This window comes from Chelonia mydas, chromosome 12, assembly GCF_015237465.2.
Source record: "Chelonia mydas isolate rCheMyd1 chromosome 12, rCheMyd1.pri.v2, whole genome shotgun sequence".
NCBI classification, from domain to species: Eukaryota; Metazoa; Chordata; order Testudines; family Cheloniidae; genus Chelonia; species Chelonia mydas.
The window spans coordinates 22,331,120-22,447,867 of NC_051252.2; the positions used below are offsets into that span (position 1 = coordinate 22,331,120).

Genomic DNA, 116,748 nt, shown 5'->3' on the forward strand with positions numbered 1-116,748 from the left:
TGCGGCCTACAGTGGTAAATAGGTTAAGAATCACTGCTCTAACAGATGGGTAGAAATCTACACCATGTATGAGCATCATGTATGATGAATTATTCCAAGTCAAGAACTTTAATATGGCTCTCCTTTTAAGCTTCCATGCTCATGGTTAAAGAATATAAATTACTAATACAACTCAAGCAGTATACTAGATTGAAATCCAAAATGGGGAAAAAATGTTTGGTGTGAACATGTAAAGTTAGTGTTTGGCTCCTTATCTCAGTGATCTGCATGAAAATACAGAGAGAGGTATTAGAATGGAGTCTCTACTTCACCTTTGCCTTGTACAGCACTGGACACAAATTATTCTGCAGGACAACATTTGTGCTGGACAGGTCAAAAGGTTGAGACATCCTGTACTGCGTGCTTCCATGAGAAAAAGACCTGCTCAAAATTTCTGCCAAACAGCCCTAAAGCATTAGTTTCTTCCAATTTCCTGAACTCCCAGAGAAGGAAACAAAACAGTAATTAGTTCAGATTTATTTCAACTCTCTCTTGAAGTTAATGGCTGTTTAAATAACTATGAACAATGTGACAGTGCTGAACGCTGGTATGTGTGCTTATTTGGGAAGGTGCTTTGTACTGTAGATCTGAATTAGCATGTGTGTCATACTGAATGACACAACAATTATCATTGCAAATATCCAGGTTTAGTGAATAATAAAGAATAAAATCCCATATACACAGCTAGAAAATGTCAGGTTTACAGTAATTAGCTCATTTGCATGTTTTAAATCAAAGCAGCATTTGAGTAATACAAATGTATATTCATATCTTAACTTAGCTAACTACCATTTCAAAGCCCTCAGAAATTAACAATACTCAAACATTTTGAATACACACACACAACACACACAGAGCCAAATCTACGCCTACGACAGTCTTACTAAGTCAAAATTCCCATGGACTTCATTGGAAGTTTTGCCTGAGTGAGGAACAGATGAAGTTACCTATATATAGCATCTACGTATTTAGCAACTCTTTGTTCTTCAGCTCAGAAATTGTATGCCAAATTCCACTTTGAAGCAAGTTATTCAGCTATGATATAAAAACTGGATTAATATAATTGTAATGAAAACGCCAAAAGAACTCAAATGACTATATATAATGACTTAGTCAGAGCCTCTATAATAATATCCTGTAATTTAGGAACTTAACTCTATGGCTGAAATCCTGAGGCCCTGGGAGGGGTTACAGCAAAAACTCCTAGCCCAGTAGAATTACTGTGGTTCTGCTGCACAGGCAGGGAGAATGAAAAGCAGCGGTGGAGCAAAGAAGATTCTGCAGGCCATTATATATCATGAAAAAGCATGGTGGGGCAAAATGTGGCAAGTAGGTCCACAAATTGTACAGAGCTCTTGTCCTACAAACATGCATATGGCGGTGGGGAATAGCAGCTTATGTTCACTACTTATGTGCATATGCCATGGTAACAGATGTGCAGCAGATGAGCGCTGGCTGCTACAGACTGGGACTGAGGATTCCATTCCCAGTTACACATGCTATGTCCTCTTTTCTAATATTCCTCACCTCCATTGTGTTCCAGCTTACACATTCTAAAATTCTAATGTAGACAAGTTGAATTTTAGCATGTAAACAGCTGGCTGAGTTAAAGCCTGGGGTTCACTTAAAACTTGCTTTTTCTATGCTACGGATTTTTAACATGTTAGTTAAAACATGTTAGTGAATACATTTTTAAAATTCATCCAGCTAGTGTGAACAGGTCCTACGTGAAAGGAGAACGAGGTCCCACGCAGTTCTAATAAGTAAGTAAATGTTATAATTCTGTTAAACAGGCAAAAGAAGGTATAGAATCTAGTTCACTCTCCCAGAGCTGTGTTACTTCTGAAGAGGAGTAAAAGAAAAAACAACTTATTTTTTGTCACTAAACTAGGCAGATATGATTCAGTATATAGAGGGAGATCCGTTGAGCAAGAATGTGTCATTTTTTACAGATCACATTTTAGCAGATCCATACTTCAGCATCTCCCTTGTCAATTCCAAAGTAGCAGCATCTAATATCTTTTTTTAAATCAGCAATTCAGTTGCATGGAGATCAAAGGTAAACTAGCATATCTCATTTAGGAGAGCTGAAACCCTTAAATGAACAGCTTTAGTGAAAATGAGAAAATCTAATTTTGTTACTTAAAACAACACTATTAGTGACTACAAATTACACATTTGCTTTGCTTTAGCTCAGTAAGAAATTCCTAGATTGTCTACCCCATATTATTTATGGTTCAATGATTTACATGGGAGTTTAGGAATGTCAGTGTGTGAGAACAGAACATGCAATATTCAGCTGCAAACACAGATAATGAATTAGGGTAACCCTCACCTTTGTTGTCACAGAGTCGCTTAACCTGTTCAGTTGGTCTAAAAATGATGATTCTTGACTGTGTTAATGCAGTTATAATGTTCTGTTCAAATTAAATTCCGGTTTGAATCTGAAATAAAGTAAGAATAAAAGTTCGTAGGAAAGGAACATGACAATTTATTCTACATTTGTCATTAATTAACACAATGAATAAGTGACTCTGAAATCCAGCTTGTAGAAATTTTAGATACATTCAATATTATTACAGAAGACTGCTGAGTTATTATAGATAATATTAAGATCCAAAAAATTTTAAAAAGCCAGTTCCGTTTTAATCTATAAGTTGCTAATCACTTTTGTATATGTGCTAACAATGCACACTACATATGTTTTATTGACCCTATTGTGCACCAGTTCATTAACCACAGCTGCTCTTGATGTGCACAAATACAGGACGAAGACATACAGACAGACAGAGAATGAGCTACAACAATATAAAGAATCAGAGGGGTAGCCATGTTAGTCTGGATCTGTAAAAGCGGCAGAGTCCTGTGGCACCTTATAGACTAACCAAACATATTGGAGCATAAGCTTTCATGGGTGAATGTCACATGCATCTGACGAAGTGGGTATTCACCCACGAAAGCTTATACTCCAATACGTCTTTTAGTCTATAAGGTGCCACTTGAACAATATAAAGAGAAGACTTGGGGCCAAAGTAAAGAGGAGTGGGTGCTCTAAAACTATAACTTTGTTTAACTGTACACAAGATAAAGCAAAAAAAAAAGGAGTACGTGTGGCATCTTAGAGACTAACAAATTTATTTGAGCGTAAGCTTTCGTGAGTTACTAGCTAGTTATTAGCTTACCTAATAGCTCACCTTAAGTGATCACTCTCGTTACAGTGTGTATGGTAACACCCATTGTTTCATGTTCTCTATGTATATAAATCTCCCCACTGTATTTTCCACTGAATGCATCCGAGGAAGTGAGCTGTAGCTCACGAAAGCTTATGCTCAAATAAATTGGTTAGTCTCTAAGGTACCACAAGTACTCCTTTTCTTTTTGCGAATACAGACTAACACGGCTGCTACTCTGAAACCTGTCATTATGAAAGATAAAGCAGTTTCATTGCAGATATTTATTAGAAAATCAGGTACCAGTCAAAGAATGGGGAGATGAAGTGATATCAGTCTCTTATTTAAAATACTGCTCAAGGGAATTTTAGATGATACTACTGGCAACAACTGGCACCTTGCCCATAATGGTGGAGCTTTACAAGTGATAGCACAATGGTAGCAAATTTTAATGTTGATTTTAATGGGATTTCTCAGGTGCAGAAAGTTATTCACATTCATTCCTTGACTGCTTTGCTGGCTTAAGACCTAAGGTCCTGATCCAGGGCCCACTGAAATCAATAAGACCTTTTCATTGACTTCAAGGGGCTCTGTGTCAGGCCTTAAATGTATAACTAGTACAAAAGTGTTGAAATGTGCTGTGCTGATCTGATAGTATCAATAGGGTAAGCATCTGAGAATTTTCATTATTATTTCAGGGTGGTCAGTGTTGAACCCAAAGAGGGATGCAGTCAGAAAAGCCTAGAATATATATACACATCACTTAAAACATGGAACTACTCACAAATAATTGGTTTAGAAAGATTTTCCATTCCTCACCTCTCTCTTTTCCAGTCTGGAAAAGCTTCCCCCCTCTGATCCTTGCATTCCATCCCTCACATCCTCAAACAGTTTTTTCCTTAATATTTTTAAAGTAAAATATTTTTAAAAATACTTCTCATACCTTCCTTTGCATTTGTTATTAAAATGAAATTGATTACACATAAAAACAATTTCATTTTTAATGTTTCCAGATTATACTCATTAAGGGCCCAATTCTGCTGCCCTTATTCAGGTTGAGTAGAACCTTATATTGCAAATTACCCCATTGACTTGATTGGAATTTCTCGTAAATGTAATAAAATGGGAATTTTTCCATTGACTTCAATGGGTTTTGGGTCATGCTTGATATGAGTAACAGTAACCAAATGCTGATTGGTTAATGATATTTTTTTAAATAAAACACGTTTCCTTACCTATGTTACAAATATCCCCATATATTATTAAAAGTGAAGGAATTTTAACAATGTGACTTTTTTAATTTAATTTCTCTCAGAATGAATGCTGAATGCACTGGTCAATTTTACTTTTGTTTGTAATTAATTTCTCGACCGCTTAATTTGTAGGTTTTCATGAAATGGAAAAATTCTGTGATAGTTAGGTTGCAAACACTGCAAGGGCATATTTATTTGTTAAAAAAATGTTTCTACTTGAATTTAGAAGAAAACCATGGAGTTATTTCTATTTATTTTAAATTCTGTAAAATACTGTTTTTAGAAAACCATTATTTTGGGTCATAAATGACTGGTAGCATCTCATTAGGAAACAAGGAATTCTTCTATATGCTACATCAATAAAGTACTACAGGATGCAGCCGTAATAGGCCATAACACGGGAGCCTGCCAGAGTGCTGCTGCAGTTTTTTGGCTATTGTTACAGAATACAGTAGTACTTTTATAAGATTGATAAGGGTCATGTGAATGCTTGTGTAAGACAGACTGACTGTATTTCTCACAATATTTAACAGCTCAGGAATATAAGGAAAAAGTCTTTGTGAGCCACCTACTGTTTGAAATTAAATCTCACAGTTCTTGGAAATGAAATTTTTGTTAATCAAAAATTATTTCCTGGAGTTAGACACGTCTTCAAAATACACAGTTAAGTCCTCTTTTTCTGTCATTATACTCGATTGATAATATATCTTTATTGCATAGCCAATCTATTGATGTTGATCATCTTCCTCAGCTAGACAATCACAATTTTAAAGAGTACAATATTCCAACTTGGTGATTTTTCTCAAATGTTGTTAAATGAACATTTATAATATCTGTGAAACATGTTGTCATTTTAGTAACAGTATCAACAACCTTTCGTCATTAATTAAGTAATTAGATTCCCTTAGAAGACTATAGGGATTAATTTTTGGGTGGATCAGAACTTCAGGAACAGTACATAGACACTGATTTTAAGAAAAAAGAGTAAGTGACAAACAGCCTATAAATAGGAATTTCAGGCTTCTCTGGGGCAACTGCCAAGTTTCTTAGAACATCAGAGTTCCTCACATGTTCAACAGTACCTAGAAACTTTAAAATAGATAAGGCCTAAATAATATATAAACATCAGCAATATGAAATATTTGACGGTGTAGTATAACAAAAAAGAGATGTATATTAGAATAAAATCTTTAACCCTTCAGTGACTTGGTTTCTCTAAGAAAAGTGTAAATAACTGATAATAACTAGGGTGTGTGGGATGAAAGGGGAGAATATCACAGCTCTTCTAGACCCAGTCTGACCAAAGGATCTCACGCCATTAAAGACATCATATTCACTGTTTTCTCTCTAGTGCTTGACTCCTCCATTCTCTGTCCCTTATAGGTTGGTCAAATTCCTAGAATATTACCCTGCTTATAAACCTCAGGAGCCTTTGCACCAAGCATAAATAATGGGTACTAGTGCAAAAGCTATTTGGCATACAGTGAAAGTTACCTGACATGCTAAGACATATTAAACAAATGGGGTCTGATCTCACAGTGATGTAAATCAGGAATAATTCCATTTAAGTAAATTCAGTTACACCAGTCTAAAACCACGAGATCACAATCAGGCCCATGTTATTAAATGAGACACAGTGTAAGTGATATTGGGCTGGATTCACCATTGTGTTACTCCAGTTTTACATCAGCGTAACCATTGATGGACATACTGATATGAAAGTGGGCTAAAACACTGGTGACTAATGCCCAACATGTTTAAGATGTCCCATATAAAGTTTGTAGCCAACTGAGTCTCTTAAATGTTGAAGGTCCTTAGGAATCTTCTTAAGGATGATATAAAAATACTGTAAGTAGTTACCATATTAGATTTGTTTCTACTAATTCAAATAATAGTCACAAATGGTTCATTACATTTATAGCATGTGTAACCCTCACCTGTTGGGTGTGGCACTCTGTCCCATTCTAGTAGTTCCTAGATCAGTTAGAGATCGAAGAGTCTACTGCAGCCTTGGCTAACAGAGATGTGTCTTTTAGTTCATGCAGTAGAGGCTCATGTGTTAAGCTCCAGAGATCACAGGTTTGATCCTGGCCTACAATGACCAGGGTCTGTCAGTGTTACACATGCATGCTCTTTGTGAACCAAATTACATCCAGAGCTACACAGGTGCAACTCCCACTGACTTCACTGACAGTTGCACCCATGTACCGGAGTGTGAAATCTGACTTTATGTTTAGTCTAGCACGCAACAGCCGCAAAATGTTGTTTCATTTCTCTGACAACTATGACACATTCCATGTTCTTCCTTTTGATCCCTCTGTTCACAAGCAATTAGGCCTAAATGTTAAAAAAAGTCACTCAGTTGTGGAGTGCTCCACTTGAGCCATCTTCAAGAGGCCTGATTTCCTGAAAAAGCTGAGCACCCAGACTCTGAAAACAGGGCTTTTTAAGATCCCTCAGGTTGAGCACGCAAAAACCGAGACACTCAAAATCATTAGTTACTTTTGAAAATTTAGGCTGTATATATTAGAGACCATTTTTAGGAGAAACATAGTTAATCATAAAATGTACTGAAAGATTTAGAACCAGGCCTTTGGGCAGTTTGAAAAGCAGTTCATCCACAAAAATGGTACTTAAGACTCTGTGGACCTATTATTGTGTGTAAAAAGATTAAAGAACTAATTTTACTTAATAATAATTTAAATTCCCCATTAAAATATTCAGATATCATGGAGAAGATCAATCAACCTGTGAATTATTCTGAAAAACTGCTTCTGTACCTTCATGCTTTCAGCTACGAAACAGTCCAGCTTGCATCAATACGTATTACCGAAAAATACACAAAAAAAGCAAATAGACAGCTGACTAGACAACAATGAGATAAAAACCAAAACACTGTGCTTCATGCCTCCAGATTCTTTTAATGGGCCAAACTCTCCTTCTGTCTCTTGAAACTCATAATGTAATTGTCAGTGATTGCAATGATACCTTCTCATGACATAAAAACTCATCAACTGCAGGCTCATTGCTAATAAACTTGTTTAAAACAACTTATTAAGACATAACCTTTAAGTGTGTGAGAAAACAATATGCAATCAAACATGCAGTATAAACAGCTATGAAGCCAAAACAAAATGTTAGGATTGCCGCAGCTTCCTCTGAGTGAATCAAAGCATATGGTGGTATAATGGAGCATGAATTTACAGCAACAGAGATGTACAATATAGATTAAAGCTTCATCTGCGAGGACATACTGCACAGCAAAAAACAACAATTATTGTGTTTGCTGCTTTATATTTTAATGATCAACAAAGGAGCTTTGATAGAGCTAGGGCTCCCTCTGCTGAATGCAGCCGATGAAGTGAGCTGTAGCTCACGAAAGCTTATGCTCAAATAAATTGGTTAGTCTCTAAAGTACCACAAGTACTCCTTTTCTTTTTGCGAATACAGACTAACACGGCTGCTACTCTGAAATCTGCTGTTAGTATGATGATAATAAAGCTTCCTCAAAATCATCAGCAGAAATGTGCCCTCCTGATAACACTTTTCTTTTAAATTCAAAGAAGGAAGAGCAGGCCCAACAGGAAATCAGCAGTATATACTAAGCTGACTCTGAGAATGGACACAGGACTTCAGGTCTTGTGCAGGATAGGAATGTGAGTGACTCTAGCTCCGCTGAAGGAAAATCAAAACTTTTTCTCCCTTTCCCTCTCTCCTCCTTCACAGCTAGTCATAATAAGCTACTGAATTGCCCCTCCTGCTGTAATAATTACAAAGAAATAGAACAAACAAACAAAAAATTCTCTACTAATTGCTTTCCCATCCACTGCAGGAATTTTTAGTTCAAAGCACCAAAAAGCAAACAATTTGATACCCTGTATAACTGATTTTTGTTATATTATTACCTCCTGAATTTCTATAGAAATACTAATCTTTAAAAACTTGTAGCTCTTTCAGTCTCTGAAGAGCTGCCTGTTTGATAATCGGTATCTCAGATGGAATAATATCTAGTGCCAAATGCGTTCCGCATTTGGCCCATGATAACTCCCAAATTAGGACATTTACACCAGCACTTTACAGTGTTGCAACTTTCTCACTCAGGAGTTTGAAAAAATACCCCCCTCAGCGCTTCAAGTTTCAGTGCAGCATTGCAAGTGGCAGCGTAGACAGTGCTCTTGCCAAATTAAAGATCTTGATCAGTCATGCATTATCACTTGTGTTTTGTGTAGCACGGATTACACCACCACCAGGTGGAATGTGTCCATAATAGCCACTTTGAATTGGTATAAGTGCTACCTTACACCAGCTCAGGTGCGGGCTGGTATATTTATCAGCTTTCCATGCCTTATTAGATCTGGAGGGTGAGAAGCAGCTAGTAGCTGAGGGGCTATTAGGAGCATAGCTACCAGCTGAGTTCTTTCTACCCTCCACTGGGTGCTGAGATATAGTATCCACAACAGTCCAAAGATGGATGTGGAGTTCCTTGGCCAGAGCGGGCATAATGGGGTGTGTGTGTGTGTATGTGAGGCGAATCATGCCCTGTGCGAAGCCTGACTGCCTGGAGAGTATATCAGGGAAGGGGTGTAAATGGCACCAGTAGCAGATATTGCAGTGTCAGCCAGTGATCCACATGTGGAAATGAGGCTTGGGGAGAGCATTTCTGAAGTGGTATGGGAATCTAAAGGGGGGCGATGCTGAAGGAGCCATGGCCTGGTGGGGATAGAGAGGTGACTCAGCCATCAAAATAAGGAAGTTTATTATCTGAGCAGTTCTGAGGATGGAGACTGATGGTGACTTTGAGGCTTTACCCTAGTGGTTCTCAAACTTTTATACTGGTGACCCCTTTCACATAGCAAGCCTCTGAGTGTGACCCCTCCTTATAAATTAAAAACACTTTTTATTTATTTAACACCATTATAAATACTGGAAACAAAGCAGGGTTTGGGGTGGAGGCTGACAGCTCATGGCCACTGTACCCTCTAAGCTGTGCGCATGTGTGCGCACAAACAGATCCTAAACTCCACGCACATGGCGAAACACTGTGCGCACAAAAATTTGCACAGAAGCACAACAATTTGTACAGAAGAAATTTTTTGTGCACACGGCCTGTCAAAATTTAGAGGGAACATTGCTCATGACCCCCCATGTAAGAACCTTGTGACCCCCTGAGGGGTCCTGACCCCCAGCTTGAGAACCCCTGCTTTACTTCTATAAATTATAGGGGTAACTTCAACCACATGGGGTCTCCCTATGAACCCAGCAAAGCCCTTCTGCAAGTGGGTGCAAGGTGCATTTCAGTCAGCTCAGGGATACTACAGACAACGATTTCTCTAGTGTCGGCATACCAAATTCAATGGATATAGCCAGTCACAGACTGGCTGTATATTGGCCAGAAAAACGGATGCAAGTAGCCCGCTGGCGGAGTGTAACTGCACCCCTGTGGCACTGAGAGGGCCAGCTCCGCCGGCACGGCGCAGCCACGATGCGCCAGGCCCTGGGTGGAATCTATCAGCACAACCAGCTCGTCGGGGCCTACGCGATGCCAGTGGCCGGGCGAGGGGCAGAGCCGGGCTGGGCTGCCGAGGCTCGCGGAGAGTTTGAAGGGGAGGCAGCATGCCGGGCAGGAGGGGGAGGGCCAGGCCCGGTAACGCGCCCCTGGGCACTCCGGCGCCCATGGCCGTGACGACGCTCCGAGAGGTGAGATTCCCCCGGAGGCGGAGTCCCCGGCCTTAGCCCGAGGTGGGGGATGTGGGAAGCTGGCCCCACCCGCTCACCCCTTACATCTCGCTCGGCCAGGTCCTGCTAGCACCTCCCCTCAGCGTCCATTCCCCGCGCAATCCCTCATCCCACCGGCTCTCGGCTGGCAGCCTGACAGGGCTCTCGGCAATGGATTGGCGGGGTCTCGGACTGGAGCGCATGCGCACTGTGTAGTGAGCGGCCCCGCCGGTTACCCCGCGCTGTCCCACCCCCTCGCCACCCCCAGCCATGGCGGACGAGGAGCTGGAGGCGCTCCGCAAGCAGCGGCTGACTGAGCTGCAGGCTAAGCATGGGGTAAGGGGCTGGCACCGCTCGTGGACACACACCATGGACTAGTTCCCCCTCCGCCTTGACAGCCCCCACCGCTACCTCCTCAGCTTCCCCCCCTCCGGTCCCGACAGCCCCATTCAGCCCCCCTCCCCGGGGACCCGACAGCCCCCACCGCTGCCTCCTCAGCCCGCCTACACCCCACGGCCCTGGCAACTCCTCTCAGCTCACCGCTCCCCAGGGCCCTGACAGTCTCCCTGCTCGGGCCCAAAAGCTCCCCCGACACCCCTCTCCGGTCCCCTCCGCTAGCCCCGACAGCCCCCCTTCACTGGGGCCCATGCACCGCTCAGCCTCCCCAGGGCCCAGACTAGGGTGACTTGCTGCCCCCTATTTGAAAGGAGGTCCCTTGACCATTTTAATGAATGTTATGATAATTGCATCGTGTACACGAGGGAAGTAGAAAAGTACAGTTGGGAGAAAAACACTAGATAGGCTAAGGGAAATGGTGTTTCCCTAAAATGACCTTTAAAATAAAGCGACCATTATTTTCATCTGACAAAGGTGGTCCCCTTAGCCCACCCATACACCCTGGGCCCAGACCACTCCCTCCACACCTTATCTGCCTCCCCAGGGACCAGACAGCTTCTCCAGACACCTGATGCCCAGTCCTTGTAACCAAGATGGCCTTTTGCCAGCCTCCCCCTCTCCTCCATGCGGCTCTCTGCCCTACCCCTCATCACTTGCAACAAATATCAGCAGCCCCCATTCCCCTATTCAGGCTCCCAGGAGCTCATCTGGGCAGTTTCCCCACCCTATTTCAACTCCTGTTCCCTTGGTCCTCCACCCAGTGCCCAAGCAGTATCTGTCTCTTCTTTCACCACCAGCAGACATGTTGCACGGTTCCCTTGGTTTTCTGAAAGGCCAGTCAGTGTTTTTCAGAACTGACGTATTGAATGAATTAAAAGAGTAAACGGAAGCAAACCTGCATTGCTAGAAGGGTTTTAAGAAACTGTGGAGTTATAGAAAAACTTACATATCATTGTCTTTGTGAAATACTTGGCAGGGGAATATAAATACCAAATTGGGTAATGGGATGGCCAGAGGAACTATTCATGTACAGTGTAACTAATGGAAATCTGCTTTGTACTTTAATCACATGTCTGATGTGAAGTGTTTAGGGGTGGGACTCTTCTTCCCCTTCCATTAATCTGTGTTTAATAACTTTCTTCTAAGAAATTAACAGGCTGGGAAAAGAACTTGAAGAGATGTAACCTGTGAAATCACTTTCTTTGAATAAAACATTCTGTTAAAATAGAACAGGGCTACTGTATTGTGTACATAATTTTATTTTGAAAAATTGCAAACAAAATTGTTAAGTAGGAGAGAAGATAGACTTTTACAAATAGTTTAGAAAGCAACACTTTCAAAACCCTTTCTAGACTGGTTACCACTGTTGCTGCTGCTTGTAGTTTGTTCATAGATTGGGAGTTTTGAAGATTTCAACTTTAATTGCAAGCCTAATTTAGGGAGTTTGATGTCTGTAGCTATGATCTACGGCAGGCTGTTGGAAAGCTCACCCTTCTGCCTTCAAAGATCACAAAGCTGGCCTTATGCCCCAAACCTGCAACTGCCTTTACCTGGGCGAATCCAGTTGCAGGATTAGGGTACAAGTTTGCTCCACCAGGACAAACAACCATGGATCACTCATCTCTTGGAGCAGGCACTTTACATTCTCAATGTCTAAACTATGGTAATTGTATTGTTGCAGGCTTGTCGGTCCCAGGATATTAGAATGACAAGGTGAGAAAGGTAATACTTTTTTTATTGGACCAATTTCTGTTGGTGAGAGAGACAAGTTTTTGAGCTACACAGAGCTCTCTCTCAGGTCTGGAAAAGGTACTCAGAGTACCACAGGTCTGGGAAAGAGTTCTGTTTAGCTCAAAATACTTGTATCTCTCACCAACAGAATTTGGTCCAATAAAAGATATTCCCTCGCCCACCTTGCCTCTCTTAACCATGGTCAGGCAGATAATTTCGCTTTAGCCAGCTTATTTTAAATTCCAGTGAAATACTAAGATCTGACATCCTGCACGGAGTGTTTTCTAAAGGGATTGCTAAAGTTTTTATAAAAAGAAAAGGAGTACTTGTGGCACCTTAGAGACTAACCAATTTATTTGAGCATAAGCCTGGTCTGTGTGTATAAAAACATCTTCTGTATTTTCCACAGTATGCATCCGATGAAGTGAGCTGTAGCTCACGAAAGCTTATGCTCAAATAAATTGGTTAATCTCTAAGGTGCCACAAGTACTCCTTTTCTTTTTGCGAATACAGACTAACACGGCTGTTACTCTGAAACCTAAAGTTTTTATGTAATTCTTGTCTTACAGGACCCTTCTGGTGATCCAACGCAACAAGAAACCAAACAGAGGTATGAATGTGAGCTGTTGATTTTAGGTAGCATATTCATAGTCAAATGGTTTTGAATTTCTATCAGTTTATGTTTTTAAACATTAATTGCAGTTCCTTGAAACACTAAACTAGGTTATTTTGTTATAGAACAGCCAGTAAATCAACTGCTAATAAGTCAAGGGGTTTTATCTTTGGCTCTTCACTTATGCAAAATTTGGGAGTTTTGCCACAGATGCTTGGAATTGGGCCCTAAATTATTTAGAACCTGTGCCTGTTAGTGGGAACTGGATCAAATTTTTAGTTTGATTTTGTCGGGTGTTGTGGCTTTTTGGGGTTTTTTTGTTTTGTTTTTACAATCTCTAAAAACATTCTTTTCCTACACCTCAGATAAACATTAAATTTTCTTCATTTTTGTGTTAATCTGTCATACGTAGCATCTGTACCTACTTGAATGATATGACTTTTAGTCCTTAAAAATAATTTGTTTTTTGTTTTGATAATACAAAGTATTCAGCAGACTTGGTCATCTTGCAAGATGCTATGTCTGATGCTTGAAACCGTAGTTCTATTGTGTAACTGAATTTTCATTACAGGGAGGCAGAGATGAGAAATAGCATTTTAGCTCAAGTGCTCGATCAAGCAGCTCGTGCCAGATGTAAGCATCCATGTATTTTGCCATTAAATAAAAATTCTCATTTGTACTGTATTATGTCCCCCTAAATCAAGGCCTTAAATAGAATGCATAGGAGATAAATGAATTCTTTTATTTCATCTCTGATGATGGAAAAATAATAAGACTAATGCTGTGGATTTTCAAATCACTAATATTTTTTAAAAACTGATCATGAATACACACATGCTGAAAAGCAAATCCTCAGATGTGGTGGTTTATTCTAGTGGGAGCAGGAATTAGTGAATTTGTGCTTGTGAAAGGTGCCAAATTGATAGCCTGCTTAGTCTGAATTTCTCTGTTTATGGGGAGAGCATGTGAAAAGCATAGCAAGCAGAAGTGCCAACATCCCTATGATTCAGTGTATCTTAACCCTTATTTAGAGGGGCTCAGCTCTAGGAATGAGAGAATAAATCAGGGTCTCTGCCAAGACTGCATGCAAGGATGAGAGTTGTCATGAGGAGTTTTTGTGATACCCTCAATTTACTAATGAACAAACATCCGTATGTCTACAATACAAACCTAAGTCGACCTATATTAGTTTAATTTACAGCCACCGCAGTAATTACTGTGGTGGTGCATGTCCACACTACCCTCCATGGGTTGGTGGTGCGTCCTCACCAGGAGTGCTTCCACCAACCTAAGAGGGGGAGTGTAGAGAGCTGAGAGCCCGGTATCTCAGCTTTGCTGGCCTGGCTGCCCAACAGGCTCCTGGCAGGCTGCCCTCTCCCCGTTCTCCACTGGAGACAAGGCTACCCGGATTCCAGCAGGCACCACTTGGGCTTCTCACCCTGGCTTCCATCTGGGAGCCGGGGAGCAGCTGGGCTATAGCTGCCTGACTTTCTTGCCATGAAATTGACAAGACAGCTGATGTAAGGGATGCAGTGTCTACACAAATACTGTCGCCCTAACTACACCAACATAAGCCTTACACCTCTCGTGGAGGTGGACTTGTTATGTTGGTGTAGTAGGGCATTTACACTGGTGGGAGGAAGGCTGTAGTGTGTACACTGACAGAATTAGGTCAACATAAGCTGCCTTATGTCGACCTATGTACTGTAGACTACCAACTTATATGTATGCCAAAGACCATCTATATAAAGTGGTAACAAATTGGTCACAACTGATTTAATTTAGATTTGAACCAGTACCTAGGAGTGAAAGGCATTTTCATCCATTGCTAATTTCCCATAACAAGATTTTAATTTGTATGTATTAAAAATGGAGGTGGTGCTTGGTAGAGGAATGTGGCCTTGTTATTGATCTGCAGCATTAAATTTAGTAGCAGGATGAAACACTGGTAAGTATGTAGGGTTGCCTTCTTGTAGATAGTAAGAGATTTGAACCCCTAACAAATTTTTAGAAGGAGCATAGTTGGAGAGTCTTGCAGTTTTGTATAAATTAAAACTATTCCCTTCAATTCATGGTTCTTTCATACCCTAGCATGAATTTAGGACTAAATTGTACAGTACCTCATTCACTTCTGTTGTATTGTAGATGGAGGTAAAATACAAAAATGAACAGTGCCTATTTTTGTTGCAGTAAGCAATTTAGCACTTGTGAAGCCAGAAAAGGCAAAAGCTGTAGAAAATTACCTTATACAGATGGCAAGATTTGGACAGCTAGGTGGGAAGGTAAGTTAAATTTTTTATGTTACTGTAGCTCTTGTTTGCCTGGTCACTTTCAAACCAAGTGTTCCCAATGAAACAAACTGAGAAATTTAACACTGAAGTGTATAAAATTTTGTATTACATGTGACGGTGTGAGCTACAGCATGTATCTGAGTGATTCTCAAATCCTTAAACTGTGTGTGTGTGTACATTTGTATGCAAACACTGTCCATACTTATTTAAAAACATTTATGATTTAGCTGTCTTAAACTGAAGTGCTTTTCTGGAGTGGAGAAGTGCAGTTTAATGCCCAGGAAGACAGTCAGCCTTGCAATTTAAAGCATTTGTTCTCCTTTGTGACATTGCCTCCACAGAGGCCATTGACTCAGCTGGGAATTCCAGAGTTGCAGGTACTGACAGCTAACCCACATTATACCAGCTTCCACAAAGACAGGGGCTACCTTAAGCTTCACCTCAAATGTGATAAAACTGTATTGTATTTTCATCTTAATCAATTTTGCTACCTGGGTGGCTTCCCAAAGTACCATAAGCATCCTGGGGAAGGGAAGTTTCTATACCCTGAATGTTAAGAGCTCTTGGCTGTAAGTCTAAGTGAATAAGATCATGTAACTAGTCATTGAGAACTAGTGGACATTCTAGTGTCTCACCATCAGGGTTCACTCGTTTAGTTGGATGGTAGCCCCGTAAATCTACAGTGTGTTATCCAAAACATTTAGGGTTGGTACTTAGAGTTCAATTCACAAATTACTGTTCTTTCAATAGTGCAGCAAGACCAAATGCTGGATTTTTTTAGGAGGGCAGTGCTTCTCAGCCTGACTTCTGAGGGAAAGTCAGAATTAATTAAGGCTTCTGGAGGTAGATGGGAACTAAGGGACTACTAGAGGACACAGGACTTTTACACTCCCTGTAAATGAAACACAGGGCTTGAGGAAATTGCACTTAATCTATAACTGTCCAGGACCATGACTCCTGCAGCAGGGCTTTTTGAGGCAATAAGATCTGAAAACAAGTTACTGTGGATAAGTAGTCCTTAAAAATATCTGTCATTGGTACAGAAATGCTGCAAATTTCTGTGAGCCATATTGTAACTTGTTACTGCCTCTAGAAGATATTCCTGTAATATCGCATTGGTAATAGGGCTGTCAAGCGATTAAAAAAATTAATCATGATTAATTGCATGATTAATGACACTGTTAAACAATAATAAAATACCATTTATTTAAATATTTTTGGATGTTTTCTACATTTTCAAATATATTGATTTCAATTACAACACAGAATACAAAGTGTACAGTGCTCATTTTATATTTTTGATTACAAATATTTGCACTGTAAAAAACAAAAAAAAGTATTTTTCAATTCACCTAATACAAGTGCTGTAGTGCAATCTCTTTATCATGAAAGTTGAACTGTAGAATGTAGAATTGTATACAAATAAACTGCATTTAAAAATAATGTAAAATTTTATAGCCTACAAGTCCACTCAGTCCCACTTCTTGTTCAGCTAATCGCTCGGACAAACAAGTTTGTTTACATTTGCAGAAGATAATGCTGCCCGCTTCTTGTTTACAATGTCACCTGAAAGTGAGAACTGGCATTCACTAGGCATTGTTGTAGCCAGCATCGCAAGATATTTACATGCTAGATGCGCTAAAGATTCATATGTCCCTTCACGCTTCAGTCACTGTTCCAGAGGACATGCGTCTATGCTGATGACAGGTTCTGCTTGATAATTATACAAACCAGTGCATGTTCTTTTTCATCATCTGCGTCAGATGCCACCAGGAGAAGGTGGTTTGGGTTCTGTAGTTTCCGCATCAATGTGTTGCTCTTTTAAGACTTCTGAAAGCATGCTCCACACCTTGTCACTCACAGATTTTGGAAGGCACTTCAGATTTTTAAACCTTGGGTTGAGTGCTGTAGCTATCTTTAGAAATTTCACATTGGTACCTTCTTTGCATTTTGTCAGATTTGCAGTGAAAGTGTCACAACCCAATGGCCCCCTCCCCTCAGGGAGTCCCCTGGGAAGGCAGATCAACACTGTATATTGCTAACACTGTTGCAAGCATGGCAAAGCATTTTGGGGAGGGTCAAAGGTGTGCGAATGGGGAGTGGAAGTTTTCTTTACAGGGTACGAGACGCCGAGAAGAAGAGAGCAGAGAACGAGTTAATTCAACACTTCAGCTAACTCAATTCAAAGATAAGACACTGGCCCCAGCCAGCCCAAGGTCGCAGCTCACAGCTGACGTTTGGCTGCGAGCTGAGAAAGATGGGGGCTTGAAAGTTGACCGGGCAGCTGTGAGAGAGAAAATCCAACTGCACAGACATGCACCTGCAAGACAGCAAGGCCAGCAAAGAAGAAAACAAAGCCCAGGGCTGCAGTCTGAAAACACAGACGAGGCAACAAGAGGGGGAGCTGAGCCAGGCGTCCCTGAAGCCGGGGTGTTCTGGGAAAGGGAAGGAGACCACAGAAAGCCGGTTTGGATTGGCCCAAAGAGCACCAGGAACAGAGGTCGTGGAATGGAATACCCCCAAAGGAGCCCAGGACTTAAAACCCTCCTGAGAGCTGGAGTAATTTGGAGATTTGCAGCGGACTTTGGATGACCTGGGTCCAGGACAAGAACTCTGTCCACCCACCCCACCCCCCTTCTTCTTACGTTACACCCAGCCCTGGCCAGCTTCGGGTAGTACGTGTGTGAGTTTGAATGTGGGTTAGGGCTTGGGGCGCTAACGCTTTCTTCCTTCCTCTGTGTGACGTGGCGAGCACCCATCACTCTCCGCTGTTATTTTATTATTTTATCAATAAAACTTTAAAACTTAGATATTTGGTGTGTTAGGTCATCTCCTCCCTTAAAGATCCTGCGGCCTCAGCCTGATCAACTGACTATTCAGGAAGATTTGTAACAGAAATCTGTCACAAAAGTGTTCTTAAAACGAACAACATGTGCTGGGTCATCATCCAAGACTGCTATAACATGAAATATATGTCAGAATGCTGGTAAAACAGAGCAGGAGACATGTAATTCTCCCTTAAGGAGTTCAGTCACTAATTTAATTAATTATTTTTTTACCTTGGAAGCATGTCCTCTGGAACAGTGCCGAAGCATGAAGAAGCATATGAATCTTTAGCGCCTCTGGCACGTAAATATCTTGCAATGCCAGCTACAACGGTGCCATTTGAACGCCTGTTCTCACTTTCAGGTGACGTTGTAATTAAGAAGTGGGCAGCATTATCGCCCATAAATGTAAACAAACTTGTTTGTCTTAGCAATTGGCTGAACAAGAAGTAGGACTGAGTGGACTTGTTAGGCTTTAAAGTTTTACATTGTTATGTTTTTGAGTGCAGTTATGTAACAAAAAGAATCTACATTTATAAGTTCCACTTTCATGATAAAGAGATTGCACTACAGTACTTGTTTTTGGTGAATTGAAAAATACTATTTTGTTTATCACTTTTACAATGCAAATATTTGTAATAAAAATATAAAGTGAGCACTTTACATTTTGTATTCTATGTTGTAATTGAAATCAATATATTTGAAAATGTAGAAAAACATCCCAAAATATTTAATAAATTTCAGTTGTATTCTATTGTTTAACAGTGTGACTAAAACTGCGATTAATCACAATTAGTTTTTTTAATCATTAATTTTTTTGAGTTAATTGTGTGTGTTAGCTGTGATTAATTGACAGCCCTAATTAGTAATCAGTCTCTTTAGCATGTGAGCCACTAAACAGTATGCTACAGTCTCAATAGTCAATTGAACACCTTTGCAAGCACACAAATGGGGAAGGGGAAGCAAGAGAACAACTGTACTAGATTCAATTATTTGAGTCTAAGCCACTTCTTCAAATAGTTTGTGGCTTTTATTCTGCCTTTCTAGGTATCAGAACAAGGGCTGATAGAAATACTTGAAAAAGTGAGCCAGCAAACAGAAAAGAAAACAACAGTAAAGGTAAGGTTTTTTCCAAAGGCAGCGTAAATTTGATTCAAACCTGTTATCAGACAATACAGAAAAATAAAAGGCTAGGGCCAACAATAGTTGCTGCACATATTCAATGCTATGGATACACTATTTGTATGTTTAAGCTATATAACTGCTTAAAATACATTTAGATTCTTAATTTTACATTTTTGTTAAAAAATAGTGTATGCATCTATTTACTAGATCATTTTTTACTCATGATTTGTCAGGTTACATTTGGATGAAAACTGGAATTCAGTCTGTTGCACAAAAAAACATTTTCAGATTTTTTTTTGTTAAATAAAACTACCTTAAATGCACAGAATACATAAGTTTATTAAAACATGTTTTGCATTTAAAAGTGATTCTTTAAACAAAGGAAGTATCTGTAGTTTATAGCTGGCCAGCATGCCTTCAAGATTTTAGAACTGGTAGATCTTCTCATACCTCATTTTTATTCATAAATTGGAAAAGGAAAACTATCTTTCCTCCACTTTCGTCTCCTGGTTGGTTTCTCAACTTTGCATTAGCTAGTCATTGGATTGAGTTAGTGGAATAAACTGAAAGAAAATATTCTCTCTGCACCTGCGGAAGAGGCTACTGCTTTTAAAAGCAGATTCTGGATTTCAAACTGTGGTTCCACGTGCTTAGCCAGTGACCAGTTCAGATGATTGACTTTCTTTAAATCTTTGGCAGCAAACATGTACTGCTTGAATTATTTTTGTAATGATTAATAGGTAAGTTTAGCCCTTAATGTAGGTTAATTTCAAATTTAATTTTACTAGAGTATTAAATTAAGTCTAATTTTGATTTATATCATAGAATTTTTTTTATCCACCCTGAATAGTACTAAAGTAACCAACAGAGTACTCAGCTATGGAAGTAGCTTTTGACCACAGAAGGTAGACAGTATTTTAGTGCTAGCTATTTTTCCTATTGTCTTTGCCCTTGGTGATGCTCACTGTGAATCTGCATTACTTCTGCAGAAATAAGAGGTTCTGGAAAGTTGACAGGCTATTTAAACACTTAGATAAAGATTCCTTCTTCTAAATGTGTAGGGAGGCCAAAACTCAGCAGAACCATAATAATTCTATAAGATAGGGAATTCAGGCTTCAGAAATACTGTATTGGGGACTGTAGCCCTGTACCTTGGAGCTGAGTTTCAGGGGGAAGGTTTGTGGGCTTGGTTTGTAGGGCCTGCAAACCACATAGGTCCGCTGGTCACAAATGTTTTTACAGGGAGCAATGAGCTGCAGTGGCTACAATTCTATAAGTTACCCACTGCCCTTTCTCCATGTTGCCATGCTGGGGAGGGAAGGATTCTAGATTCCATCCACACAGCACCCATGTGGACTACTAACTTGGATGAGCATTGAGAACTTTGCCCTTAGTGATTGAGTCTTCAATCTTTGAAGCTGGAAGGAGGTGCTGTAAACTGAATTTACTGTGTTTGTTTCTAGTTCAACAGAAGAAAAGTACTGGATTCTGATGAAGAGGATGATGATGATTAAATGCTACTGTAAGATTGCTTCACGGCCTGGAAAAAGGCAAAGAAAACATACGGTATAGGCAAATTGATAGTTCTGACAAAACATTTATATGTATTTGCTTTCTGCATTCTTTTTTTGATAAAGGTCAATAAATAAACTCATGTTCTGTAAAACAAAATTTGAGAAGGGTTTTTATAGCTTAACTTTTTGTAATAGTAGAGGCTTGCGTGGTATGGATTTTCTCACCACTTCCTTAGCATGAACTTTCCTTTGTCCCTCTCAGCACCTGCCACTCCATAAGTTATTGCTACCATAAGAGAGGTCTTGGGAGGGCAGCAAAAGTGTCTTAGGTTGCAAACAGTGGTGGGAACTGCAAGAATGTCAACTCTCTCAATGTCACAACAGAAACAAGATATCCTCTAGTTGGGAGGTTATCCAATACCTCACTGGTTCTCAAACTGGTGGAACCTTTTGTTGGAGTCTGCAGAATAGAACAGCTGATGAACCAGTTGGTGAGAAGAGAGGTGGTTCTTTGAGAGGACATCTTACCATATAGTCTGCTGGATTAAATTGTACATAGCATGTAGTTTGATTGAACCAGTTCCTTCTGGAAACTGTCAAGTTGTCTCTCACTGGTGAGATGTCTCTGCAGAATGAGGTTAAAAAGTTGAGTAGAGTGGATATTCAGTTGTGGTTAAAACTTAATTGGATAACTAATGTAATAAACTCTATTCAGGTAGTTGGTAACACATGTTCTTTAGTCTCCCATTTATTAAATGGTTGGAGTTTATTTTTGTCAAAAAAGGAAAGGCAACTGCTCTAAATTCCATGTGACTTGCATGCATAAAGTAAAACAGACCCTGTGTTGTCATCTTATTTGAATATACAGTTTGAAAATTTGTGGTACAAATACTGTTACATCTTGTGTGATAAGATGGAAGTGAAAAGGGGAGAGATTTCACTACCAGAGAAGAACTGTTTTCTGCTGTCATTTAAGAGCAACAGTGTACACCATTCCAGCTGTAATGGTTTGGAGCTGATTAAAATTTTGTTTAAAAAAGTATGAGCAGTAGTGACTGTTTTTTCCATCTGTGTGAATATTATAAAAACTTTGATTAGTACAGCTAGTTTGTCAATTTTGTATTTTTAACTTGCAGTCTACATTACCAACTTCCTTATTTAAAATGGCACTTAATTGTAGGCTATAGTGCTTAGCTTCTACAAAGGTGATACCTCTATGCAACTCTTCATGTTAATAAAAACCCAAACGTTTAATTTTAGTGCAGTGAGAAGTTAATAGAAAAGCCTGTTTTGTTAAAAAAAAATTATTTGACTCCTTTCAGAGAGTAAACTGGCTTTTGCAGTAACAATGTCTACTTTTTCATTGTAAATAAGTCAAAGACGTGAAAACCCAGTACAATTTGAATCTCATATGATATCAGGGCTTTAGTCTGCAGTTGTGGGGTATACTGGTAAACTGTTAAAAGTGTTCTTTAAGTCTGCTCCCCATCTTTCTCAACATTAACCATCTCATTATTATTAAAGAAGGATCTTCCTTTAGATAGGTTTAAGATGCTACTGAATTTACTTAAATTTAGTTTAAGCCATTTCCTTGCATCTCAGAAGAGTGAAACTGCTTAGTATGGTGAGACGTTGTTAGATGTTTGGCTACATGTGTGTTTTCTCTGTGTGCTGTCCCAGCTCTGCGCAGACAGTTGGCACAGCAGATCTCGATCGCACTGCCCAATAACCACAGATCCGTTTGTAGCGAAGGAACTCAGGTTTATTGTCACTGAAGCACGGTCCTAATGTCCTGCCTCAAAGGTTACAGGTACACTAACAAATATATGGCTGTTGCAATGGACTAGCTCAGTTAATGGCAGGACTTTCCATTATCCCCTAAGCCAGCCAAAGACACTCCCTCAGACTTCATTTTATACATCAATACAAACAAGTTACATATTGCTCCTCTGATGTGATTTGTTACTGCCCCCTGACATGGGTTGTTACCATCCATTACCTTGTACATGTTGATTTCATCAAAACATCTCTATCCATCATCCTGACCTTATCTTTAGGAGGGCTCAGTATGCTCCTGTTATCTTTGTAGGGAGGTGTTTGTATCATACTTGGTATGAGGTGTTCTGGTACCATCCTTCTGGAACGTTTGCATGTGTGTTCTTGTCCCTAGCTCTGCTTAGGAATATATATTTCTGCAATATCAGTCCTGTTCTTGCCAGATTCTGTGAGCAGGCCCTGCCTTTTGCTCACAGCTTAACTTTGCTTCATAGCAGCAAAGCTTTGAATCACTTTGGGACTGAAGCAGTCATATTTCTCATACTGGGTTATAAATTAAGAGTGAGAGGTATCTGTTTCACACTTATCAAAGAGGAGAGTTATTATAGTGCAGACCTGTCCATTTCAGCTGAAAAAATAGGTGGGTTTTATATATATAAAAAAAAATAAAGTGCCCTTAATGTCCTAGAACCTGCTTACTTGAAGGACTGCCCCTTCTCTGTGCCATGTGTGATCATAGTAACAGCAATGACCATCTTCAATATGAAGGAACTGCTGAGGTGATGACTTTAGAATTCACACATGCTGTTTCAGAGCAAGAGGAACTTGATCACATGCAGACCATACTGCAAATCCATTCTTTTGAAGAGGTATTTGGGGAAGAGCTGTGGTGGAGAAGTCTTGGTTTGCTCGTGTGATTTGCTGTATGTATTGCACTATATTAATGGATGGATGACCTAGAATTTAGCATAGGTGTCGTCTTGGTATTTAAAAAACTACACCCCAACCAATCAGCGGTTAGGCAGTTCTAGTCAAACATCAAAAACTTTGCTCAGTGTGCCACGTCATTTTAGTGCCTCCCTGTTTTGATAACTGAAGCACTCTAGCAGTTTTGAACCATCCATCCATGTTACCCATGCTCAGGACTACTTACTATTGGAAGTATCTGAGATACTTTCACTTCTACAGGGGAGAGTTAAGATTACTGAAACTTTTGAGAAGGGAGGCAATCACAATAATAACCCAACAGACAAGGCTGAAAATGAAAAGTTAGACAGTGATTGGGAAATAGCTCAGACTCAGGCCAAATAAAAAAAAAATTAATGCTGAAGCTTATTACAGATACTATTATGAGAGCTGTTCTATTAGTTGCATAGAAATAGATTTGAAGTATGAAGTATTTTGCAGTAAGTATTGTACCATTTTGAAATTTTTGTTAGGAACTGCATCTAGTTTGCTACTAGCAAAATTTAAAAAGTTGTAACTAGTTAATTTCAGATCCACTTATATTTATCTCTAGTTTTTCCCCAAAAGGAGTAAAAGAGCAGTATTAGAGGTGTATTTTCCAAAGGAGAGGTTACTGAATAAACATGACAAATCTTGTTGCCAAGGCTAGTCCGCATAATAGATTTATAATAAATACCTAATGAAATATACTTGGACTGTTTGAATATGCTGCATTGAATTCTTACTTCCATATCTTTATATTTGATAGTAATATACTATTGCAACTATTAAAAGCATCTCATTAACTGAATCTCTCATTGTCGATCTTCATTTTTTTACTGAAGTAGGCAGATACAGCATTCTCTTAAACAAAAGATTGCCTAATTAAAAACTGAAGTTAATCCCCACAAATCAATTGTAAAATGTGCTCAAGCTTTCTCTTTAAATAAGTTTACCCATATTTTAATCTTAAATTTACAAATGATACCTTGCACCTTCCAGCTAAACATGTCCAGGCACTCTATAGAAAATAAATTTGGCCACGAAACAACCCTGTGTAAAATTAACCCAATTTTACAAAGAGTAACAATAAAGAATTTGCCATAGGTCACATTCAAAGTCTGTTTTGAAGACGAAAAGCACAATCCATGTCTCCTGCTGTAATTTAAGTACAAGATCATCCTTTTTCTCAAGTTGTTTATAACTAGAATGTATCGTATGGGGAAGAGAGGGAAGGACATACATAGAAGTCATCTAGAAAAAGGAAATATCCTGTTACAGAAGCAGTTGGATTTAAACTTTTTCCCTTTTATATGCAGGCCTTTATATGAGGTTAAAGAATAAAGGTCAAGGGGGGAAAAGCATGTTCATTTGTTCAGTGTGGGGAAGGGGTGGGGAAGGTGTGGAGAAGGGGAAGCCATCCAAACTTAATGTAACTATTCCAAAAGATCAATTAAACTATCCTTAGGCTTAAAGTAAAATAGTCAAACATTAAGTTACAACGAAGAAAGTGCTAAAGGGGGTCAGTTTTTAAATGAGTAGTCAAAATTAAGAACAGTTTCAAGAATCATTACTTTTACTATTTTTCTTTTCCAACATTTGGCACAACTCCAAGGCAAGTTAGAATATTAAATGAACCCAAATTATTTAGAAAAATATACATGCAACCTTCATCTGAGTGTTTTTTCAGTGGTGTGCACAGGCTGCACCTTGTACCTCTCTCATTAAAAATCTATTTGAAAACAATCACATGGGAAGTCCTCCAATTTCACAGTGCCCTAAGCATGTTATCAATACCACTATACAAAATCAAAATGGTCTATATTACTATTTTATAAAAGAAACAATGTTAATTGGATGTGACCACGTGTAAACCAAAATTATCAAGAACCTGAATTGTGCTATTGAAGTCTTTTTCTGATTAATTCACACTTTAAAAAAAAAATTTAAACTGAAAACATGTTAAGAAACAAGTTCCACATCTCAGCTTCCATCTAGTTATCTATGAGCATCCTTTAAAATGATCACCTTTAAAAATAGGATAACATGCAGCCAGTTTCTGCAAACTCTTACTTTTCCTACCAGATCACTTACCTAGTAGCTGTAGACTTCTGCCCATGTGCAGAGGTGTGAATGTGTGTGGTTTTTGTCTGATTTGTTCCGGGGGAAAAGCCAACTGTGTGTGTGTTAAGCATGCTCATTTCTGCACAGAAATGAATATTTTAATTGGGATCTGAACATTCTTCAGTCCAAAGCTGTTCTGTGTCAAGAGCATTTTACTTTATTCCATCCCCAGTATACATGATCCTACAGAGCCTATGCAGGTAAATGCCCCACTGAAATCAGTGGGCACTTTGTCTGTATATGGACTGCAGGATACTGCCATTCGTGTTCCTCTCATTTAAAGGTCTTTACATCATGTTGTAGATTTTAAGGATTGTTTGCATAGCTAGTTGCAACATAGAAATTACACTAATTTCTAAAATGCTATTAAATAAACACTATAGTGGTTTATGGCATTATAATAAAAATAGAGAATTTTGAATTCCTTCTGGTAATAAATATAATGTAACCAATTTAGGGACAAAAACTGAAAAGAAAAAATTAAATGCCTTTTAAAAAACAGAAGTGGGTAGCTAGAAAGTACCACATAGCCTTTTTCTCCTCTTCTGTATAAGTAATTTCTTAATAAGTGCTTTGATAGTGGAATGGGAAACAGTCACTTCTTTCTGTCTAAATACTTGGACATTTCAATATGTCTCAGTTTCCTGAAATCAGTCACAAATTGGCTGGGGAGGGGTCTCCACGATAGTCTTCAAAAGTGCAAGCCATACGGGAACGTTCTGCCTCTGCTAAAGATTCATCATTATGATCTATTTTTGAAAGCACAGTTTCTAAGCTTCATTTAATTCTTTAATGCCCAGCAGGAGGATCTTGAAACTGGCACCACCTGCTTCTTTAGTTTTTGGCAGCAAATTTACACTTTCTTGTTAGTGTTTTGATAGCAAGTCACCAGAACAGTCTTTTGACAGTGAAATACTTGGATCTCTTGTGTTGGATAAATCACTGTCATCACTGACGTTCTCTGCTGAAAGTGCCACACTAACTGTATGTCTTCGGTGCATTAGTTTACTTCTAAGAGGAGCATCTATCACATCATCCTGTTTCACAGATTCACCACTGCTTTCTGCATCAATAATCTTAACTTTGCTCTGGTCCAACATCTGGTCAATAGGTTTTAACTTGGTCTTATCAAAGCTCTTAATAGCTAACTGTGGGAAGAAAGAAATGATACATGTTAAAGGCACTGTATATTTCTCTGGCTATAAAAACTCAAAAGACTACATTTTAAATATAAGCCTACAAATTCATTCCAAGGTCTACTTTTATTATACAGTATTATCAAAAAGTATTTAGGGCATATAGTCAAGGATTAAAAGTGCTTTACAAAGAAGCATAATCATTATCCTCATTTTACATATGGAGAAACAAGTACAGACATGTTAAGTAATTTGTCTAGGCTATACAAAGAGTCACTAGTAGAGCTGGGAATAAAACTCAAGCGGTCTCATTTTCAGTGCTCTGTCCACAGCACCTTTCTAAATCAAGGACTCAAGGACCTAAGCAACCACCATTTCTACCCTCCAAGACAATTGAGATCACCCAAATTGTCACTGGTCTCAGTTGAGACTTCAGGGTGTAACAGGGTCCTTGTCTGCCACAGTGTCTCTCTAGCTCTCCTCAAGGCCTCGCCCTTTTATTCACTGCATCTTTAACTATTTTAATTTCCCCTTTTCACACCTACTCCTCCCCATCTTGATTATTTTTTGCTTGGCAAAGGGGTGGTTCTCCTGGAACACTGGATACTTTACAGAAGTTAAAGTAACTAAAAATAAAGTCCAGGTATATTAATGATAGATGTCTATAAATAAGAATAACTAAAAATAGTCCTTATTACCAAAAGCTTTTCCTGAAACAAGATCTTCCAAAAATTTCAAAATGGGCATCTCCAAAATACAAACTACTGTAATAATTCAGAACTCAAAGCTTTAGTAAAATCAGTGCTTAACAGCCACACATGGCAGAAGTGCTGTATATCGTTTTTACACATCAACTTTTGGGGAACCACCATCTTGGTATGACCTACTGCCTGATCCACAACCAAAAATCTGAAATCCCACTGTTAACTAAACCGTTGATGTATTATGGTTAGTATTGGTTAGAAGTAATAACGTATTGAGCATCTTCATTTGAAGATCTTGAAGTGCTTTACAAAGCCTCATAACTTTATGAAGCAGAAAAGCATTCTTCCATTTTACAGGTGGGGAATCAGAGGCAGACTGATTAAATGACTTGCCCAAAGTCACAAAAGAAATCTGGCAGAGCTGGGAATGGAACTCAGGAGTTCCAACACCTAGTTTGCTGCCTTAATTACTTGCAAAGAATCCCTCCCTAACAATGGGCACATTAGCTTATAATGTAAGAGCCATCTTGAATCTCAACACCAAGGTCTCCACCTCAATGGTCCCTTCTAGGATTCTTGCTCATCCTACTTAAAAAAACCCAATAATATCAACTTAATCTCCGCTTGACTACAGCTCTTTTCTCATATGCTCTGGCTCTCTAAGGCTTGATATATATATTGCTCGGCCAGGACACAGACAACACACAGATGGAGCCTGCAATGAGTGACTAAACAGAAGAGATGTAAGGATTGACATGAGGACTCCGTAAGTGTAGAAGCAAATAAAATTGCTATACAAAGAACTCAAGCAAACATTTTCTCCTACCTGATGCAATAATTCGTCATCAAAATTAGGGACACTTTTATCTCTTGTTATTGTTCTCCGTAAATATTTTGATCTAAAAATATATTTTGAAAGGATTAGAACTAACTACAAAGCAAAATGCCTTTAGTTGCAGTCTTTCTGCAACATAATCTTGTGGACTCATCAGCCACAAGATGGCAACATTTCAATAACATACAAAGATCTGGTACCTGAATTGTGTGTTCATATTAAAAACAAAAACAGAAAAAAATCTACTAGTATTTTCTGTGGATAAACAACTATTGAGCATAGAATATAGTTTGGATTTTACTACAGACCACCTAACCAGGAAGACGAGAATGAAGATTTTTTTAAACAGCTAACAAAATCATCCAAAGCACAGAACTTGGTGGTGATGGGGGACTTCAATTACCCAAACATCTGGTGGGAAAATAACACAGCACGGCACAGATTAGAAACATTTTTTTATTTCAGAAGGTGCAGACAGCTACTAGGGGAGAGGCTATTCTAGATTTGATTTTGACAAATAGGGAGGAATTGGTTGAGAATTTGAAAGTGGAAGGCAGCATGGGTGAAAGTGGTCATGAAATGATCGAGTTTATGATTCTAAGAAATGGTAGGAGGGAGAACAGCAAAATAAAGACAATGGATTTCAAGAAGGCAGACTTCAGCAAACTCAGTGAGTTGGTAGGTAAGATCCCATGGGAAGCAAGTCTAAGGGGAAAAACAATAGAAGACAGTTGGCAGTTTTTCAAAGAGACTTTATTAAGGGCACAAGAGCCAACTATCCCACTGTATAGGAAAGATAGGAGGGATGGCAAGAGACCACCCTGGCTTAACCAGGAGATCTTCAAAGATCTAAAAATCAAAAAAGAGTCCAACAAAAAGTGGAAACTAGGTCAAATTACAAAGGATGATATAAACAAACAACACAAGTATATAGTACAAAATTAGAAAGGCCAAGGCACAAAACGAGATCAAACTAGCTAGAGACATAAAGGGTAATAAAAAAAACATTCTACAAATACATTAGAAGCAAGAGGAAGACTCAGCGTAGGCCCATTACTCAATGACGGGGGAAATGACAGAGGTGCTTAATGACTTCTTTGTTTCAGATTTCATCAAGAAGGCTGGTGGTGACTGGAAGTATAATGTAGTGAATGCCAGTGAAAATGAGGTAGGATCAGAAGAGGCTAAAATAAAGGAAGAAGAAGTTTAAAATTATTTGGACAAATTAGATGTCTTCAAGTCAGCAGGGCCTGATGAAATACATCCCAGAATACTCAAGGAGCTGACAGAGGAAATATCTGAGCCATTAGCGATTAATTTTGAAAAGTCATAGAAGATGGGAGAGATTCCAGAAGACTGGAAAAGGGCAAATATAGTGCCAATCTATAAAAAAGGGAAATAAGGACAACCCAGGGAATTACAGACCAGTCAGCTTAACTTCTGTACCCAGAAAGATAATGGAGCAAATAATTAAGCAATCAGTTTGCAAATACCTAGAAGACAATAAGGTGATAAGTAACAGTCAGCATCAATTTGTCAAAAACAAATCACATCAAACCAACCTGATAGCTTTCTTTGACAGGGTAACAAGCCTTGTGGATGGGGGGGCGGGAAGTGGTAGATGTGGTATATCTTGACTTTGGTAAAACTTTTGCTACTATCTCACATGACCTTCTCATAAACAAACTAGGGAAATGCAACCTAGATGAAGCTACTATAAGGTGGGTGCAAAACTGGTTGGAAAGCTGTTCCCAGAGAGTAGTTATCAGTGGATCACAATCATGCTGGAAGGACATAACAGGTGGGTCCCGCAGGGATCAGTTCTGAATCCGGTTCTGTTCAATATCTTCATCAATGATTTAGATAATGGCATACAGAGTACACTTATAAAGTTTGCAGATGATACCAAGCTGGGAAGGGTTACAAGTGCTTTGGAGGATAGGATTATAATTCAAAATGGTCTGAAGTGAATAGGATGAAATTAAATAAGGACAAATGCAAAGTACTCCATTTAGGAAGGAACAATCAGTTGCACACATACAAAATGGGAAATTACTTCCGAAGAAGGAGTACTGCAGAAAGGGATCTGGGGGTCATAGAGGACCATACCTAAATATAAGTCAACAATGTAATGCTGTTGCAAAAAAAGTGAACATGATTCTGGGATGTATTAGCAGGAGTGTTGTAAGCAAGACACAAGAAGTAATTCTTCCGCTCTACTCCATGCTGATTAGGCCTCAACTGGAGTACCAGTTCTGGGCACCACATTTCAGAAAGGATGTGGACAAATTGGAGAAAATCCAGAGAAGAGCAACAAAAATGATTAAAGGTCTAGAAAACATGACCTATGAGGCAAGATTGAAAAAACTGGGTTTGTTTAGTCTGGAGAAGAGAAGACTGAGAGGGGACATAAGAACAGTTTTCAAGTATGTAAAAGGTGGTTACAAGAAGGAGGAAGAAAAAATGCTTTTCTTAACCTCTGAGGATAAGACAAGAAGCAATGGGCTTAAATTGCAGCAAGGGAGGTTTAGGTTGGACATTAGGAAAAACTTCTTAACTGTCATGGTGGTTAAGCACTAGAATAAATTGCCTAGGGAGGTTGTGGAATCTCCATCATTGGAGATTTTTAAGAGCAGGTTAAACAAACACCTGTCAGGGACGGTCTAGATAATACTTAGTCCTGCCACGAGTGCAGGGGACAGGACTAGATGACTCTCGAGGTCCCTTCCAGTCCTATGATTCTATGTATAAGAGCTTAAATACAAGTATCTGCAATTATCAAAAAAGTCATCATCATCATAGTTTTCAAATATCTCAGTGAAGCAGTGCTTGGAGGATATTTTCAAAGCAGTCTAGATGATTTTGCCACACATTAAAATTAATGAGAAATGTGTAGTAAAATCCCTTAGACTGCTTTGAAAACACCAGCCAAAGCTTATCTGGAGTGTGATATATGCTTGGCCCATTTTCTTCTTTATTTAAAAAGTTATGTTTCTTACTTGTTGGGAAATGACGTCAGTGGTATTTCAAGGAGGTTTCTATGCTTACTTGTTAAACCTGTTGATTGATTGGACCAGCTGAAGTCGTCTGCTGATGGGATCATCTGCTGTCTCAGGTAGCTTAACATTTACTACAGGTTAAAAAAAACAGGAGGGGAGGATGGAGATGGGATGTGAGAAATTAAATTTCAATCATATTTTAGAATCAAGTTAGAACAGTTTTGAATAGAAAAGTGGTATCTGCTGAACTTAATTTTTAAAATCACATTAAAAACCTATAACAGAAGTCATCTGAACCAGTCACATTTTCTTCTTATTGGATGTTTTAAGCCATTTGAAGTTGCAAAAAGAAAGAAACAGCCCTGATCAGATGAGCATGACTGTCCCAGCTTCACAAGGGCATTTTGTTAAACTATGTAAAAATAGTTCTCAAGTTCAGGGACTTCAGTTCAAATGTTTCCAAGTCAGAATCAGTTGATGAATCACCACCACATAACTCCAGTGTTATTCAGATTTATTATGTCATGGCTATCTTACTGTTCTATAAAACTGCCACCATCATTCCTGAAAGTAGCATTTCTGCCTCTCGCATCAGGATATTTCTCTAACTCTCTTGTTAAACTACAAAATGTTTATCATCTTTCTTAAGAAAAATTATATCAGAAAATGGCAATAATCATTTGTAAAAGCTCACCTAAATTTGCAGGTTGGCCAAAGTTTTTAAAGCAGTGACTCAACTTCATTTAATTATCAACATCATCATTCACAACACTAAGACCTACTGCCTGATCCACAACCAAAATCTGAAATCCCTCTGTTAACTAAAGCCTTGATGTATTATGGTTAAACTGATCACATGTTAAGGGCCCAGAGGCTGCTCTTAGTATCACATTCTAGCTTCAAAAACCTGCTGTGGAGGTTGTGACCACTGTTACAGCAACAAACTTCCCAAGAGAGGCAGGCATTGTGTACCGTGGATTCTAATTAGCTCCCAACATTAATTTAAACTACTACTAAAACTCTGATTTTTTAAAAATATATTTCTCATGAAAAGATGTGATTAGTCCTGTCGCAGAAAAAGCATTATAATTTTGAAAATAGTAGCAACACTGAAAACCAAACTGCATTCATGCATTTGGACATCATTATAAATCAATTATTTTAAAATATACACATTATATTTTGATTCAACCTTATTAATGCCTGTCCAAAAGTGTCTGATGTCATAGTTATGGTAACAAAGATACATATGTTTGTAGAGAGACTGAAAAACCTCAAAAAATCAATACTGAAGTTTATCTATTAAATAAGTTAACTAATTTTGGTAGAAATAAGATTTTTTTTCCCCGTAGTGAACATTTATTAAGCTGTTTGAAGCATAGGCAAGTAGGGCAAAACATCCATATGGGTACAAGCTAATTAGAAAGAATGCTGGACTTAGTCCGTCACTGTTCCTTAGGGCAAAACAAACAAAAGGATATGTCTGACTCCAAACATCTGGGTGCTACTAAAAAAAGTAAAAATACAGTTCCATTCATCCTGGAGGAGGTTACAACATTACATTAAAAAGTTAACATATAAAAATAAATGAAGTTACGGGCTGTAATCATGGTTCTGAAAGGCTGAAGACTGAAAGGCACTTAGCTTCTCCAGGACTTCCTGGGTATGTCCACACTGCAGTTAAACACCCCCAGGTGGCCAGTGTCAACTGACTTGGGCTTGGGCTAAGGGCTGTTTAATTGTGGTATGGATGTCTGGGCTCAGACTTGAGCGCAGCTCTGGGATGCTCTTCTGTCGAAGGGCCCCCAAGCTTGGGCTCCAGCCGAGACTGAATGTCTACAACGTAACTGAAGAGCCTCTTAGCCAGATCCCGCAAGTCTGAATCAGCTGACATGGGCCCGCTGTGGGTTTTAATTGCAGTGTAAACTTACCCCTGGATGCGAAGTTTGTAAAATACATAACGTATGTATGCATTAGGTAGGCAAGCAGTGTGTGCCTCAGTGTGTTGGTTTGGATTGCACCAGGTGTCAGGATATTTCAGGACCACTAACCAGACCCACAGGTTACCTTATGAACCTAGCAAAGCAAAAAAAACACTGCTTCCTGTAGCAGACAAAAACCACTGCGACCCCTGAGTTCAAATTCATGGAACATGTGTATTTCAGCATAGGTACAGAATGCTACTGCCCTGTGATCAACTGGGATGTAACAAGTCGAACTGGCTGCATGTACACAAACAAAAGCAGAGACTTAAGTCTTCCTTACACCAGGTCCTGCCCTTTTCTGATGCTAAGCACAAATGCAAAATGTCACTTATCTTTCCTGTTGTATTGCTCCCCCTCATATCAGCTCATCTGAGAAACTGCAGGTGGATTTTAAGGCAAGACTGGCACTTTGCCATAGCTTAGTGCAGAGGTAGTAGCACTGATTGTATTTGTTTCCAAACATGAGCAGCTAGTTAGCACAACTACAGAGAGTACTTCCTTCATTCAGTTTCCAAGGCAGCTTTTCAGTGTAAATCACTTTAAACTCAGATTCTGCCCATTTACTTGACTACTTGAATATATTTTTTTCAGATTAAATAGATCTTCGGTGAAGGTAACATAGATCCTAACTCTCTCTTCTTTCCACACACCTCTCTTAAAAAATTATCCATTACATATATTAAGAAAAGACCACAAAGCAAACACACAGGAATACTGAATTAACAAATTCTCTTCTCCCTCTGTATAAACACAAATGGACCTCTGTACATTACAGATTCCATACTGTGTAAAAGGAACAGCCAACCTGAAATCTAGTCACAATTTTAAAAAGTAATCTAAAAGCAGTGTCAGGTACTACCCTCTCCTCAATTCCCCAGCAGCTGTGATGGTTTTTACTGCCACATTTTCCCCACTGTTACATGTCTCTCTTCTATTGATGCGTGTGATGGAGACTCACAAGCAAAAAGAGAAAACTGACTACTCAGAAGAGACTATGAAAGTTACGCAAAGTAACATCAAATGCACAAGGTAAATTTAACAGCCAAATTACTTTCCCTCCTCCAATCTTTTTCAGTTACAGTAAATTTAGATGTTACTTGTAATAAATAGTACGTAAAGCAGTTGACTGTTCCTTAAAGTTCCTTATGTATAAAATAAATACTAGAGAATATCTGATCTAGCACAAATTCATCCCCAAATCTCTTCTTTCTATTTATACTAATAAAAATGTGACACATACCTTTTTTCCTGATCTTGATAGTAACATGCTGCCCATAGTCTGTTTCTCCTTCCTCCGCTGATGATGGTGCATAGCTTGGTGCTGTTTGTAGCAACTTCATGATATTTGAATTCTTAATAACAAGAGTTTCAGTTTTCACCATTATTAAAACAAAGAAAACATCAGTATACATTAGGTTTCTAGTAGTCAATGCAGAATGTGCTGGTTAATCATTTTCAGCCAAAATGATTGCAACAAACAGCATGATATACACCTTTATAAATACAAACCTACAATTACATGAATATTTTAATCTAAAGTTTAAATGGAAGCAGAAATTCATCTAATGTTCCATAGGCTCTGCTATTCCAAACTGGTGAGCTAAAGGTTGTATTCTCCACAGATGGTCTACCATTAAAATATTCCAGATTTGGAAAAGATGAAAGTTACCAATTCTACAAATTGCTGTTTTAAACCGGGTAATTTATGGGTTGATCTAATTTATGAATAAATAATAGATGTAATAAGATCCAGGCAGTAGTGCACTTTAGGGCCACTATCACATACCTTAGGGGCTGTTATAGAGTACAAAGCTGAAAGCAGAGTGACTGTAATCACCCACGCAGTGCAATAATCCCGGGTAATTTAATATTGTGGAGCGTTTATTGCTATTACTAAATGGGGAAGTTAGAGCTGTGCATTTAACTAAACATTATTTAGGTAGAATTCCCATCACTCACAGCCAATTAGAATATCCCAATATCTTCTTGATTTCTAAAGCATTACTAAAGCAATAACTAGGGGAGTAGCCATAGGAGATTCCCAGTGCTCTTCCCTCAGAGCATGACTATACACATGTGGCTATACCCATGTGGCTCAGAAAGAAGGCTGTTGCTGTTTTATATTTTAAAATATAATCTTTCTCCCATTTTCTTTAAAAAAAAAAAAAAAAAAAGTACAGTCACTTTAAATTTCCCTGACTTACTGAACACAGTGTGTTACAAGAGGTAGGCACTCCCCAGAGGGCAAACAGACAATAATTCAGGTAAGGGAAAGTGTGAGGAGGTTACTAGAGAAGATGAGACTAGTGTAGGATGTATTCTTGGAAGAGAGGACACCAGGCAGGCAAGGAGTGGGGAACTGTTCCAAGCATAAGGTAGCATATTGTCTGAAAAAGGACAATAAAGGGAGTGGTAAGGAGGCTGGATTAGGAAGAGAGTAGGGAGTAAGAAAAGGCAATAGGCTGAAGCAAGAAGATTTGGAGGCAAGATCATGCATTACCTCTGAAGGGGAGCCTGAGAAGGGCTTGAGTCTGACATGGTAAGAAACAGCAAAAGGGAGTGAAGGGAAAATGTGGAGATAGCTGGAGTGAGGAATACAACTAGCAGTGAGACTGATATCAAATTGGAGGAGGAGAGAAGAAAATGGAGGACTGGAAAAAATGGTTTCTGTAATCAAGATGAGAAATCAATCAGAGAATGAGCAAGGTTTGCATAAGAAGAGAGGGATGTATGGATGTGAAGAATGAGGGGGAGCTGTATTATTTTTGCATGAATTTTATATGTACCCCAGTTTATTTGCTTGATATTAATTCTGTCTGACTACACAGAGTTAAATCAAAGGGGCTGTTAAGAAAAAAAAACAAGCAGGAAATGAAAAAAGAGATAGAAACCTCCTCAGAGAATACTAGGCGTCCTTAACAGAAAGTGAGGAGAGGGGGAAAGAGAGACACTATTGAATCAGGAAATGCCTACCTACCTGGTTCCTGATTTATTCCCCCAAGGCCAGAACCTAGGATCAAAGGGATACTAAACCATTAAAACCCTCACCTAGACAGGAAGTCGGGGCTGGGCAGCAGCTGCTCGGGGGAAACAGAGAGAGAGAGAAGCTTCAGCAGGGCTATGTTGCTCCCAGCACAGAAATGGATATAGTTGAGTTAAATGGTGCTTACCAGAATTTGTAAGGAAAGTTTAGATTTTACCAGATTCATATAGACTTTTGGTGTTTTAACCCTTTTCTCTTTGCTTGCGAGGTTATGCACCTTTGGATGAATAAACAATATATTTGTTCTGAAGAAGTTGTTTTGAGGTCACTATAATTAGCCACTGGTCACAGGCTCCCAAAGAAAAGTTTCTTGCAGGTGCCTAATACAGTTAGGCCTGTCGTATTTACAGGCGCTGTAACACAGGGCACTGCAAGCCAGAGATCCAAGTGGTTGGAACACAGTGAAGAGAAGGAAGCCAAGCCAGGCACCTAAGGGATGTACTCAAGAGGGACTGCAAATGGGTCTAAAACAGAGGTGGGCAAACTACGGCCCACGGGACCCTCCTGCCCAGCCCCTGAGCTCCTGCCCCAGGAGACTAGCTCCCGGCCCCTCCCCTACTGTCCCCTCACCCTCGCAGCCTCAGCTCACTCCACCGCCAGTGCAATGCTCTGGGCAGCAGGACTGTGAGCTCCTGGGGCAGCCCAGCTGCAGAGCCCGGCCTGACCCGGTGCTCTGTGCTGCGCAGTGGCAGCGGGGCATGGCCTGGCTCCAGCCAGGTGGCACGGCTGTAGCAATGCCAGCCACCGGTACTCCAGGCCGTGCAGTAAGGGGGCATGGAGCAGGGGGGGTTGGATAGAGGGCAGGGGAGTTCGGAGCAGGGGTGTGGATAGGGGGCGGGGCGGGAACAGGAGGTTGAATGGGGGCAGGGGTCCCAGGGGGGCAGTCAGGAAGGAGGGGGGGTTGGATGGGGCAGTGGGGGGCAGTCAGGGGACAGGGAGAAGGGGGTGGTTGGATGGGGCAGGGGTTCTAGGCGGGCAGTCAGGAATGAAGAGGAGGGGTTGGATGGGGTGGCGGGGGGCAGTTAGGGGCAGGAGTCCGGGGGCGGTCAGGGGACAGGGAGCGGGGGTGTGTGGATGGGGCGGGGGTCCCGGGGGGGGGCCGTCAGGGAATGGGGGGGTTGGATGGGGCAGGGGTCCCGGGGGGGTGCGGATAGGAGGTGGGGGCCAGGCCACGACCCCCGGCCCTCCATACAATTTCCAAAACCCAATGCGGCACTCAGGCCAAAAAGTTTGCCCGCCTCGGTCTAAAACATTGCTTTCCCTGACAAAGGATTTTGGAAATATATGATAGGAGAAAAACAAACAAACAATCTGAAGAGCCCTTATTCCTTTGAACAATCTGCCTCACTATCATCTATGGTAGAAACCATTCAGCTTCCCTCAATGGACTTCTTTCCTCCCCTTCTGCCAAGCAAGGATTCTCCTAAGGGAGGCAAAAGAATTCTAGTACTCAACAATATGGTCCTTCAGACTGCCCTGACTCACCCAGCCATGAAGCATATCCTGTGATAATTTAAGTCAGAGAATTACTTGCTCTGCATATACTTAAAGCTTCCATCCTCTTTTACTAAAGAGTGTTTTGTTTTATCTTTTCCCTCCCTGATGGCATATTTTGCTGTAGATTTCAATAAGTAACCAATGGCAGTTTTTCATTAAGAGTTAACAGAGATGGGTACCCCAATTCTATTTTGCTTTTACCAATATGTTTGCAACACAGTTCCTTGTGGTACATGCTGTTTTAGCCAGACAGTTCTACAGAAGCTACATGGAATTGAAAGAATCAAAATAAGGCCATTTCTAGTCCTCTGGAAGCACAGTTAGAATGCTACTGAAGAACTCAAATGTGGCTGTTCAAACAGAAGGAAATTTTGTTTAGCTGGAAATTCTCAACAGACCTGTGATAAAACAAAACTGAAGGAGAAGGAGAGAAATGATATTGTAAGATGTTAATCAAAAACAAGATTTATCAAATGAGCACTAGAGCTTCATTGTGCTTCAGGATTTCCTGCCCTCACCTATCATTTTAAATTAACAATATTCCTGACAATCCTCGCTTATGTTTGGCTGGAAATGGTTATGTGACAAGCCTGTACAATTCCATTTTCCTCCTAAGAGATTAATACTGGAGTTTAGAACAAGCTAAAATGGAACAACTAATAGTAGATGTGGACTTTCTTCACCTACCAGCTCAGCACAGTCAAGAGGTGTACACTGTCTTTTGTTCCTAATGTGGTTCGAAGCACCGTTCTGAAGTAACAGCTCTACCAAGACTTCATGTTTTCCTAACACAGCCTCATGCAGTGCTGTATTTCCCTTTCTGTTAGAAAGGTTGACTGAGGCCCCATGCTGGAAGGAAAAGTAAACATTTGAATTAAATGTTATAAGGAAAAAAATAGCATCACACTACCTTTCTTCTTGTCTCCTGTAAAAAAGCACAGAGTACTACACCAAAACAATCAATTAGAAACCTTACAGCTACTTACAGAAAGTGTAGATTTCCACAGTGAGTTCAACAGCAATAAACCCTACAACAATGATCATTCTCCCCTTAATTTCATGAATCAACTCATCTCATTTTGCATATATCTGCTACATATCCCACTCATGTTGGTGAGGCCTGAGAGAGATCTTTAAGAAGAAAATGCTTTTGGTATATTATCAGCTTTTGCTACCAGTTATCTGGAATTCTGATGACATACACCATTAGCAGAAAAGCTAGACACCAGGCACTAAGTTGTTAAATAATATATGTTACTTGCAATAACATTACAGAAGTATTTATCTAAACAAAACACCATAGTGGATGGAGTTAATGGGGGAGGGATACAAAACTGCTCTGAATTTTCCTTCCAGCAGTTTTAAAGGATAAATGCATTACTAGTATTAATACTAATGTTTTGTATTCAGTACTTGTAATATTAAAGGTTCCATCTTAAATATCACAAGAGGAAGGATATTTTGAACATAACCTTTTCTGTGAAGAAGTCTTACCTCTAACAACAAGGCAGCAATCTCATGTTGGCCATTCAAGCAAGCATAAATTAAGGGAGTATTTCCATGTACATCCTTTTTATTTTGTTTAGCATTGCAATCCACTAGACACTTTACTACCTATGGGAAGAGAGATTAAAATGCCAGTTTAAAATACTTTAACTTACCAGAATCATAGAGTTAAAATACCATTGTCATTACTGAATCACCATTAATGACACTTCTAATGGAATATATTTTCTGATACTGTAAATGAAGACTGAAGTGTTTCAGATACTCAGAACCAGTGGTTTAATTTAAGAGTCCCATTGATGCAGAGAACACTGGTTCAAACTAGGAAAAATTGAGAATCTGGATTCTTGAACCTTGTGTACCCCTTGCTCCATGTTCCTATATTGTGCCAACTTGTTGTAATGCCAATAAGGAGCATCTTATGCAGACAATCTAAAGGCTGCTTTGTTACCTATGCCCATCAGACTTACCTGGCCCTGCATTTTCAAATGTGACTTGTGATTTTGGGTGCCCAGCACTTTTTGAAAACCAGGCTTGCTCAAAGTGGGGCTGCCAAAAATGGAGGCACCCAAATTTACCAGTCAACTTTGGGAAGTTAAGTTCATGGAGAACAAACACAGATAGATGGAAAAAGCAGTAATTTCAGTATAAATTTCCACTGGTCACAATAAGAAAGTTTAGTTATTTTAAGCATCTAATCTAGGAACGCTGCATGCAATTTACTTTCCTTTAAAATAAACAGGTTGGAGGAGATCTTTAAAGGATCCAATATAAATTTAACATTCAAAGAAAATCCAAACAATGAAAAGATTTTTCCTCTGTCTGAAGTCTGGATGCTTTGCTTGGTATCTGTCTGGATGACACAGCGCTCATCATGGCTGACAAGCAGTAGAAGGATGCTTCTCTCCGGGTCAACTGCTGACCATCTGGCACAGTTTTCTACCTACTTTGTTTTAATCTTTTGCTCCTTAGAGGTTAAAAAAAATTAATTTGAAACTTTCCTCACCAGTCCCATATAGTCAGTAAAATAAATAACCTGGTTCTGGAACATGTGAATTGTATGTGTGTGCACGCACACACACACACGGCCAATGACCTTATAAAGGATGAATGCTCCACAGCAACGCCATCCTGGCATCCCTCATCCTAGCAGATTAGGGAGTTGTAGGATAATTGGCAGGTAAGTACTATACAGTCTAACACCAGAGAACTAACATTCATTGACCATTCATGGACATCTTTTCCTCCTTGTTTACATTTTCTTTAGTATTTTCTCTCTCTCTCTCTCTAAAGTTCTCTTCATTTTCATTCCATTGTACTGGCTTTTCCTCTCTTCTTTCCACACTCCAGAGAGAAAAGGAAGAAAAATATCAGATTTCTCATCCCCTTCTCCATTTCTGTCCTTTCCACCTGCTTTCTCACATCCAATATTTTCCCCTTCCATTTACTGTCTCCCCTACATCAGTCTTTTCAACCACTTTCTCTCCTCCCCACCACCTCAACTAGCTTATTTTTCTCCTTCAGTACTTCCCATGTCCGCAGCTGCGCCTGGAACCAAACAGGGAACTGAACACCACTCACAGAGCTTCAAGTGGCATGTCTCCCTGCTCTGGCTGCATGATTAGAGAGCAGAAGAATGTAGCACTCCCCCGTAAGGACTCCAATGTGTGCATGCATATACACACACATATCCTTGAACTCTGAAGGGAGAGACTTTCTTCCTCTGTGAAGTTCTCAAAAGACACTGAACAAACCCTCTGAAAAGCCCAGGAGATGAACATGCCACAGGATGAAACGGATCCACCTGACTACAGTTTTCTGAAGGGAAGAAGGAAGTTTCAATCCCTGGATCCACGTTACGCTAAAACTAAACTCCGGTGTGTCCAACACTGACCACATTCCATCTAAAAATGCAGCAGCAAGTGCATGTAAAAGGAACTCAATGACTTCACGTCCTCAGAGAAGAATGGAGCACAACACAAAGAAAAGAATGACCCAAAGTATATGAATACATAGCCATAAGGGAGACTAAGCCAGGCAATGAAATGGAGAGGGGATGAAATCCTGGGAAAATCTACTTAAAACAGCATCACTCCCAGTCTCAGCAGGGCTAATTTCATGAGGTCTGTTAGCAGAAATTCTGCTGCTAGCAGATAGCTATTAAATTAGTTTCTTTTTAAATCTTTAAACATGAGGCAGAAGTTTTTAAACATGGGTTGAAATCAGTCTAAAAATGAATAAAAACATGTATGAAAAGCCGGTTCACAAGCCATTTATTATAACATGTTTGATATGAAATGGTTCCATTTGAGCCAACACTTACATTATACAGTAATTTCAGGCCATTAAGAAGGAGAAAGCCCATACATAAACAATTTCAGTACTGAGGGAGTGGTTACTGCAGCATGGGAGGCATCTTCTCTCTCTTTCTTAGGAGAATTTTCTGGATAGGAGGTTTTTTTAAAGACATAAAAACCTTTAACTTCCTTTTTGCTCTATGTCAGGCTTACCTCGACTATTTTCCAAAACCACGTAGTTATTTTGGAACGTGAAATATTAGCTAACAGCACTACCTGATGCAAACTGCTTTGCTTGTTTGGCCACAAAGTTCAGACCACCAATAAGGAAGTTGTATTTTGTTTTGAAGTGAAAAGAATTCTTTCACATAAAAAATGTTTGACTGACCCATAGTTCGTAGTGTGTGTTACTGGGTGTATACTTTTTTCTAAGCATACGTATGATGAAGAGACCGCTAGAGGTGATATCCTGTAGTATATATTTCTTTTGTGGAGACTAAAACTATTACTCTGAAAGCTCAATTTGTCATTTTTGACACATCCATGCCAAATACAATACAAAAAGCACACGGGAAACAATGTAAACAGTGACAATTCTTTGGGATACAGACCAGGGTCAAGGCCTTCTATTCCAGAACAAAACAAATCTATTCTAGTAAGTGATGTTACAAATATACACTCTGGGCTGAGAATGTTATCAGTAATATTTCTGGATGGCCAACCCTCACCCTTACCCCCCCACAACAGGACTGGATTCCTGCTGTGCTAGGTGTTGTACTAACACATATGAAGACACAATCCCTGCCCCAAGGAATTAATAATCTGATTAAATCAAGTTCAACCACAAAAATGTACATGAAAACCACATTAAAAGCCTACTCCACAGCATAGGTATCTGAAAAGTGTCTGAGCTTGGGAGGCTAAAGTAATCACAAAACTAAAATCTTTTCAGTCTAGAAGCCCTCTTTAAATGGTTAATTTGGGGGAAGTCATTCTACCTTGTAATAAGAAGTGTCCAGCTGCCTATATATGGAAGCTTTAATAATTTTTAATACACCCAAATGTGCCTCACTTGAATGTAAAGATATTTCTCACTGTTAATACACTACACAAGATGAGTTGTAAGAAGTCAGTATCAAAGTAGTTTGCAGATTGAAGAAATGTATATAGCAGATTAGTGTAGCGGGCTAATGGGTTAGTTCTTTCACTCCAGAAGGCCTAATTTTCATTGCATGATGTTGACTGCTGCCAAGTGACAAGTCAAGACAGTCTCTTGGACCTGATTATGCTTCCAACCGAAGTCATGGCAAAACTCCCACAATCTCCAATAGAAGTAGGACTGGGGGCCCAGTGAGTTAATGAGAACCATCAAGGCCTCACCTATTTAGATCACAGATTCTCTTGAAATACCTTTAGTTTCTATGTTTGTACCATATAGAGAAGCTCACTAAGAGAATACAATGGATGCAGAGGACACATACATGCCTTTATGACAGACTGCCTATAATCAAGTGTTTTGAAATTGTATATATATTCTGATATCTGCATGTGTGTGTTCACTAATATAAAGAAGATACACACACACTGGGAACTACTATTGATTTTCAGGAGTGTGGGGAGACCTCAGGTCTGTCAGGTTGTGCAGTAAAGCAGAGCTATAACCCACTTGCATTTGACTGCTGCAAAGTGACAATAGCTTGCCTTCCTGCAAGTCCCACCACCATTCTGGATTCGGAAGGGAGTCCCTGAGGCACCATATCAAGTTTAACATTTAGGAGGAATACATTCATCCTGTGTCCCCTCTCCAAAACAAGGGGCCAGACCCGTCTGGTCTAGTTTACTCACTTCACCCTTCAAAACAAAATCCTCAGGCTAGCCCAGCACAGTCCATGCTGAGGCTACTGAAAGAGGCTTTATCCCTTACCCAAGCAGACAGAGCGCCTCACTGTGCCCAGTCTGCTTCTTCAGCATAAAGCAGCACAAGGAACAATAATATGAAGTCCCCTTTATACTCTGGCCTCTGCTACCTTAACCAACCCTCCCACTTCCTGGAATGCAGAGAGGGGATAGGAATTTGTCCCCTTTCGTCCCCGTTCTAGTCTCCTCCCTCCAAGGACACACACTTACTCAGCTACCACCCACACCCCAATAAAATCTACCTGCTGTGCTTATAGCTATGAAGTGAACCAGTTACCTGAAAGTGACCTTTCTGACAAGCCAGATGAAGAGGTACAGCATGGTTAGTATTCTTTGCACTGATATTGGCACCGTGTTTCAACAAAAGGTAGACTAACTCAGGATGCCCATGCAGTGCAGCCACATGTAGTGGTGTAAAGCCATCCTGGTTTGTAACATTTACTCCAAGTCCATTAGCAGGGATTCTTGCAAGCTTCTGTTGGGAGAAAGAATAAAAACCACAGAAAACTGATCACAACACTTTCTACTCAGTAAAGAGCAGTTAAATACCTGCATAGTACATATGAAACAGGCAGACAGACATTACAAACACTATTGTCCAGGGAGTCTTATTTAAGACCTTCAGTGAGATACCTGGTAAAGCCAAGCAGTTGGGTGGCACTGGCATCAACAGCCCAAGCCCAGCCAAAAAACCCAAAAAACCCCACAGAGTCAGCCAATCAGATGGTAGCAAAAAAAGGCAAGTGGCACAGCAGGATAGTGCCCCCTGAAAACTGGCACCCAGGGAATTATCGCCCTGCTGCCCCACCCCTAGAACTGGCCCTGAGCACTGGTGACGGATAATTGTCTTATTTTTCCCTTCCTTAAACAAGATAGGTTACTATAGAGAAATTTCACAAAAAGATTTTTATTATTAGCAGGGACTGAAAACTGCTCAGTTTGACAGGTGATTTAAGAGATCCAGACTTGCATTAGTTGTTAGCTCTAGTGGGATATAGTATGGTATGACTGGTAGGAGTTAATGTTACACCTCACATTTGTTTTACACACTTGATTATAGAACTGAACACAGTCTACATTCTTAGAGACAGATATTACTTAGTTTACTTCCCTGCTATGAGAAGATCCAGTTTTTGAGGGCTACAACTACAGCTAAAATTAATTCCAGTCCTATGGAAACAATCCATGGCACAATATGGTGTATACTAATAATTGCTATAGTCTTTGGGAAATCACAAACTTTGAGGAAATGGAATTCTGCAGATCTGCTAAACCTTATTGATCTGCATTCGTATGACAGCCCTTTAGGAAACAGTACCCTGACTGAGACAGAACAGTAGGAGGGGGCTATATGGCATGAATTCCTTGGAGGCCGTCTATGGAAAAAGTCACTTGAGATCCAACTGGGATGTGGCCTACAGACTACTTAGAGAATGTCCTGTTCTACTGCTCTCTCAGACTGCATGGAAGCCAAAGTTTCACAATGGTAGTGAACCTTTCCCATTCTTCCTTATTCCCAACTGCAGTGTGTAGTTGCAAGATTACTTAACAAATGCCTTCTTATTTTTATTCGAGAGCCAGGTGGTCATTCCACAGTTACCAGTTAGCTAAACTAAAATGTCTCAAAGCCCTTGTTTCGGTAAGCAAGAGATTCCATCACTCAGTCACAATAATCATTTTTCCTTCTCAGTTGCAGATAATTAACTTTCTATTTTCTTTAAATTATGAGCATTCCTTATTTCCACAAATGAGACCCAAAACATGTATTCTAAGGAAACAGTTATCAGTATTTATGCATTCAATACTACTCCTCATTAGGAGGCATGGCAGTGGCTTCCAAGAAGGAACATGATTAATCCCATATCATAGCCCATTTCTCTCTCTGCTATATGATAAATAATGGGTAAGGGAGACAACAATTCTCCATAATTTTATTTAGCTCTTTAGTTTTTTAGATACAGTTTGAATGAAAGATATGATAAACAATAAAGTGGTCTTATAAATATTGTATTGATATTTATGAGGACAGGAAATTTCCTGCTAAGATATTACCAAAGAATAAAATGTTCCGTGAGCCGAGAGGGCAAGTTATCAAGGGCCAAGATCAGCAGAGAAATTGGCGAGGCCTAGAGCAGATAAGGGGGTAAAGGAAACAACTGGGAGGCCTAGAGCAGAGCTGATCTTTACCCTCACGTTTGTGAAGTTACTCAGAACTTACTGAAAACATGGACTACAAATCCTGGACCAAAACAATACAAAAAGGGGGTGAAGAAGAAAATCCAAAAACACAAGTTTTCCACTCCTCCATCAGAAAGCAAAATGAGCTTCTGAACACTGATTCTCTATTCCAATCCTTTCCACAGCCTGATTATCAAGTACGGCAACTTCATCTCATAAGGTGATGAACTCTATTAAGATCTGTGCACATTTATTACAGGACTCTTGTGAGCAGAGACGCAGCTGTGCAGAAGAATAGGAATATTATTTCCCTGGACTAAAAAAACCTAACTACAGGAATGCAAAAGTTATTCTTTCTACAGAACAGAAAAAAATTCCAACCTTTTGTATTGGCTCACATTTTGAGCACTGGCATAATGGGTGACAAAGCTCGGGAGTTACTGTATCATCAGCTTCGTCTGCTTCTTCTACATCTTCCTCCATCCATTCCAAAAGATAGCGAACCTGGCATAAAAAAGAAATCCCACTTTATATTGCCCAAAATTTCTATCTCCTGATAATTAAAAACATGTACATGTTAATTTCACAAACACAGAATAAGTTAGAGAGCCTGCAGGCCAAATTAAAAAAAATTAATGTTACAGTTGACAAGGCAGCCAGCAGCAGTTCACCAAGTAACAATGAAGTAAATTATAAATGACTTCCTACTGCCTAATCAAGACTTCAGTGTTCACCTCTGCTTAAACCCTTTCAAATCCTTTTAGCTCGGATTGCTAAAGATTAGGCCAAAGTTTGTGCCAGTTCACGTCAACATGATTCTTTGTTCATCATCTGCTTTTAAAAGTATAGAAGTGACAAGGATGACGAAGTTTAACCAGCATACAAACTGTGCAGGTGCAATACATTTTCTCCTCAGAGCTGTAACTTCCCATGAGCTGGATGCATTTCCTAAGCCTGGAAGAGCGACCTATGTTTGTGTCTAAATAATATGATTCCTTCATTTGTAAGACACATTTCCACTGAAGACAATCTACAGAGTAATGCTGCACATAGTGAATATTCACTGAACATTAGTGTTACATGTAGTTGTAAATAACAAAAACACCATTAAGTAGTTCTTTTTTGTTTTTGTTTGTTTACAAAGAACCTCATTAACCCATTGTGGACCAATGAGATTTGGGGAATACCAAGTAATTGTATCTGTCTTAGGTACTTCGATCAAGCCCATTATTGTAGTATCCAACTTCCTCACAATCTTTTAATGTATTTATCCTCACAGCACCTGCGAGGAAGGGCAGTGCTAATATCCCCATTTTACAGATGGGGAACTGAAGCATGGAGAGATTAAGTAGCTTGCCCAAGGTCATACAGCTAGTCCATGGCCAAAGAGGGAATTAAATCCAGGTCTCCCAAATCCCAAGGTAGTGCCCCAAACAAATGGACAATTGTTCCTTTCCAGGTGTCAGGGCAGGGTTAAAGTGGTCAGAGCATCATGTTATCCTTGGCCTCACTCCAGCACTCAAGAACAGCCTGAAACAAGTAAGGGCACTTATTTGGTGCTGGTGCTCTTCCCCTCCAGCTGATGCATGGTGTAAGGGCTTCCAGGGCTCACGTAGCTCTTCTGGGGCTGCCACAGGAATGGAGAGGAACCTGTCCATTAGCTGCAGGATTATGGTAGCATGGAGAGTGCAAAGCTTTAATATGTGCCATCTTATTCCTCTCCTCTTAGGCAGCAGCATTTATAATAGAACAAATGCCTGTGTGCTGCTCCAGCACTAAAAGCCCCTGCAGGAGCATGTGAAAATGGAGGTTACTGCCTTATTGCTGAGGGGGAGAGTCTCTCACAGATCTGCCCTGTGCCTTCCAACGAGCAGTGGTGTAGGGCAAAGACAGGGGGCAATGCCTCCCACCAACTGAAGACAGAAATAAGAGCATCTTTACTGGATTCCAGAGCGGGGCTTGATGCTGCAGGAGTGCACAGGCAATAGATCTCCAAGCTGCTGCTGAAGCAGAAGGGAGAGGGGCAGCTTTTCTACAGGCTTCATCCCTTTCACCCACTCAGTTCAATCCTGCAGGTGCCAGCAAGGTCTTCTCCTTACCCCCATGGTGGTTCAGCAAGCCACAAGAGCACAAACAGCCTGGCCTTGCCCCCAGGCAGAAGCAGCTGGAAAGAGCACCAGGAGAAACAATGAGGGCCTTAAGCCTGTTTCAGGGTATTAAGTGCTGGGGGATAGAGATAGAAAAGGGATATGTTGTCCTCCCTGCCATCCCATGGAGAGTATGACTGCACCTGTATTCCCCTCCCTCTTCACAAGTAAGGTCTCACCTCTCTGAAATGCAGTAAACTGCAAAGCTGAGAACTTCTCTTGGGTAAGTATGCGGTTGTAGAAGAGCAGATTAGCGAGGTTTTACTGTCCAGTGTATCTGTGCATGTCCAGCAATAGCTAAAAAGGGCAGTGTTTTGTCACTGCAGCACCCTGACCACAGGAAAACAATTTTCAGTACCCTAAATAGTTTCAGAATCTGCAAGGCTCTCACACTGCAGACCCTACTCTCCAACTCTGTACTGTCACAGAGTAACATAATCACCATCACAAACATAAGCCCAGTGATGAGCTGCCAAAATCTTAACAACCGGTACCCTCCTTACCCCACGAGGAGGTTGTGGCCCGCCGCCGCACCCCCGGGACTCCTGCCCCATCCAACCCCCAGCGTTCCTTGATGCCCCCCACTCCAAGGATCTCTGTCCCATCCACCCTCCTCCCCCGTCCCCTGACAGCCCCCAGAACTGAGGTCTCGTGGGCCACCGTAGTGGGTGCCCACCCCGCCCTGCCCCTAAGAGCCAGAGGGACCTGCCGGGGGGCGAGGTGGGGAGTTCCAGCGGTGCTTACCTGGGACAGCTCCAAGGAAGCATCCGGCAGGTCCCACTGGCTCCTAGGGGCGGGGGAGCATAGCTGGGGGGGAGCAGGGGGAGCAGCCGCTCCACCCCACTGATCACATGAAAAGTGATGCCTTAGGGTGCAGAGTACCCACCAGCAGCTCCCCGCCCTGCGCCCGGCCCCAGCTCACCTCCGCTCCGCCTCCTCCCCTGAACGCTGCCCCGCCCCCCCCCCCGGCTTCCCGTGAATCAGCTGTTCACGCAGGAAGCTTGGGAGGGCTGAGAAGCAGGTGGCGGCTTCGCACTCAGGCCCAGGGAGGCGGAGGCGGACCAGAGGTGAGCTGGGGGGGGGGGGGGGCGCGAGGAGGGCTGCCCGCGCCACAGCAGGTAAGCCGGGGGCGGGGGGTGGCATGCAGGGGAACTGCTCCCCACCCCAGCTCACCTGCGCCTCAGCCTCCCTGGGCCTGAGCATGTAGCTGTCGCTTGCTTCTCAGCCCTCCCCAGCTTCCCGCGCGAAGAGCTGATTCGCGTGAAACTGGGTGCGGAGTAGGGGGCGGAGAAGCAGAGCAGGGCAGCGCATTCAGGGGAGGAGGTGGAGCGGAGGTGAGCTGGGGCCGGGCGCGGGGCGGGGAGCTGCTGGTGGGTGCTCTGCACCCACCAAATTTTCCCCGTGGGTGCTCCAGCCCCAGAGCACCCACGGAGTCGGTGCCTAAGGCGCCACTTTTGGCCAGTTGTTAAATTTAGAAGCCCTTTTAGAACCGGTTGTCCCTCGCTGGACAACCGGTTCTAAAGGGCTTCTAAATTTAACAACCAGTTCCTGCGAACTGGTTCCAGCTCACCACTGCATAAGCCTCTCCCGGCATTAAACCTTTCGAAATGCTAATGCTGAGATTTGAATTTATGTCTCACCAAAACTTTGAAACATGCTACCCAAGCATATCTGTTTCCAATTACAATGGATTAACCAAGGATTTTGGTCAAAACATTAAATGCACTTTAAAATAGACACACACATTAAGTATCTCATGAAGCTGTTATAATCGAATCTTGCTAATTAATGTATGTCACTTCACAGCTTCTTTACATTTCTGAGTGAGATGCAACCCAGAAAAGCAACCAATACTGCACTCCTGGACTAAAGAGCTCCGTTTTGCAAGTCTGCTAGCTCCCTGGAGACCCATAATATTTATTTATTCTGTAGCAGATTCTCTTTCTGAAGTATACTATAAAACACATTCTACTAGGACACACAAGAACAGGTAATGACAAGCAATACTAGAAGTTAATGTCAGGAGTAATTACACATTATGTGTTTCAAAGAACCAACTGACTTTACCATAGCGTGACCTGAATAAGCCTGCCTTTGTCAGACAAAACGCCCACTGACTTCATTTCCTATTTGCCTAAGTAAAGAGCTAGCCCTAAATGCATAAACATACCAACATCCCTCAACCCAGATAATCACCCATGTAAAATATTTGCCACATTTTAAACATCAGAAATAATGCAAATTTATTTCAGAGACGTTCTTTAAGGTGATCTTTCAAATAGGCAGGCCCAAAGCCACTGAGGGTTTTATAGGTAAAACCAACAGCTTAAAGTCCACCTGGAAACCAGTAAGTACCAATATAGGTCCCCTAGCACTGGCTCTTAACGAAATATACCATTTAAGAAAGCAGGCTGCTGCATTTTGCACCAGCTTCAGTTTCCATATTGAATTGTTCTGTAACAGGGTCTGCATTAGAAAGAAAATATTGTAATCCCCTGGCCAGATGCTGATAGTGTGAAGCTACTATGGTCCCTACTAAACTAATTCTTTGAAGACTACTGAGGATCTATCACACTGTCCAAGTTGCCATTTAGGGCAACTGATAGCGGACAAATACCCTCAAAGGGGCCAGTGTTGTCCCATATCCTCTAACTCCTTCCCTCAAGCTACTATCACCAATTCAAACTCATCTGGACCAAATTTTAGCCGTCATGCCTGTCTCAAAACAGACATTAGTTAAGGCACTCATCTGTGTCATCCAGGTTGGTCAAGGAAGATTTAAAACTGAGTGTAATCCACATACTGAAAACAGTGCACTCCGTGCCCACTCCCTTATCCCCCAAACAGCCCCATCTATAAGTTGAGTAAGAGGGATAAGGAAGTAGAACCTGCAGATCCCACAATTGAGACTCCTTGGGGAAATAACAAGTGGGGTCCCGCAGGGATCAGTTCTGGGTCTGGTTCTGTTCAGTATCTTCATCAATAATTTAGATAATAACATACAGAGTACACTTATAAAGTTTGCGAATGATACAAAGCTGGGAGTGGTTGAAAGTGCTTTGGAAGACAGGATTATAATTCAAAATGATCTGGACAAACTGGAAAAATGGTTTGAAGTAAATAGGATGAAATTAAATAAGGACAAATGCAAAGTAGTCCACTTAGGGAGGAACAATCAGTTGCACTCATACAAAATGGGAAATGACTGCCTAGGAAGGAGTACTGCGGAAAGAGGTCTGGGGGTCATAGTGGACCACAAGCTAAATATGAGTCAACAGTGTAACACTGTTGCAAAAAAGCGAACATCATTCTGGGATGTATTAGCAGGATTCTTGTAAGCAAGACACGAGTGTGACATTCTATACCTTGGGGGAGCATCCTGTAATCCCCATATTCCTCATTTTTATGTAATCGTGATCTTACATATAAAGCATGCCTTGTAAGATATCAAGGGAAAGCTTATGATCTGCTGAAAGTCATTTCTCTATCCATATATGTATATCATCAATGCATATGAAGTTATGAGAATTGTGTTGTATGGTTGTCACTAAAACATGATGTAAGTTGGGGAATCAGCCAGATATTAGCTCCCTTGAGGCAAGAGCAAGGAAAGTAACCAACACCCGAGTAGGGTGTCAAACAACCCATCAACAGCCATTGTCCAGCAAGGAAGCTACAATTCAATGACTCACCTGCATGAGGCCACACCAGGGGAATTGCTCAACCTTGCCTGGAGACAAGAAGTAATTCTTCCACTCTACTTCGCACTGATTAGGCCTCAACTGGAGTATTGTGTCCAGTTCTGGGCGCCACATTTCAGGAGGGATGTGGACAAATAGGAGAAAGTCCAGAGAAGAGCAACAAAAATGATTAAAGGTCTAGAAAACATGACCTATGACGGAAGATTGAAAAAATTGAGTTTGTTTAGTCTGGAAAAGAGAAGATTGAGAGGGGACATGATAACAGTTTTCAAGTACAAAAAAGGTTGTTACAAGGAGGAGGGAGAAAAATTGTTCTTCTTAACCTCTGAGGATAGGACAAGGCTTAAATTGCAGCAAGGGAGGTTTAGGTTGGACATTAGGAAAAACTTCCTTTCAGGGTGGTTAAGCACTGGAACAAATTGCCTAGGGAGGTTGTGGAGTCTCCATCATTAGAGATTTTTAAGAGTAAGTTAGACAAACACCTGTCAGGGACGGTCTAGATAATACTTAGTCTTTCCATGAGTGCAGGGGACTGGACTAGATGACCTCTCGAGGTCCCTTCCAGTTCTATGATTCTATGAAACGGGCAGCTGTTAGTTAACACCCATTGGAACCTCTCATAGAGAAAAGAACAAAGCTGCTGAAAAGCACCATTTACTCCTGCTAAGGTTTGTGGAAAAATCAACACCCTTCCATGATCAATAGAACTGAAGGCTTCTAACAGGTCTGAAAACTGACAGGTCTTCTAATACCAGCAGGAACACATGATCTTCATCCACGACGCAGTCAGTCAGATGCTGTACTAAAGTCAGGTCTGGTCCTAGAGCAAAGGGAGATCTGAAGTATCCACATATGGAGTGAATTATTTTACCACAAGCTTCTCAGCAGACTTACTCAGAAATGAAAGACTGATAATCATCATTCACGGCAAGCAGTGTTTTCTTGAGCAAAAACCACACAAATGTTTCCTTCAAAGTGTTTGGTAGCAAGCATTCTCTAACACAACTCTTAGCAATCTACACCAATAATAGACACAGCCTACACCCTACAGAAAGGACATAAAGATCTGATGTTTAATCAAAGGCATAGGTCGTGGCATGAAGCTCTCCCCAACAACTCCAGTACCTCAGAAAGCAACATTAGACATAGAACAGTCATTTCTGTGAGGGTTTTCTCCCAGCTACCATCCTGCAAAAAAAACCTGACCACCAAACAGCTTGCCAAAAATGAAATTACTTTTATCTACAAAATAAGAAGAAGTTTCCTTCCAAAGAACCAGACATTGAGGGCGTGTCTACACTTACCTCCAGAGTGATCGATCCAGCGGGGGGTCGATTTATCGCATCTAGTGAAGATGCGATAAATTGACCGCCAAGCACTCTCCCGTCGACTCCGGTACTCCACCGGAGGGAGAAGCGTAGGCGGAGTCGACGGGGGAGCGGCAGCAGTCGATCTACCGCAGTAAAGATGCTATTTTTGTAGCTGAAGTTGAGTAACTTAGACCAACTTAGCTTGGCCCCCTTCCGTCTCCCCCCAGTGTAAACCAGGCCTGAGAAAAGACACTCTGGATTAACCAGGCTATGTATAGCCCAAACAAATGTGCTGTCTAAGATTTTGCAGATGCTATGATGGAGGCAAAGAACTGTTTATTTGTGGCTTCCTGCACAACCACAGCATAACAATTTTTAAAATCTTTAGGCTCTTTAGGATTTGTTTAAAAATTTGCTCTTGCAAAGCTCAGCTAGCAGTCACAGCAAAAATCTACAACAGTGCTAATGACTCTACTGCTGCTTCTGTTCCTATGGAAACAGGCTTCAGATTGTCAAGAACAAGATAAGGGCTTTAAAATAATCACATTTTTTAACAGATACCCACAGTTGGAACCTGTGCCAGCCAGCCAGACAACTCCTTTCATAATGAAAAGTTTTACAAGAGGACATACAGCAATTCCATTCAGCAACTGTAGTAAGTGAAGCCACAAGGTATAAGCTCAAGAGATTTGTCATCAGAATGCAGAGAAGGCACTTCTCTGTGTGCTGCATTGTCAAATACTGGGTTCATCAGTGTTGGAACTCAGTCTTTCCAGCTGAAATCTCAGTAATTTGTTTCATTTGTCTTAAATATTTTTCTCATATGTTTTAGGCTTTGGCAAAACTAGTGGAAAAAAATCACTTGTGCAAATTAATGTGAAATTGTGCACGTTTACTTTATTCTTTTATACAGACTTAATCACAAAGAACGTAAATACTCCCATTTTATGGATGAGACATTGAGGGTCAGGCAACTCACTTGAGTTTCCCAAGACCACACAACATATCAGTGTCTGAACCACAGTAAGACTCAGGCCTCAGATTTCTAATGCAGTAGACAACAGCGCTGAACCTTCTGCTTTACTGTTTAACTCCCTCAGGAACATCCGGTAGTTGTGAAGCATTCAACACAAACACGCTTTGTACAGTCTACCATCTTTAAGATCTTTATATTCAGTCACAGCACAGGATAGCAGCGCTCATACAAAACAATAAAACATTCTAAACACAACGTCCCTCACTAGCTTACCCTTCCCTTAGAAGTCCAAGAGGGATCATTTGTGTTCTGTCAACCAGGTAGGCAGGGTCCTCTGCCCCCTTGCCTACCCTGCCCCTGCAGCAGCGTCCCTACTCTTAATCTGGTGCAAAATGGCTCTCCCACAGTCCTTTCATAAGATTCCTGCTGGGGTCACCTGCTTCCTTTGGTCTCTGCCTGGTAAATTTCCATTACTTACAACCCTATCCTCCCTTCAGACCAGAGGAGGAAGTAGCTTCTCCCAGCAAGAGCAAACCCTCTGTCCCAAGGTATTTGACAGTAAATAGAAAAACACTGAATGTTGATCATTCACCATTGTCTCTGGCCTGGCAGAGAGACATGACAAAACCTTGCTAACTCAGAGTAGATCCACATACATATAAGCTTTCCATGGCATAGTAATTTCATGATACAATTTTGTAAAAACATCTCCGATTCAGAAGCAGTACAGACAAGATCCCTAAATCATCACAAGTGCCTCCATGACAAGACACTTCGGCAGCATTTTCGAAAGTGGCCTCCTCTTATTACACATGGCTGAGTTTTTGAATGCCCAGCTTGAGACACGTGGGGCCTGATTTTCAGCATTGAGCAACCATAACTCCAACTGAAGTCAATGGGAACTGCAGGCATTCCACACCTTCGGGGAAAAAATTCAAACTCACAGGGGTCTGAAGTTGGGCATCCAAAATAAAAGGCCATTTGTAGAAATATGGGACTTAGCCTCTCTGCGTCTCAGGTTGCCCATTTGTAAAACAGGGCAACAATATTTACTTTATGTGAGCCTGAGAATAAACAGGATATAAGATGTCCCCAGCCCCAGGCAAGTGGGTATTACTATCCCATTTTACAGATTAGGAAATAGTCTCACAAAGTTAAAATGCCTAACCATAGGAGGCAGTAAGGACTAGACATAGCTCTAGCAATCAGCTAACCTGTATTCTAATCTTACTTCTGACAACGACTTGCTGGGTGACCTTGAACTAATCAATAAGGTCAGGTGTCTCTATGTGTAAATGTGGGTTTTACATGTTTACTTAACTAATGAGTGTACAGTATTACCAATGGTTCTTTCCTTTTCTTAATCAGCTAGTAGGTAAACTTATACCTACCACCTGACTGGTATAGAAGACACTAGAGAATCAACTACATACTATATATTATATTCAGACAGATGACTGTATGATGCCATATCAACATATCTGTTAATTCTGGTATGTGTTACCCTATGGGAATTTTTAGAAAGATTCATTATGTACATACTGTACATAAACCCAGTATACCATATACTCTGTTACAGGGTTTCCACAATCTTCTGTTTTATGATGAGTATTAAAAAAACTACAACAAAAACCCATGTATACCCCCAAATTTAGAACTCTAATTTTTTTTAAATGTCAGCTGCCTTTTTTCAGTAAAATATCTTCAAAAGTACCATAATTTTCAAGTATTTCAGAAGAAAAGAAGGAAATTGCTACAGTAGCTCAAATGTATCAAGACAGACAGTAAGTAATGCAAATTATAGGATATAAACGTTCATGTTCATATTGCTGTAGATGTCGGCTCTTTATTGGAAGTGAAGTACAAAAGTCAAAATATACCCAAATTGTGTACTATTTAAACCCATTTTTACTCTGTACTTACTAATGACATACAAATGCCAACTTAACTTTTTATTTATGGTCTCTGCTATTGCCAAAAACACTAAATAAGAAAAGCCAGACTTCCATCCTACAGTATGTGCACATGCCCAAATATGTTATATATGTACTATGTATACACTGTGAACAGGGAGCGCTTAAAATCAGCAAGTTGAAACTTTCTGTTTAGATTGATTTGGAGCTTTGATCCATCTCTACTAAAGGTGCTAGCAACTTAGAGTTCAGGAAATATTTGCCAACTTCAAACTTTCATAATTGCTATAACATATGAAGGGAAACTGAGTTGTGAACTTTCTTGAAGTCTGAGCTCTTTGCACATGCGAAGTGGGGTAATGTGCACATTTTTAAAGTGTTGGCTTTAATTCACAAGGAAGAACAGTGTAAATAAATTACTCAGAATAAAAAAAAACAGAAGATGGAATATAACATAGAAAAAAACCCACAATATCCTAATAATGTGGCACCCAAAAGAACTCCAAAACCCATAAGCCTTATTTATAGAAATGGAGACACAAACCTGTGGAGCAGCAAAAACAACAAGGATTCAGAAAACACAGAAGAAAGGAAAACAGTAATACAGGAACAGTGACTTTGCCATATTTTCCTCTCACTGATACTGGAATAAATCTGAAGAAACTCTACTGAAGTCCACAGAGATACACCAGATCAAAACTAGCATAAGCAAAAGGAGAATCAGACACTGTTTTTTTCTGGGAGTCACAAGTGTCCCAATTTCACCAGTGGTAAGCAACTCTGAAATCTGGAGGCCTGCCACCTAGATTATAGTTTGGTGCTACAAAAATAATTGGATCAAAGCAGTTTCTAATATGCATTTATTTAGTGCCCTGAAAGTAGGTCTATCTGAGCTGGAAGACATTTCTTGCTTTGGGCTGGAGTGCTACTAAGCACATTTGAGGAATGTTCTAAATGAAGTAAGCATAGGATACATCAGCTTGGAGTTTGTTTTATTTTTAAAATCACAAGGGCACGAAATAAAAGAATAAAACTAAGATATTTCAAATCAATGAATAAAGAGGAGCATGTTTAAAAGAATTATATCCATAGTTTTCTCCTTTAACAAACAATATTTTGTATTTGCTCAGATCTAAATTATTCTCTAGAGCACCAAGTAATTTCAAATTATTGACTTAAAAATATTGTTAGCTGAGTACTTTTGGAATGTGAAATGAATATTCACAGCAGCATGAGTTAATCAGCACTTGAGTCATAGTTTTTTAAAATGAAATTGACTATGCATTCCCCATTCAGTGTTATGTGTAAACAGCTTCCTCAACTTCAGCAGGATAGCTGGGAATTCAGTACTCTACATCAAGTCATTCTAAGAACTTACCATTTCCAGATCTCCATCAGCAACTGCTCTTAAGAGTTTTTCTATCTGTATTTAAAATGAGAAAAGGGAATTTTAGTTGCTTTGGTAATACTGGTATTAAACTGTACTCTGAAAATCCAGTGTCCTTTATTAACCTCCTAATCTGATGCTGAAGGATTACAGCTGGCCCATTTCAGATATGTTGATAAAGTTATAAAGGAAAACGTTATTAACTTATGAAATACAAAAGCTGTATAAGGCTATAGAGCCATTCAATGATTTTTGAATTGCGCAGCAGAAGATAATCATCTAAATATAGAACACATATGGTGCATATGTAAATAAGCTCATGCTAGTTAATACAGCAAATACATTTTTCAACCTCACAAGCAATTATGCGTGTACCTTTATTTAGGATCCAGCATTACAAAAGAAATAAAAGCTATTAAAGGCATGTAGCTCCCCATGGATGATGCTACTGTTTTGGGCTCTTGCTAGGCTGGTAGTTGATGCCAAAAGGGGTCCCTTTTTTTTCTTTTTTAAATAGTAGTTTGAGTCAAAACATGTTTTGCACTTTTACATCTGCATATTAGTGGTTTGTAGTAGTTGTAAGTTCTACTCTACTTCAGTGTTAAAATAAACATTGTCAAATTGGACCCAAAATCTAAATTTATTCTAAGTATGGAGTTTGCTTTTTTTTAAATAATTAAAACTTACTATGACATCACTGAAAAGGTATAAAAACATGCAGTATTTTTGCTGCACCTGCAAAAGCATGTTAAAAGGTCTCTGATGATCCAGTATATCAGCATTTAACAAATATTCATAGGGCTGTGCTATCACCAGTGATACTAGTGTATAAAAAGATGTTTCAGCATAAGATACTGTGGCAGTTGACCTCATTTCTAAGTAATGGCAAGATTAACATTTCAGCTTCTATCTAGAAATTTCTACATTCCACATCACTGGTAGTATCTGAGCACATTCAAAAGACAGACAGACACATTCCTTTGCCAGACAGAAAGTGTGTAACTGAGGGTGAACAAAACATTTTCAATTTCCAAAGTCCAAAGAACATTCTGCAATTAATGGAGAGGTCTGCTTTAAAATTATTCATTCAAGTATTTTTGAAGGCACATTAGCAGTCCTATGATGAACACAAAATAAATAAATTAATCACTAAAAACAAGTCTCCTGTCCCTGTTATTAATACCAACTTAGATGATTAAAACTGAATTTACTTTTCAACATTACACCGCTTGGATCATGATGATAAACGCCTGAGATTTATGTTTTTTGTTTACATTTGTATTGCATTCAGCTTGGACAAACAAACAGACTAACTGGTTTTCATGTTTTGGTTCTCATGCATTAGCTCAGTATTTCAGTGCTGGAGTTGCAAAAACCAAAAATCTTTTTTTTTTTGTAATTTAAAAAAAATATGAATATATAATTATATATTCCAACAAATTTATTACAAAACCTACATTTTGGGCATAAACTACTTAATATCGCTAAATAATTTCTAGATGAAAATACATAATTTATTGTTTTCTGTCCCGTACAAAATTAAAGATGACTTCTGGTTTGGATAAACAGAACTGCTACATAGGCCCAGATCCTGCAGTTGGACCTGCATGAGTAGACCAAATAAATGGGGGAGCAAGTGAATTCAATGGGATTCTATGGGGACTCAAGAATCTCTCAGTAAGGATCAAAATGTAGGACTAGGGTCTTAGTTCCTTCTCTGACTTATTTTGGAAGCTTTAGTCTTAGGTTTCTTTTCTCTACCAATAAAGTAAGAAAGAAATAATCAGTTGGAGAGGAAAGTATTGTTTATTGGGATAATCTCTTTCTCCAGGCTTTTGGGGAGGAGATTGGAATAGGAGCCTTGAGGGCAAGGGACTCTGAGGCTAGAGTGGTTCATGGGTTCCACTCCCCTGGTTTTCATCCTGGTTTTGGGGAGGTTGCTAAAATTAATTTTGTTAGATTACCATATTTCTAATATATGGTAAAAGCAATCCAGGGATAGGCAATATATGTTTGTATAAATCTACAATAAAACAAATCAAATCAAATCAGGGAGGTCTGTACTTTCCATAATGTTCCCCTTTCCCTATCTCTTCCCAATTACTCTCACAAAACCGAACACCCTTGGCCCTCCTCCCAGGCCCCGCCCACTCTATACCCCCATCCCTCTGTTGCTCGCTCTCCACACCCTCACTCATTCATTTTCACCAGGCTGGCTCAGGGAGTTGGGGTGTGAGAGAGGGTGAGGGCTCTGGCTGGGGATGTGGGCTCTAGGGTGCAGCCAGGGATGAGGGGTTTGGGGTGCAGGAGGGGGCTCTGGGGTGGAGCCGAGGGGTTCGGCGTATGGGAGGGAGCTCTGGGCTGAGGGAGGGGGTTGGAGTGTGGGAGGGGGTACGGGCTCTGAGCTGGGGGTGCAGGTTCTGAGGTGGGGCCAGAAATGAGGAGTTCAGGGTGCAGGAGGGGGCTCTAGGCTGAGACAGTGGGCTGGGATGCGAGAAGTGGTGAGGGCTCTGGCTGGGGTGCGGGCTCTGCAGTGGGGCTCGGGATGAGGGGTTTAGGTTGCAGGAGGGTGCTCTGGGCTGGGACTGAGGTTGTTTGGGAGATGGGAGGGGGATCAGGGCTGGGGCAGGGGGTTGGGGTGCAAGCTCTGTCTGGGGGTGCAGGGTCTGAGGTGGGGCTGGGGATAAGGGGTTTGGGATGTAGGAGGGTGCTCCGGGCTGGAACTAGGGGGTTTGGAGTGTATGAGAGAGCTCCAGGCTGGGACAGAGGGGTTCAGAGGACAGGAGGGGGATTAGGGCTGGGGCACGGAGTTGGGGTATGGGAGGGGGGTGAGGGCTCTGGCTGGTGGAGGGGGCTCTGGGGTGGGGCTGGGGATGAAGGAGGGTGTTCCAGCTGGGACTGAGGAGTTCGGGGGGCGAGAGGGAGATCAGGGCTGGGGCAGGGGGTGGGCTCTGTCTGGGGGTGCGGGCTCTGGGGTGGGACTGGGGATGAAGGATTTGGGATGTCGGAGGGTTCAGAGTGTGGGAGGGGCTCCAGGCTGGGGCAGAGGGTTGGGATGGGGGTGGGAGGGTGAGGGCTCCGGCTGGGGATGTGGGCTCTAGGGATGAGGGGTTTGGGATGCAGGAGGGTGCTCCGGGCTGGGACCGATGGATTTGGGGGGGTGAGAGGGGGATCAGGGCTGGTGCAGGGGGTTGTGGCATGGGAGGGGATCAGGGGTGCAGGCTCCAGACGGCGCTTACCTCAAGCAGCTCTCGGAAGCAGCAGCATGTCCCCCCTCTGGCTCCTACGCTGAGGCACAGCCAAGCAGCTCTGTGTGCTGCCCCATCCACAGGCTCTCCCCGCCCCCAGAGCTCCCACTGGCCACAGTTCCTGGCCAATGGGAGCTTCAGAGTGGTGCTTGGGGTGGGGGCAGCGTGCAGAGTCCCCTGGCTGTCCGTATGCATAGGAGCCAGAGGGGGGGACATGCCACTGCTTCCGGGAGCTATAGGGAGCCTGCCTTAGCCCCGCTGCACCGCCGACTGGACTATTAACAGCCAGGTCAGTGGTGCTGACCGGAACCGCCAGGGCCCCTTTTCAACCGGGCATTCCAGTCTAAAACCGGACACCTGGCAACCCTATTCCCAATCCACCAATCAGGTGCTGCTTTTGGGAAATGGAACAGACTGCAACTTTACTATAGGAAATTGACACTTGAAAGCTCTAGAGATATTATGCCTATTGAAGCAGTGCAACTGCACAGGGCTCTTCCGGAAGCTCCCACACAACACAGTAGCCAACAGCAGTAGCTCACAGCATAGCTTGAATGCCTTAAGGCAGAGCTACATTAGCAAACTTTTCAGCCATCATTCAATACCAGTGTGGCTCCACCAGCTGTAGCAACTGTGGAAGTCAGAGTAGACAGGGCTCTGCCATTTTACCATCATATTGCCTAACACTGTAGGCTAGGGCAGTGGTTCTCAATCTTTCCAGACTACTGTACCCCTTTCAGGAGTCTGATTTGTCTTGAGTACCCCCAGTTTCACCTCATTTAAAAATTACTTGCTTAGAAAATCAGACATAAAAATACAAAAGTGTCACAACACACTGTTACTGAAAAATTGCTGACCTTCTCATTTTTACTATATAATTATAAAATAAATCAATTGGAATATAAATATTGTACTTATATTTCAGTGTGATACTTGAGCCTGTTTTTCACTGGTGAGTCTTGTCTGAATCCCAAGCCCTGCTGCCCAGGGCTGAAGCAGGTAACTTAACTTTACAGGTGGCCCCCATGGCATGGAACCCTGGGCAATTGCCCCGCATGCCACCTCCAAATGTCGGCCCTGCACTTCTGACCCCCCCCAAAAATACATCCCATGACCACCCTGGGGGCTGCATCCCCCAGATTGAGAAACACTTATCTAGATGAGTTGAGTACCCCCTGGAAGATCTCTACGTACCCCTGGTTGAGAACCACTGGGCTAGGAGACTTACTATAGTGTAGAAAAGGCTTTTCTGTTCCTCCCTGCTCTCCATTTAGAATGCTATGCTTTGCCTTCGCTCCCTTGGTGCCCTGAACTATATGCTGTAAAACCTCAATTGTCAAGGGAGGTTTACCACAATCTTGGGATTGTCACAGTCAGCAGGGATGTCCTGGGCATGTAGAAATGCGGCATCTACTCAAAGATGAAAAGGGACTTGGATGGGGACTTGTACATATTACTTTGCATATTGTTACATTAAACCTGTGTCCAACTCTGCCAGAGAGATCAAAACAAGATCATGACTATTGTCAGAGTCTGATTTTATAGCTTACAGCCTTCCTGTAATAGAATGGGATAGTAGGCATACACAGCTCTGTGGTCAACTCTCTGTTAAAACACTCACATCCTTATGCATCCAAGAACTCACGGGAGTTTAACCTAGTCAGAGGAACCTAGCCATTTGTTGTGTAGCTTATGCATGATTCATGAATGGTTATAAAAAAGTCTGGCACCCCTCCAGGTTGTTCTCTCCTCAATGGAAGAACTGTACCTTCCTTTGCATGCAAGCTCACAAGATGCAGAATTCCACATGACAAAGTCTGCTTCCGCTTCACCCACTTACTTGCTATATTGTTCCATTGCCAGAGGGCAAAACAGTTATTGTAAGATCCTCAGGAGAGAAATTTCCTAAATTATTTGCCCATCTCTTTACTAATGGTTCTTTTCCATGGTGCCAGTAAGTCATGGCCAGTCATTTGTGTAGAACACCAAATAGGTCTCTCCTTGCATTGAATTGTTTGGACAAATAGTTATTTAGCAGCCAGCAGCGTAGATGGATAAAGACTGCATTGACCCCTTAGCCCATGGTCTAACTCCTACAGTCTGTAGAGCCAATCCTGCCAGTCTCCTATTAATTCCAGTGGCAATTACCTACATGGAGAATTTGCAGAATTAGACTCTGGTCTTCTTGCTTAGTGGGAGTAATAGCAGTGAGCCCATGTGAAACTTGGCTAACGGTAATGAACTAAAGTTGGATTACAGAAAGGCCATTAACCTCAACAGACTAAGGTATAAGCTGCTAGTAATCTTTTCTCCTGGTTTGAACTACAGACTCAGCCTATGGAGTGTGATAAGTTTGTCCCTTTAAGAAAAAACAAATCCTCAACCTGTTATTGGGTGAGATTTTGTGTGCATTATACCTTATTTATGGAGCAACATTACTGGGCTTGGCTCTGTACACACAGACATGGACCTGTTATAAAGATATTACAGTGTAAATTACACACTGGAAAAAGTGTACACACAAATAAACACAGTATACAAGAAGAGACTGATAATACCACAGTGTGAATTAACATTTTCAACTCAGGTTTCAGAGTAGCAGCCGTGTTAGTCTGTATTCGCAAAAAGAAAAGGAGTACTTGTGGCACCTTAGAGACTAACAAATTTATTTGAGCATAAGCTTTCATGAGCTACAGCTCATTTCATTGATGAAGTGAGCTGTAGCTCACAAAAGCTTATGCTCAAATAAATTTGTTAGTCTCTAAGGTGCCACAAGTACTCCTTTTCGATTTGCAACTCATGCTCCTTCATGCTTTTTGGAGTAATTATCCAAGAGCCTCCTAGAATAAAAGTTTTAAGAGATTTGAATGAAGAGAGGAGGGATGTGTCCTTTTTTTGGTAAAAGGAAGGAAAGAGAATTCTAAGCAAGAGGTAGTATGGAAGGAGACAAAGGTATTTAAGAGGGTGGCTTGAAAGGAACAGAGGAGTCGGAAGAGGAAGAAGAAATGAAACCTGAGAGGTAAGGGTGGAGTTGAGCAGGGCTTGGGAAGGGAAGATGAGAAGTATGGGTTTGAGGTGGAAGGTGAGAGGAAGTGAGTGTGGAAATTCAAAGGGAGTGACCTGGCAAGAGTGGATTTTATCAGCCACATTTTGGATACATTGGAACTGGACACGTGACATGCAGGCAGGGCAACAGATGAGATATATTCCTTACTATGTTCTGAAAATTGACTTCCTATGGTTTATTACAAAAGCTAGTTCTTTGCACTTCATCATGTTTCTTGTCAACTCCCCCGCCTAGAATCTTCTCTTTTCTATTATTAATTTTAAAACATACCATACGATGTTATTTGATTCTGATGCTGAGTTTTATAGACAGAAAGGAAGACTGAATGCCCCCAGGAGCTTATGAACACACAGAGCACCCAGTTAACCACATTGTGATATTAACAGCTGCAAAGTACACTTTTAAAAAAAATACAGTTCCATCATTAACACTTCCTAAGAGTCAAGCAAAAATGTATGCTTAGATACCAAGGTGACAGCCGATACCTCGGAATAGCAGTGCTTCACCATCTGCTCTAACACCAGTAGCGTGCCTCCTCCGCACCCAGAGATATATATAGTGCCAGGTGTCTTAAGAGTTTTCCTCACACTTGGGGAATGAGTCCTTACTTGGAACATTTCTGATTCACTCACAAAGCAGCAGCTCGTTATTCACAGTATTCCAATCCAGTGGGTGCTCCACTTGGTGCTCCTGTACAGAGAAGATTCCTGCGTAGTGCAACAGTACTGAAAGACCTCATTGTTTGTGGAGCCATCTCTGACTACTTACTTATGCTTAGTGAAGTGCTGAGAAAGTACAGTACATGAGCTTTCTTTCCATGGAATCCTTCTCAGAGCAGGAAAGTCATAGTGTGTTTAAAGGAGACAAGTGAGGATTTTTCCCTTTGGCTGAAGTGAAAAAACTTCCATTGCCCTTTTCTGGAGCTCTCCCTTAGTTTACTATCAGTGCAGGACTAGCTAATGCTTATGCTTATTGCTTACTGTTAATTAGCTATCCCAGACACCTATGTCTGGGGGAGTAATTTAAAATGACACTGTAGAATTGGCACTCAAGGCTACCTTTGCACAGCTAAATACTAAGCTCTTATTACTCTTACCTCTTTGTAATTATTTTTAACTTCTTGTCTGGTGTCTGCTGATGCTGATGACAAGCTAGAGACAGATGACCCTCTGCTGAAGGTGTCTGCTGAATGCTGAGGAGACCTAACTGGAGACTTTAATCAGATCAACAAAAACAAAACAAACAAGAGGGTTTACATCCTCATGTTAAATAGCTAAAATGTATGCAAAAGATTAGCAACTCACACTGTTACCTCAGAAGCGCTCTGTCCCCTTTCAAATGTTAGGTAGTTTAATTCCATCAATGATAAAATCTGCAGAAAAAATATTAATGAAGAGATACAATGTAACTCAATTTCAAGAGGAATTTACTGATGGAAACACAAATTAGCCAACCACTTAATATCAGCAAAAGAGATTATGACGGATCAGATTAAAGCAACAATTTGCAATGTTTATATTCCATACTAAAAAAAACCACTGCCATGCATTTTAAGATGTAAAATATGAGCTTCCTTTCTTAAAAGTGAATGGAAATTATTTTTAATTGTAAGAGTACATGTCCACATATCCCATTCACAACTAAGCTTCAAATACAGCTAAATCACTGTGGAAATGCATTTTAAAAACCTCCCTGATAGCAGATTGGGAAGAATACCTTAGAATTTAATGCACACTGCAGGGAAGTCTCTTTCATCCGGTTTTGAATATCTGGGTTGGCTCCATTCTGCAGCAGGACTTCTATTATTCCTTGATAGCCCCAGCGAGCAGCTATATGGAGGGGAGTATCTCCTTTTTCGTTACCAGTATCTAGTCTACAAGAGTGTACATCATAATAGACTAAAGCTTTGACACACTGGAAAGAAAAGAAAAACCACCAATGAATTATATCACTGGTTCCCAATCCACATAACATGTGCAATCTGAACAGTAATGCTGGTTTTATTGCAGATCCTAGAATCTACTCTCTCGGGTAGGTTTTTTATCAAATATATGTCATTTTTTAAAAGGCCATAATAAATAAACAATGAATACAAGGGACCAAAACAACTAGGCTTTCTAGCATCTACACCAATGTAAACGGATACCTACATTAAACAAATACTATGATATAATAAAGTGCCAGTTTATGAATTAAAGAGTCATCCTCCAAAACTGTGTTTTATTTACTTTTTTAAATAAACAAATGTAATCCAAATTGGCATCACAATTTCATTGCATGCAGTAATCCTATTAGGATGTCTATTTAGTTTGTTACAAAACAATTACTTACATCCTCATGACCATAAGTGCAGGCTAAATGAAGTGGAGTATTGCCATTATTGTCTTGAACATCTGTACTTGCCTTATAGTGCAACAAGAGAAGCTTAAAAGAAAAAGAAAGTCAACATCTAAGTAACAGAAAATTAATGGACAAACAATTGTTACTGCTGTAGCACCCTTTAGTTTTCTAGGATGATGAATTACTATAGTACAAATAGAACCACATCTCTTCTGCTTTAAACCAGTAAGTAAAGATGGTTGTCCTTGGCTTAATGCCACTATTTTGCTCCAGTTCTTGTCACACACTATTTAAAAACCACAGAGTATATCTGCAGACTGACTCTAAATCATCCACTGTAGGTAGGTACTTCAGCTCAGATAGCATGTATATTCACTCAGTGTTCTAAGAGCGTTGTAAAGGCAAAGGCACAATGGGTTTAATTAAGTGCATCATTCTTCTCTCTGAATTTCTTAGTTTTGAACATCTGAGTTGCTGTACTATTATATAAAACATTTGTTAAAAAATTCAAGTGTACAACAACTGACTGAACTGTATGATTAGTCTATTTTCAAAACAATGTTTAAAGCATTGTATTTACTTGACTGATCATAATAGCTCTTTTGCATCAATCCAGAGCAGAGATTCCACTATCCTATCAGTCTGTGCTAAACATTAGACATGAATTAAAAAACATATTGAAAAATACTATGCATACATAATGACTAACAACTGAGTTATTCAGAAATAAGCAAAGCCATACAAATCCCACTCTGAACTAATGGGCTTACAAAAGGTAACTGGAGATAATAAGGCTACTTGGAGTTTTGGGAATGCAGAAAAGCATGTCACATTTGGCAAACCTCTCAAAATCTAGTTTTCAAACTAATTTAGAAAATGTTAAATAAAATTAAAAAAATAAAAAACTTGAACCAAGAGGACAGAGGGAACAAGAATTTATTCTCAACATGAGATCTTGTAGATCTGAGAAAATTTTGACATCTGGATTATAAACCTATAAAGTTTAGCATTTAATTAAAATGCTGAAAGGCCCTGAAGTGTGATAACACACAGTTATTATGAAGCTTTTGCATCCCTGAACAATGGTATCAGTAGAGCAGCAATAGTGAGATTTGTTTTTTCTTCAACTTATATATGTATTAAAAAAATTCACTGGTTAATCCTTTCAGTGCTTACTGTAACGTTCTGATATCCTTTCTGACAGGCAAGGTGAAGAGGTGTTGAACCATGGTAATCTGTAGCATTGACTACAGCTCCTTTGGAAACTAACAGGTCAATTAATGACGCTTGCCCTGTGGAAAATATGTGGTCATTAAAACTGAGAAGTAAACATCTCACAGGAAAAGTTACTTTTCAAACTAAAATGTGAACTTCAAACCTTGACACTCTTCATTCTTGTGCACACTGCATATTCGCTTTCTTAGTAGTTGCTCTTTGTAATGAACAGTCAAGTTATTACAGATTATTCAAGGGCACAGCTAAGAAAGGGGGCCCCTAACTGCAACTAAACTGCACTTGTATCTTGAGGGTGAACAGGGAATGGAAAGTAAACTGATGTCACACAAAGTGCTCTGCCCTTGGCATATGTACTGTGCAAGTCAAAGGTAATAAAAGCAAGAACAAATAAAAAAAAATCTCCAGAGTAGATTAATGTGTCTGCTTACAAGCCTGAGGTCAGGACCAGGACGCACATTCAAGGAGTGGGGAGGGATAGCGTATATCATGCCACATATACTCGGCTACAGGATGTATATAAGACTTGCTACATACGCTGTCAGTTTGTAATAGGATATCTCCTTTCTGAGGATACCTCCTAATCTACCCATCTGGCTGAAAGAAATGCCAAGGAAAAACAAATAAGAAACCAAAAGAAAATGCAGACAAGAGCACCTGGGAATACAAGAGTTTCATTCTGGGTCAAGATTTCAGTTTGTCTATCCCACAAGTAAAATACAGTTCATGCAAAACTCATCACAGAATGTAAGTTGAAAAATAAGCTAATGTGTCCCCTCTTTCAAGGACTTAATGAAGAGTAAACAGAAGGTAAATATTACACAGTCATGGAAAGACAGCAATACTCACCATAAATAGCAGCTATATGAAGTGGTGTGTATCCCCTGTCATCTCTGGAAAATGGAGTGACAATGGAAGGATCATTCATCTTCCTATAAAACAGGATAGTTTTCAAGAACATAAGTTAGCTGTGTTTCAGAGTAACAGCCCTGTTAGTCTGTATTCGCAAAAAGAAAAGGAGTACTTGTGGCACCTTAGAGACTAACCAATTTATCTGAGCATAAGCTTTCGTGAGCTACAGCTCACTTCATCGGATGCATACTGTGGAAAGTGTAGAAGATCTTTTATACACACAAAGCATGAAAAAATACCTCCCCCCACCCTACTCTCCTGCTGGCAATAGCTTATCTAAAGTGATCACTCTTCTTACAATGTGTATGATAATCAAGTTGGGCCATTTCCAGCACAAATCCAGGTTTTCTCATACACACACACACACACCCCCCCACACACACAAACCCACTCTCCTGCTGGTAATAGCTTATCTAAAGTGACCACTCTCCTTACAATGTGTATGATAATCAAGGTGGGCCATTTCCAGCACAAATCCAGGGTTTAACAAGAACGTCTGGGGGGGAAGGGGGGGGGGAAGGGGGGTTAGGAAAAAACAAGGGGAAATAGGTTACCTTGCATAATGACTTAGCCACTCCCAGTCTCTATATCAGGTACTGGAGAAAGTTTACACACGCACACGCTCACTCATTCTACATAGTTTTTACACCTATTTAAGTTTTCAAACCTATTTACCCTCTATCATTTCTCATTAACAGATTATTCCATATGGGTTTTTTACTTAGCCAAAAGAAAAAAAAATCCAGACATATATTCTTTTGACTGTGAAATCCAAATACAGAGAAGAGAGTCACTCTTTAACATGTCCAAAGGATGTCACACTATCTCCCCTATCTAGGTAACTGAGCTCCCAGCTTTTCAATACTTTCCTATTCAAATCTGCATGCATAATTCTGAGACACCTACGTCTTCTGTCCCTCTCAACCTAGATACATATACACACACACACAATGCTGAAATGCAGCCAATATCCCCTCCAACCAGAAGAATTTTCTGGACAAGGCACTGCACATTCCAGTATTGCCCTCATACTCTAAAGGAAATCCTAGAATGCAGACCTTTAGAAAGCTTTTCATATGGAGATGAAGAATCCTTACCCAGAAACCAGCTTCTCGCAGTTGTCACAGAAACAGAGTGGGTGGCACATTTTCTGTACAGTGTCTTTATCATTATCACCTTGACTTAGTAATCGTTCCACTTCCTCCTGGTTACCTGAAGCAATATACTACAAAAGACCAAGAGGAGGAAGAATGAGGTATTGATGTGAAAAAGCTTAAAATAAAACCTACTTCATCCACTGAAGCACAAAACCAAAGCAACCGATTATAAATGAAGCACTAGGAGAACTGGTGCAAGGCTGGATAGGGCTGCTGCACATAATCCGCAATGAGTTTTCAGTATAAATAGCCCTTAGATCTGATCTTGGGTTTGCTTTTCATAAAAAAAAAAATTAAAACAAAATTCACATTGTTTTCTTCCAGACTCAGTTACAACCATGACCTCCCTCTGTTCAGACACATTATTACTTGCAGTCTCTAGCCATACATGTGAATATGTATAATTAATAGCTCTGCTTTGTGTCTTTTCACAGGTAAAATTCTCTTTTTAGAATTACATTATGAGATTGATTAACAAAATATGTAGGAGATGGGAGGTGACTGCACTTTAGATTTTTTTTCAGCAAAACTTCTTGGTTTTAGGCACCAAAGTCTCTAGAGACTAACAGCCATTGGCATTGCAACTCTGTTTTAATGGGCCATTGACTATTACAGCAGCACTATTCCAACTCCATTTGTTTCTGTGCTAGAATCTGTAAGAATACATTGCCAACTTGCAGAAGCTTTGGCACAGAACTGCAATGCACTGATTACCCAGGCACCTCTTTATCGTCTAACATATGGCTTTTTTGGCACTCCCAAGCACAAGCAACATGGCAAAGTCATTACAAAGTGTGTGTTATAGTCTAGAAAACTGTGTGTAAGAGATTGTACATATATAATGTTCTGCAATGCAGATTTTTCACCTTGAACAAGCAATCTATTGGGGTCGTGGACATCTGGGACAGCAAGTTCATTCTTTGTCTCAAGAACTTGTCACTAAACTTCTCAGATTCCTGAAAAGAAACAAGCCATGTCAATCAATATTCCATATATTAGCAAAAAGAAAGTAGTTTTATAAAAAGTTATTTTTAAATAGCAATACATATATTTACCAGCTCTTAGCTTATGTAACAGGTTAAAGCCTAAAAGTTTGATTTAATACTTAAAATTCTGTATCAATGATTTTGTACATTTGTACAAGAGCATCCCCTGCCAGCTAACTGGATGTTAGTCCATAAAATAATTCCCGGGCACACCTTAGACATTTTAGTACTAAAACATCTGAGTTTCATTAACAAAATAAAAATATTTTTTTCTATCAGAAAAACCAAAGTAAAAGCAGCTTTTGAAGTGGCCAAATTGGTGAGAGATATGCCTCATATAAAACACAGACTAAAGGGGGTATGCTAAAGAGTAAGATGGACTGTCACAAAGCTACTGCCTAAAAACAGGCCCAGGGCAGATACTATCTGCTGCCAGCCATGTAGCAGAGTCAAGAAGCAGCCCCAGAATCAGAAAGCCCCTCAGCATCATGCTGGATTTGGCTGAAGGCTTCTCTACCTAACATGGACACAAAATCTGCCAAGTTAGCTCCTGTGATACTAGTTGAGATGAAATGGATTTGACAGAGACCCATTCTTCAGCACTTGAGATTAAATTTCAAAATAACAGTTCCTGTATTTGCATGTAACAAATACTCAGCCAGTGCCCTGCGTGTGAAGGTTACAAGGCAGCATGTCAAACTGAAGCATTAGAAAAATCAATACAGAGCAAATGAACACAAGACCACTCAGGTTTCCTGGTGGTACTGGAATGTGGAGTCCAACAGCTTTTCTGGAAACTTGGATCCCTGAGGTTTTAATGTTAACACAGTAGGTGATCTTATGGAGAAAGCCTCTCAAAACTATTTATAAAGCCACCATCACCACTAGAACTATTCTTTTAAGAATTTAATAGAAACAGAAATCTGTTTGGTTCAGACTTGTGCTTCTAGATAATTTGGCTATAATTACGGTTTCTTTCAATAGTTAAACATGTTTGATATAGAGAAATTTTAGGATAGAAACTTGCAAAGGATTATGGGTACATGTGCTATTATACTATTTTTCCTAAACCTCACATGAGCTGTGCTCTCCTTACCGCAATTTCATTAGTCACTAAATTTACAATTGTAAGATGAATAAAAGGAACTCAATTTGCTTGCACTTATATGAGCTGTTCTCTCCCAAAGGGTGTACAATTTTTAACATTGCTTGTTTTCTTCTTTGAATTTTCCACACAAAATTTTAAAGCACTAACTATTCTAAGAACTTGCTTGGCTTTGATCACTAGAAGCCCCTGTATTTAGTTATGCATGCTAAACCATGGAATAGTTTTTAAACTATGCATATGACTGACCTACAATGGAAAACTCAATACAGACATGTAAAAACTCAATACTGTGATGTGAGACTAGAGAACATGTATATCCTCTAAATTGGTTTGGTTTGTGTTTTAGTTACACACAGAAAAGACAGCAGGAGACTTCAACATTTTCAAACATGGGTGCCTCGCATTCTGGTACCTAAATAGGTAGACAGGTTTTTCAGAGGTTTTGGTGATGTAGCACCTGCTGCTCCCACTGGATGAGTTGACAGGTAGGTGTCAAAATGTGGATTTTAGTGCCTAATTAGAGGCACCCAGGTTTGAAAATGTTGGCCTGAGTGTGTAGTGCAATTGATCAGAGATAGTTTTAATACTGTGAGTAATCACAATCTATGGAATTAATGAACACCAGAAATCCCAGGCAAGTAGTTCAGCACTATTTCCCCCTCCCCCAAATGATGGCAGTCCTCATGCTCCAGAGCACAAGCTTGTCACATATGAAATATCAGGAAAGATTTTGCCCTGTTACATAACTGGCACATATTCCTACATGGGAATAAAGAGAAATAATGAAGGGTAACCTTCTGAAACAGTATTGACCATTCCTACAAGCAAGATAATTAATTGAAAGGATAAATTGCACGTTCTGGTTTAGCTATGTTCCACACTTCAGGGAGTGAGAATGAGTTTCATTTGTTTGTGAGTAGAGCATGGTCCCCTGAATGGATTGTTTTGGTTAGAATACTCCAGATAATTACCAAAACATTGCTTGTGTTGCAGTAGGACAAGATAGACTGCATTCCCAGAAATTAGAGAACTTTTAAGCACATATCATCCCTTATCTACACGACAAGAGAGACAGTGAAATATATTAGAACCTGCCTTCAACCCCTGCCAAAATCCTCAGATAATAACTGAGTCCAGGACAGTAAATACCTCCATTTCCATCAGTGCTGATATGGGTCACTAATTAGAGGGGATATTTATTATAATGAACACCACTTTAGGCCTTCTGAGGACGTGCAGAACTCTTGGATGGTTGAGGACATGTACTGTCCATGTATTTCAGTGCAAAAGTCTTCTCTTCCCAATTCCACCCCCCTACACACACACACACACACGACAGGTGTTGGGTTCAGAATCTCTGAACTAGAACTTGGTACATTCTGGCCCATTAAATGGAAGCCCTTCACTACTGCCCCCCTGCCAGCAGGGCATAATATTTATGAAGCCCAACTATCCACAGGCACAAATTCAAAGAGGGGCCCACATAACTCACATGCTCCTCCACTCCCTATCCATTTTACCACCCATACAATAGGTCCATCTAGATATGGGCTTGCTTTTCAACTCCTCTCCCCGCTGTGCCTCAATCGCTTCGAGTTTTCTCCACTGTGTCTCTGGTCTTTTCTCATTTGCTTTTTCAAAGTGCTGAGACACATATGCTGTCAACAGGCCAGTCCTGCTGCCTACTATTGCCTTGGATAGGCTGATTCCTCCCTATGTGTTTTGCCCACAGTTGGGTGCTCTAGGGACTAGTGGCAGGAAGGGCTAAGAAGGAGCAGGCTGATTGCTAGCAGCTCTTTCAGAAGCTATCTGTCCCCACTGCAAGCAGCATCAGGAGTGGTCACAGTAGAACTAGAGATTCAGCACCTTTCCTTACCATTTAACTCCTGTTTCCCCCCCACCAGTACTGGACACCTTGGAACGGAGTGAAGGATTCAGCAGGATCCTATGGCAAGCAAAGAGCCTGAAACTTGGCCTAGTGACTAGTGTCCAAGCCAGAAAACTGAAGACCCATTGATTTATTCTTTGCAGGGGCAGAACTAAATAGGAAATTAGGGATCAACATGCAAAGTTGTTCAGTTGCTGAGGGCTGGTGAGAGCAGCAGAGACTACATTACTACCCTGAGTTTTTACCTTTTTCTGTATACACCACCCTCCTCCCACCCCACCCTTCCCTCTGGGAATTTTGGTCTTTCCTGTTCAGCAGCTGCTGGGTGCTTTGTGCTAGTTCCTGGTTCTACTCCTCACTGCACATGGCTCATAGTGCACTGTCTAGAAACAGTGCCAGTTCTCAGATCTCTTTTTATTGGGGTAATCCAGAAAATTCAGACTGGCCAGGCACCCAACAGAGGAGGAGAGGGAGTGCTGGTGAAGAGTGGCCCCAATTTCACTTCCCCACCCCATGTGGGTCCTGTCATTTTCAGGCTTCCCATCTTTCTTAGAATAAACATTATTGCTGCCCCCCCAAGCCACAGTGCTGCAGCTGCTAAAGGAGCACTGTAGTATTCCCTGGTTTGCACATCCCTAGAAATGGCACTAATTATAGGGCCACCATGGAGTCCCAGCTTTCAATCCCCTCTGTTGACAGTAGGAGGAAGAGGGCTCCTGCTGCAGGCTTCCGACACAGACATGGAAGGGGAGGGGAAAGAGAAAGGGGGTGGGGGGGAAGAATGAGATTCCCTAGATGCCTGAAGCTGATCTTGTTGCTCCCTGGTGTTGCAGGCTTTCCTCAGAAGTCAACATAGGACCATTCACCAGCTAGGTAACAATGGAAATTGAATGTAGGAAGGAAGCCCAGAGGAAGAGAAAAACTAGGAACCACCAGCACATTCAGAGTCTGCGCTGTCCTCAGTCATTTGAAAGGCTTATGAACCCTCCAGGCTGGAATCACTGCTCTGCATATACTCTGTCTAGAGATTTCAAATGCAACAAGTTGGTACCAGGGAGATACTCTGAGGCACTGCTCAGGTCCCTGGTTCTCTTACTTGGAACTTTGGAAGAATCTGTGTTCATTCTCAGAACAGACATCTAAGATTGGCAGCACTGTCAGAAAATTGGAACAACCTTTAATATATAGTGAGATCTCCTGTAATGTAAAGAATTGCTCTATTCAGTTGTGAAGACAGATGGGACCAGACTTAGAGGAAGGCAATTTTTATTCTTTTTAAATGAGCACGTTGCTTGATATAAAACTAATTGTCTTTTGAAAAAGAGACCACAATCCCCCAAATACAATTTTTTACTGGCATCTTCAAAACAGCGTGTTTTTTTTTTTACTGGCATCTTTGTGAAACAGCACATGAACTAAGGGAATTTAGAAATGTTAATATTTCTGGACTGAGAGTGAGCTGGAACTATTGCTATTCATACATTACTGAGAATTACAAGAATTTTGACGGCTGAAATTAAAAAGGAAAAATTGCAAACTTTGTTTTTAACATTAACACTTTATTATGTTTTCTTAACAAGATTCAATATAGCAATATAAACAAGAGATACTAAATACAAAAGGTCATGTTCTTTTCTAAATGTTCAATAGTTCAGAGTGCCACAGATTTGTGAAAAGAGCACCACAGAAAAGCAAAAACGCATATTACCATAAAAGTATTTCTTTAAATAAAATTTTGAAGTTACTCTAAGAGGTTTTGCTTTGTTAAGATTGTGCCGTGGAATTGTCACACCCCAAACCCTGAGCCAATCAGTCAAGCCACAGTAATCCAGATTCCAGTGCTATGCAGTTGACAGACTGAGACTTGTCGAATTCTCTGGTCCCATGTTCACATCCTTTCGTTTCCAGGTCACACCGGGAACACCTATTTTTGCAAGAGCAGAAACTCTAGAGTGTTTTGAGAGCTTAACCAAAACAGATCACAAAAACAGAGTAAACAGACTACAGAACACTTTTTGAAAGCTTTAAAGTTTAAAAGGACTTTAAGAAGAAAAAAAACAAACCCTAGGTAGGTGTCTTTTTAGGCTCTCCTCACTTGGCACAAGAAACAAGCGTGATCTAAATTCAGGACCTAGTCTGTTTTCCACATGTAAGAGGTTGGCTCCATACCCTAAATAAGCCACAGGGGCTCTCCTTTGACCATGGCAGCTTTTACAGTCACATCAGCACTATCCCTTGATTGGCTTGCAGGGACTGCAGCTGATTGACAGAAGGCATGCTCACCCACCATGAAATTAATCCCCTGCATCTGCAGCATTTCTGACCCCTGCTAGGTTAGAGACCCAAGAGCAAACCTGGGCTTCAAACTCTGGTGTCCAGCACCACAGAGCTTTGTGTAACCACTGGGCTATCATGCTGGTGCCACAGAGTTATTTGCATTGCATAAATCATTTGTTAAATGTCATCAGCTTCACAAGAGGGAAATCCAAAGGCAGTGCCCACTATTTGGGAAGTATAAATGGAATACATTTAGAAGCTGCACTAGGTGGTCAAGGCTCGCTGAATAATTCTGTTTTGATCTATAGTGCAACCTTTTTTCCACTCCCATGGCTATGATGTAGGTTTGAGCCAGGTTTTTAAAATAAACATTAAAGAAAAAGGCTGCACCGCATTCTAAGAGAAAGCATGGCACTGAGCTCTAGAATACTGTATTGAGGTTAAAGCTATAATGCTATTGAATAAGACAACTGGATACAGATAAAAATTTCTAGCATTTTTTTAAAAAGTTACTAAAAACCATTTTGTGATCCTGTCATTTTAACTTGTTTCTTTAGTAAATATTTTAAGAATGCAGTTTTAAAGATCAGGTTTTTTATAGTGTTGTTGTACAACCAGCCACAGCAGTTCATTATGTTGTATGCTTCAGGCTACATGACATCTTGCTAAGTAATGTGCAATGTGTAAGTGTGATATTTTCACCCAGCGTACTCCACTTTGACAGACAACCATTTGCCTATAGTTAAATTTGATTACTCAGTACACATTCCTTTTCATGTCTTGTGGATTCACTACATCTAACTGTTGCCAGTTACAAAATGCCATTCATTTTCAGGACCCAAAACTCTCGATAATAATGCTTCATCAGAAACAGATAGAATGGAAGATCAATTGTTAATTTATCCTCAGCTTACTGAAAGCCTTTGATCCACATAAAAGGCTAGAGTAAGAATTTGGAATTAGATGGCACCTTTAACATGCTATGTGTCCCAACTTGCTTTATAAGCAACTAGGGGATGGTAAGGTAGTCCAGTGATTTGTCAGGTAAAGCAGCAGATGTTATGTGCTCACCAGTGAAATTCACATTTCCCTCATCCACACTTGAGAAAGACCATTAACTAGGACACCAACTCACTACTCTTTTCGAAGAACTGCAGTGGGATCTTTTGCCTCCCTCTTGGCTGTGCAGGTAGAAGATGGAGACCCTGGGTTTGAGATTTTCCCCCAAAGGATGGAACCTCGCTCTCCTAAGTAGCCTGTTATTGGATCACCATTAAGTGTTTGAGGCCAAACTTCATTGAGAAACTGAACATAACCACTGGCCTGGAAGACAGAATGCTTTCTGCTGAATTATATTACACCAGCACAGACAGATGCACAGATTCATTGCAAGACTGGAGACATGGAAATCCCAAGGTCTGACAACTGGTTGACACTTCCTTCTTTTTTCTAATGTGGAAGCTGATGTCACTCAGCTTCCCCCTCCCCACCTCTGTTGGTAAGAGAAGAAAAATACCTACCTCTAAAAAGGTATTAGAAGGAGCAGTTAATACTTGTAAGGGGCTAAATATTGTCATAAAATTATCTTACTGTTGGTCTGTCGGAGAGGTTTCCTTGTCGGATATATTCTATAGCAGCCTCAGCAGAAGTCAGGCAGTATCCCAGTTCATCCTTTGCTGAACTGCAAAACCTGAAGTTTTTGATGTAACTCAAATTTGCCATCCTAAAGTAAAGAAAAAACACTAATCCTTAAGGATTCATGAAGGTGTGGGGTAGAGGGGCTTATTTTTAATATTGCTGTTCAGTCTACTCAGAAAGGGGAAAGAAGTGGATGGAACTAGAAGCCAGTTCACATTCTCTCATCACAAGGAGCGAGCAGCCATATTTACAGACCCCTGAGCTTGTTCTGAGCCCTAGGAAGGAAGACAAAGGAAACTTATGCCAAGAACCCCATGAGGGATGTGACCCACAATGAGAATCTCTAATATTTCACTTCCTTTTCAGATAAAACTACATTATGTTTTGGGTTATTTTAGTATTTGTTTGAAACTGAGAAGAAAGGGGAGAATGGAAAAGGCTGAACCAATTGTCCAGCAAGGGGAGATAAGATCTTACATACAGAATGACCTTAAACTGCTGGATGAAAGAATGAAGAGTTATGCAAAATATGGATACATTTAGCATTCAGTATGGACACACTTTCCAGGATTATGAGACGGTGCTAAATTCTATGGTACTTGAAAACATAAGCACTTCATTAATTTTAGATGCCTTTTTTACAAAGGAAAAAAAAAAACCTGTTAAAAGCCACATCCAAGATTGCAATGCTAATGCAACTGTTACATTGCAAGTACATCTAAATGCATGGATTCATGCCTTTATGGATACTGGAATTCGATATTAATAGTATGTTAGATATGATCAGTAAATAGTTAAGTTAATTTCAGCAACATTCTAGTTACATTATTCGTCAGGACATTGACTAATCTCCAGGTGTTCCACACCTTTGAATGTCAAGTTCCCCAGGAGCTAAACTGAGAATTGAGGATTGGTTCCTGGCTGCTTTGAGACAGACGAAGTCAGGAATTTTGGTATGAAATAGGTCACATCAAGAAGTCCGGAAGGGGAAAAAAACAAGCAGCATTTAATGTGTGATGGAAGAGCTATAAAAAGGAGAGGGAATGGAAGCAAGGTTTACAGCTCTTTCCCTAGGGACCGGAGATAAGCAAGTTCCTTTTTATTGCTGAGTGTTAAAGATTCCTTCAAACCTATTTAAGAATTTTTTTTTTAAAAGTAGTTTATAATAAACAGCAAGCTTGTCTTGTAGAGCTAGCTGTTTCTAGAAGCATCTATATTTATTTATACAGCAACATTATGTACAAGTTACAGATATGTCTGTACAGTAAAAAAAAAGTTACATACCAGTTAGGAATCTCCGTTTTTACAAGCAGATACAGCAAAACGGAGAGAAGATCATCTGCACACATGGTCTCCATGTTAACTGAAGGAAATAAGAGTTTATAATAGGAAAAACTTTAACATAAGCTATAATAGGCCAAAGACAAGAGCCAGGACTGAATGCGGATTTTAATAATTAAACTTTTTGAAACTCATTTCAGATAGAAAGGTTACTTATTCAGTATTTTCTACAGATATACTCAACAGGACCCACCCAACAGACCATGCACCCTCTAGATGACCCAAGTAGGCCAGCCTATTCAAGAAGTGTCAGTCTATGGTAGAGTGCAAAAATACCCTGGAGTCTCCTCTGCCAAACTCTTCCCTCACAATAAGTAAAGGAGTTTCTACGACTCTAGGGCTTAAATAATTACTCCCCCCAAAGCCATGCATAGCCCTACAATGGACAGCCTCACAGCCAATGAGCCTTCCTTTAAAATATTCAAATAATAAATAACTTTGTGATGGGGAGGAGAGGAGAGGAGAGGCATGGACTGTGGAGAACTACTGCCCCCTTTTCACTTGAGGGGGAGTTACTTACTTCAGTCCCATTAAACAGTTTGGTGTGACTATACCAACACTCAATATCTGACTTCAAGAGGGTCAGGTTTCATTTGAGGGAACTTAATTTTACATCTTCAATGAATTAACAAAAGGCATCATGCAATAATGGGAACAAACATTTATCTTCCACGATTGTTCCAAAGTTTTATTTTATTTTTAAGTTTGTAAACAAAGTCTCAATAAACTTAACATCCTTTGGGGGTCAGTGTATTTACAAGATTATGGTGGACGGCAAGGCAAATGTCAGAGTGTTGTAGCAACTCAACAGCGCTACAATGAATCACTCAACTCCTTGAAGAAAAATATTCCTCTGCATCAGAAAGAAAATCAACACTAGGCTTTTTCTCTGCTGAGGTATCAATGCAAGACAAGTATTTTCCACTCACAATAACTATTATAGGATGTTTATGCCCGAGGTAAGTATACTACTTCAAGGGTCTGTTTTGCCTAGGGTGACCAGATAGCAAGTGTGAAAAAAATATCGGGACAGGGGATGGGGGCGGGTAATAGGCACCTACATAAAAGACCAAGCCCCAAATATCAGGACTGTCCCGATTTGTATAGGGACATCTGGTCACCCTAGTTTTGCCTGTTGTACTTAATATTCTGCAAGCCAGACCCTTAGTATTCTGTTTGAACACAAATTCTTCCATATATATAAAAATATGGCATATAAAGTTATAGTGTATGTAAAGTACTTTCAAGATGAAAAGTGCCACATATTAAAATTAAATTACCACTTCATTGCTTTGAATACCAACCTCTTTGGCTAGGAGACTGCATAATAATTTCCACCACTTTTCGAAGACAGATCAGCTTCTGTTGTGGGGAGGTACATTTATTCAGCTGACCCAATTCTCGCTTTGCACGTGGAATATTAAAGCTATAAAATATTTTTGAAAGATAAAAGCCTTAGTATACAACCCAGATTTATGAGCTGTACTAATTAAGTATGCTTGTGCAATTGTTCAAATTTCAGGCAATAACACGAATTAAAGCCCAAAAGGGTGCGCACACTTCTGCACACCCATGGAATCAGGGAGATCTGCATGTTTGAACAAAAGGTGGGACTTCTTGTTCTAAATGTTGTTAAGCACATACGTGCCGACTCCATGGGTGCTCCAGGGCTGGAGCACCCACAGAAAAGAAAAAAAAAAGTGGGTACCCAGCACCCGCCAGCAGCCCCCCCCAATCAGCTCCTCCCCCTCCCCCAGCACCTCCCACGCACCAGCGCCTCCCCCTCTCCCCAGCCCTCCCACCCGCTGGCAGCCCTGCCAATCAGTGCCTCCTGGTGATCAGCTGTTCAGCAGCATGCAGGAGGCGCTGGGGGCAGGAAGAGGAGGAGCGACAGGGGTGGGGCGCAGCAGAGATCGAGCACCCCCAGCACATTAGAAAGTTGACGCCTCTGAAAGCAAAATTAAAAAATGGAGAGAAGTTTTAAGATACTGGAAGCAATGAGGAATTAAGAAAACATCAATGAGGCAGCTAACCCAAGCTTGCGCCCTCAAACCCTTTACTTTTCTATCTTTTGGAGAAGTGAGAACATTGCAGGGGCTAGTACAGAAAGAAATGGACTTCCCTCCCCTGGAGCAGTGAGCCGATTTGCTTTTTGCCTGACCTGAGACCTACTTAACTTTAATCCATTCCTGATGGAGTCATTTAGAAGCCCCTCATCATGCAACTCTCACCTGAATTCAGGCTTAACTCCAATATCTTTTTGCTGGAGATCTTGGAGGCTTCTTGTAATTTTGTTAAAGGCTGCATCCTAAGCAGTGAATAAAACACAACATTTTTAGAAGCTGTACAAAAGTTTGTCCATCAGTCCTGCACAGATTAATTATATTAAGGAAAAAAAAACCCACAATCTTACCTCACTTGCCTCAATAGTTCCCACATATTTAAAGATCAGATCATAAATATCATGATGCACATACATCTGGGGAACAAACACCAGAGTTTAGGAAGGAAAAGGAAAGAAGAGATAAAATAACCCATTGATGTTTTTGCCCAGCCTCAGAAACTTACTTCAACTGCTTGTTTCATCAGATTCATCTGATGTTCCTGCTTTGCAAGCATCCTCTAAAAAATATGGGAATTTATGCACTGAGTTAAATACATTGTCTAAACAATAGGCAGCTATTTTCACAGTACAGATTTACTGAAGTAGTGCTTACCAAGTGAGAATCCCTCAATAAATGCTGGAGGCATTTGGTGTAAAGCGCATTAACAGAATCCTAAAAAATCAAGACATGAGATTTTTAAAAAGTCACTATGTTACTTAAATATGAGCAATGCAATGCTAGAACTCAGACAAATCCTGATTATCTTATTCAAGCAAGTAGTCCCATTCAATTAGTAGGACTTACTGAAGTGCGGAGACAAGCAGGATTTGATTTTTTTTTATTATGAAAAAAAAAAATAAAGCAAACTACCATAATCCTTTATGACTAAATACCCCACATTTTCACAATTCTATTTACAAAATATTTTTTTACATGGAAAGCTTTAATAAAATAAATTCAAATAGTGAATTACCTAGATACACACATTTAGGTCAAAATTCTAGGTTATCAAAGGTTAAAAATGAGATACTGACTATGTAATGTCGTAGGCTTTTTCTTTCATGTTCTTTAAAAGTCCTATGGAAAGATGCAATGTGTTTGTCAAATCTTTCAGAGTGTCTTCCCAAAAAATCTTTCACATCCTCAATGTTTTTCAGGGAATAAGAATTTGATGGGGTTTTAAATTCTTCTGTAATGAAAGCTAGCAGTTAGTGCACCACAAAACATCCAGGTTCTTTTTCCATCTCTATTGCAGATCCCATTTATCTAGGCAATTTAACCACCACCTACAGCCAAAGCAAGCTCGGACATAAGCAAGCTCAGCTCCATTCCCTCCAAACCAGATTTTAACCTTGCAGTTTTCTACTGCTCTTCTGAAGGTGCAGTAAATAACTGGACCAAAAAAAAAAAAAACCTAACAAAAACCCAGCACTCCTTTATAAAGAGAAGTTATTTTCAGAAGCCAGATTAAGGTTTATGGTTTGATTCCATATAGGACTAACTCAGACTCGTTTCAACTTATTGTTCAAATCCAGTTTTCACACTTCCCTCCTAGTTATTAATTCACTTTCCCTAATGTCAGTTTCATTTAGAGAGTTTACCAGACCCTCTGCAAGACAAAGTAAAGTATATTTAGTCTTTTAGGGACAGCATTAGAAGTTTCAGTTTTGCTTTTTAATTTTATTTTACCTTTTGTGAGCAGCGACGACTTGCCAAAATTCTGCAAAAGACTACATATACTGCTTTAAAGCAGTTACTCGGGCAATATCTCCCTAGTCTCACCTACAGTATCTCCAACCCAGAGCAGGAAAGTGTTGTTACTCAGATCCATGTCAAATGCAGCCAGTTTAAGAAGCAAGAATTAAAAATTCTAATACTAAAGTCAGACATCACCAAAAGAAAAGCCGCTACAAAAAAGAGTTAGACAACTTTTAAAGATGGCAACTGATCACATCATAAAGTTTACCCTAATCTCAAGATCTCAGTAGAAAGGGGCAACACCATTAATAAGTGATACAAATACTAGTTTTAAACAGAGTCAAGACAATAAATTGACAGATAATGACCTACTTGAAATTCTAATTCCATGTTGCATTAAAAACAAGCATTTCACAGAGCTGATTTTTAATTTAAATTCAGGCCATTTAAAAATATAATTTTATTAAGTCTTTACTACATAACCTTGACCAGTATTTTTTTTTAAGTCTGCCTCTTTCCTAGCTATACTATCAACAACGATAACATGCCAATTAAAAAAAATCCTGAGTTTTTCAATCCAAAGTACTGCTTTGTGAGACAAACCTAAAATTATACTGAACCCTATAAAAATAGAGGACTGCCTTGTTGCACACCAAAGCAGACCCACCGTTCGTATTTTCCCGGCATTTCTGTACGCACCTAAGATTTCAGTTTCTTCCAGGGGATGAGCTATACACAATAAGCTAAAACTTTCTTCTTTTTCATTGTAGAATGTTTCCTCAAAGAGAACAGGTACTGAGAGATGATGATTAAAACCAGTTCCTAAAATAATCAAATTTCTCTGGATAAAGATTTCCTGAAATTAAAAAGAAAAGAAGTCATAATATTGAGCAGAAAAACAGAAGGTTGACAATTGTAATACATAGTTCTGTATACTAGGAAAAGAAGGGGGTATCCTTGTAAGACCAAAAAAAAAAAAAAAAAAAAAAAAAAAGACAACCACCATTAAAAAAAAGTCTTTTGGGGGAGGGGGAGAGGGGTCAGAGACCCTTTCATATTCTTGTTGCTTCAACAAGTCAGTGCTGCAGGGAGTGATTTTTTTTTAAATCCACATTCATAATCTTGGATGATCTTGTGTCCCCCCTCCGTCCCCAGTTTGTTCTCCACTGCATCATTTGTTGAAAGAAAATTCAGACACATTTGTTCAAGATTCAGAAGTGGGTAGGTGCCCAAGTTTAAGTTACTCAACTTGAGACACCTTAAAAGGGCTCAATTTTCAGAAAATGCCAAGTACCCATCTTCTGATAAGTCATGACCCTTTAAAAGGTGCCTTGAGTTGGGCACCCAAAAATCACTAGCCATGTTTATTTAATAATAATTAAAACCATCATGTTTTTCCACATTCACCCTTAGCATTTTTTTTTTTTTAAAAAGAACTTTTGAAATGCTCTAGGTGCACTGAAACTTGTTTTATGGGCATTACGGACAAAAAACACGCATTTAAACAAGAATTCTGAACTTCTTTATTTCAAACTGCACTGGAAAAAACAATGCCATGCTAATGGATACTAGCACACTATATGGCAGGACTCCTCATTTATAGCAATTAGCATGACTATCCTTTTTAATACATCTTTTACTTTGTAACATTAAATCACAAGAATACAGAAAATGAGTCAGAAACAGTGTGAGGTGACAGCAATTTATAACTTAAGAAAAAAAGTCTTTGAGACACTGTGCCATCCTCTTCTGGACAAACATTCCCCTTACTGTCTTACAAGTACACACAGAGTACAAGCACAGAACTCAATCCAAACATGCAAACAAACTCAAACAAAACATGCAAAGTTCTCATGGACAGAACAGACAGTCCATCTGAGTTTGTCCTACTAATTAGCTCTACGAATAAATACAAATACTTTGCACAAATGCAATGATGTTAATTTGAAGCTGTATCTCCATTTCCCCTTCTGTAAAATGAGTTTGGAGTTACACTCCCAGTAGCAGAATCAGGAACAGAGACCAGACCTCCAGTTACCTGCTCTAATCATCAGATAGCACTGTCTCAAACACTGCCTACCCTGGGATCACTTGAAGTTTGGTCTCTCCCCTTTCCCTCTTGTCTATCATGTTCCCAGGCAGGACCCCTCCACCAGATCTGTATTAACAAAGGAATACCTTTCCATTTAAGGTCTGAAATTTTTCTTCCACTGGTTTTAGAACATAGGAATCAAATTGGCAGATAGAGAGACTGCTGCTTGAAAGGCTCCCTTTGCACGGTACTAATATCTGGAGAAAGAATAAAATCAGTCAATCGCATGCCTTTGTAGGAGGAAATTCAGTGTGCCAACTGCTTCCAAATCAAACAACCTTTGTTCTCTGTGTTCCTCATCAAGCACTCTTCATATCAGACTTGTAACAATGTTTGACAGTGCGTGTCTACAATTTACCTATCTTTTTAAAGGAACAGAGCCCGTAACCAAGATTCCCGCTCAACATCTCAGATCACACACACCTTTTCTAATTAGCTGCAAGAGACAGAATATATGCTCTGATCATCTCCTAAGTATAGCAAGCTGGGGACAATCAGAGCACGCTGTAGCCAAAAGGAAAGGCAAAAAGCAACACCTCTAGCAAGACCCCCAGTCGTATAGATATAGATCTTATATTGCTGACATTTTTACACTAAATTAAAAACCAAGACTAAGCAGCTTAAAGCGTTCATTAAGGTATTTTCCTAGACCAAGTGAAAGACCACCAGAAAAGGAACAAAACGTGCATAGTGGGACCTCCTCCCATTAACAGGTTAGTGGAGCCTTTAGAGCAGTGGTTCTCAGACAGGGTTCCGGGGAGGCCACAAGCAGGTTTCGTGGTCTGCCAAAATAAACTGAAGAGCTGGGCTGGCACTAGATTAGCTGGGGCCCAGGGCAGAAAGCCAAAGCAATTTAGCTTTGTAGGGTCCCCTGTGGTGTGGGGCTCTAGGCAATTTCCCTGCTTGCTATCCTGAACCCTGGCCCTGGTTTTTAATCTACTGGATACGCAGAAAAACAAACAGGTATAGCACACGTGGGCCATGGAGTTTTTGTAGCATGTTGGGGCGGGGGGGGGGCCTCAGAGAGAAAGAGGTTGAGAAACCCTGCTCGAGAGTGAATTATGGAATCAACAGGAGAACATTAATAGTACTGAACTATACAATCATTTGAAATGAAGTACAGTCTGTTTTCAGCTTGTGTGAGAATTTAGTGCTCATGGAAGGTGCCAGATTGATGTTCCTGGGAGCAGTCAATCCAGCACCAGACTCTTCATTCATAGGATACAGCACAGTGATATTGCCAAGCTTCCCTCCTGCATGCTGCCCAGTCATTGTGCCTCAACCCTGACCTGGAAGAAACATCTTTTAAAAACTAGCCTCTTATCCATCACCTTGCTAATTCAATCCTCTACATCTCTGCCAGTTTGTACTCTCTGCAGTGGATTCATGATGCAAACATACAAGTGCCGGTGCTTGCCCCGAAGCAGGAATATTCCCCCCCTCCCAATCCCCAATACTAAAACAGGCAAGTTCTTACAATTAAAAAAAGTGAATGGGAGGCCCTCTTGAACTGCTTAAGGCCCTAAGCAATTGCTTAGTCTGCTTATGCCTAACGCTGGCTCTACAAACATAATTACTAGGAGTGGACTGAGGCCACTAAACTGCAGCGTGGTGAAATGTTAAGAGCCGTGACTTGCAGTTGCTATTATCCTCACCAGGATTTGAGCTGTCTGAAAAGGTTTTAAAAAGGAAGAAAAGTCTGCCTCCTTTGCAATCAATCACAGTACAGGGGTCGACTGGAGAGCGACCTTCTGTCGATTTGGCAGGTCTTCACTAGACCCGCTAAATTGACTGCCAGTGGATCGATCTCAGAGCCTGGATTTGGGCTGTAGTGTAAACTTACCCTTAGAGAACTCTTCCTACACAAGACTGATATCTACCCTTCCCTACCTCTCATCTCCGCTGCCAACCACCTCAACAGCAGCAAGGAAGTTATATATCCTCACCTCCACATGTGCTTAGTTACTGCAACTCAGATGAATCAGTCACACACTAAGAAGCCAATTTACTCAGTCATACAGAGAAGGAAAAAAAAAAATTCAGTATTTCAACAACTACTTCAAACAGCTAGACTTTAAAACAGAAGTAGCACAGCAGGATTCTGAACAGCCATAGAACTAAAAGTTGAAAAGAAGAATTCAGAGAAGAATAGGAAGTGGGGCTGTAACTACCTCTAAGAGCTAGTCTGCACAGCTCTTAAAGCAAAGCCTTTCACAAATCTAATACTCCTTTCTAAAACATTTTCACTCTTCTCTGTCTGTATCAGCTATGCATTTAAAAAAATGCCACACACAATGGAGGGACAACTTAAAACACTGGGATCACACCAGTTTCTACATTTAAAAGCAGCACTTCAACAAACTAGCTAAATGCTGTTATTTTAGTGAGCAATTCAGGGCATCTAATTGAAATTAACAAGCATCTCACTTGGCCTGTGCTAGATTAGCATTTAGTTTTCAGGAGGTAATGGCAATATTTCTCTCCAGTAGAACAGTTATACTAATGAGGTAGCAGTACCATTCTTTCTTGCATTCCCAAGTCACTGCCATTTGGATGCTTGCCACACAAAGGTCAAAACCAACAGAGAGCGAGGAAAGGTAGTCTTAAAAGGAACCAGGGCAAATGGCATATTAGCTCATACATACAAATTTGCCTTCCTACCATTAAAACTACCTGGTGAGTATTTTGAGCCCCTATTCTTCCATCAAGAAACTAATTTAAACTGGTAATATACATGCCTAGTTTTCAAATAAAAGATATTGTCACAACGTACAACATTGTCTATTCCTGCTGTTCTCTGGAACAGGAGAAATTGTAATTTTTTGCACTAACTAAAACCCTTTCAGTATTTGAAAGATACTTTTTACAGAAGCACTTCTACTCTTCAGATAAGAGCACTCTCTGGAAATATTAACACTGCTCACAGAAAAAAAAAATGCTTTTTTTCTGGAGGCACAAAAAGCAATACTATTAGCAGCAGCAGAATCACCTCCATAAAGAGATCAGACCTAAGATGAGCAAAGCAGCAGCAGGTACCATGAATCTTGACAAGTGTAAGTTCTGCAAATATTTACATTTCTAACAGCATCACTGCAGTTTCAGACATTCACAAAGCACTCTAATGGGACTCTAAACAATGTCCACTTCCCTACATTCCTTTGGTATGCAATTTAAAATAAATAAAGCATACCCTATTGCCTCTTATTTATTTCTTAACAAGCAGAAGATCTTATTACTGAATTAAAAGTACGGTAAATTTTAAAAGGAAAAAAAGTGCTTTTTCCTTTTGTGCTGCCAACATTTAAAAGTTTAAATGGAGCAGTTTATAGAAACTTAACAGGCACAGTGTCAAAACAACATTTTACAGTTAAAGCCTGTTCCAACAATACCATGCAATGTCCTCCTACACTAGTTGTAAAAAACTGGATACTGCACAGGCCCACTTGTGTATGTAGACAGGGTAAAAGTTTAAATTATTAATACTGATTTAGAACACAGCCTGTGTAAAAATCAGATTTCTGCCTCTCCCCCAATTCCCACCAAAAAACCAGTTGTAAGAACTTATTGTTTTCACACTCAACATTTCCCCTCAAATCCCCTGAAAGTGGCAACCCCAATATTTCAGTTTTCTTGCTCCATGTATTCCACATACTGCAGGTTACTCACACACGTTCAACAAATAGTTAAGTTTCTGAACTCTGAACACCGCTCACAGCAGAAGTGATTTGACACTTAGCTTTTTTCCTACTTTTTTTTTTTAAATGTATCATCAGGGCTTTCTCCAAGATTTTAAGATAAATAGGCTGACTAATTTTTCCCGTGTCTTTGCTAATGGATGATCCAAAAGCCCAAAAATAAGTGAGGTTATTTAACTGAATAAAACACTTTTGTAGGCTTTGGAATTAGAGCTCATCCTCTAAATAAGATTCTATGTAGCTAATAAATAAAAACAGAAACCAAGATCATTTAGAAATATTGGCCAGATTGCTGTAGAAAGCAGTAAATTATTAGCCTTGCAAGCAAGGTTTACTCACAAGCTGTGTTTATGCTAGGATGTTTCCCCTAGCTGGGAACTAGCACAGACAGAGGCCCAGGAACCAGTGGTTAGTTCCCCTCTCACCCTCAAATTAAGTGCTGTTTTGTCTAGACCTGCTTTAAAGAGGGTATAAACACCAAAGCACTTAAAACACCTTCAGCTGCTGGTGCTTCATTTACATTAGCACTCATCAATGGAACTGCATCACTGTTGGCAACACTTGGAAGTTCTAAAGAAAAACCTAGCATTGACAAGGCTATGCAGAAACTACTGAGCAAGTACATTTGCATCCTAGGGCTAGGCACTTGAAAAATAAACAATATACAGTTTATATAGCATCCTCCATAGGAGTCATAGGTCACTACCCCTCATCTAATTTTATTAACACTTTAAAAGCAGGAATAAATTGGATTTTTCTTAATTGATGTTTTAATGCCAGACCAGATTTGAGCATACTGATTTACAATATAAAAACATAATTGCAAAAATGCTTCGGTTCCCAGTCTCTCAAGGTCATAATTATGACCAACAGTACTAGATATACAAGTTATTCAGACCAGCAAGGAAAACTAGAAGACTTGATAAGAAGAGTTTCGATAAATAAAGATCCATCAAGTACAGACAGCCTTTCAGTAGTGCAGTCAACAGCCACCTGGAGTCTATAAATCTGAACACAAACAATAGTGGCATGATATTCATAGCCTCATGTCACATAAAATAAAGTAGCTTGTTGGTCAAAGGACCATTATTTTCTTCCCTTCAAGCCAGGAACTTCAATAGGTTCATGAACACAAGAGTGCCAATCCCATATTTTAAAAAAATGCATTTATATTTTGGGTCTTGCTATGAACCATCATTGTAAGAATCCCCCTAGAGGGTGGAAGCCCCACCATATATTTCATCTACTACCTCATGCATTCCCTCATGTATATATTAAAATAAAAAGAATGTAATATACTTTATGTATCTCAGTTTTGATCTAGTTTGTTGGCTCTCTCTCACCCTTTCCTAAACTTCAGTGAGAATCTGAGAGATTTTATTGCTTCTGTATGTAGTCAGTCAATTTAAAACAAAGCTCTTTACTTACAATACCATGGAATTCTGCAACTTTCCTGCAAAGGTCAGGACGACGTTTCTGAATAGCCAAATAAAAAGGATTTTTCAAGAGATCTTCATCATACATAGCCATATGGATGTCAGAGATTCCAAAGATATTTTCTAGAAGAGATACAAGTGTTAATATTACAGAAGTTAAAAACAGATATTTTATTGTTTAGTTTTCATAGTTAGATGCAATAACATTTGGGAATATAGAAGAGGATTTTTTGTATACTTCCTTTCATGTTTTAGAAGTATAATAAATTCCCCTCCTTGTCTCACATCAAGATACAAAATATGTGGAGCTAACTTTAATATAGAGTGACTGATACAGAACCATGGAACTTCAGGCAAAATCAGTCTTCATAACCAAGCATTTCCTATTACTATTATCCCTCCCCAGTTCTTCCAACTGTTTACACCCACGTGTGTGTTAAGTTAGACTTTATGCTACTGGGACAGAGACCATCTCTTCTAATAAAATCTGACCACTACCTGTCTGGGGCCTGAATGCTGCTATAATTATAAATAGATGATTTCAAACAACCCAATCTAATCAATTTCAAGAAAAATTATAAAGAGTTACTGCAGTATGCTGTCCGAAAAACAAAAAAACAAAACAAAAAACCCATTAACCTTTAAAACATTCATTACTACAGTAAACTTGTGTACCAAAAACAAACCCTGCTAAGATAACACAACCACTTCTACCATTATTCTTTGTACATACATTATAATCTGTCTGGTTATGCGATGCTGACATTCTTGTTTATTTTAGAAACATGGACATACACACAGGCAACATGAGTATTCTGTACACAGACACCAATGTAAATTGCACAATACACAGGCATTTCCATTACACTATCCTCAGCTATCAAGGGGGAAAGTCAATTAAGGAAAACAATTTCCATTATATGAAATAGTGCATCTATTATGAACCAATCAAATATTAAAATGAGGCACACAACCAAGAAGTTCTGGATACAGTTGTCTATGTGAGTGTTTCTCAAGCTTTTTGATACCGATGACCAGTTTGCTGCCTTTCCTAAACTGTCAGGGAAATCTCAGGAACCCACATGGGTCCATGGACTGGTTGGTGAGAAACACTGGTCTATGTCATCTCTTTTAGAAATTAGCCAAAAACTAATTCCTACTTTCAAGCCTGCCCTTCTCCCTATGAATATGGACTAAGGGTACTCTGAGACAGCCACCACTAACAATTATTACAACTAATTAAGTGTCCCATTCTACCACACTTACTCACTCTGAGGAATACCTTACCTCCAGAAGTAATCCCATTGATTCAAGGTGGAAGAATTGGGCCCGGAGAGTCTAAAAACATTTTTTACCTGATCCGTCATTAATACATTTGTGAACCAATCCTAATGAATTCAGGTGTTATAACATTCAGTTTGTCTATGAGCTCATGTCTGATGGAAGAAGTCTGAAACACAGTATGCTTTTGGTAAAAATAAAAAGTCCTTATTATAACTGAACTAATGCATGAAATAAAATTCTTTGTTTCTAAAGCTGCAAAAACCCCATGCGAGTTATGGCTTCCTAGGTTCTAATTCTCAACAGAAGTTCTACAGTACACGTTTCACAAACGTGAGGTTCAGTGACTCATAATGGGATGCCTCTGGAATGACTTCAGAATTTTTACTTTACTCAGAGGATGGAAAGGAGGTCAGTCAAGATTACAAGTGCCTGGGACATAAATTCCTAATGTATTAGATTGGAAAAAAAAAAATCTATTCCTCCCCCACCCTTTATCCCTTACACAGAACTACTACTGTAGCAGAGGAAACTATGCTACAAGATACCCTTTTATCAATGCTCTCAACCAAAACTTGCATTCTATAGTATGTAGTCTTGGCAAGTCTACACAATCCCCTTTGCAGAAGGTGATAGAAGTCTGTAATGGGATCCCCAAGTTCAAAAGAGGCTAGACTTAAGACCAATAGTTCACTCAAAAGAGGAACTCAGCATGGAATCTGGGCGTCATCCACAACATTTAAAAGATATTTTTGTTTTAGATGAGCTTTCCTAACTTTAGCACATTAATTTCCCTAAAAATATATGAGTGTCATTCACTCACCCTTTTCAATTTGACAGAGGTCATTTGGGGGAATGCATTTAGACGCATCAGACAAACAGAACAGTTTGAAGAGCTCTGCCCATCTACAACTGAACTATATCAGATATCTTTAGAAGCTGTTCCTATCACTGTTCACAAGGCCACAGAGAAAAACAGCAACATGACCCGTGATAAAATATAAGTTATTATGGCCAGAGCTTTCGAGTTTTGCAAACTGTCAGAGCATCTAACATGACAGTTCATTAGTCCTGTCACCGCATTCCTTCCAATTGTTCATTACACACTTGTTTCTCCCTGTCTCAAGTTAGAATGTAAGCTCTTTGGTGCAGAGACAATGTCTTGTGTGTTTGTACAGTCTGACTGGAGCCTATAAGCACTACTGGTTATAACAGGGTAGGTCAGAGGCACTCTATAAAGCGGAAGTCTATTTTACCACCTATTTTGGAATCAGTTTTTTCTATTTCCAATAAAAAAAACATAGTACACAGTCATGAAAAAAAATTTCTAGTACAGTACTATATAGACCATGAAGCAAAAACACAATGGCACTATTCACTTAGTGTAGGAGGATAAAGGGTAAGATATTTATTCTAATTTTTTCTATATGTACAGCATACAACAGGTCACTTATTGCTCCAGATACTCTTTCAAGAACCTTTAGATTTGAATTCTGCTATCCCAATGTATCTGCCCTCTTTCTCCCCCATTAAACATTTTCTTCATTACATGCAGTTGCAGTTTTAAGATATTGTGTTTTAATAAAATGCTAGATATTCTCTCATACTTTCACACTGTTCATATTAGTGAGCTGTGAAATAATTCCCCTCTGCATTTCTTGGTTGTATACCATGCTGGCAGAAGGGCAATGCCTCTTTCCTTGAGGCTCCCTTAGGTCCAGGAAGTGCATGTGACAGAAAGATGTCAGTTTCCAAAACAGATAGTGTAACTGGAGGCTAAGAGGCAGCTACACGATGTGTCAGATGTAGCCTTATGATCCTATACCAGACTGAGAGCTCCCCCTATTCTAGGAAGAGTTAGTAGTGCAGCCTATAGCGAAGGCTGCCTGATACTTTGCATTGCAAGACCCCCTTTTCAGTTGCTTATAACTTTGCCAAAGGATAACCACTCAGGCTGAATTTTTCAATGCTGGGTATCTGCCTTGGGCTGACCTCCTTCAAAAAGCTTCAGCTAAAATAGTTCAGCTGTTCCCAAAAATTAGATTAGGGAAAAGATTCTTTTTTTTAAAATGTCTTACAGCTGTTCCATTGAAAAGTTCTAGCAGCTCCATGGTTCAGACCACAGACTTGAAAACTGGTGTAGAATTGGAGGTCAGCTCTAGCATCAGGGATGTGCCTTTTGCCCAGAAAAAATTTACCCAAAGGCTGATAGCCTGGCCAGTCTCAGGTCATACATATTCAGCAGAAAATTATTAGAGTTGGGCAGCTAAATTCTCTGAAGACTTTGCCTGCACTGAGCATGCTTCAACAGCTCACCAGGATTTTCCCTGCAATTGCTTCTCCCATTACTACAGGCTAGGGCCCTGGAACAGAGCAGAAACATGTTCTCTCCTGTGCTCTCAAGGCTCCCCCTGCTGGCACCCAGGAGGCAAAGAAAAGGAAGCCACCTGACTCAAATGCCACCTGGTGCATTCCCAGAGTACTATCCATCCTGTGCACTGAATGAGGCAGGGGTCCTGTGGGAAAAAAAATAGTATGAGATCATGTAATTAGAAATGATAACATAATGCATATACGGGAGTAGTCTGAATTAAGGTTACATATGCAATCTTAATTCAGGTATTTCCTAAATTTGTAGCGCTTGACTTTGCAACCTTAACATTCATTTAATGTAGTTTTTGGTGTGTTATTTATAATTAAGATAGGATCATTATAGTTTACCTGGGCTAGAACCCGCTTCTCTGATCTTGAGAAGTCTTACTCATGTAAATAATTCAAATGTCTGATCTTATTTAAAGCTGGAGTTACTCATGGGAGTAATGTTTGCCAAGACTATCATGTGGGGTTTTGCATGGACAGGATTAAAGGAGAAGAGATTCACATATATGGCTCAATCCAGAGAGTCAGATTTAAGTTTATCCCAGCAGCAGCAACATTAAGATATGTACAAAACTAAAAAAGTTATCCTGAGTTTAGCTCTCATATAAAAACGGTTTCTTGTCTAAAGATTCAAACTAAAGAAGTTACACGGATCTCAGCAGGAAACTAAATTTGTGTCTATATTCTAAGATCATGTATTTCCCAATGTACGCTATTTTAACATTTGACTTGCCAGGAACTATTCTCATTCATAAATAGCTGAACTGTTTAGTCATATGCTACTGCTAAACGATATTTCACAAGCTACAGAAAAACTCCAAGAGCATTAATATGTTAATATGTTAAGTCAAGAAGCTAGAACACGGGGTTTAAGTTTCCTATACCACAAAGGCTGGGAAAGAGAAAATAAAAATTGGGAACACAAAGTGTCCTTCAGCCAGTCACAGTTTTTACTTCGTTATTTTTTCAGAAAGGTTACGAAAAAAGTTCAACTTCCTTTCTACCATAGATCCATGGAACAGAGTTTCAGATTTCTATCTGGAAGAGACGACTGAAAAAAAGCTTTAGTTGTCCCTTTAACCACGTGATAAAGCTGAACAGAAAACACAAGAGGGAGGTGTGCATGAGAAACCACACCATCTCCAACCATCACATCCCAACTCATGGGCAAAATACAGAATTTAATTTATGAATATAGATAAGCTTAGATAAATGTGCTGTTTGTAATCCACTGCCTGGACCTAAAAAGAACATAATACAAATCCAAGACAGACCAGAGTGATTTAAAATCATTTTGATTTGACAGATGGTCACAGGAAGAGAGTTCAGTGTGGTGATCTTACTTCAGTTCCCAGCACATCAGATTACACATCACAAATAACTAGCTCTAAACCGCTTAGTGGCAGCAGCATAGACTCATTTGCCATCGGACAAGCAGACTTCTGACATGGTTCAGTGTGATCTAGAGCACCAACAAAATGAAATGATACAGATGAACAAATCCACATTCAAAAATAAAAACCAATTAAAACACTTCTGTAATTAAGATAGCAGATGTATACTGTGCCTTAATAAAGGAGGACAAAACCCACAACATACCTTGGACTTCAGAATAGAATTTATCCTCTGCATGACACCCCCAAACAATATCATCATGGTTGAGAATTTAAACTTTGAATATCTTATCGCATTAACAGTTTCCACAATTATAACTCAGTCCCTTTGGGCTTGAACAGTGTTATATTGCTGCACAGGGGGTTAAATACTTGCAACATGGCCAAATGACAGTTGCTCTGGGAGCCACAATTCTGAATTTCCTTCCCCTCATTACCTCCTTCCTCCCTTTAGCCCAGTTTCTGTGGGTTGGAGTCCTCAGCTATTAAGTGATATTTTGGTATTTGATTTTAAAGAAAAAAAATAAGGGAAAGGGTGAGTTAATACATGGAAATTTATTACACCATGTGGAGATCAAGAGATTTGAATGTGTCTGTACAGAATTCAGTACATAAAATGTAGTGTGGAAGAAAAAGGTGGAATGGACTGCCTGTGCAGTTTTTTTTTTTAAACCAGGAACTGGGAAAGACATTTTTCTCATTAAAGGGAAAGTTTTTAAAAGTTTTCATTTGAGTTCTCTGAGACATGGTAATCATGGAGTCCTATGACAACTTTTTGGATTCACTTATCAGAGCAGTACTGCACTTCAATACTAGTGTTTCTACCATTTTTTGCACTAAGACAAACAGTTCCACCATAGTTCATTTTTACTCACTAAAACATTTAGTGACATTTCAGGCAATACTGGCCTTTTAAAGCTACATAATACAGTGTGTACCAGAATAACTAACCTGTACACTTGTCACTGCAGTAGCTTCAGACTTGGCTGCTACTTTGCTTTGTGATAAACAAAATCAAGAATATTTTCATGCCACTGTTCAAAACACTTGCACAGTAGTTACAGCTGAGACAGGTGGAGAACTAATCGAAGTATGTTCTTGGTTGTTATTTGAAGGAAATTGGTCTAATATTAGCACAGGTCTGAATAATGGCCGAGGCTTTTTGAGTTGTGTACCAATTTTTTTTTCTATTTTCAAAGTTTTCAAGCTATATCTAGATGAAAAACAAAAAACACACAACCCCTCCTCTGAAAAAACCCACCCTTATATTGTCCCAAATGTTAGATGATGGTACTCAACACTGGTAAACTAAGGGTATGGGATTTAGCAAGTAATTCTCCATAATGTCTTTCAAGAGCTACATTTTCCAAACACATTTGCAAGAGTACTCTGCCCTAAAAAAAAAGTATCAATATTTGCCTTTGGATTTTAAGAATTTTCTACCTGTCATTTGACAATTCCTATAACAAAACTGTGGTTGAATCTGCAGTAGAGGTACCATCTGCGACGTGGTATTGGAAAACATGTTCACCAACTTAAGCACGTATTCCGGGGAAGAATGCTGTTCTTAGTCTTCCATGTAATAATACATGTAAAGATCTGTGGTCAAGAAGTATCTGACTTCAGGTATTATCTATTGCTGCCTCTAGGTGTAAATAATTAGTCAGAAGCTCCTGAAACATCATGTTTCCTCTTGACAAAGACAATCCTTCAACCAGTTAACTTGCCTGAAACTAGATGGGAGACTTTCTAATTTAAAGGTCTGATGCACTGAAATAAGTAACTTATTATTACTGAAGTGCATCAGACTTTTACATGTAACCCTTTCAATAAGTATAAAGGGATGCATAATTTGGATAGTCATAAGCTTATCACCATCAAGTCACATAAGACTTTAGATCCAGAGCTAGGGCTTATCCTTTTTCCACCTGACTAGGACCATTATGCAATTACAAATCTTTGCTAACACGTAGTTCAAGTTCACCTAGTGTCATTGCATTCCCATGCAAGATCCCACATACTTTGGCTCAACCTTCCTAGATTAGCATTGCCTTGAAACTGGTAGGCAGCTACTTAATTGATCTTGGGCCTTCCATGACAAATTTCAAGAAAGTTTCTGAAGTTAGATACCGCTTAGAACATATGGTATTTTTTGTTCCACTATGATGGTATGTGTTACATTTTCTCTTTTTTCTTTCTTTATGGGGATATGAGAATGTATCTATTTCAAGTCACTTAATTCAGCAAGCCATCTGGCTGTTTCTTAAACCAGGGGTGAATAAGGTGTGGAGACTGTGGCAATTAAGTTTTCTGGCACTCCTTGTTGATAAATATGTACTCTGTGTTGCAAAACAGCTTAAGTTACTGTACAGTGTAGTGGTCAGTACTCACTATTACCATTTAAGTGAGTCTAGAGCACCCATTACCAAAGTATATAGCTACCAAGAAAATTTTAAAATTATAATATAGTCAGCACAGTATGAAATATTCACTACTCACCACTAAAAACTATTACATTAGTATTTCTACAATATATTTTCAAAGCAGTCAATTCACAATATTTCACTAATTTATAACAAGCGTTCAAGTTTGTCACATTAACTTACTGCTAATTTGCATATACAGTTATAAAAAACTCAAGCACAAATCCTCTCTTGGCTCAACAGCTATACTTGCTACAAAGCTTCCTAAACAGTTCATACTCACTTAAATGAGCTCAAAGAGAGACACACAACCTTTTACTCTACTTTCTGTATCATAAGCTTTGGAAGGAAGCAAAATGTGTTGATACTACTAACCAACGAGTCTGAGTCACCTTCTGCATTCTTAAAAAAAAAAAAAAAACTAAGATAGTATTATGATTAAAGCTGCAGAAAAGTATCAGTTCTCCTAGCCTGACAGAAACAGTATTTACTCAAGGAAAAAAAAGTTTGTACTGTCTGAGAAATAATCAGCAACAACTATTAACGCAAGTGGGACCACAAGAAAAACCAATAACCCTGTGTTTAACTCAAAGACCCTTAACCCCGTGTTTATACTACATGCAGTTTAATCCCAACATAATGTAAAGTTTTTCCCCCCAATTAATTAAAAAATATATTTGGAGCTCTTTCCCCACCCCATGGGACAATCAGAATGGAGACTTCCAGAGGGCTAATTAAGACACATGTTTGGACAGAAACCTATAGTTTGGATCGGATATCAACAACAGAGTTGCAGTGTCAACATTTAAGACGGTGAACGTTGCTATACCGGAGAAACAATTACAACAATCCCATCCAGAGTCCTGCACTGTGTTGAGGGTGGAAAAAGAATTTGCATACTTCCCTTCTGAAACACGTTCACTCTCTGAAAACACACACCCTCTTTGCAACGGTGTCTCCCTTGAAGCGTATAAAAATGAAGCCAGCCGAAGCTCTGTGTACAAGCCCCACATGCCCGCATTACGCTGTAACTTAACTCCCACAGAGAAGCAACAGCACTGCCAGGACACAGAGATCTGGAACAAAACATGCTTCCCACTCCCCCTCCATCCCATCTCTTACGCTGGGGTAGAAGAGGAGGATGGAAGGTGGTTTTCGAAGCTTGAGTTCACAGGCCTTGGTAGAAAGACAATTTAAAATGAAAACCATGTGACAGCGGCAAACCCTGTTTTCAGTCACCCCCACTATTAAGGATGAGCTGGGGGCACCGCAAGGACAGCTACAGCCCCCGAAAGTGCTACCCTCTGCCACAGGAAACGTCTCGGTCAGTGCTGACAAGGCCAGGAGAAGGGGCCCCACTTGCCCAGCAGCCCCCAAAGTCATACACTCCCTCCCGGGGGGGAGGAGAAGTCCCCACAGCCCGCTTTAGAGAATAGGGAGTCAACAGACACCAGAAAATTTACTTACTTACAAAGGTAACATTGTTTCACTTCCTCCCCAGACACAGAGAACCACTAGCGGTCCAGCCCAGCTCCCCCCCCTAACTGCTGTGCATTTCAACCAAGCCCTACCAGGATCCGAGCGGGCGGCGCACCACAGCACCCCAGCTACGCCAAGCCAATGAGCCCCGGCTTCTCCCGCGACGGCGGTAGCGTCCACTCAATCAGCAGCCTGCGAAGGCGGAGCCTAGGCACGCCGAGGAGCACGGCGGCTGTATTTCGCTGGAAAGAGAAGCCGCGGCGCTACTTCCTGCTCGGCACCGCGTGACTCCTCCAGGTGCTCCAGCTGTGCAGTATTTAATGTCAACAGCTGAGGCGCCAGGTTGGTATTGGGCAGGCGAGTTCCCAGGCGCTGTAGACCGGCCTCTGGTCACCCGGCACACATGGTGGCAGCACTCGGGCTTTAATTAAAGGCTGTCTTGTTTTTAGCTCTGTTTTTAATTTATTCCTGGCGATTCGGATTGGTGCATTTAAAAACAACGTGTATCTGATTTTCTTGTACTGGAGCCGCCTGCAGGAAACCGCAGGTGTTCTCCATCTCGGTGTGTCTGGAGCAGGGACTGGGGCAATCCTCCCTCGGATGCTGAATACTGTGCGCAAAGCGATACCACTCACTCCCCAAACTCCTCTCCCGCTTGCATGGACCGTAGGAGGATTTGGAGCCGTGTGAGCGGTCGGAAGGGACTCGATCTAAGTATTTGCATGCGGGATCCGAGCTCCGCTATTACCATGCGTGTTGGTGACATCTGGCGCTGGCAGCTCCCTGGATCCAATAGAGGGTAATCTGAACTGAGCCGCGGGAGGTCGACCAGCGGGGACACCAGTTCACCCAGCGAGCAGCCCGCCCGTTGGAGCCCGCTGGCTGGGGCACTGGTCTGCAGCCTGCCTGAGCCATGGTGAAGGAGGAATGCAAAGCGCTGCTCGATGCGCTCAGCAAGGTGACTGCTTGCTATCGGCACATGGTGCTGACCATCGGGGGCACCTCGGACTCGCAGAACCTGCGGGAGGAGCTGAAGAAGACTCGGCAGAAAGCCCAGGAGCTGGCAGTGGCTAACAGGAACAAGCTCACCGCCGTCCTGAAGGACAAGACGGTGAGTAAGGAGGATAAGACTGAATTCGAGAGGCTCTGGGTGATCTTCTCCACTTGCATGGAGATCCTGGAGATTGACATGAAGAGAGCCCTGGAGCTGGGCCAGGAGTTCCCCCTTAACGTTCCCAAAAAGCACCTGATCCAGACGGGCATGAGCGGGGGAACCTCTGGGGTGGCCGCCAGGGCTATGAGCGTCCAGAACATGAAATACGAGGCTGAACACAACATAGATGTAGTGGATTTGAAAGACCTGGAGAACGAGATCAACCAAGTAGGAGAGATGATGTACGAGATGGAGATGAAGGTGAATGTCCCCCAATGGACAGTAGAGGCTAAGCAGGACCCTGGGGCTGAACTCAAATCCACCATTAGCGTGGGCGCCTCCTCCATTGGCATGATCTCCGTGGAGGAAAACAAATCCTTCTGCGATATCAGCAAAGTTCTAGCTGGCATCATTTTCTCCGCGGTGCTCATTATCGCTATTGTCTTGGCGGTGTGTGTGGTAAAACTCTCATAGGCTGGCTTAGTGTTCCTGCAAGACAGAGCCACTTTCTCTCTCACAAGTATTTCATGCAGTATGGTTCGCTTCAGGATGGGTCCCTTGGAAGAGCTGACAATTTAACATCTTGCATATAAAACAAATCTGGATGGCATACAATCTGATCATGCGTGCAGCATCTGGATGTATGTGGTTTTGGTTTGTCTGAAAGCTCTAAAGGTACAGATCAGCCTACAATATAGGATGACTTTTTGCTGGTTTTGTAATGGTTAACTGTGTGCAAAGTATCAGGGTATTATCACTACAGGCTATAGCAGGGATTTGTCTGCTATTAATAGATGACTGTTCTCAGTAGCCTGAAATTATTCTTTAATAGGCTCTGATGTTCATTGCTGGTCCATGTTTACAAAGTAGTTGAGAATTGCACAGGATTTGGGGTCTAAGGTGGATGTCTGTGGCAAAACTAATGGACACGTGTGTGAGTTTTCCTCTCAAACACAGGATATTCTGTCCAGAAGAAAAAATAGAAAATCCCAGTAAGAAGATGTAAACAATGTCTATTTTATCTTAATTCTTGGAGAGTGTGCAATGTTTGATACCAAATGCACTGTTTGTACAGTCCCTAATTGCACTTTTTGGCACGGCATACATTAATAATCACTAAAGGCAATCAAAATCTTCAAAGTAGATGGAGAGTATCTTCTGTAGAACAGCTTTCACAGAGAGATATTAACAGGCTCCATCCCTCCCTTTTATACATCTCCTTTTATTTTCCCCAGCAGAAAAACTGATTCTTGCTACTTGTCCAAATTCTTCTTTCCATGCAAGTGGTTGGACTTCACATCAGCTGCAAAATTAAATATTTATCCAAAATTAGAAATAGCAATTTCTAAAACAGGTTGTGGCAAACTAACAAAATCATGTAAAGTGAAAACCGATGCTCTAGCTTGTCTGCCTCAGTTTCTGTAGCACAAATAGAGGTCTAATCTCATGTTGACCTCTTCCTGTTAATGAGATCTATATCTGCAGGAATCCAGAGGAAATTAGAACTGCAGGGCTCAATCCTGTTGTTTTTATTTGCCTGATTAGTCCAATTGACATGACTGGAAATGCAAAATTGGGCCTACAGTTGCTATCTTTAATCGGATGCCTGTGCAGTTTTGTAAGAACAGAGCATAAAGCCTAACTTTGACATTTTTTTCTTTTTGTTTGGTTGTTTGCATGTAGACAGTTTAAACTCTTTTCCCTCCCCCAATAAAACTGAGTACTGACACAACACTGACTTTGAAGAGAATTTCTGTGATCTCTTGCATAAAAATGCATGTATCCATTTTTTAAATATACAAATTATGTACATCTGTTCTGATTAAAGTAGACTTGCTCCTATGCACACAGATTCTTGAGGAGCTATACAATGCCAGGGGCATAGATTGTACTGTTCAGGCAAATATAAAGACAAGGCACTGCTTTATAGGGTGTAAAGTGATAAATTAATGACTCCTCTGAATTGAGCATAAAGGACGCATTACTAAAATTCACCATGAAATTTGTTGACAAGAAGTTACTGGGCATATGCAGTATTAGTGTGTAGTGTGTTTTAAACAAAATCATGTTAGCTTTCTTAATAAAACAGTTTTGTGATTCAAAAGATGGCAAACATATTTAAAATATTATTAACCATGTTTATTACGGTCATGCCTAAGGGCCAACCAAGAGTGAGTCCCCCATTATATCTAGGTACCATACAAACACAGAGCAGTAGACAGTTCCTGCCCTGAAAAGCTTACAATCTAAATAGACAAGATTGGAGGAAGATGCTCTTCTGAGGTGAAGAGACTGAGGGAGGAGTGGGGAGCAGGAAGGTTGGAGCAAACAGCCGAGCAACACAGGAGAGATAAAGCATGGTCAAAACTGTAGAAAGTTCTCCAGTGGACCAAAAATCCCTGCTTTGGTTGCTTCTGCCGTTATTGACTGGAGTTTCTGGTTGGCTACTCCACAGTTTTCTCCTCGTGCCCCCAGAGTTTACCCTTTAAAAGTGAAGACGAGTAAAGTTAGATTTTTGGAGCGCAAATAAAAGCTCTTGTATGTCATATTTCAACCTATACAGTGTTGTAGCCACATCGGTCCCAGGATATCAGAGAGACAAGGCAGGTGAGTTAATATAGTTTATTGGTTTCAGAGTAGCAGCCATGTTAGTCTGTATTCGCAAAAAGAAAAGGAGTACTTGTGGCACCTTAGAGACTAACCAATTTATTTGAGCATAAGCTTTCGTGAGCTACAGCATCCGATGAAGTGAGCTGAAGCTCACAAAAGCTTATGCTCAAATAAATTTGTTAGTCTCTAAGGTGCCACAAGTACTCCTTTTCTTTTTATAGTTTATTGGACCAACTTCTGTTGGTGAGAGAGAGAAGCTGACGCAGAGCTCTTCAGTCTGGGAAGTATCCTCAGAGTATCACAGCTAAATATAAGGTGGAACAGAATGTTTAAACACATATTTCAAGAGACCATTCATGTTGAAGTGGTCAGTTAACACTAAGTGGAAACACTAATCCATGCTACTACAGTCTGAATTTAAGGCCATATATTGATCTTGCTCAGCATGTGGAATTCTCATAGATGCTAATGTGAATTTTGCATATGGTCCAGCCCAGGCTAAGTCTTTATGTGTTGTGGGGATTCACAGCAAGGCTGTAGATTTTTAACCAATACAGTTCACTTATTTTACTGGGGTAATATTGTATGTGATTATTAATCTGACTGCTTAATGGTCACAAACAGATTATTTTGAGAAGAGAGAGAAAGTTTGTATTTTTGGTGCTATTGTTCCAGTCTGCCTAGATGGAGACTTGCTGAAACTGCTGTGCATTGACTTACAAGTGAAGGACTCCTTCACAACCATAAGGGCTTGACAACTTTTCTAAAAATACACACGTACACAAAAAATTGCAGGAAAACCTTAATACTATAGATTTGGATTGCTACCACCAATCACTAGATATTCTTATTCACTGTTTGCACTCTCCCATCGTTCAGTTTACAAGGAACTGAATAAGAGCTAGGACCTTATCCTGTTTTCCTTGCACACCTTTTACTCCTATTGTGCTCAATTAACTTTGGTAGGAGTTTTGGTTGTCCAAGGAATGCAGTTTTGTTATCCGGTGGATAATAAATTATTAATTGTCTTGAAGTCCTGAACTGTGTATACTGTCTGTCTTCAGTTAGTTGTATAAGTGTTTTAACAGTAAACTATTTGACATTTTCAAAAATGAGCCTCAGGTTAATGAGTTGTAAATCTGTAGTGTATACAAGACACATGGACTCAGCTACTCAAGTCTTTATTTATGTGAGTAGCCCTTATTCATGTAAGTAGCTCCTCTTACTTCAGTGTGATTACTCCCATAAATAAGCCTTTGAAGGACTGGACCCCTTATCATTCCAAAAAATTAAACTTTTCTATCATTAACTTGTCCATGTCTCAACAACATCAGTATTGTCAATTGAGCTTACATTCAGGTATGTGATATTAAAAGATAATCAGAATTCTGACAGCAGGATTGGCACCACTTAATTGACTAATACCCTACCATTAATCTCCTAAAAATACCCAGTACAACTGTATGTACAACGTGACATAGTTCAGGGAAACTTACATGCATAAAATCCAAATGGTAATAAACAAAAACCCTTTGGGCAAGTCTGCATCAAGGATCAGATCCTAGTCTCATCAAATAATCCAAAATTTTGCCTTAGATTTAAATGGGAGCAAGAGCAGTCCCCCGACCAAATAAATATTTTGCACTTTGATTCTTACTGCTATTAGAAAGCTTTTTGTGTCACGTTAGAATATCTTATTATAAATAGAATATGGGGAGAATGTTATAACATCCCAATGAGCAACCTGAAAGACATTAACTAGCAATTACAATTTATTTATCCATCAAATACCTTTTAAAAAAAGCTGAATTAAACAATGAAATTTGGTTTCTTGTGAAACAAATTAATCCTTTTGTTCTGAAAATTCTGTTCAGTTTACAGATTTTCATGCTAGGAATGAACTTTATAATTGCAGTTTGAAGGGATTGAGAAGAATATTTTTGCAAATAACGATTATTAAAATCAAGCTTTATAATATTGTACATGTTCAATGTGTGACAAAAATAAAAATATTTTGACTACGATGCTAACCCGGGACCACAAATGTTATTCTGTGTATTCAGCAAGAAATTAAGCAATGTGCATTTTTTTCATACTATCAGATTTTATTTCAAAATACTTGTCTTATCAATATTGCATAGCCATTTTAATATGAGTCTGTGAAATATTAAAATCTTAGAGTTGAATGAACTTGCATCATTCCATCCTGTACATGGTGGAATGACATTTTCTATACTTGCAGTAAAACTTGCTAATGTCACTATTATTTCTTCCATTTAAAATAAAGTATGTTCTGTTAACTAACTGGTTCACTTGCAGCAGTAATTAAATTATTTTTAAAAAGTCTTTTTTTTTATGTCTATTGACAATTAGCTCAATAAACCAGATGATTCTATTTCATTCTAAATCATCTGACTGATATACCAAACTCTCAGATACAAACACCATAATTCTACATTCCTATTAAAGAAAAAACAAGTACCTTCTGACTACTATTCCAAAATTAGGAGCCTAAATACCTTTGTGGATCTGGGCCCTGGTCCCTAACCCCATTAGTACAGCATTGTCTCCTGCAGTACATTATATACTAATACTTTGCCCACTCTAGTTTCATTGATTTCAATGGAAGTAAGGAGCCTAAATACCATTAGAGTCTGCACCTCAGTGATATAATAAATCTTTTCCATCTCTAATGTCTGGGACCCAAATTCTGTGGTCTTGAGTCAAGCAAAGGTCCTATTGACTGCAATAGAAGTTTTGCTCGATTGAAGGACCACAAAATGTGGGCCATTGGCTCTCATAACAACAGTGGAAGCTAACCTGTTTCTGTGAAATGTTGCAATTGTTAAACTTGACAAGATTAATTCTGGAATCGTTCCCCATCCATAAAGTTAAGCGCATGGGAAAGTCTGCAGGATCTGGGCCTTAGTTCATAAACTACCTGAACACCGGACTAATTGGTAATGCTCATGTTCTAAACTGACAGCACAATGTGAACCTCATGGCATCATAAATATGAGGTAGGATTAAAGTCTCAGCATTTAATATACAGAACTATGTAAAAATATTTTCTAATATGAATGAAATTATTCAAAGTAACAATACTGAACAAACTGCATGATGTCAAAGCAGCGTTGGGATTTAAAAATAAAACCCAAGTTCCCATTTTTTGTAACCTGAAAGATTGATTATAGCCTTTTACAAAAATTATACTGAGGAATGATCATATATACAGAAATGTTTTCGATGCTTCTGATCAATATATTTACTCTTCACAGATTTTCATTATGTAAAAAGTCTTTCAGGAATACTATTGGATTATAGTTCTCTAAATGCTTTCTCTCAATATGATTATGTTAGTCTTTTAATGCAGGCTGAGTCTGGGCAGAATAGTAGGTCTACATGTGTACAGTCATTTGCTGTTGTAATCATACAGTAAAAGGGGGCTTAATGAAGAAATTATTGTTTGTTATATCTGATGTACTTGAATAACAGTGGAAAGATCCTACTGACAGCTCATTCACCTGTGCACGTTGGGGAGGGAGGAAAACGGTATGTGGGCAAATATGTACTTTAATAATTTTATGACAGTAAAGTATGACTCCTTGCAATATGGTTATGCTATTATATAGTTTTAAACATGTGAAGATAAATTACATCTTGTTAAAGTCCTAAAAGAAAAATAATACAAATGAATTGGATAATGAAAGTGATTACAATTTTAAACTTTAAAATGCTGCATTTCAGAATGAGTTACTTTGGATTAATCATGTGGCATATCAGTCCATACTTGACCAAAGTTAAAGGATAGTTCAAAATATATTTTGCAGTTTTCTGAAAGGAAAAGAATATAAATGCTGAATTCTCAAGCCATTTTATTCTACATCTAGATCGGAAGATTGGGCATGGCTTCAATATATAATCTATCTGCTGAACAAGTAAAAAAATCATATCCAGGAGTCTTGGAATTATGCCAGTGCTGAACCCTAAGTATCCAAAAAGGAAGTCTTGTATCATTCTCCAGTCCAAGATGTGGCATCTAAAATGCAACACAACACTGATGATAACAACATTGCCTGAATCCATGTATTACTTTGCATTAGATTCAACTGTCTTGTATATTATATACACACACAGAGCTCTGTTTAATATCTTGTAAAATGTAGGTATGGTTTGTTGAGAAAATAAATGGAGCAATGACACATTTCCAAAGAGTAATGTGAGCTATTCTTAGTTAGTGCTTACACATTGGTTCAAGTATGTGTGATTTGGAGCTCTGTATTTTTACCTTTTTTTTTTTTGTTTTATTTTGTTTTTGGGGTGTGTTATTTGATAACTTGCATTTTTATAGTTTAAAATATTCAATCTGGGGGAAAGGATGTACCAACCGCCTTAATTCTGTATGTATGAATTGTATATATCCTGGCTCTTGCCTATTCCTTCATAACAAGAGATATACTATCAGACGTAAAGGGTCTGCATCTTCTCTCACATTACTATAAATCAGGAGCAAATCCATTGAGCTCAGTGGACTGACATCAGTATAAAATTGGCATCAATGAAAGGAGAATCAGGCCCATAGTGTTTATGCTGGTATTGTTAGCTCTATCAGCTGGATACAACATTTGCTTGATTTGCCTAACGAGCCTTTTAGGGGGTGGGCACAAGTCAGCACTGAGCAAAATGAGCATAGTTAAATTAGTTTACAATTTGGCTGCAAAAAATTACTTGTGGCTAAAACCTGCTGCAATATAAACAGTTCAAACCAGAAGCAAAATAATAAAATAAAAACACATACATACACCCCTCTCTTCAATTATCTTCAAAAATTAGGAGAGTGTAATGGGTGTTCCTACAACTCAAAAACAGCTTCTTTCAAACTGCAAGTTTAAAAGCTATTAGACTGGATTTAGTTTGCTCACACAATACAAATAAAAGCCAGATTTATTTTAAGATATTTCACAATATTTTTCCCCAAACAAAAATTTCAGATTCAGAATAAACGTATAGTAAATCTTGAAAACAGATTTTGTTCCATGTCTAGTCTTATACCTATCACTGTACTGAGTGCCTTAAGTGAATATGAAAGCTATTCTAGCTGTATGTGTACTAAATTATATTCCAGCTAAATTAAAGCAGATCACAAAACTAGGGAATGTTCTGTATCTTACCAGCACTCCTGCACATTACACCTTTGTGAAAGTTTGTGAGGTAACTACTTCTCACTGTACTGAATGTCTTTGAAAGCATTTATTTCAAATGGATATTTCTCAGTCTGTTGCTTGTGGGTTCTCACAGAAGCCTGTGAAGGTGGTGTCTTGCCTGTCTATTGTTAACTATATCTTGTATTCAGAGTAGCAGCCGTGTTAGTCTGTATCCGCAAAAAGAAAAGGAGAACTTGTGGCACTGTATTCAATATTAAACGTAATGCTATGATTCTAGAAGTTATATCACCCTTTGCCTGCCAAGTCCATTTCTGGTGTGACAGCACTGAATTCAGTGGGCTTTCATCAGTGATGAATTTGCCTGAGGGAATATATTCCCATGCATGATAATGAAACAGTCTCCCAAAGATGTGCTGAAGAAAAACACAGTGAAGAGTTTTTCTGTATAACATCTGTCAAGGTTCCTCCCCCACTCTGAACTCTAGGGTACAGATGTGGGGACCTGCATGAAAACCTCCTAAGCTTACTTTTACCAGCTTAGGTTAAAACTTCCCCAAGGTACAAATTAATTTTATCTTTTGTCCTTGGAATAACCACTGCCACCACCAAACTCTAACTGGGTTTACTGGGAAATGTAGTTTGGACACGTCTTTCCCCCCAAAATCCTCCCAACCCTTGCACCCCACTTCCTGGGAAAGGTTTGGTAAAAATCTTCACCAAATTGCATAGGTGACCACAGACCCAAACCCTTGGATCTGAGAACAATGAAAAAGCATTCAGTTTTCTTTCAAAAAGACTTTTAATAGAAATAGAAGTAAATAGGAGTAAAGGAATCACCCCTGTAAAAATCAGGATGGTAGGTACCTTACAGGTTAATTAGTTTCAAAACATAGAGAATCCCTCTAGGCAAAACCTTAAGTTACAAAAAAGATACACAGACAGAAATAGTCATTCTATTCAACCCCATTCTTTTCTCAGCCATTTAAAGAAATCATAATCTAACGCATACCTAGCTAGATTACTTACTAAAAGTTCTAAGACTCTATTCCTGTTCTATCCCCGGCAAAGCAGCATACCAACAGACACACACACCCTTTGTTTCTCTCCCTCCTCCTAGCTTTTGAAAGTATCTTGTCTCCTCATTGGTCATTTTGGTCAGGTGCCAGTGAGGTTACCTTTAGCTTCTTAACTCTTTACAGGTGAGAGGATTTTTCCTCTGGCCAGGAGGGATTTTAAAGGGGTTTACCCTTCCCTTTATATTTATGACAACATCTAATGATCGGACTTAGTAGACATGAGGAAAACCTCTTATTAAATGCAAAATAACTAAATTAAGGAAAATATAAACACAGATAGCCTCAGCACTACAAAATTCATAGCTGGACATTAAGCTTAGATTACAAAGTATGGAAAGATCTCCTGTAATATAGCTGAACACCTCTGACCAAACTCAGACCTAGTCTAGGACTAACCTACAAAGTTTTGTGGACATAGCTATGTCAGTCAGAGATGTGGGGAAAAAAAATACACCACCTAGCTATGCCAGCAAGACCCTCAGTGTAGACATAGCTATGCTGACAGAAGAGTGCTTCAGTCAGCATAGCTACTATCAGTTAGGGAGGTGGTATAACTACGCTGACAGAAAACCTCCTTCTGTTGGCACTCAACATAAGCTAGGACTACATTAGGAATGTATGCCAGTATAGCTACACTGGTAAAGCTATATCACAAAGCCTTTGTACTGTAGACAACAAAAGTTCTACTGTAATTATATGAAAATCACATGGAAGTCTGAGACAAATTAAGTGGTGATGAAATGGAGGTGTTACATTTGGTTTGACTCACAAAAGTACTGTAACTTGCAATGATTTGGCATTCAGTGCGTGTACAACAGTAATATAATTTGCACACCAATGGAGCAGAAAGGGGTGTAGCAGGAAAAAGCAAGACTTGGCATGTAAGATGAAGATGATGGGTGGGTTAATGATCTGATGTTAAAAAAGCCAGAAAGCCAGTGTACAGTCTTCCCTATACCCTTAATTTATTTTTTAACAGGAACTGATCTAATATACTTCATCAGTCTGATAGGCAATAACTGAACTTGGAAAAAACTGCTGATATAGTTTCTGCGTTCCTGAGCCATGATCAGACTGAAGATCCCCAATCAGTACAGTATTGTTGTGATGTTTCAGTTGATATAATTGTACACTGCCCCCAAATGTATAATTTTCAATGTGCTGCACTGTTTTGTATTGAAAATGCATTACCACATTCTAGAAGTTGGCTGGGGGCAGATGCACAGAGACAATTGGATCTGTTGGCACCTATGAAGGCATAGAAGGCAGTCTGAGATTGTGATGTAGGCATGTTTCTGCTAAAATGACCAGTAATGAAATAGTTAACAAGTGGGTTATTTCCACCACTGATCTTGAAATGAGCAAGAAGCAGTTCATCCTTTACACAGTGTGGAACTGGGACATGAGCAGTAACATGACACAAATATTACTATAAATATTAGAAGAGACTCCATGACTTGGGGAGGTCCTCTGCAGCTAGAGATTTGGCAATATTTTCTGAACTAGCTCTGCCACACTGTGTCCCCTAAAAATAAGGCATATTTCATTAATCACTAGAGGGGTGGGTGCCATCTATTAAACAGGCTGTGTGTTCTGCAGAGGTCTGCTATCCAGTTACAGATCTGGAGTGACCCTATTTAGCTTACAAGATCTGACAATATCACAGCCTGAGGTTGAAGATCTCTTTGTCTACTTATTAAACATAGTGGGCAGCACAATGTGTATACATAATCCTGATTAAATAGGTTGGAGCTTGGGGCTAGAGCTGAGTGGAAAACGGTGATAATTTTCAAGATTTCAAAACATTTTCCAGTTATGAATTAGGATGAAATGTGAAAAATTGCCAAAATTTTCATGAACCAAAATTAAAAAAAAAGGTTCTGGTCAATTGAAACATTATGTTTCAATAATTTCAAAATATTGTTTCAACTTTTATTTTAAAAATATTATAAATTAACTTAATTTTTTAAATAAAATTGTTTCAAACAAAACCAGATTTTTTCATTTAAAAATGCCCAATTGGAAAGTTATGACAATTTTTAATTTCTAATTTTTGTTGCAATAAATATTTTGAAAGGAGAAATTAATTGAAACTGACCCTTTCCTGCAAAATGTTTCAGTTGTATGAACTAGCATTTTCTGATAAAAAAAGTTTCATCAAAGCATTCCTGATGATCTCTAGCCTGGTACTACCTCTGATTTCCAGCCTGACCCTTTCTCCTCCTTACTGAACCTGGCTCTAGCAATTCTTCCGACTCCTGCTAACTACCACCCTTGAGCACTAGGCCAAACTGCCTATGCCCCGGTCCCTTACACATATCCTAATACAATGCTTGTATATCTGGGATGCAGACAATGCAGGAAAATGTTTAAATCCAAACAAACAAAGTTTCTGGTAGCTGTTTTCTTTAATTAACAAAAAATACCCAGTTTTGTAAAATCTTCTTTTTCACAAAACCTAAAACTTAGAACTATATTATGTGATGGTGTCCCTTTAATATGTTATTTGTTCTCTTTTGGGGAACACTAAATGAGCCCCTGCTGACAGTTTGACCTGATGCAAGTTCTGTTTGGGGTATGTGAGGAGGGGGGATTGATAATAGACACCAAATTGGAAAAGGATTTTTTTTTATCAAGGGGTTAATGTGATTAAATTTGAAAAAGGAAAAATAGGTTAAATAACAGGAAAAACTTTAAGACAGTGATATCTATGAGACTGGGATAATCTACCGGAAGTGCTGGAAGCTCTATGGCTTGAGAAATTTAAAATTAAACTGTCAAAAGCAGTTGAGAATATTGTGTGATCTGGATATGGCCACTAGACAAATATTGTTCCTTGATCTATAATGTCTGGTTCCATAAAAGGGACACTGTCACATAATATAGCTCTAACCTTAACCACGGGCTAAGCTGGGACTGTCCAGAGCCAGCTGAGCCTGTGTGACAGGTTAGAGTAGCCGTGGGTATGCCATAACTGGCTGGCTGTGACACCAAAGGACCATTGCAGTGGCTAGACTCTCTTATCTCTGCCCATGACCCCTACATACCACCTGTGCAGGAGACTGCAAGCAGGATTGTGCAGAGCTCCTGCTCCAGCTCTATAATACATAAGGACTTCCCCTATAATTAGAGAATTTCTAAGGGCTGAATCTGCCAGGTTTATGACCACTTTGATCACTGGAGTCAGCATATAGGGCTGTATTGCACTGATGAATTGGACCCAGTGTTTTTAATGGGATTACTTTTTTGAGTAACACTAAAAAGATTTGGCCTTTAGATAGTACTGAGATAAAAAGAGGTTACTGCTGATAGAGCAGGTTAAAATCATAGTTTATAAGATGACAAAATGATCTACACTGTTTTCCATTATCAGAATTTCCTCAGGGGATGTGTTATGAAATAATGACCACCTGTTCCAGAAATTAACGTTGAATTTTTGCCAGAATAAGACAGCTGCCTATAAGAAATATGCTGGCATATTATATTGCAGATTTGGAAATGATGTTGTTCATTATCTATACATGAGCCCTCACTGCTTAAAAATGCTTTTACACTGGAATGATATAGCATAATTGAATCTGAATCTTTGATCAGCAGAATCTAGATCCACTGCACATTAAGTCTAGGAAGACCTTACTTGTTTATTAATATTTCACCATTTAAAATCAGCTCTTAAGCTGTAGCATATTTTCTAATAAGATTTACATTCTAGAGAAAAATAGATAACTGTAATAAGAGTACAAAAGGCAAAGAAATGTCATCTGAACTCTGATTTGAGAATCAAAATGTCTTCCAGCAGTAATCAAAAACAGGGGTGTCCTTTAAACTCCCACTGCCTAGGATGCTAATCATTATCATTGATGAGGGAGTACAAATAAAGAGGCCTGGGTAACCAGATGTCCTGGTTTTGCATGTGTGTGTTTGTGGGGGTTGGGAATGGCTTTGTGGCTTGGCTGATTATACTGAAGCTGGTGTTTTGTCCCAGTTTTAGTATAATCACCCAGCTGGCTGACCTTCTGTGCTCTGCAGTCTGCCACCCTAGCACCAAGATGAACTTGTAGCCCAGCTGTGCCTGTTACGCCCAATTGCAGCTTGCAGCATCTCACCATTGAATTGCTGTTGTGCACTCTGATGCACAATGGAGTCCAAATTCCTGTTTTGTGCACACTGGCATGCTGTGGAATTTAGAGTATTTCAGGTTTCAGAGTGTACAACAATTCATTGAGGAAATACTGCACTGTAACACAGCACAGACATAGCTACAAGTTCACCTAGAAAGGGAGTAAACTGGGTGGTCAGCAGCACCAGGCACAGGAATTTGGACAACTGACAAAGAGAGGCTTAAAAAAAAAAAAAGACATGGATGGGAAGATTCACAAATAGGCACCCATCCTCTGTCACATCCATTTGCTGACCTGACCAGATATCCTGGGAGGTTTTCTGTGAGCCTGAAGCCTGCATCCAAGAGGTTACAGAAAGGTTGCTGAGGCTCATCCAGCGCTCTGACCACTGCTCCATGTTGCTCATCCATGTAGGCACTAATGATGCTGCTAGCTGTGACCCTAAGCATATCAGTAGTGACTACAGATCTCTCAGACAGTGAAGGAGTCAGGGGCCTAGATGGTGTTTTTGTCCATCCTTCCAGTTGCGGTTAAGACCCATTCAGGGATATATACATCCTGGAAATAAATGCATGACTGTGCAAATGATGTCAACAGGAGGTCTTTGGCTTCCTCAACCATGGGATGTTGTTCTGTGAAGGAGGACTGCTAGGAGGAGACAGAGTCCACCTAACAAAGAATGGGAAGAGCAACTTCATACACTGACTCAGTGACCAAGTGAGGAGGGCTTTAAACCAGGTTCAAAGAGGATAGGTGACAAAAGCCCACAGGTAGGTATAAAAGAGCCTGACAGATGACTAAATGTTTGGGGGTGGAGGAAATGGTAAATTACAATAAGGTATAGGAGCAACAAGTGAGAAATTAGTGGGGGAATCCGCTCAACTGCTTAGATGTCTATACAAAAATGTAAGGAGTATGGGGAATAAACAAGAAGAATTGGAAGTCTTAGTACACAAGCTAACTTATGACCTAACTGGCCTCAAAGAGATTTGGTGGGATAAATTTCATGACTGGAATACTGGTATAGAAGGGCATAGCTTGTTCAGGAAGTCTGGGCAGGGAAAAAATTGAGGAGGTGTTGAATTGTACATAAGGAACATACATACTTGTTCTGAGATCCAAGAGGAGGTGAGAAGCAGGTTAGTTGAAGGTCTCTGGGTGAAGATAACATGGCGGAAAAAATAGGGGCAATGTCATGGTAGGGATCTATACTAGACCACCAAATCAGGAGGAGGAGGTAGAAGAGGAATTTCGAGAACAAATAACAGAACTATCCCAAATACAAGACCTGGTAGTAACGGGGGAGTTGAGACATCCAGACATCTGCTGGAAAAGTCATATAGCAAAATACAAAATTTCCAATAAATTATTGGAATGTGTTGGGGACAACTTCTTATTTTAGAGGGAGGAAGAACAAATCAGGGGGATACATGGAATAAATATTTTCATTAATATGCCCAGTTATTTCTCCTGACTGAATACAGATTATTTTGTACTCAGCAACATTTCTGAGTAGTTCGACTATTACCCTCCAATGTATGTTATTTGAATTTCATCTGCCATCAGACTGACCATTCACCTAGCTGTGTTAATTCCTTTTTGAATATTTGGTTAATCTACATAATTTTGTGTCATTTGAAAATTTTGCTATCTCATTATTCCTCCTTTTCCAGATCATTGATGATTATATTAAATATCATTTCTAGTACTGATGTTTGGGGCACCTCTTGGTTAACTTTTTGCAGTGTTGAAGATTGTCTGTTCCTACCTAGTTTTATGGATTTTAATCACTTTTTAATTCATGACAGTATTTCACTCTCTGACTTCTTACTTTGCTTGATAACCTTTTGTGAATGACTTTGTTAAAGGATTTTGAAAAGTCTAAATAAGCCACATACAAAAATCTTAAAATAAAGTTATTTAGATTGCAAAGTCAAGCCTTTGAAAGAAATGCCAGAATTAAGAATGCATGCAATCTTAATTCTGCCCACTAGTGCATATGCATTATGATAGTCATTCCATGACCATATATTATTTGTCCACAGAACCTGTGTCTTATTCAGCTGGAGGCAATGTTCAATGATTGAGTTATGTGTTCAATATTCCCTTTTATCTTTGTTGGTCAATATATAGCCTCACACCTTACTTACTGAACACCATCCAAATCCTATAATGAATTAATTTTCTCATGGTGCTCATTACTGTAATACAGTATCGGAATGCCTCACAAACATTAAATAATTTATATTCACAGCGTCCGTGGGAGCCAAGAGATTATTGTTATCCTCGTTTTACAGATGGAGAAACTGAGACTAAGAGTTATGTCTCAGATCAGACAGAAAGTCAGTATCAAAATGAGAATTCTGCATCTCCTGATTCCCAACCTTGTTCTCATTCCTCCAGATCTCATTGCCTCATTACCTGTGGTACTAAGTAGACAGAGCTCCCATTGACTTCAGTTATAGTTGTGAGTGCTCAGTAGCATTTCTGAAAGTTAGGTCCTATGTATCTCAAGCACCTAGAAAAATGAAGAATACATTTAGAGGCCACCTGTCAAAATTTGGTTTAAGTAACTTGTCCAGCATCATAAAGGAAATTTGTGGCAGAAGCAGGGAGAGAACCGAGTTCTTCTTTGTGTCATTAAACCAGCCTTAACCATAAACCCATCCTTTCTCTTCTTATAGTATCTGATTCATTATCTGATTTATTCTTCACACACTTTCAACTTCTAGAGCAAATGTGGCAGGATTCCCACAAAGAACAACAATATGCAACAATCCTGATTCATCCCCTGAGCACACTGAAACAGTAGGTTAACAATGAATGAGTAGCCCCCTTTTACAGATAGCATATCTAAGGACAAACATACAGTAGGTTCGTTCTGAAAGGCAGCATGGCTATATGGATGAGAGTCATACCAACAATCTGCTATATTAGACATCTATATTCTATTCCCAGCTTCTGTGAATGCTCAGTGTGGCATAAGCCTACACTGGTCCACAGGCTGACTGAGGGGAACCAGACTTGGGTCTCTCTCTCCCACTGCTACAAAGTTGCTCACAGCAACTGCGTTGAATTTCTACTCCCTGGGGTTCCCAGTATAGCGTATGGTGCAGCTATTATAGCCATGGTCTGACCTTACAATGTTCAGGGTTTTTGCATGCTGACAAAATGAAATTCTAAAAACATAAGACACAGTAAGGAAATAGTGATTTACAACAGCTTATAACTGCCAAATCTGAATTGAATTTCATGAAATGAACAAAAAGCACCCGGGCTTTTCTGTTGTCAAAGATCAAAACCATGTTGCAAACAATGGAGGTAGTAAAGCTTCTCAGAAAAAGGCATGTATCACCAAGAAAAAATGTTTGCTTGCCTAAATGTAGGCATCACTGATCGTTCCTCCTATAATTATGTTACATAAAAAAATTGTGAAAAGAATGTTAATGTTGTGAAGTCAAGCACTCAAAAGATAGGAAATGCCTGTAAGTAATTAATCAAATGAAGCATGGGTCTAGAAAAATAGTCTGTGATCAAGTAATTAAAGATTACGCCATTACGCATATACACAAAGGGGCCAAATTAAAGTTCCATGGGCAACCTTAATTCTGGCATTTCCGAATTTTTGAATGCTTGATTTTGGAAGCTTTACTTTCTTTTAACCTCATTTAAAAAAATATAATTTCTTTGGGCTTGATGTACATTTTCTGTAGAGTATCTGATCCACTCAAATAATCTCTTATATTTTACTATTTAAAAATTGTTATCTTGCATTACTTCTTCCATAGGTCTGCATGCTTTGTGAGTATCTAGTATGTTTCAGTAGCCTCCAAGCTGACGGTCTTAACTAGAGTCTTCTTTTTATTTTATTCCTCTGGCTCTCTCTTCTAGAGAGTTTAGTGTCACAAAGCTAGCAAAGAGGATACTGGAGAGGATGCTTGGAGTGCACTTTCACTTCTGCTGCTTCATGTAACTGGAACTCTCCCAATACCTTGGCTCAGAACCAGGGAGCCACTTCTCTTTAAATCTCTTATTAAAGCCTAATTCTTCTTTTAGCTGAGGACTGACTCCTCTCAACATGTTTTGTGTTAACGTATTAAGGAAGGTTTTTTTACAAGTAAAATGTATTGCATGGCCTGCAGCCATGTTACTTTGTGCTGTGCTCTTGTAAATAATGAACTCACAAGTTAGGCAGCGCTGGATTACTTCAGCACTTATGGAAAACCTACAAGGAACTCCAAGATGCATCAGAAGGTAGCATTAGTAATTTAGTAGGTGGCATTCTCTCTGAAACACTACTGAACCAATATTCTAGCATTGTATATGCCACCCTTCAGAAGAAATGTAAAACCTCAGTCCTGATCACTTCTGCTTATTAAAGATCCCACAGTATTTTGT

General features: G+C 39.9%; 3 protein-coding genes and 1 long non-coding RNA gene across 16 annotated transcripts; 2 read left to right on the top strand and 2 right to left on the bottom strand.

Annotated features, from left to right (window-relative positions):
• Positions 1-10,274: 10,274 nt before the first annotated feature.
• PDCD5 (programmed cell death 5) lies at positions 10,275-21,714 on the top strand. The gene is made up of 6 exons (XM_037878011.2): positions 10,275-10,513; positions 12,874-12,914; positions 13,489-13,550; positions 15,108-15,199; positions 19,081-19,152; positions 20,622-21,714. Exons 1-6 carry the CDS (start codon positions 10,448-10,450, stop codon positions 20,670-20,672), a joined length of 384 nt encoding a protein of 127 aa, XP_037733939.1. The 5' UTR covers positions 10,275-10,447; the 3' UTR covers positions 20,673-21,714.
• A 702-nt stretch (positions 21,715-22,416) lies between these two features.
• On the bottom strand, positions 22,417-98,570 carry ANKRD27 (ankyrin repeat domain 27). Of its 13 annotated transcripts, XM_043526456.1 has the most exons (31): positions 98,214-98,287; positions 94,273-94,391; positions 92,867-93,066; positions 89,262-89,392; positions 84,225-84,335; positions 82,746-82,902; positions 81,383-81,537; positions 80,961-81,020; positions 80,812-80,865; positions 80,657-80,722; positions 80,475-80,551; positions 79,548-79,669; positions 78,187-78,265; positions 76,855-76,987; positions 69,872-69,961; positions 68,946-69,073; positions 67,786-67,868; positions 66,880-66,995; positions 65,695-65,787; positions 65,080-65,277; positions 64,676-64,735; positions 64,460-64,576; positions 57,040-57,084; positions 45,996-46,118; positions 43,714-43,911; positions 39,211-39,330; positions 38,404-38,565; positions 34,417-34,528; positions 31,241-31,322; positions 28,184-28,256; positions 22,417-26,665 (listed from the first exon to the last, which is right to left on the bottom strand). In XM_043526456.1, the coding sequence occupies exons 3-31, from the start codon at positions 92,931-92,933 to the stop codon at positions 26,384-26,386; spliced, it is 3,294 nt and encodes a 1,097-aa protein (XP_043382391.1). In that variant the 5' UTR covers positions 92,934-93,066; positions 94,273-94,391; positions 98,214-98,287; the 3' UTR covers positions 22,417-26,383. The 13 variants fall into 13 exon arrangements, with proteins under 13 accessions (XP_043382391.1, XP_043382393.1, XP_043382392.1 ...); XM_043526458.1 differs by lacking the exons at positions 94,273-94,391; positions 98,214-98,287 and adding an exon at positions 98,318-98,563 and having other exon boundaries at positions 92,998-93,066; XM_043526457.1 differs by lacking the exon at positions 94,273-94,391.
• LOC102939936 (regulator of G protein signaling 9 binding protein) lies at positions 98,488-101,112 on the top strand. The gene has a single exon (XM_037878010.2). The coding sequence runs from the start codon at positions 99,139-99,141 to the stop codon at positions 99,850-99,852; it is 714 nt and encodes a 237-aa protein (XP_037733938.1). The 5' UTR covers positions 98,488-99,138; the 3' UTR covers positions 99,853-101,112.
• A 383-nt stretch (positions 101,113-101,495) lies between these two features.
• On the bottom strand, positions 101,496-108,247 carry LOC122462607. The gene is made up of 2 exons (XR_006285286.1): positions 108,180-108,247; positions 101,496-101,861 (listed from the first exon to the last, which is right to left on the bottom strand). It is a non-coding gene; the product is annotated as an uncharacterized LOC122462607 (long non-coding RNA).
• Between the last annotated feature and the right edge of the window lie 8,501 nt (positions 108,248-116,748).

Bases quoted from the DNA above. Each gene is read 5' to 3' on its own strand.
- PDCD5 (XM_037878011.2), top strand. From the start codon at position 10,448: ATGGCGGACGAGGAGCTGGAGGCGCTCCGCAAGCAGCGGCTGACTGAG. The intron at 10,514-12,873 runs GTAAGGGGCTGG...CTTGTCTTACAG, and splicing joins AGCTGCAGGCTAAGCATGGG to GACCCTTCTGGTGATCCAAC. The intron at 13,551-15,107 runs GTAAGCATCCAT...TTTTTGTTGCAG, and splicing joins TCAAGCAGCTCGTGCCAGAT to TAAGCAATTTAGCACTTGTG.
- ANKRD27 (XM_043526457.1), bottom strand. From the start codon at position 92,933: ATGTTTCTGCTCTGTTCCAGGGCCCTAGCCTGTAGTAATGGGAGAAGC. The intron at 57,085-64,459 runs GTAAGAGTAATA...TTTTAAATACAG, and splicing joins TTAAAAATAATTACAAAGAG to ATAGAAAAACTCTTAAGAGC. The intron at 34,529-38,403 runs GTAGGTGAAGAA...CTTGTTATTAAG, and splicing joins CTCTTGACTGTGCTGAGCTG to AATTCAAATATCATGAAGTT.
- LOC102939936 (XM_037878010.2), top strand. From the start codon at position 99,139: ATGGTGAAGGAGGAATGCAAAGCGCTGCTCGATGCGCTCAGCAAGGTG.